The 137,657-nt window shown below is 42.5% G+C and overlaps 2 protein-coding genes across 3 annotated transcripts; one reads left to right on the forward strand and one right to left on the reverse strand.

The window, feature by feature from the left end:
- Nucleotides 1–505: 505 nt before the first annotated feature.
- Nucleotides 506–47,811, forward strand: COL17A1 (collagen type XVII alpha 1 chain). Its single transcript, XM_023546753.2, has 56 exons — nucleotides 506–557; nucleotides 2,641–2,685; nucleotides 3,725–3,829; nucleotides 4,855–4,986; nucleotides 7,219–7,266; nucleotides 7,772–7,807; nucleotides 8,872–8,919; nucleotides 10,468–10,611; nucleotides 11,919–12,077; nucleotides 12,727–12,798; nucleotides 14,455–14,526; nucleotides 15,885–15,953; nucleotides 17,035–17,196; nucleotides 17,590–17,670; nucleotides 18,839–18,883; nucleotides 20,411–20,587; nucleotides 21,215–21,433; nucleotides 21,757–21,786; nucleotides 22,156–22,182; nucleotides 23,673–23,699; nucleotides 23,828–23,890; nucleotides 24,632–24,736; nucleotides 25,430–25,492; nucleotides 26,015–26,050; nucleotides 26,572–26,625; nucleotides 26,873–26,908; nucleotides 27,450–27,485; nucleotides 28,157–28,219; nucleotides 29,297–29,332; nucleotides 29,613–29,684; nucleotides 30,553–30,579; nucleotides 31,656–31,691; nucleotides 33,848–33,883; nucleotides 34,147–34,227; nucleotides 35,354–35,389; nucleotides 35,957–36,034; nucleotides 36,963–37,016; nucleotides 37,149–37,190; nucleotides 37,355–37,396; nucleotides 38,157–38,216; nucleotides 38,598–38,624; nucleotides 39,020–39,052; nucleotides 39,148–39,213; nucleotides 39,546–39,596; nucleotides 40,123–40,248; nucleotides 40,837–40,974; nucleotides 41,468–41,536; nucleotides 41,874–42,014; nucleotides 42,512–42,601; nucleotides 42,699–42,809; nucleotides 43,353–43,499; nucleotides 43,820–44,185; nucleotides 44,762–44,899; nucleotides 45,150–45,212; nucleotides 45,348–45,428; nucleotides 45,974–47,811. The coding sequence occupies exons 1-56, from the start codon at nucleotides 506–508 to the stop codon at nucleotides 46,024–46,026; spliced, it is 4,506 nt and encodes a 1,501-aa protein (XP_023402521.1). The 3' UTR covers nucleotides 46,027–47,811.
- Nucleotides 47,812–49,173: 1,362 nt separating this feature from the next.
- SLK (STE20 like kinase) lies at nucleotides 49,174–99,979 on the reverse strand. 2 transcript variants are annotated; one of them, XM_023546754.2, is made up of 19 exons: nucleotides 99,697–99,979; nucleotides 89,013–89,177; nucleotides 87,250–87,298; nucleotides 86,763–86,912; nucleotides 81,417–81,489; nucleotides 81,061–81,255; nucleotides 80,439–80,520; nucleotides 78,168–78,296; nucleotides 75,955–77,307; nucleotides 72,295–72,425; nucleotides 72,006–72,129; nucleotides 70,407–70,586; nucleotides 67,927–68,019; nucleotides 60,411–60,540; nucleotides 59,651–59,775; nucleotides 58,928–59,116; nucleotides 58,234–58,359; nucleotides 57,253–57,366; nucleotides 49,174–52,927 (listed from the first exon to the last, which is right to left on the reverse strand). In XM_023546754.2, exons 1-19 carry the CDS (start codon nucleotides 99,844–99,846, stop codon nucleotides 52,781–52,783), a joined length of 3,705 nt encoding a protein of 1,234 aa, XP_023402522.1. In that variant the 5' UTR covers nucleotides 99,847–99,979; the 3' UTR covers nucleotides 49,174–52,780. The 2 variants fall into 2 exon arrangements, with proteins under 2 accessions (XP_023402522.1, XP_010587308.1); XM_010589006.2 differs by lacking the exon at nucleotides 67,927–68,019 and having other exon boundaries at nucleotides 99,697–99,978.
- Nucleotides 99,980–137,657: the final 37,678 nt, after the last annotated feature.

Consider the following 137,657-nt stretch of genomic DNA (forward strand, 5'->3'; position numbering starts at 1 on the left):
GCCACATCTCTGATCAATCCAATGTAAAGAGAGTTTCCCTGGGGTGAGGCCTGCATCACCTTTTATCTCACAAGAGACAAAATGAAAGGGAGGCGAGCAGAGAGTTGGGGACTAAATACAACCAAGAAACAAGAACCAGGAGAACAGCGTGTCCTTTGGACCTGGGGTTCCTGAGTGGAGAAGCGCCTAGTCCAGGGGAAGATTGATGACAAGGACCTTCCTCCAGAGCTGACAGAGAAGGGAAGCCTTCCCCAGGAGCTGGCGTCCTGAAGTCAGACTTTTAGACTAATAAACTGTGACAGAATAAACACCTGTTTGTTAAAACCATCCACTTGTGGCATTTGTTATAGTAGCACTGTATGATTGGGACAACGGGTGTGACTCAATTCTAGGCATCAAGTTCCTGAGCCTTGGCTAGAACAATAGGGACACATACTTATTAAAAGCTCCAGTAAGAGGCATAGCTCTTTACGGTTTCTGGGTTTTTCCCACAGGAGGCTATGGTATGGAAGTAACCAAGAAAAACAAACGAGATGGCACTGAAGTCACTGAAAGACGTAAGAGCATCAATATTCTTTTAAATTTACAATTGTTTCATTACAAAATTAATAAAATATTTGGAAACGGTAAATAAATCACCCATAATTTCATCATAACTACTGTATCGCTTTTTAGTGTTTCCCCAAATGGTCTCTTCCCTCCCATAAAATGGATTTTATTGATTTTTACTTTACTATACTGTGATCAAAATCTGTCCTACTTTTTCTTCTAAGATAAAAATTGGCTGCCATTTTGATGGGTAGTTTTCATAACCAGCATTTTTAATGGCTGTATTATATTCCATTGAATGACTTAACTGTTTCCTTATTTAGGGATACAGGAAAACAGAAATCTAAAAGTATAATATTCCAGTTATTGCAGGGGCAAAGTTGGAATGACACCAATGTCATAGTCAAAATCTAAACTAAAAATTGAAAACAGACACACTTCTTTTGTGAAACTGTCAGAGTAATAAATTCTGGGACATTTAAACTGTCCCTCTAGCAACTCCAAGTTAAACCTGTAAAACCAAATCTGTTGCCATCCAGTCGATTCCAACTCATAGCCACCCTATAGGACAGAGTAGAACTGCCCTATAGGGTTTCCAAGAAGTGACTGGTGGATTCGAACTGCCAGTCTTTTGGTTAGCAGCTGAGCTCTTAATCACTACACCACCAGGGTTTTCTAACTCTTAAGTTAGGGAATTTCTTTCACTTACTCTAGGACTTTCATATATCTCTAATAAAAACTCCTGACTCCACAGACTCGGAACTCTCGGTTAGGAAATAACCTATTTTTATGTGTCAAAGAATCTCAAAGGTCTCCGCAATGGGAAGTTTAGCTAAAGCACAGGACTATTTTTCAAATCAAGCTGCCACTTTAGTTTAAAGAACTATTCCCTTTAACGCACTGCATGCTGTCTCTGCTGTGTTCATAACCCCACGTCCCTGCTCGGACAACCAAACTAACTAGAAAACTGCAATATGAAGAAGGAAAGAGCAGTAGACTAGTATGTGACGGAGCAGTGGCGAGCAGCAGAGCTTAAAGTGACCCAAGATGATCCTGCACCATCTTCTTCCACCCTCTTTACCTTCCATCACCCCTACCAACACTGATGTGTGTGTGCCCACCACACATACAAATACAAGCGGGGAAGCACACACAGTACACACACACACACACACACACACACACACACGGGAGGTCTACTTTTAAGACCGGCGACATCAGCTAGATAAGTACTCCTTTATGTCCAACATGGAGGCAGGGAAGTCACAGCACAAAACTGGCCCCTATGGCTTTGGGAATCTACCCACATCCCCATGCTGCTGCAGCGCAGATGAGAGAGTGACTCAGGAAGAGCCTTTCAACTGGTGTTTTAAAAACACCTGATTCTTTTGTTGCCTCCATAGAGACTTACCATCCCCAAAGTCTAGAGAAACTCAGCTTTGAAAGCAAAAGGAACTGGTTCTTCAAGGCTGTCTTTAATGCCCATCTATTGTTGATTTTACCAAGCATCAAGTGTGACTTATCCAGACCTCCCTTCCCTACGCATACGTCTGTTCACATCTCCCCACACTCAGGGGTGGCCCTCAAGATTTTATAATGAATTATGATGTCCTTGAATTGCCCCCAGATGCATGAAGAAGCACAAGGTAATTATCCACTTCACAGTGAGATCAGACAGGATCGTGTGTATGGCTCCTGGCTCGGCTGGGTGACCATTTGGAAGGAGCAGTGCAGAGAAACAGAGGGCCTCAAACAGAAGGGCCTGGTCGCCCTTTGAGGTCAAACCAGACTGGATACAATTGTTGGATGAGAGGCACTGACACCAAGCCAAGAAAACTCACTTTTCAAATCAGGGGGTAGCTACTTCTGGTTCTAAAGGATATAAACTTATTTTCCAGGTACATTAATACCCATTGCTATTGCACAAATTTTACTTAAAGTGGGTCACAGCACATATCTTAAAGCACAAGTACACAAAAATTTATGTTCAGTCTAATTTTATGTGCTTAGCTAATAAATATTAGACCTAGCCAAAACATAGGGATTTCAGTGCATTACATAAGATCTCACCTTTTCTTTGTCTTTTTCTAGTTATCACTGAAACAGTAACTACAAGACTTACATCCTTACCACCAAGTAAGTGACTCTGTCAACAGTTTTCTTCTCAGTAGGTCATGTGTGAAGGACTCCACACATATCACCTTCTCCCTGGCACTCACTCTCCAGTCAAGCAAATCTAAAATATCTGAAATCTTTTTTTTTAAAACAGGTATATTAAGAAATAATTTATATACCATAATATCTACCAGTTTTCCATGTACAATTCAATGATTTTAGTATAATTATAAAGTTATGCAACTAGTACTACAAACTAATTTTAGAACATTCCATCACCCTGAAAAGAAACCTCATGGCCGTTAGCAGCTACTGTGCATTTCCCGTTTCTCTCCCCTCGCTTCCTACCCAGTAAACCCAGTGCCTCACTTCCTAGACACCACAAATCTATCTACTATCAGTAGGTCTGCCTGTTCTGGACACTAAAATATCCGGAATCTTATCCAACCTGAAAATGAGCAGAGGGAACTGGGGAGAGAACAACCAGACAGGGCTCTGTTTGAGTCCACCCTTTTCCAGGATGGTCCTGAGATTAAATGGATTCTGTAATTAAGAGATCTGGCCCCTAAGGCTCCGCCCAGGGAGCCTGGCTCAAAGGTGGTACAGGGAGATCGCCCATCAGCAGGTGAGGTTAGAGAAATGATGGGCTGCCAGCAATCCAGAGCTGTCTCTGGTCCCTGTCTTGGGCTGTGTCTGGAGCACTGACCAAGCATTTGAAAAAAGCAAGCTCAGCCTAGGTCCTGGCCTAAAGGAGCTTTTCATCACTCAGCTGCCTTTCCTAATATTTAAACTTTCCTATTGAGCAACTTACTATGCTCTATCCAGAAGACTTTTTTAAATATGGTAGAGTAGTCACTCTTGACATTTATATTAAAAACAAAGGAAACTGGAGCCTGGCAGGTTGCACCTTGCAGTATAGGACAAACAACCCTGGGAGAAAGACCCCAGACCGAGAGAGTCCTTGGTGAGAAGTGAGGGAAGACTTCCCTGGGCCAGGGACAAGTTGTTCCACTGGCCTGACTCCATCCTTAAATTGACACTTGCTTCTCATTTCTGGCAGAAGGGGGGACCAGCAATGGCTATACTAAGACGAGCTCTCTTGGTGGAGGGAGCCGAATGGAGAAACAAAGCCTGATACACGGCAGCAGTGGCTACATAAACTCAAGTAAGTGCCTGTTGGTGAAAGGGGATACAGACAAGGAGAGAGCAAGTCCTGCAAAGGAGGGGGGGTAGACAGTGCCCTGAAACAGTGTCAGGAGAGGGACTATCACAGCAGCTTATCATCCATTTCTGTAAGCCTCCAAACGAAGAACAACCCAGGGAGGGTGCGACTTTTACACCATCAGTGTTGGAAGCCTGCTTAAAATGTGATCAACTTCCACTAAGTCCCTAATAAAAATAACAATAATTAATTAAGAAGGCTTCATGGGGGTGACTGTTTTCCCACTGAATTGCTCACTTTAAGTCATCTCTATAGAGAAGTGTGTGCATGTCTGAGGGTTTACAATTTGAATTAACAACGACCAACAGCAAAAGAAACTTGATTGGGCTACTGTTCTAAGGGAGTCAGTGTGCAAGTTTCCACTGGGCAAGCATCCAGCACAGGTCCATTGTTCTCAATACAACACATTCTTTCATGGTAGCTTTCAAACTAAAACAAAACAAAGCGATGCAAAGCAAAACAAAAAACAAGCACACACACAAACGCAATCCCTGAAGCCATTTTTAAAACCTTTAGTGTGAAACTAATGGAGAAGACCCAAGACATAAATGGCCAGATTGACCAAAAGAAGCACCTGCCCTTACCTATTGTGGAAAGCTCCCACGTTTGGTTATAGTCTAGTCCACCCGAGCAGTAGTCTACAATTAAATGCTGGGTCCTCAAGAAAAACCCTGCCAACTCCTCTCCATTCCCACACACTGTAACCAACTACATAAAGGACATCCTGCCTTTCAGTGGTCTGTTGGGGCAGGGCAATAGCAATAATGCTACCTGTCCATGCCTGAGCAGCCATGGCAACCTTGACCCTTTCAGTTGTGCTCTTCTGACCTCCTTTGGCCCCTCCTATAGGGCCCTCATATAGTCATGGGCTGCCTGCCTGTACTTGATTAACATAAATGAATTTCAATAGCCATTTGATTCATCTCTGATGAAGTACTATGAGGATTTACGCTTTTCCCCACTTGTAGGTGGAAGCACAAGAGGCAATTCCTCCACGTCCAGTTACAGGAGAGCTCATTCACCTGCCTCAACTCTGCCCAACTCACCAGGCTCAACCTTTGAAAGGAAAACTCACGTCACCCGCCATGCAACATACGAAGGTATCAATCCCACAGACCTTAGAAGAGACCCATTCTCTTCCCCAAGTAACTTCACTCATCCTTTGAAGACTCAAGTATTGGCTACTTGTATTCACCTGTGTCTGCCCCTTTACCTTTCTTTCCACTCTTCCTTTATTTATTTTATGGACTTACTTTACCTGGAGATTTTCAGTCATTCATCCATCCCTTTATTCATTCTTCATCCAACTAGTATTTTGTCAAGTATCTACTATGTGCTTAATACTGTGTGGAATGTCTTGATGGATGCTTAAATGAATCAGACATGGATCTTGCCTTCAAGGCACCTATAGTCTGATAGACAAGTTAAAGTGATAAATATAAAACTGTAATGCAAAGTAGAAGGGGGTTATTATTTTCAGCTGAGGAAATCAGGAAATACTCTGTGGAGGAGGTGGCATTTGAGCTGAGCTGTCATGATGTGTAAGATTTTGACACTCAGATGGAGGGATGGGTAGGTCAGGCTGAGGGAGCAGCAGCAGAGCAAGAACTGGCAGGGCTTGAACAGGGAGCAGCAGCAGGTACTTACGTGGACAGGAATTAAATGCCAGGCTAGGATGTTTAGGCTTTATTCCGTAAACAATGGAGAGCAAAAGAGCCAATCATATTTAAGGTGCAGGACTAGAACTCTGGAAGCCATGTACAGGATGGACTGGTAGGAAAGAGACTAAACACAGAGTGACAAGTTAGAACACACTGTACAACAGCCCAAGAGAGAGAAAATTTGGCTGGGACTAGAGTGGTGTGGTAGCAGAAGCCCTGGTGGCAAAGTTGTTAAGAGCTCAGGCTGCTAACCAAAGGGTCAGCAGTTCGAATCCACCAGCCACTCACTCCTTGGAAACCCTATGGGGCAGTTCTACTCCGTCCTATAGGGTTGCTATAAGTTGTAATCAACACGACAGCACACAACAACAACAACTGAGTGGTAGCAGTGGGAGTGGAGAGAAGGAGCTGGAGATTGAAGGTATGGTTAGGTAGAATTGACATGTTTGGCAATTGATTAAATTTGGGGGAAAGGGAGCAAATTGAGCCAGGTATTCCACTAAGGTTTCAAACACAGGTGGTTGGGCTCATGGTAGTGCCATCAATTGAAACAGCGGACTCCACATGGGTGAGTGAGCTATTTTATCCTGAAGTAGAGCGGAGGTGACAAGCAGGTGGTGGGATGTGTAGGACTTGAGCTCTGGGAAGAAGTCAGGGCCAAGATGCCCAGTTGGGAATCATCCATAAAGAAATTAGCAGAAGCCCAGGGAATGAGGGCGTTTCCAAGGACAAGAGTATAAAAGCAGAAGGGAGCAAAAAAAGATAAAGCTGGGGAAAGGAGAAAGATGAGCCAGAGACTCCAACGGGAAAAAAGAGTGAGTGATGGTCTGGGGAGACCAGAAACATGACTCCTTGTTGAAGCCACCGCAGGAAGTACTCAGGGTCAGGAAGGAGGGCTTTTGGGTTCTGTTGCTACGATTCCTGGGGTTCCTAGTAATCTGCAGGAGCCATTTTAATGGAAAACTGAGAAGCCAGGTGGCAAATGGGGTTTAATAGTGAGCAGAGATGAGTATGTCCTGTGAGGGAGAGCAGAATTAAAGGACGAGATCTCCCAGTAAATTACTTAGGTGAGTTGGAACCCCAGACCCAGGGATGCTGGCCTGCTATTTCAGGAGGAGAGCTGCCAAAGGGTGTTTGGAGCCTAAAATCCAGGCAAGTTGACACTGGCCATGCAGTGTCACCACAGTGCTTTCTGATGGTTCGTCCTGAATGGGGGCTTGAACTTCATTTTAACAAGGTCCATGTTCAGGATGACCATCCCAAGGTCAGGGGTGTCCCTCAAAGTTTATTTGATGGGGAAAGTCACCTGACTAGCTTCAGTACAGGCCAAACGCAGTTGAAGAAGCAGAGGGGAAAAAAAGGAAGAAAAGAATGAAGGGAGGGCAGGTGGGAGGGAGAAAGAAACCTCTGGCTTTCCTTTGTTCGTACCTTGTCCCACTGGAAATAGACCAGTGAACATAATAATGAAGTTACAAATGAATCCAAATAGGCAAGTCATGTTTTGAATCATGCCCTGGTTCATTTGAAATGTTTGCTGATGAGCACCTCTCATTTTCCTCCTAAAACACCGAGGGCTGTGGAGGTTAAGAAAGAAGCAATGGGCCACTACCCAGCCTCCTGAAAGCCTTATAGGCCTAGGTGTTCATTTGTACCGTCTTATCCTCTCTCCAGGGAGCTCCAGCGGAAACTCTTCTCCCGAGTACCCTCGGAAGGAATTTGGTATGTCCTTTCCTTATCTTGTGAAGAAATAGTCAGATGAGGCCCTGGGAAAATGCCTAGGGGGTTAGTGGACATCATGAGTTAAATGGATTCTACTAAAAGAGTTCGACCTCTGCTGAACTCTTTTCCTTTGCTTTTTATCCTGAAACATCTTAAGGGAACTGTCAGCCACATTAACTTGCTGTCATAAGCTGGTGACACTTCTGAAATAGCACGTTATTTATGCGAAGCTCAGGCTTAGGCAGATATGCCCCTACAGCCAAACAAACAATGCTTGTGGGGATTTTTCCTTCCACAGGATTCACAGAGTCCTCCCAGCCATGAGGACCAGTGTTAGAACACACATTTATTATTTATTAAGCACCCACTACATAAAGGCTGCTATTTGGATATAAACATACCGTGAAAACAACCCTCCCAAATATTTCTACCTCCATGCCCAAAATACTCAGCATGCCACCTCTTACATATGCCTAAGATTATTTTTTGTTTGTTTGTTTCTCAGCATCTTCTTCAACCAGAGGACGGAGCCAAACACGAGGTAAGCTCCATCTCTGGGTTCAGTTCAGCTCATTCAACAAGTATTTTCTGAGCAGATGCTCACATGTCTAACCTTGAGCTAGGAAGTGTGAGGAGGACAGGAGAACAAATATGGCATGGTTTCTACCCTCAAGGAGCCTGCAGTATCCTGGGAATATTTTGCTGACTCTATCAGGATGGAAAAGGTAGTATTTGATAGTGATCTAAACATGTGGACACAGGACTCAAAGCCCATGGCAAATGATCTGGGAAATAGCTTGTTGTGCTATCGATTATCTAGAGATGAGTACCATGTCTAGTTTCACTTCTAGTCTCCTGGTTGACTTTAATGAGATGTGCTTTAATTGCCCTTATGCAACAAAACTTGAACAAAACCCCTTCTTTTTCAAACTATTCCATGAGACAGACAAAGGTCTCCATGACAGTTTCACAATTTCCCCATCTGTCTGTAGACAGGGACACAGCAGAGAAATGCGGTCCTGGGAAAAGCTGCCCTGATGAACTCGAGTGAGGGTGGCAAGGAGCAGCATGTGAGGCTGTGCTAAAGAGCTTGGGGATTTCTCGGATGACCAGCCCATACTTTCTGCGGCCTTCTTCTCATCCGTAACTTGATAGTTAGGAAAATACCAAACACCCACGTTTTAGGCTGAAAGTTCAAAGATACCGATTCTCCAACTAAAGCTAACTAATAACATTAAACTATTAACTCCCAGCCCTTCCCATTTCTCAGAAGTCCAAAATGGGTAATTAAATGCTCTAGATTTTCTAATTCTGTCTCCAGTGCCAGAGACACCAGGAGGCAGGACAGAAACTTGTTTCTGCCAACAGTGAAATGCCTAGTGGGGAGAAGGGTTGGTCATTGTTGATTGAAATGGCGCCTCCTTGGGATTTCATTAGAATGTCTCCATGCGGCTGGGAGGTCTGGGATTGGCAGCACTCTTTCTGGGCACACAGAGGTGTCCTGTTCTCAGAGCAGCCCAAAGACTTGTCTGCACTCACCTCAGTGCTGGGGCTGTGATCCAAGCTCCTTCATTCACAGTCTTCTCCACCTCTTCCCTTGTACAGAGAGCGAAATCCGAGTTCGACTGCAGAGTGCGTCCCCATCTACACGATGTAAGTGGTCATTATCCTGCTGAAAGGAAAGACTCCAGGGCTACCACCTAAATGCTAAAGCTGTGTGTGTGTGTGTGTGTGTACACGTGGGCGTGCACGTGCACATACGTGTGCATATTCACGCCATCATAAAACATTCTTTAAGGGCCTTTTGTGAATCAGACCCTGTGCTGTGGGTAAGGAGCTGAGTAGGTCACAGTCCCTGTTGCCTAGTAGTTCACAGACTGATGGGGAGACAGTAAATCAACCACCCATCACAGCACAGCATGACAGAGGTCAGCTCAGCATGGGAAGGGAGTACCGAGGAGTGGCTCTAAAGCAGCCTGGGAGATGGGAACTAGTGCAGGGGGCCGGAGAAACCTTCCTGAGATGGGTGTCACTCGAGTAGAGGCAGAAGGGCAGATCAGGGTTAGGTGCAGGGGAATGAGCCAGCTTGAGGCATCTGAGGAACAGGGAGTTTGGTGTGGCTGAAGGGAAAGGAGCATGAGGGGACACGATAGGATACTTCAGATCAGAGATGGGTCAGAAGCCAGAACATGAGAGGTGCTGTGCCCTAAATATAAAGAGTTTGAACTTTATCACAAATGTCAGGGATTCCCCAGTCTCTGTCCATTAAATATGTTAGACACCTGTTGTTCTTGTTTGAGGCTATTTGACAACATTTTGAAATGAACCAAATTTTAGGGCAGGAGCCAAGTACAAGGAGTAGGAGAAAGAACTCGGTCAGGCAGCTCACGAAACAGACTTGGGCTTGTCCAGAAAGCTCAGGGCCGGGGGTCCTGGGAGTTGACTCCAGGCCTGAGGTTTTCTCACCTGAGTCCTTCCAGGCTTGGGGGTGCTGAGCCCAAGGGAGGGAGTGTTCAGTGGGGGGACTTACACAGCACATGTTGCCTGTAAATCTGTTCGTCCCATGTTACCCTCTGCCCTTGCTCAGTGGCACTCTACTCTCAAGTCAGCCCTGCTTTGGGAGCTTGTCCTTCCACTCCACCCAGCCATACGTAATATTGGCCAGATGGACTTCAACTTAAATCCCGTGAAATCAGCATACTGTTTAAGAATTATGGGCCACAAATTCCTCTGACACTCCCAGGCATACAAGGTCAGGGACCCGCCACTGGAGAGGTCCTGTGCAGGGGGTGAGAGATTATTTTTGAATCATTCATTTCAAGGGACCTGGTTATTTAACTGCCCTGGATATAAATCTCCATCTTCCTCTCCTCCTCCAATGCAGAATGACAGTGTCTTCCAGCCACGGAATCATCCTTGTGATGTCTGATAAGGTCTAATTAGGAAATAGCTACTAAATACTTTGACCTCCTTATGAAAGGCCTGTATTTACGGGCCATTAATATTACAAATTGCCAGGTTGATAAGTGCTAGAAATTGGCAAAATGCAAAGAGTATAAGGCTAGCCAAAAATGTCTCAGGGCGTCAAGCAGATGGCGTCCTCCCTAATATTCACAGTGTCATAAATTTGCCCCCCACCTCTTGCAGGTACACTCAGGAAGGGATCCTAGGCCTAGTGGAAAAGTCTGGGTTCTTTTACAGGGACAGAATTGGATGATGTTAAGCGTTTGCTCAAGGGGAGCCGATCAGCAAGCACGAGCCCCACACGAAACTGCTCCAACACACTCCCCATCCCCAAGAAGGGCACTGTGGAGACCAAAACAGTGACAGCAAGCTCCCAATCAGGTAAGTCCAACAGCCTGGGCTGCAACGGAGGGAGGGAAGGGAGCAAGGTGGCAGGTTTGCCCTGGCCTGGGAATTCAACTGTGCCCTGGCAGGCCTTTCAGGCTGTGGCAGAGACTTCACAAAGCTCTGAGCATCTCCTTTTCAAGCAGCATGAAGATGCAGCCCGTGCCTTTCTTACCTCTGGTCAACCATCCCATCTGCACTCTGTGGCTTGCCTCTAGATTCTAGGGATTTCTATACTAGGAGATCCTTGACAGTAGAATGTGTTGACCAGGTTCCCCAAATGAAGAATTTGGGCGAAAGTTGTAGTATGTCTATTCGTGCATTCATTCATTCAACAAATATTTATTGCATGCCTACTGTGTGCCGAGCACCAGCACTGAGGAAAAGCCATGAACGAGATAGACACAGTCGCTGCCCTCGTGGAGACGAGAGTCTCTGAGGGAGGACGAACAGTTAACCAAGGGATCACAGTCAAGTAGGATGAATGTTGCTCGGCACAGATATCAAGGGCATACCAAGTGCAAGGTGGGTTCTGTGGGAGGCACATCTCCTTGGAGGGAGATGAGGAGAGAAGCCAGGTTTGCTTCCCATTCATGGCTGGAAAAATGTGATAGACCATCACTGTCCATTTGTTTTTTAATATAAAACCAAAACCTTGGGGCACTTTATGACCTGCATGGCTAGCTCTCTCTCAAATAATGAATAGGCAGAGCTGGCTTCAGATATGAAGAAGTGTGAAACTCCCTCACAGGTACAGAGTGCCCCTTGTGTCTGGTTGGCACATAGGAATATTAAGGTGCCATCCCTGTCGTGTGGCCTCAGAGCTGAGGGCAGGTCATACATCCTGCACTTGCCACAGTGCCTAGAATTCTACTGTAAGTGATTCGCCCCTGGGGTCTCATTCACTGGTCCTGAGAGAGGTGCTCCTTGGCAACTTTGAAGGTGGGGGAGTCAGCAATGGGTTAAGAGTAAGACCATGCGTGGCAACAGCACACCAGGAGGTGGGAGAGGCCCTCAGAAAGAGAAATGGGTGGACCCCAGGGCAAAACTTAGCTACCTCAAATCTCACCAAGAGCCAGCAAGAATTTCTAATTCAAGAGATCAAGTTTTCACCAGCTCTGAGAATTCAGGCAGAAGTGGGATGACCAACTGCATGGTTTGCCAGGGACTGAGGGGCTTCCCGGGACATGAAACCTTCAGGGCTAAAACCAGGAAAGTCCCTGAAAACTGGGACAAGTTGAACCCCCCGAGTGCAGAAATGTTGGTTTTCATTTCACTGCCAGTGTGCATGTGTCTGTTTCCAGTGTCGGGCACCTACGAAGCAACAGTCCTGGATGCCAGCCTTCCCTCTCATGTGTGGTCCTCCACCTTGCCTGCGGGGTCCTCCATGGGAGCCTATCACAACAACATGACAACCCAGAGCTCATCGCTCCTCAACACCAATGCCTATTCTGCAGGATCGGGTAAGTGGCGCTGCACACCTCCTCCCATCCCTGAGACTTTGACACCTTTTCCCCTGGAACTGAATGACCCCTCCATACTATAGCAACCCCAGGGCTTACTAGAGAAGCTTTTTGTAGCCAAACTGTCCCAAGATTCTTCCCCTGTAACTTCAATTCAATTCAACTCAGTCCAATCTATAAAGTGTTTCTACTGGTACGTCCCCTATGGAAAGGAATATATAATATACCACAGTGTATCGGAAAAAATGTAGTAGAAAAGAACACTGAAATTGAAAGCAGAAAACCTAGTTTTACTCCACATGAATCAACTGTGTGGCCCTGAACAAGTCATTTCACTTCTCTGGGCTTCAGGTGCCTTCTCTGTAAAATGACAACACTAACAACCAATAGCATTTGGCGGGACCCAACATCCACATGAGGTCTTACCATTCCAAGATCACTCCTTGGCTGTGATTCAAAGTCCACCACAACTAATGTTTGGCTCTCCGTTATAAGGCAAGAGACTAAGTTTATCCCGAAATCGAAAATTTTACAAAATGTAAAAAATCAATCCTGGCGTCTGTTCTGGCTCTCCCATGGTATCTCCCATGGTTTTTGTCCCTGCTCTGGGCCGGACAACCCTCTCACCACTCTTTCTTCTCCCCTGCAGTCTTTGGAGTTCCAAATAACATGGCGTCTTACTCTTCCACGCTCCACCCCGGACTCAGCACCTGCTCCTCAGGTCAGTGCTCACCACCACAAGTCGCCCTTTCTAGGCTATTGGCTTAAAAATAAAGGCTGCTGTCTCCTGGTGAGGAAAGGAAGTGATTTCTAGAGAAGTCATCCTTTCTGCCCAGTAGCATGCATGACTTTCCTCCACGCACACTGCAGTGCAGAAGCAGAGGCCATGGGCTGCATTTAGAGAGCAGAAAGCATAGATTCTGCCTGTGGTCATAGATAGATCTCAGTACCTCAAGGGAAAGCTCTAAGGAGGTGGACAGAGGGAAGGGGGCCCAGAGACCAGACTTCCATACTTATTATGGGCTGGTACCTTTAGTTTCTGTGAGAGTTGGAGAAATAGAAGCAAAAGGCCTAAGTGAGTAATGTCTCAGGACACTTTCAGGTGAAAAACATTGTTAATTTAGAAGGATTTTGTGTCTTTTAAACTGAAATAACCAGTTACAAATATAGCAGTTATAAATATAGCTTAGCTTCTTTTTCCAGTGCAAACATACGCCCCTTTAACAGAAATATTTATTCACTGTGTTTCCACACACATTGTAATAGACTGTGAATAAATAACTTACCAGCCCTCATCTTTTTTAAAGGAATCTTCCTTCTTCCTGTGATATCATGGCTAATAAATATAACGATGTGGGCCTTCTTTATTTATTTGGATGGCATATTTGCAAGTATAAGTTTAGCATTCTGATCTTCAACACCTTCAATTGACTGGAGCCCCACTAAACTCAGAACACACCAGGCTCACGCTTGATTCCTGCTACCTTTGCTTCTTTTTGCTTTGCAAAGTCCTGGCTGAACCAGGTCCTAAGGAAGAGTGGGCTGATATTGGATCCATGGTCCTGTGCCCCAAATGCTAGATAGGCTGGAAAAATGGAAGCTGTTGAATAAGGAGGAATGAGCTTATGCAAATCATTATAAATATATAAAACCACCAGTCCTTAAAACCATAGTGGGGACGAGTTGCGTTTTGTATGTTTAAGAATCAAGGGACTCATTGCCATCTAGTGGATTCATAGCAACTATAGGACAGAGTAGAAATGCCCCATAGGCTTTCCAAGGCTATAATCTTTATGGAAGCAGACTGCCATGTTTTTCTCCCACAGATGAGCTGGTGGGTTCGAACTGCCAACCTTTTGGTTAGCAGCCGAGTGCTTAACTAACTGCATCATCAGGGCTCCTAAGAGTCAAGGAAAGGAAGAGTTAAAGAAAAAACTAGGTTGGCCAAGTCGGTGCCACTCTAGCCCCCTACATGTCTATCTCATATGCCCACCATTCCCAGACTACCATGCACCAAGACTTCCCAGAGTGCCACACTGAATGGAGGTCCCCTGGGATGTTTTAAAATTTTGAAGGATACAGCAACATCTGTTAGACACTGCACAAACTACGTATACTGCTATGAACTTGTGTGGACCCAACTACTCAGTAAACAGAACTGGTCGTAACGTCTTTTGGCCTGGGGTAGAGAGGTGAGGATGTGCAAAAAAATGACTAAGACATAATGGTACCAGAAACTGAGAAAGTTTGGGAACCTCTGTCAGATAGGAAGGCTTTTATCATGAAGGTGATTTGGGAGCTCCAGGAAAGCCTGCTCCTGAGGGGCCTCCCCTGTGTGTTACACCCTGTATTCATCCATCTTCTGCTTCTTTCACAGTGTTCGGCATGCAGAACAATCTGGCCCCCAGCTCAACCACCCTGTCCCATGGCACAGCCACCACTTCCACAGGTCAGTAGTCTGGATTTAGAGTTTAGGGGCGGGGGAGTAGCACCTCTTTACGGCTATAACGCACAATATCCCTTTTCAGCAGCTGAATTAGAGAGACCAAAGTGTTCCTTCAAAACAATTGACCTTTCCCATCAAAGAAACATGTTCCCCTCCAACCTAGAAATGCCAGCCTTGATCATTTGCTGGCTCAGACATGAGTTAAATGCAGAGGGGAGTCTGCACTTTGAACAGCATCTACACCTTGTGGGCTGTCAACCATATATCCCTTTGTTCTCTCACAGCCAAACTGATTGGCTGGTGGTCTCATCAGCTCACTGCTGTCCTTGGCAGCCCATTGTCACTGAAAATCAGTGACTGGTTGATTTTATGGTGAACTCCAAGGCTGCTGCTCCTGTGCAGACTTGGGGTTTTGGGGCAAGGAGCACAATTCAGAAGAAATGTGAGGCTCAGCATCTGCCCTCAACTTGCTTACTGTTTAGTTGGGACAGAAAGTCTAAAGTAATGAAACGATTACCCCGTACCCATCGTCGTCGAGTCAATTCCGACTCATAGCAACCCTATAGGAGAGAGTAGAACTGCCCCATAGAGTTTCCGCAGAGCACCTAGTGGATTGAAACTGCTGACCTTTTGGTTAGCAGCCATAGTACTTAACCACTGCACCACCTGGGTTCCCTGAAACAATTAGGGGATCCTATAAAGGGCTGCTAACCAAAAGATCGGCAGTTCGAATCCACCAAGCACTCCTTGGAAACTCTACGGGGCAGTTCTACTCTGTCCTATAGGGTCGCTATGAGTCAGAATTGACTCGACAGCAGTAGGAATAAGACAACCAAGGAACCCTAGTGGCACAGTGGTTAAGCGCTTGGCTGCTAACCAAAAGGTGGGTAGTTTGAACCCACGAGCCACTCCATGGGAGAAGAGATCTGGTGACTAGTTCCCATAAAGATTACAGCCTAGGAAATGCTATGGGGCAGTTCTACCCTGTCCCGTGGGGTCGCTATGATGGAATGGACTCAGCAGCAGTGGGTTTTGGTATAAGACAACATAAATGAAGTGATAGAGTGTGCAGAGCAGGTGTTAAGAGATGTAGGCGTTCAGAGAGAAAGGAGATGTGTGAGGGTCTAGAAGAACATGGAGGGAGTGGCCTTTGGGCTGGGCCTAGAAGGATGAGGAGTGTTGTACCAAAGAAGGATCAATCTAAGTCCTCATCTCTGCTCACCTGGCTAGAGAGAGTTGATGTCATCTTCTGTTTCTCAACTGGGGCAGCGGCCTCTGTGCCAGGGCTGAACAGGCTGCTTCTAACTTCATGGAACTGCCCCGGCACTGGCAGAGCTTACTCACTGGTTCCTTTCTTGCAGCATATAGTGTGAAGAAAAACACACCCCAGAACCCTGCTGCTGTGAGCACCGGAGTGTCCACATCTGCTGGTGAGTGTGCTACTCCAGCTCCTGGGGGTCAGGCTGCACATGGGAGAATTGCTCCACAGTGGACATATGGCATATTGGAGAAGGGGACATAACCCCACTGGTGGTCTGAGGTTGGCAACTGCAACTTACTCCAAGAGCCTCTTAGATGTTTCTGTGAGTGAGCCAAGATGAGAATCCACCTGACCTTACCTTGGCCTCCCTGTCTGAGGGGGCGGGGGGCTCCACCCTCCACACCTGCCTAGATCAGCCACCACCCTTGTCTGGTAGCCCCTGGCCTTCTCCTGCTACATGTAACCATTGCAAAGGCCAGGAAGCCCCTCAGAAGCTGCCAGTCACTCTCCCTGCTTTCTGTAGACTATCTTCTTGAGCTCACAACTTTATGGTGGGCTATTTCCTTGATTACTCTGATCCTAGTGTGCCTCCTTCCACTCAAGAATTCATTCAAAAAATATTGACTGAGCACCTACTTTGTGTCAGACAGACGCTGTTCTATGTGCTGGAAGTACCGGGATGAACAAGACAGGCTAAAGTCCTGCCCTCACCAAGCTAACAATTCCAGTGGAGGAGGCAGATGATAAACAAGTAGACAAATCCATACGCAAAATAACTACAGAAAATGATCAATGCTTTTAAGTGTGCGTATGAGATGGAGTGCTTTAGATGGGGCAGCAGGAAAGGCCTCCATGAGCGTGTAACATTTAAGATCCGAAAGATAAACTTGAACCTGCCAAGTTAATAAAAGAAAGGCCTGCCTGGCAAGGAAGACTTTTGCCCATTCGCTAAAGATCCTGTAAATCTCTAGGTTGGAGGCAGCCCCATAGGCCGGTACCCAGTGCTCTGACACTTAGCCAGCTGCCTGATGGCCAGGCCCAGCCACGCAGGGGAGGGGTGTCTGTGGTCGTAGTTACCACTGTCAGTGACAGCAGGAGGCCCCTCATATGCACCTGCTAATCTCTCCCTTTCCCTCCCCCTCCTACTCTTTCTTCCTATTCTGTTCAATTCTTCCCTCTCCCCTCTCTTTCCCCACTATCCACATCCTGGTACCTTTCCCTTCCTCCTTGCCCACTTCTTTCCTCTCCAGCCAGCACAACAATTGCCCAGAATGATGACCTTTCGCCCAAGGACTGTAAGTTCCTGATCCTGGAGAAAGACAACGTGCCCGCCAAGAAGGATATAGAGCTGCTGATCATGACCAAAGACAGCGGGAAGGTCTTCACTGCCTCCCCAGCAAGCATCGCTACGAGTAAGGTCCTATAGGAATCAGGCTGCAGAAGAAAGGCGAATAACGTAGAAGATCAAATGTCTTAGCAAGGTGGTTTGCAACGTTTTCCTAATGAAACCACAGTCATTCCATTCCAATGGAGAATGCCTGCCCGAATCAGGTGTCCCAGGATCTGCCTTGAATGCAGATAACCCAAGAACATTGAGGCTAAGTGCTCGCCAAGGGGCCTTTGGGCCACAGCAAGTGTCCAACCACACTCAATGGTGGGAAGATTAACCCCAGGAAAACCGTGCTTTCTTCTTCCTAGGTTAACCTCAACCTCTCAAAGCAGGAGAGGATATGGGGCAGGGCTCGGGGGGGGGGGAGAGGGGGTTGGGAGAGAACAGACTGGATTATCATTGGTTTGGTACACAGCTTCTTTTTCAGAGGATACCCTAAAAAAGGAAAAGCAAGCCACCTACACTGCTGACACCACCCTGAAGTCTGAAGCTAATGGTAAGAACAGATTTGATAGTTGTCCACCTTGACTTCAGCCAATCCACAGTTCATTCATTTGTCCACTGAGACCTTGATACTCAGAGTAGTTGTGGATGAGCAGCCTTGGAAGCACCTGTTAGCATGCGGGCTCCCAGTCCCTACCCTAGACCTACTGAATCTGAGTCTGAATTTTAACAGCTCCCAGGTAATCTGTGTGCACAATATTGAGGCAAAAGCCTTCCTCTGGTATGTTTAAAGTCTATGGTGGTATTTTTTTCTTTTTCACCTCACTAGTCAGACCATAATTTTCAGACTAATAGAAAAAATCTTTTGCAAAGCACTTGCTTGCTTTATTTATTTATTTTTCTTCCAAAATATCTGGATTCTTTCCTGGATAACTGCATTTCCTCAGGGCTCTGAGTCCTATAGGATCTTCCCAAACCACCGATTACAGGGAGGTCAGTAAAGTAAGAGAAAGGGTTAGTCACAGAACACTGTCAAATAAATGCAAAATTAATTACAATTACAATTATGAGAAGGCAGGGAAGATTGGAGCCTGACTATAAAGATCTTCCAAATTAGTGTTCTTTATATTTTATATTTTAGGGATGGAGTTGGGGCTGTGGAGTCAAAAGACCCTTTTCAGAATCTGATGGGAGCTATAGACAGTTTTTCTAGAAAATTCCCCCACATGCCCATGAACACTCAACTTTTAACTAGCCTCAGGAACTCAAGCACATCCCCTACCAAGCCCATTCATGCCCTCTGGTTCCCTCTACCCCAGGTTAGGAACCTGTGTTCAAAGGGCCCGTAACCAAGGAATCATTCATTTCTCACGTTTATTGTTTGAATGCAAATGTGACCCCTAACAGTCCTCGGAAAATGTTTTGTGCTGTAAGAATTTAAGATCTCAAGAAGCATAAAACACTGCTTTTTTCACACCATTAGTTGTTTGCTAAACCATGTCTTGGTTGAAGTGATTAGTGCAAATATCTGATTAGTGAGAACTGAATTAATGGAGCTCCTGTACTTAGCTGCTCTGCAAGATACCTGGAGGACATATTTACCTAAAAAAAAAAAAACAAAAACCTAAAGCCCTCCCCAAATCAAGAAGCAGGCAGTCTTGAGGGCCCCTCCCGTTTGAATACTCCAGGGAAAACCTGTGTCCTCGGCATTTGTGTTTCAGGAGACCTGAAGACAGCATCCACCAAGGGCAAGGCCACCTATGCAGGTGGGTGAGAATGATGGGTTTGGCAGTGACAGGAACCAAGGGGGCTGGTTATGGTTAATGGAACCAGTAACAACCTCCTAGCCTGGAAACTGCACAAATGAGCCACCCATCGTTAGCCCTGGTGATAAAGAGCTCAGCTGCTAATCAAAAGGTTGACAGTTCAAATCCACTAGCTGCTCCTTGGAAACCCTATGGAATTTGAATCTTTAGAGAGTTTGCTGAAGGCTCAGAGGGAGCTGGAGGGTAGGGGTGGGAGGGAATGGGCAGACTAGGCTGTGTCCTTGGTTTAGGGGATGGTGCTTCAGGGACGCTGCAGCCCCCTGCTCAACATCCACTACACACCCTTAGGTACAGGGTCTCCCAACAGGGCAGGAGAAACACAATATGAATGGTTGTGTGTCTTTACAGAACCTCCCAATATAGGCTTCAAGATGACACTTAAGAGTTTCCTCAAAAAATTAAATAGAGAATTACCATATGACCCAACAATTCCACTCTTAGGAATATACCCAAGAGACTTTAAAGCAGAGATTCAAACTAACACTTGTACCCCAATGTTCACTGCAGCATAATTCACAATAGCCAAAAAGTGGAAACAACCCAAATGTCCATCAGCACATGAATGGATAAACAAATTGTGGTATACACACACAAAAAGAAAATGACCCTAAAGCCAGACACATCTCCAGCTCTTTATGCTTTGAAGAGGTGTTAGTTCCTTCCCTCTTCCCTCAGTGTTGTGGTTGAGGAGGGGTCAAGAGATACAACCCCATTTTAGAGAACTAAAGCCCTTTTCATTTAAAAAAAAAAAAAGTTTATTGTGAGTCCCTTATGTGCTGAGTGTATTTTTAGGTGTGTGGGGGTTACAAAGAAAGGGTTGTGTGAAGTGAGACATGGAGATGGGACGTTAGGTTTGGGTTTAATAGCATGCAGGGGGCTGTGGCCAATCAATATAATAATAATAAAGCCTTTAAACTAGTACTATGTGCTCCATCCTCTGCTAATTACTTCATATTCTTCATCTCATTGGAAACCCTGATGGCATAGTGGTTAAATGCTACGGCTGCTAACCAAAAGGTTGGCAGTTCAAATCCACCAGGCGCTCCTTGGAAACTCAATGGGGCAGTTCTACTCTGTCCTTTAGGATCGCTATGAGTCAGAATCAACTCGACAGCAAAGGGTTCGGTTTTTTGGTTTGGTTATGTGCTCCATCCCCTACTAATTACTTTGTGTTCTTCATCTAATTTAACTCAACAACCACCCTACGGAATAGGTAATCCTTTAACCTCATTTTCTAAAAAACGAAACCAAGAGCATCACACAACTGGAGCCCAGGATTGTCTTCACCAGCCATGGCCCTGTGTTCATTCCAGGAGCCAGCCCCATCCTTCCTGGTTACACAGGAACTTTAAAGCCCTGACTCATTCACTCAGACCCACAGGAAGTCACCAACAGCCAGAGCATCTAGAGGGAAAAAGGCAGGAGGAGCTGCCTGGATCCCCCTCACCTTTCTCGTCTCTTCCACAGAAATCCAGGGCTATGACCGCAGTGGTGGAGGCAGTGGTGCTGGTGGCAAAGGCCCCTGGGGGGCAGCGCCAACCTGGTACCCCTGTGGCTCCGGCTGCAGCTGGTGGAAGTGGCTGCTGGGCCTGCTGCTCACCTGGCTGCTCCTCCTGGGGCTGCTCTTCGGCCTCATCGCTCTGGGTACGAGGCGAGGGTGGCTGGATGGCCCATGCATCAGCAGAAGGCCAGAAAGCAGGAATCTGGGAGTGGTCCCAAGCATCAGAGGGGCCTGGAGATCTCAGGGCAAACTGCTGTTGCTCCAAATGAGGAAGCTGAGGTTCTGGGAGGCACCTGGCCAAGGACAATCAGCTGCTTAGTGGTGGAGTTGGGATTCAAATCCACCTCCTGACTCCCAGCCCTGCCCTCTCTCTCCTGTAGCAACCTGCTCTAAGCATTTGTTAATAAGGCCATGCCTTTTCATAGCTTTTTTTTTTTTTTTTTAACCTTTCAAAGCACCCATATCTGTCTGTCTGTCGGCTCTCACTCCATGTTTCAGGGAGTAAGGAGGAGCTTTGTTACCCATCTCAGAGAAGGAGACTGACTCCCAGGCCAGGCTTCTGTCCCCAAGGCTCTGTTACTCTTTATGATTCTGAGTAACCAATCCCGCTGGCGACTACAACAGATTGTCTCATCGTAAACGTTCCATCAAAATGAAGAAGAGGCCAGAAACCCCAGTGTCCCCCATCAGGTCTCCAGAGGAGTAGTGTTTTGAAAGGCACTGGATAGAGGCACCTCTGGGTGACATTGCCTCTTACCTGTCCATTTCAGCGGAGGAGGTGAGAAAACTGAAAGCGCGAGTGGATGAACTGGAGAAAATCAAGACCGGTGTGATAAATTTTGAGAAGATAGAGAGCGCCAACAAGGAACGTCTCCTGGGTGTCACACCCGGGGTGGGAACGGACCTGGGCACAGGCAGGCTGGACGGCCAAAGTCAGGAGGCACTCTGGGTATTCGTGAAGAACAAGCTAATGACTGAACAAGAAAATGGTGAGTCTGAATTGATGGGCCCTTTGCATCTGTGAGGAGCAGTACACTGTTCAGGGTCCCCAAACTTCTCACCTCCTTTATTTAATCCTCTCAACAGCCCTGTTAGGAAGGAATGACTGGTATTGTGATCCCATTTTACTGCTGGGAAAATTGAAACCTGGAGAGGTGACTTCTCCAAGATCTTATAACTAGAACAGTTTAGAATCTGAGCCCTAATCCTAATCTTGGTTTTCCCCCCACAGTATCACACTGGGGCCCTTCTTGTGTGTGCAAGAGGGACACAGAAGGTGTGAAACTAATCTAGGTTCCACTTTCTCTCATAGGGAATCTCCGAGGAAGCCCTGGCCCTAAAGGTATTGTGGTACAGTAGGTCCTTCCTTCTTTCATTTCTGTAACTGGAGCTTGGTTTCCTGGGAGGATTAGAAAACACTTTTTTTTTTTTTCTTTTTTTCCAAATTGAAGGATGAGAAACTGAACGATCTTACTGTATCTGTGGAGAGGGCTGGGAATTGGCTTCACAGTCAGATTCTTTCAGAACAGGACGTACCTAAGGGATCATCTGAGAGGGGTGCAGGGTGGTGCCCGTGTGGTGCAGAGGGGCCTGAGGGGACCACGCCACACATCTCCTCACACTGGAATCTTGTTAAATGGTTTGAAGATACTAGGGAGGGAATGGCCCTTGGGTACCTCATCTCATAGTTTCTATCTCTTTCTGATTTTAGGTGACATGGGAAGTCAAGGCCCTAAAGGTAAATACAACATGGAAATTAATGCCTTAAATGGGAGTGAGGGTTGATGGTTTAAAGCAGTCAGTCAGAGTCAGGAAACCCACCTCACATTCTTCCTGACCATCGCCTCTCTGTGGTAGGACCCAAGAGTAGCTGGGCAGCCCCAGACCCTTGGGGTTTTTTGAGGCGAGTGAAGTAGGAGGAGGACTTCATGACAGAGCCCTTCTGAGGGCTCCAGGGACACTCCCAGAATCAAGGGCCCTGAGGTGGCCTCCATCAAGGGCCCTCACCTACCTGAGGCTCCAAAGGGCAGCCTGAGGACCTGCTACATCACAGCCACCTGGGGAGATTTCTAAGCATGCAGATTGCTGAGCCCTACCTCAGGCCCCCTGAATCAGACTTTCTGGGGCTGGATTCCCCAGATTAATTCTGAGGAACCAGGCCAGGAACCACCACTCCAGTGATCAGCCTGCGCCCAGAGGTGTTAGGTGTGGGAGGCCGGGGGGTAACTTCATCTGGGCAATCCAGTCTGAGCAACGAGACCTGCCTTTAGAGGACTTGCAGTGTAGCTGGAACCGTAAGACATACTCATAGGAAAGGTACTCCACAGAGTAAGGCAGGGGACAGTCATCTGCTAAATTGGGTGGCACACTCTCGTGTGCTGTAGGAAACTGATATCTTTCCTCAGAAAAGTGATCGGGCCATTGATGGAACAGGTGCATGGGGTGGGGGGTGAGGATTCCAGTCTCAGTGACCCTTGGCTGGCCACAGAGCAGCAGGTTCTCATTCATCTAGCTGTCTGGGGCTCACAAACTTCAGTGTGAATGGGAGTCACCAGAAGATTCTGGGCCCCACTTGGAGCCTCTGATGCAGCAGGTGTGCGTGGGGCCAGGAGTCTGTGTTCTTAGTCACCCAGGTGCATAGTCCATACTGAGAACCTCACTGCCCTCGGTGATAAGATTGCCCCTCTTTCTCCTCAGCTCCACTGTCTTTCCCAAGCAGCCCCAGTGCAGGAACGGGAGTTCTACGTTGGCCTTGCACCTTGCTTTATTCTCTTCATGATTTCTCAGCCTCCCCCGTCCCATGTACACACCCCTGTCCTAGCACCCCTTCCCCAAGGCACCAGCTTGGAGGCCACGCCCCTCCTGACCATGCTGGGAGAGGGGGACTGATAGTTCCAGGTGGTTCCAGAGCCCCTGAATCTAGTTAGAGTTGTCAGATAAAATACAGGACGTCCAGTTAAATTTGCCTTGCAGATAAACAATGAATAATTGTTTGGTATCAGCATGTCTCATACAATATTTTCTAGTATAAATAGTCTATGCACTCTTTGGGGTATACTTATACTAAAAACGCATTTGCTATTTATCTGCAAGGCATATTTAACTGGGCATCCTATGTATTTTATTTGCTAAATTTGGCAACCCTACCTGAATTCCACCCACGGTTCCTTTAGGGAATCAGGCTTTGGTCCTTTGGCTGACTTCTCTTTTTGATTTCTGCCCCCACAGGTGATCGAGGACTCCCTGGGACTCCAGGTGTGTAGCCACTGATGGCCTGCTGACTCAGTTTACGAAATGTTGCTGCTGGTGTTGTGGGCCACTCAGTCCTAGCTGCCAGCTTCTGGAAGGCAACTAGGGGCTGAGGTATTCTTCTGTATCCACAGGTATCCCTGGGCTCTTGGGCCATCCAGGTCCAGAAGGACCAAAGGGACAAAAAGGCAGCGTGGGTAAGAACCGTTTTTTTCCATTCATTCATTTATTCAATAAACATTTATTAAGTGCCTGCTATGTGCCTCTTTCAGGCACCGGGGAGATATCAGTGAACAAAACAGACAAACCCCTGTTGTTGTGAAGCTTACATTTTTGCGGGGGAGAAAGACAATAAACAGAATAAGTACATGAAGTACTTGATGGCATGTGAGGAGGTGATCCCTGAAATGGGAAGGACAGAGCCTGGCAGTGACGCTGGGAGTGCTGAAGGGGATGTTTACTGGGAGTAGGGAGACCAAGGAAGCCCTCACCAAGAAGGCATCATTTGTGCAAAGACTTGAAGAGAGTGAGGGAGGAGGCCCTGAATGTTCTGGGGGAACATTCCAGGCAGATGGAGCAGCCTAGACAAGAGTGTGCCCAGCAGGCTCAAGGAACAGCGAGGGGGCTTCCCTGGCTGGAGCAGAGGAGGGAGGCAAGTCACATAGGGACTCAGAGGGCATCGTAAGGACCTTGGTTTATACTGCAATGAGTCAATAAGTCATTTGCAGGTTTAGGGCAGAACTGGTACATGATCTACTTACATTTAAAGGATCACTTTGGCTTCTCGGTTGAGCCCAGGCTACAAGGGCAAGAATAGAAGCAAGGAGATCAGTGAAGAGGCTCTAGGCAAGCATTCTGCCAACGAGATGCTGCTGGTGAAGCCCTTAGCTGGTTCTGGGATCAGGATCACAACTCTGAGGTTGGCTGTTCTTCTTTAGGAGAGCCTGGCATGGAGGGACCAATGGGCCTGAGAGGGCGAGAAGGTCCCCCAGGACACCGCGGTGACCCAGGGCCTCCTGGGTTTGGTGAGAAAGGAGACAGAGGTAAGACAAAAATTCCTTCACCAAGAGGGTTAGCTATGTCCTTCCTTCTTTTCATTTCTCTCTCCCTTCTTCCTTCAATAACCTTTACTGAGCACCCGCCTTGAGCCAGGGTCTATGCTAGGCCCTTGGGAGACAGTGGGCTATTGACAGGGTCCAAGCCTGGCTGCAGCTTCAGCCTGGGGCTGAAAGCCAGTCAGCCTTGCTCTGAATCTGTGGAGAAAGTGGTCACAGGGAGAAAACCTTCTGCCCAGAGTCGGGTGATGAGGAGAAGGAGAAGTCAGGGCTAAGATGGAGAATGAAGGGTGGGCAGGGCTGGATATCAGGGCTGAGTGGGGCTGGCCTTAGAGCCTCTCATGGCTGGAACCCTACAGGGAGGAAGGAGAAGCCCCAGAGACACAGACCCAGCACTGGAGAGGGTTGTGGAGCTTTTGAAATTAGCTTCTTACCCATGCCTCTATCAGGGGAAACGAAGCACAGACACCAGGAAGTCTTTCAATGCCAAAAGATTGTCCAGAAGCCTGCTTAACCAGGCAACAAATCATTTATTGAGTGCCTACTAGGTGCCAGACTCCATGTAATATAAAATCAGAGACCACTAGCAGGAAAACACCACTTCCAAAAGGCACAGCCGGGCCGGAAGGGTAACCAAACTGTGGACTCTCCTAAAGGGCTCACTCTACCATTTCTCCTCAGGGCCTACTGGTGAGCCAGGACCTCAGGGCCCACCTGGTGTCCCAGGTTCTGTGGGCCCCAAAGGTAAGTCAAGCACCCAGGACAGTATCCAAGTTTCCCAGGGAGGGGGCCTCAGGCCTGTGCAGGAGCAGTGGTTCCTAAGTGGGTAGTTGGATCATTCAGGAAATCAGAAGTCAGACAATTTCCTCAACAGACTGGGACCCAGATGAACATATTTGAAAGCAACGCATCCAGACAGCCCAGGGAGAATGAGCTCTTCTCATGGCTTGATGCCAACCAGGTCACCTCTCCTTCCTAACCCCTATGTCTTACTCTGATGAGGAAGGAGCAAGGAGTTTCTTGATCCAGTCCAACTGCAGCGTCCTCCCTAAGGAGGATTTTGCAATGGGGTCACTCCTGGACCTACTGATTTCTGGAGTCCTGGCAAGAACCCACACCATGTGGACAACACACACATACATAGTCCTCACCTGGAAGTAGGCTTCCCATTCCCCTTCCGACCTGCCCTTCAGAGCTCACCTGGTTTCAGGTGTCCCTGGCCTGTGCCTGACCCTTGGCTAATCATTGATGCATTCTCCTTCTCAGGTTCCAGTGGTTCTCCTGGCCCACAGGGCCCCCCAGGTGAGTGTACCTCTGCTTGTAAATGCATACAATTTATGGGGCAAAGAAAATGAATTTAAAGGAAAACTTTTTTAAAGCAACATAAAAAGCAATTATAAACAGCTTCCTAGAGACATAAACTCCAGTTCACCTGGATGAGAGCAATAGGAAGCTCTCACCCTGCCTTAGTCTGAGCAAAGTGTTCGCCTCTGCCTCATTCCCTATGGGCCAAAGAGCTCATCTGCTGTCTTGAGAACTTCAGCCCCAGCCCACACTGTAATGCAGGCCAAAGTCTCTGCCAGAGTACTACAAGGTATTCTCATGCCCAGGGCCTAGTCGTCGGCAGGGGCGCAAGTTACCTGGGCCAGGATGCTTTAGCAGGGCTGTGAGGAAGAGGGAAAGCAGCCCTTCAACTTTTTACTCCAGGGGTGTGTGTGTGGGTGGGTGGGTGTGTGTGCACGCATGTGCACACACGTGTGCATGTTCAGTCCTTTCAAAACTACTGACACTCATCCACCTGCGTGGTTTCCTCTGCTTGGCAGGTGCTATAGGCCTCCAAGGGCTCCAAGGTGAAGTGGGACTCCCTGGTGTCAAAGGTAAGCTGGCAGGGAGGGCTTGTGGGGAAGGGGATGCCACCTTACATATGCCTCTTACTCAAGAAGGAGGTCTGGGGGGACAGGGAGGGTCTGATAGACATGACCAGCAGCCCATGCAGACCAACAGGTGAGTGAAGTGAAGGTGAGGCTAGGATGGAGTGGGAGCCCATCTTCAGAGACAGACACCACCCCTCCCACGTCCTCCCCTCCAAGGCCATTTACGCAGAGGTGTCCATTTCCTTTTCAGGTGATAAAGGACCTATGGGACCGCCAGGACCCAAAGGTATGTTGCTCCCTGCTGCTGCTCAGTCATCACTGTAGTCTGCTCAGCTCTTGAGATCCCCGGTGTGAGCCCTGCCCCAGCTTCAGAGAACCCCAATGTGAGGCCTGCCCCAGTGTCAGAGAACGTAGATAACTCTGGTTCCAACACCCTGGAGCTGAGAGGGATCTGACAGCTCATTCTAGTCCAGCCTCACCAACAGGGTAACTGAGACACAAAGAGGGAGTGCGATGTGCCCAACATCATGGTTGGGTGGTCCTTGCAGTGCTGAAAAGGCAGCAGGTTATGGCACCTGACCTCTGGTCTGGTCCTCCTTGTGCCCACAGCTCCCATGTGTGCAACAGCAGGGTTTGGTGGACAGTTGGTGGCAGAACCTGGCCCTGGGAGAGATCCAGCCTGCTCCTTTGGCTTCGTTAGTGCTGTGCTCTTGCCAACATTGTGCTAACCCACCCAACATCAATTTCCCACCTATTGCTGGGTGAGATTATTTTCTTGCTCCCAAATGACATTTCCTCCCTCCCTTTCCCCACCACATTTGTTTTAGGTGACCATGGCGAGAAAGGATCCCGAGGCCTCACAGGTCAGTCCTACATAGGAATCTACTGAATTCAATAATGACTTTTTGTAAGTCCATTCGGTACAAGAAGTGGGAGAAAAACACAGATATATGAGTCAGAGTCTTTGTCTAAAAACCTTCAGGGAGCTTGCAATCTAGAAAAAAACACAAGACAAGATAAAATAAAGCACTGAATGAATATAAGATCAAAACGTATGGTGCAGAGAGTAAATGTTTGGGACGGAAAAGGAAGTTCATGACTATCCCTGATTCTTGTGGGTAATCCGGTTGAGAAAATTAAACACTTTCCAAAATAGCAGAAAATTTGTACCACTTGTGCCTTCTCAGCCACTTACCGTCAGCCAACTTGTTCAATTAAAAGGGAAATTAATAGTACTAATACTTTGGCTGCAAGGGGCACCTTTCTGCTGCCAAGGAAATAAGAAAAATACACTTGCCCATTCAGACCAGGCATGACTTCTGGGTAGCCCATGCCCACTGCCGGGGGAATCAGGTGGCCCTGAGCATGGAATGAAAGCAGAAGCTGCTTCCCCAGCCTCTGGTTGGCACCCAGCCTCCTCTGATTGGGGAAGTGGCAGGTTCTGGAGGCAGTGGAGGTAGCTGGGAACATTCTACCACTATTGAAGCACTCAAAGCTAAAAGCCTCTGACCAGCTGCTCCCTTTTCCTTTGCAGGCGAGCCTGGCTCGAGAGGTTTGCCTGGTGCTGTGGGTGAGCCTGGGGCTAAAGGAGCAATGGGTAAGTGCCCCACAGGAGCACGCTGAGTCTACCTGATTTGAGTGGTCATCATGGCCCTAGTGAGTTTAAGATCCGTCTTCTCATAACTGCCTCTTCCTCTTCTTGTTCTCTAACCTGCCATCTCCTAGGACAGGCTGAGTTTACAGGTCTTTTCTGTGGTCGGGCATCCTCCTTGGGGCTCAGGGTGCTGCAGATGTCTCTGTCAGTTTCTCGCTGCTCCAGGGAGGGTTTGGTGGGGCACTGGTCCTTCCACCCTGGTTCCTGACTCTAGGCTTCCCGGTAACCTGGGGAGGACAGAGAAGTGTTGAGGTCTTTGGAATCCCTAGTGTCCGAGACACAGCGCTGGTACCCCCGAGCTAGTCTCACAGCCAGATCCAAGTTATAACCCTTTTGCTGACATTTACTGAGGTATCTGTCCGCTAGGATATGGAAGGCTTGCCAAAAACCCTCAGAGGGCCAGGTGTTTAGCATCATGTCCCAGCTGGGAGTTGGGCAAGTATTCGTGTGCTCATTCATTTAACAGGCAGGTACTAAGCACTAACTGTATTCAGGACATTGTGTTGGACCAGTAGGATACTTTACCTCCCTTTTAGGGGGATAAAGCTTGTATGAAGCCAAAGGTGACAAGTGCTATGGAAGGTACAGAGTGTCTAAGGATACAGTGGAGGGAGAGATTTCTTCCAGCGAGGATGACAGGCAGCATCATGAGCAGTGAAGACAAGAACTGGGAAGACCTTGAGTGCTGGGCAGAGGACTGTCATAGTTCACAGATATTTCTGGAGCATCTGGTATGTGCTGAGCCCCACCGTAGGCACTGGAGAAGCGATGGGGACTCACTGAACAATGCTAAGCAGGAAAATAGAAAATTGCCATTGTAGGAGAAGAGCACAGGGAGAAAGCTACACCCAAAGGGTGTAACAAAGACAGGACTCCCTCCATGGTTGATGGTATTAGGAAGGGCTGCCATGGGCTTCCCACCTGGGAGAAAACTTACTTCCAAACTGTTGGGACAGAAGAGGGAAGGAGGCACAGAAATAGCTCCAGGAGTGACTGGTGGCTTTGGTTCTTCTTTTCCAGGTCCCGCTGGCCCTGACGGACAACAAGGCCCAAGAGGTTAGTCACTGATCTGCTCGCTTCACTCTCACTACCTCCTCCTGCCCACCACTCTGTGTCCTGCCCATGTCCCAGGGTATTGCCCCTGCCCCCTTAGCTATAATGCAGAGAGACCTACATTGTGTGGAAACATACAGGGTCCAGTTCTTGTTCCCGCTTCTCCTTCCCACCTGCCAGCAAGTCAGTCAGTAAAACCCCAGAAAACCATCAACTCAGGTTTGTTGATCAGTTCAGCTTCCCTAAATAGAAAGCATTTCCATGTTGGTCATGCTCTGTCTAGGTGAACAAGGTCTCACAGGGATGCCTGGAATCCGTGGCTCACCAGGACCTTCTGGAGACCCAGGAAAGCCAGGTAAGAGAGCAGAAAGAAAAAGCCACAGCTCTGCTGTGGGGTGTGTGTGTGGGTGTGTGTGTGTGTGTGGGTGTGGGTGTCTTATCCCATTTTCTTCCAGCAGCTCAGTAGGGAACTGCCACAACCAAGGGGCTGGATGTTAGGTCTCGTGTTGTGTGCAGTGACCATGAGACCTGGCACCTCTGTGTCACCAAGCCTGAGAATTTGGAAGAGAGAGATTAACAGCTGAAAGCAAGGAGTTCTAGAAAGGGGCAAGGACTCAGTTAAAAATGGCAGAGTTGAAAATCACCTCAGTATCTGCTGCTCTGAACTCTTCTCCTCAGCCCACCTCTCCTTGGCCCGCACCTGGCTCCTCACCGGTACCCACTAGACTTAGAGCCTCCATTGAAGGCAAAGCAAGAGCAAGTTCTCAGGGTGGCAGGAATAACAAGTCAAAGCAAGTGCAGAAATGGTGGCTCTGAGGAATGGGGAGAGCCATTTGTCTCCTCTGACTGGTACAGAGATGGGAAGTGCTAAGACAGGGGCTCTTCCTCAGGGGAGCGTGGGGGGGCGCTGGGGGTCTCTGAGTGTGTGAGTTTTTTGGGTTCATGGCTCTCCAGTTTCCAAAAGGATCTGAGGCCACACATAGGTAAGAGCCATCTTCTAGTGGAGCAGCCAGTCACTTCACTGCAAAGCCCAAAGAAATGCTCCTTATCCAGTGCTGGGACGACACTGAAGTCTGGCTGCCGCAGCCCCAGGGGGTGTCCTCCTGCACCCCCAGCCCCTTTCACTGCTGTGTGTGTGTCCTCCTGCCCCTGCCTTTGGGAGTGTGGCTCTTTAAGGACATCTCCAATCTGTCATCTCTGTCTCATGTGCTTATTTTCTGTAGGTCTCACGGGACCCCAAGGACCTCAGGGTGAGTCATCAGTCACTCCCATCTCTAAATGCCACCTGAGAGGCCTCCCACTTCCTCCTGGGACAGCCACTGCAGCAAAGGCTTTTCCTCCAGCCACCTTAGAGTTCCTTCTCCCTTCCCACCCTCCACACCACCCCCACCCCCAGCAAACCTAGGCTCAGATCCTTTTCCTGGCAGTCTTGAGAAACACCTTGAGAAGAAAAAAGTGTGCATGCACAGGACATTCAAAAGCCATTCTGGTAGAAATGAGTTCAGATCACCTACTGAATCTCTCCCTCTGCCCCGTTGTCACTGGTGCAGGAATCCCCAGAAGAGGGTCCCAGGCCTGTGGGGATGAGCAGGCCCTTTGACCCCACAGAGGCCCACTCTCCACTGGCCTGGCAAGGAGTGGACACTCCCCTGGTTCAGAAGGGCCATTTCTCTGGAACAGCGTCTGTGTTAAAGCCTGTCCTATAGTTGGACCAGTGTGCACTCATTTGGATTTGGGAAATTGTCACTACACCAGCCCCAAATCCTAAAGGAAACTGGGCAAAGATGCAAAATGAAATCAAGCAGAGACCCCCCAAAATGGAATACATGGTGACATACTTCAAATGTTTCTGGCGAGGAGTAAATTCTGCAGGCCCAGCCTGGCTCCAGGACATGTACTGAACTCCAAAACAAATAAGTTGCCATCGAGTGGATTCTAACTCATGGCAGCCTAGGGGTAGATAAGGCAAGGAGAGGGGTGCTGGATTAGATAGAGGGAGCCCAGCCACTACTCTATGGGAGAGCTTTGCAGGCTATGAGGTGGCTCACAGAACAGAAAGACTGGAATCCCCAGAGCTAAGCCTGTGGGCCTCTGCCTTCCTCAAGCCCAGTTGTTGCCCCTTTTCCTGGAGAAGGAGAAGGAATCAGAGCAAGAGGCTCCCAGACGGGCCACTTGGACTGAAGCAGAAGGCCAAGCCCAGATGAGACTCAGGGTTTCAGTAGATGACTGTGGTTGTGCTGAGTGACCAGGGCTCTCGCTGAAGCTGGAAGGTGTCTGGACTTGCTGGCACTCATCATTCTGACTTACCTGTTTTTAACCACATCAGGACTTCCTGGTAGCCCCGGCCAACCAGGGCTTAAAGGTAAGTGATCTTCCAAATTAGATAGTCTTTCTTTTCACTAAACATTTTCATGGCAGGGAAGGGGATTTGCAAGAGGGAGGCATCACTCTGGCCGAGCCTGGATCAACAGTGGCATCTAGTGGCTCCAGCGGAAGGCTGTGAGGTTGGGGAGTCCAGAGATTTGTTCTGAGCAGCTAAGCCTTGAGTTCTCAAGGCCCACCCACTCCACTCACCTACCCGTCCCACAAAGCAGAACCTTGCTTTAAAAGGCTGTTATTGCAGGAGCATCTAGGAGGGATGCTGTTCTCTGAAATGTCCCCGTTGTTGCTTTATCCCCCTAGCTTAGGCTTGGTTCCCTACTAACAGGATAGTTCCCCTGGCTGGGGAATCACCTTTGGCCTTCTCAGTCACATATGTCTGGGGCAACTGGGTAGCAGAGCCTTTCTGAGAGGCAACTTCAGTGCAGGCAGAGAGGAGTGTGGAAGATGTTACCACGGGGGCAAAAGTCACAGTGTCAAGGGGGGAATTTATCCTCAGTGGTTTGACTGGGGCCAGTGTGGCAGCACCTACATGCACAGGGACTCTCTTGTCCTGTTCTGCTCCTCTGGTCATTGCCTAGTTTGTACCCTCAGCCCCCAATCCTGAGCTAGTCCACAGATAAGTAGTGCTCAGGGGTGGCCCTTCTTCTGTTCCTGTGACACCATGTTCCTGAAAACTGTCATTCTGTGGCACTGTGCTCTGTCATGAGCAGTCACTGTCACCCTTGGTGGGACCCAAGGGATAAAAAAAACTGCTTTCCAGAGATTACTTCTTGAATTATAGGTTGAGCCAAAGAGTTTTTCTTGGGGATGAATAAATGTAGTTTCAAGATAATGACAACAGAGTTCACACATTCCAGGAAGACAAATCTCTGGGCCCATAGATCTGTTCATGGACTGACGGTTTCCTCAGTAAGAGACCAGCAGGGTTTGGGATTCCCAAGGATACCAGAAGCCCTACACTTCTCAAGGGCCTGTGCTTCACACCCTCCCTAGATAATGTACACAAGAGGGGACACTTAACCTAATGTTGGGTTGTGGGCCAACAAAACAAACTCAAGTGCTTCCTCCTCTCTTGGCCTGGACTCCCAACTGGAGGACAGCGAGTAGAAACCATCCTTCTACTTCCCCTTAAGAGGTAAATCAATATCATCCTTTCATTGTGTGAATCATTTAATTGCTCACAGACCTTGTGGAATGAGAAACAAGGTCCCTGAAGTATCCCCCACTGAAGAGTTTTGCCATCCTCTACTCCTCTTGCTTGGTTTCCCCCAGCAAGTTCATGGATCTCCAGCCCCAAGAGACACTTCATTGAAAGGCACCCAGTGATCGATCATTTTGGGAATACATGAATGCGCTGTTCTCTTCTTGGAAATCCTCTACTCACATTTCATTTTCAACTCTGAGACACAAGGCAGAAAAGAGATCTGTTAACCTTTATTTAATCAGGATTCCCCAAACTTACCAGCCCCATGAACCCGTTGCCGGAGAGTCAATTCCAACTCACAGCAACCTTTAGACAGAGAAAAACTGCCTCATAGAGTTTCCAAGGAGCAGCTGGTGGATTAGAACTGCAGACCTTTTGGTTAGTAGCCAAGCTCTTAACCACTACACCACCAGGACTCTTTTTAAATTCTGCCTCTACTGCTGTCCCAGGAAACTAGACTGCTGCGGAGTTCCTTAGGGACCCACTCTACCCTGGGCTCCCTGTCTCTGTCCTCTGAGCATTTGGTAATTTTCCCCACAGAAGACAGTCCCTAGTAAGACTCCTGTGTGGCTCACTGTGGGAGAAGATACAGTTTGAAAGTTCAAATGGAACTCAAGCCGGGCCTTTTCTGGCCTCACTGAGTGGCAAACTCTCCAAACTGTCAAATGAGTGAAGTCCCTTCTCTGAATCCCAGTTTCTTCCAAAGCTAATGTGGACAAGAAGACGGATGCTCCAGCCTCCAGGTCTCCAGCTGAGAGACTGGCACTTAATGCGTCCTGGACACTCCCCTCCCGTTCATTCAAATGCCTTTAACCTGAGGGCGAAAGGCCCAGAAGTGGGTCTCAAATGCAATCAGAAGCCTTGAAAATGACTTATTGAGCCACTCTTAGGTCCTCAAAATAACAGCTCCCCTTCCTTCCCTCCCCTCCCAGGTGAACCGGGAGCTCCAGGCAAGATCGTGACTGCAGGTAGGCCGCAGGGAGGGATCTTCCTCCACAAGGTTTGGGCCATCTGTCCTGTCTCTGCCTAATGCCGGTCAAGAAGCACCCACTGCGGGCACAGTGCTTTGGGTGTGATGAAGTGGCGATTTCTTTGGGTCAGCAGTGAGGGAGGTTTATCTTCCCCCACCACTGAGCTGAGAAGAGAAAGTGCCACTGGGATGATGGCTATGCTTGGGCCCTAGAGCCTCTGAAGAAGGTGGCTCAGTCTTCCACGTGCCTTCTGTTTTCAGAGGGGTCATCGACTGTCACTGTCCCAGGCCCCCCGGGACCTCCTGGAGCTATGGGACCCCCAGGACCTGCAGGCTCCCCAGGTCAGTCCAAGTTTTCTTGTTTCCTCCCAAATCAGCAGCAGGTCTTGGTTGCATTTGACTATAGAGGTGTTTGTCCAAATCTTGAAACTCAGGGCAGGAACTCAGGGGAGAGTAAGGAGAACTGAGAAAGCCAAACTCTCTTTTAGTCTTGGACAATGAGGTAGATCAGTTACCCTTCCCTGAAAACTGCCTGAGCCTTGCTTTGCACAGAAAGGTCTCAGAGCACTGCGCAGGCACTGCTTCACTAAGCCCGCTCAGCGCCGCAGGAGGCTCATGCTGCTGTCTGCATTTACATATGGGGAAGCTGAGGCTCCAGCAGGTAAACGACTGGCCTAAGGTCACCCAGCTGATAGCAGCAGAGCCAGGATTTGACCCAGGTGATTCTGCTTTGGGCAATCAGGACATTTGGCCCTCAAGCCCTTTGTTTTCTTTTGGAAAACAGCTTGACAATATGCATCACGGGCAACCACATGCTTGAAGAAGATATTCCAAAATTGCTCAATAACAATGAACTGGCTAAAAAAATATGAAGGCTTTTGAAGAAAGTTCCTAGGAAATATCAGTGTTATTTTAAAAAGTAGGATGCTCAATAATACGTGCTCTGTGATTGCAACTGTATTTTTACAAGATACAACAACAAAAAAAGCTGGAAAGAAATAACACGAAAGGCTCGCACATTGAAGAATTATGAGTAATATTTTTCCAAAATGCCCGTTATTTTCTTGTAAGTATTTTTTAATGATTTAAAAATGTGCATGTATAAATGAAGTATACAACTTAGCATGACCAAGACAGCCTTCCCTTCTGATAAGCTCCAGTGAGAGGAGGGCACTGGGGACATTTAGAAGAAGCCCCTGAACATTGAAGGACAGGGTCAGCAAGAGCAGTCCTGCCTGCCCAGGGCTCCGGAGCCTGTCAGAAGTATTCTCACCAAGGTGGACCAAGGGCTAGTCCTTACTGCTCATTGCTCTCAAATAAGCAAGTTCATCTCCTTGGGCCACTGTCCCATCCATGCCTTGTGCGGAAGGCATGTGTATACCCTGGTGCCTGCCGTTTCTTCAGTTCTTTCCAGAACTGTGACCCTAGAGGTGTGATTTAGCCTTTTCCTCCCCAACCCCCTTTCCAGGTCCTGCCGGCCCTGCTGGTCTCCCAGGACAGCAAGGTAGGCCATACCCTAAAAGAACGCACCTGTGTTCGGTCAGGAGGACCTCCTGCTGAGACTGGTCTTGGGCCTATGTTCTTTAGAGGAGGGAAGGATGTGTATCTGGGAAAGGGAGGAGAGGGGACAACATGGTTCTTCACCAAGGGCCTTGCAAGGTCTCAGCTGCTAGGGAAGACACCTTCTCTCTGCCCCTTCCTAAGGAGGTGGGACTCTCCAGAAGACATTCTGTTAGCTAAACCCCAGCAGGGAGACTAAGGCTCTGTGGCACCCTGGTCATGGTTGAGCTGGGCTACTCTCATGGGCCTCCAGCCTCTCATGACCAGTCCCTGATCATTGTGCCACTGCCCAGCGATTTATGCAAATACCAACAAACAATAAGGCTCAGGAAACCTGGTCCACTCCCTCCTGGACTGCCCGCAGCCAACTCCTTGGCCCTGCCCACCTTCAGCTAGGTCCTACCCTGCACCTGGGTCCCCATACACTTGGGCCCACTCCAGGCCCTCTCCAGAGGAAAAGCACAAAGGGGCTGCAGTGAGCAGTGCCCACCCTAACTCTGTGTCCCTACAGGCCCACGAGGGGAGCGAGGGCTTGCTGGTGAATCGTTTCTGGAGAGCAGCAGCTCCATCTCTGAGTTCCTCACTACACGTGAGTACCACCCTGCTCTGCGGGGCAGGTGACGCTAGGGACTGGAGGGGGAGTGGTGGTGGCCCCCGTGGCAGCTGCACCAGTGAGTCATCCCAAATGTCCTGACGTAAGGATGACCAGTTCCTCTGAATGCAATAAAAGCTGAGAAGAAACAGCGGGGGTTTTGTCTGGTGTGGGAGGGTGAGTCACTGGCACTGGGGCTGGGGCAGCTGTCAGAGCAGTTCTTGGGATTCAAAGAAGACCAGGGCCACGCAGGGCCTCCAAAGTGAGCTGGGAATGTCAGTACTGCATCCCCCACTCAAAGAAAGCAATGAGAAGGGTCCGTGGTTCTCAGCCACAGCCTGGCAGGGGAGGGTTGACTCCCGGGTTTTTCTGTTCACAAAGTATTAACAAGCCCAAGAAGAGATGTGCAGGCCACCTGGACAGCTGAACAGCCATGACAATAGCCAACCCCTGTCAGGCACTGACTGTGTGCCAGACACTGTGCTAAGCCCTTAGTGTTCACCAGCATCTCACTGAGTCCTCACAACACCCTAATGATGTAGGTCTGATTGCTTCTGGTTTGCAAGGAGGAAGCTGAAGATGAAAGAGGCTGAGAACTTACCCAAATCACCAGCTAGAAGAGGTGGAGCAGGGATTTGAACTCAGGCTATCTGACACTGAAGCCCAAGTTCTTACCCATTACTACATATACCCACATCAGATATCAGACAGTTTGAGTGCAGCCCCACCCTGCCTCTGAATGAGGGGTGTCCCTAGAAGACGGGGAACTGAAGGGTCCTGTGCCAATGACTGAGGGCCTGGTGTCTAGGGTATGGGTGCAGCTGGGGTGCCTGGGACTGATGATCCTGGTGAGGGGTAAGGAGCATAGCAAAGAATAAACAGCCTTGTATAACTTTTGCTCATTTTTGCTGTCTTTTCTCTACAGAAGGTATTGATTTACGAGGTCCCCCAGGTCCACCTGGGCCACGTGGTCCACCAGGTAAGCACTTCTGGGATCTTTTAAAGGTGGGGAGTCTTTGAGGGACAGATAATTCCAGGCACTTAGTGAGGCAGCAGGAACAGGGTCGGCTCACTGAGTTCAGCATCGCCTCCTCTTTGCTCTCTTCTGCAGGACCTTCTATTCCAGGCCCTCCAGGACCCCGAGGCCCAGCAGGTGAGAGCTGAGCTCCCCGATGGGAGGTGGTTGATAATGAGACCCAAAGCTCAGCCTCCTTCTGGGCCATCTTTCAGGAAAGAGCTTCCCTGCCACGTCTCCTGGGCAGAGGGTCCCAGGCCCACCTTTTAACCCTAATAAGTCATGGGGTTTCTCTTATCTAGGGGAAGGATTGCCAGGCCCACCAGGCCCGCCAGGATCTTCAGGTAATGTTGCAAGTTGAGTCACACCTGTTCTACACCTCAGCCCCAGTCCTGGTACATATTGTGGTCACAGGTTGTGGGCTTCCTACCCTACTCACCAGGCTTTCTCCTTCTGACCTTCACACCAAGAGTGTGTTTATATAAACACTCTGCTACCTGCGGCATATGAGGAGAATGAAAGATGCCCGCCTAGCCACCCTGGTAACCCGGCCTGAGGGAGGGACTCAGTTCTGCCATCAGGAAGGCTTTGGACTGACTGGGGAGACATGGTTCCTATCCTCAAAGAACCCGGGGTCTGATAAAATAGGCAGGATACATGCACATGAAATGAGATAAAGGCCGACAGTACAATGTAGAAACATATAGAAACGACTTTAGAGCAAACAAATATTAGCCCAGAGCTTGTCCCTAGTGAAAAATCCGTCCATCCATCTATCCTTCCATTTATTTTTCATTTGTTCATTTTTCTATCCAACCATCTAATTATTCAGCCATTCATTCAATCATCTATCCATGCATCCTTCCATCTTTCCTTCTATTTGTTTCATTCATTCATTTTCTATTCAACCACCCAACCACTTAAACACCCACCCATCCATCCACTTAGTTGACCATTCATCCAACCATCTATCCATGCATCCATCCTCCATCTATCCATTTGGTAAGTGGTTATTGAGCATCTACAGTATTCCAGGCTGTGCTAAGTACTGCCCTCTCACAAGTGTTACTTGGTTCTTACTCAAACTATTTCTTTCCTTTACAGAAACCTTATTCTCTGGGCCCCCAGGCCCACCTGGCCCCCCAGGCCCCAAGGGAGACCATGGTAAGAATAGCGACTGAGGGAGCACTGGAGCCTGTATGTGCCCCTGCATACCCAACTGTTGACTGGGAGAGTTTGGGTGAGGCTCAGTGTGCTGGGGCATTTCTTCAACCCCTTCCCATATCCCATTAGAAGCTTAGCATCCAGGAGTGCAGGGAATTTGGAGGAGTAGGTTAAGTGGAGTAAGGGAGAAGAGTGGCATATAGGCAGAAGTGCTACAGAAAATTCCCACTCCTACCTTGGCCTGGAGGAAAGACAGACACGAAGGGCCCCAGACTCTGTGTCTTCTCCATCACTGAAGCCTCCATTCCCTCACCCATGGATCTCTTGAAGCCCTAGCACCTGGTTGGTACAGGTTCACAGCTCTCTGCCTCCTTCCCACAGGGCCCCCAGGTCCTCGAGGACACCAAGGTACAGTAGAGCTGGCATCAAACAAAACTTGGGGTGGAGGTGGGGTGGTGAAAGATGACCTCATAAGAGCCTTGAGCTTCTTGGAAATGAATTTGGTCCCAAAGAGCCCAAGTAGACAAGAGAGTGTGTCTCTGAATGGCCGAGTGTTTCTGTGTATGTGTAATGCAAGTATGTGCATCTGCTTTTCTACAATGGGTGTATATGTGTGTGTGTGTGTGAGTGTGCACAGGCACGTGTGTGCACAGCAACAGCTCTAGGTACTGCCCAAAGGGCGACACAGCCCCAGTAATCACAGGTCTTGGGGATCCTCTGGAAGAGAGGTGGTGTCCAGGGGTGGGGCACGGGTAGGGGGAGGGAAGCGTGACTAACTGTCTCACTCTCATGTTGCTCCTCAGGCGAGCAAGGCCCCCCAGGGTTCTCAATATCAGGTAAGTACTGGCTCTCCCAGCCCTCGCACCCCTTCGCTGCTCTAGCCAGAGCCTCCCTGCCCTGGCTGACTGCACTGTCTTGTGTTGGCTTCCAGATTCCGGTTCTCTTGGATTCAGCCTGCAGGGACCCCCAGGCCCTCAGGGGCCCAAGGGTGACAAAGGTCAGTGAGGGAGGAGCCAAGAAGGGGGTGGGAGGGGGAACAAGGCTGGCTCCTAGAGCCCAAATCTGAATAGAGGGCAGGCAAGCAGGCAGCAACGACTCTCCCTGCTAAAGGTTTGGGAGAAAGAGGAGGCTGAAGGGAGGCTGGAATGAAAGGGATGAGAAGTTGGAGACAGTCTTTGCCCAAAGGCAGCTTGTGATGTTACTGGAGAAAAGAGACTAGGAGCCATGGGATAATTGTTGAGCCACAAGAAAATAAGTATGGTTAGGATCAACCAGGTAAGACTTCCTGGAAGAGGTGATGCAAACAGGGCTTCTCGTTTTGGATTCCAGGTGATCCTGGTGTTCCAGGGGCTCCTGGCATTCCTGGCGGTCCCTCTCAAGGTAAGAACCTAAGGTGACCAAAGTTCCTCTCTCCTTCTTCAAGTGAGGCTAGTCATTCCAAGGAGGGTATTCTTTCATTCATTCCATGATTCAGTATTGATTAGGTACTTTTCTCCACGTGCTAAGATCTAGGGGATGCCTTTAAGGAGGTCAGTGGGGGTGGGAGGGGTGAACCCATGCATGTATGGGATAGCAATACCAGGTAACAAATGGTGGAGAACAGGAGATCAGATCCTGGGCGCTTTAGGTGTTTGGAGAAGAGGGAGGCTGTGTGGGATGGTAAGCAAGTTGCTGAAGGACAGGGACAGTTTGGCCTTGGAGAGTCCTCCCATCCCTGTGCCCCTCAGACAGTGACTACCATAGGCACTCCTTTCCTCTTCGGGGTCCTCTTTTTGCCACTGTCTCATTTCCCCCACGGAGTAAGGACAAGGCCCTCGCTCCTCAGACTGTGGAGGCAATGCCTGGGCACTTTTTTGTCTGACCCCTGGGCTGAGAAATCAGCTCAGAAATTTTCTCTTTCCTGCAGGGGGATCGTCCGGTGCCACGTACATACCAGGCCCACCAGGCCCGCCGGGGCCTCCTGGGCCACCAGGCTCCATCATCAGCAGCTCTGGCCAGGAGATTCGGCAGTACATCTCCGAGTACATGCAGAGTGAGTGCCGACACTCATGGTCCTGGGGTCAGAGTGAGGCAGCGAGTGTGTGCTGGGGGAGCTGGGGGCAATCTCTACAGCAAGGCCCCTGTCCTTGAACCCAGGAGCAAGGCCCAGGTCCATGAGCTCCCCCAGGTGCACGTTCACACGAAGGACCCGCCTTCTTAGACCTGCCCACACACATATCCTTACCCTTACCCCACATAGAGGTTCACACACTCACATGTTTGTCCGCCTGCAACACATGCTGGACACACACCTTTCACGCCCTAACCTCACCCCTGTGTCCCTGTGGACATGATGTATGATCCTTACAAATGTGGGCCCTAGGGGTGTGTCAAATGGGTGACGTCCGGCTGACTGCAGTCTTGTGGGCCGAAGCCCCTCAGGTACTGCCAGACCCAGCAGCGGTCTCTGCCTCAGTTTCTCCACCTATAACAAGGGGAGTCTGGGCTCCCTGCTGGCTGGCCCTGCCTTGGGCCTGTGTCGGGGATGGGGTAGGTATGTCATCCTGTGCTTCAGGGCAACTCCACAGGAAGGACACGCCGTCTCGGGGACAGGAATGATTTTGCTTTCTTTTGGTGGCAGGTGACAGTATTAGGTCTTACCTATCTGGAGTTCAGGGTCCCCCAGGCCCACCTGGTCCCCCAGGGCCTGTCACCACCATCACAGGAGAGACCTTTGACTACTCAGAGCTGGCAAGCAGTGTCGTGAGCTACTTACAGAGTAAGCCTGTCCCCATACCCAAATGTGAACACCCCTCCTGAGGCCCCACTTTTGTCCACAGTCTCAGCTCTTCCTGAAGGTGGCTGTAAATTCTGGATGCAGGGCACTCAGGCCCTGGGCCATGTCTTCACAAAACGGTTGTTCAGATCAGGAATCAGGGCCACAGTGAGGCACTGGCCAGTAAGCCTTCTCATATCTGCTTAGCATAATCCTACTTAGAGGCCCTCCTTCTCTGTTCTAGAAAGCAGATCCATCAGGCTGGCAGTATCTGGGAGGAGTTGGGCTAACATATTTGTGAAGAGAAGTGCATTTCCTAACAAAAAGCAAAGCAAACTTTTGACTGTTTCCTGCTCTCATAGCCACCTCCTTATGCCCCCATTCATTCATTCTCCCAAATGGAAACCACCACTTGGCCAGGCCTTTCAGACTCCGGAACACCAAGGTGTTTCTGCGGACCAGACAAGCAGGTAACCTGATGTTTTCTTCCCAACAGCCTCAGGGTACAGCATTGGTACAGCCTCCGCCTCCATCTCCTCTGAAGACATCCTGGCTGTTCTACAGCGTGAGTCGCCCGGGTCGGCCAGAGGGTGGGACCTCTTTGCCCTCTCCTGGCATCGCTTGTCAGGAACACCTTGTCCGGGTCTGAGCCTGGTGAGGGCTGCCAGTGGGAGGCGGTCTCTCGGGCCTGGAAGCCACCTTCTTGCAAACTGACTGGACGGGGGCAGCAGCTCCTCCCACCACCACCAGTGCCAGGCAACCCAACAGGTACCCCTGCAGGTACCTGGAAGCCTGCTGATTGCTTGCTGACCAGAACTCAAGAATGTCACTCCAGAGCCAGCGGCACGGCCGGCCACGCTATGGCCTGAGAGGGTCCATGCTAACGGGCCTCTCTTCTCCAGGGGATGATGTACGTCAGTATCTACAGCAGTACCTGATGGGCCCTCGGGGGCCACCAGGGCCACCAGGGGCCAGTGGAGATGTGTCCCTCCTGTCTCTGGACTACGCAGAGCTGAGTAGCCGCATTCTCAGCTACATGTCAAGTGAGTGTCACAGGCAAGGGTGGCCTGGGCTGGGGACTTAGGTCCTGAACTCCCCTGAAATGGCCCCAGTGACTCCCTTCTACCAGGCTACACCAGCCCTGCAGGGATGGTTAGTATTCAGAGCAATTCAAACCTGTGACCCCAGAGCAGGTCAAAGAACATGAAGAGGGATGCCAAAATGAGTGTCTTGAGCAGCGTCCCATATATGCAGTGTTGGCACACAACTTACACTCACACACTCCCAGGCACAGAAGGATGTGGGCAGTTCTCCACCTGTTCTCTTCTTAAAACCGGAAAGCCCTGGCCTTGGCGTCCTTCTACAGAACTCTCCGTCTCTCACCCTTCTCTTCCTGTCTCTTCCTGTCAACCCTCTCTTCCCTTTCTCAGCTCCCATTGCTGTCCGAACTGCTTTGGTGTCTGCCCTCCTCTCTGTGTCCCCACCCGCCTTTCCATCCTGCCTGACCAGAATCATCACCACTTGGGATTTTATTCTCCAGGTTCTGGGATCAGCATTGGGCTTCCTGGCCCCCCGGGCCCCCCTGGCTTGCCGGGAACATCCTATGAGGAGCTGCTCTCCTTGCTGCGAGGTAAGGCTGAGCAGGGGACATCTGTCCACATGGTTCAGGATCGAAGGTGGCACTCCTGGGCCTAAGCCATGACTCCTTGTTTTTCTTGGTGTCTCAGGATCTGAATTTGGAGGCATTGTTGGACCCCCAGGCCCCCCAGGGCCACCAGGGATCCCAGGCAACGTGTGGTCCAGCATCAGCATGGAGGACCTCTCATCTTACTTGCAGAGTAAGGCGTGGGGGAGCAGGGCAGAGGGCAGAGAACCACAGGCTGGCCCCGGGGCTCTCATAGGTTTCAGCAAGGGTGGAATCTCCTTCACCAAGTTCCCTGGAGTGCCTACAGGGCGGGCACTCGGGGCCTTCGGGAGACACACATGGCTCTTGCTTTTGAGGTGCTTCCAGCCTTGGCAGGGGGAGAAGCGGGGAGACCATGCTCCCAAGTGCAGCACGGAGAAAGCTCATGAGCCAGCGTGTGACCAGGGGCCATGGGGGAGGGGGAGCTCTGGCTCCCAGTGGCTGGAGGCTTTGGGTGGAGGGGATATGATCTGGGCTGAATGAGGCTCAGAACTGGGAGTGGGATGGCCAGCCAGGAGTAGTCTCTCCCCAGTGGTGTTAGGGAAATGGGCTTGGCCAGGGCCTCCCAGGCTCCTGTGGCCCCCTTCTCCTCTCACCTAGGAGGCCCAGCCTTGTCCCCTCCGTTCCGAGGGGGGCCCAAACTGGGCATTCGGCTTTCTCACCAGAGTGAGGCCTCTCTCTCTTCTCTCCTTTTCAGCGGCCGGCTTCACATCCATCCCAGGCCCTCCAGGCCCTCCTGGTCCCCCAGGTCCTCGAGGGCCCCCGGGTGTCTCAGAAGCTCTGGCGACCTATGCAACTGAAAACACTGACAGCTTCCGGAGTGAACTGATTAGCTACCTCACAAGTGGGTGCCCCTGGCATTGGTGTCCCCTCCATGCCCCCACCCCAGACGTTGCTTTTCCCTGTAAGGGGGTCAGCAAGGTGTGTGAAAGAACTTGAGACCCCAAATACATGTGAGCCACTAGGAGGGCTCGGCCCAGCGTCTCTCCACGCCAGCCTTCTTCTGCCAGGGTACATGGACCCAGGTCTCCTGCTAGGGTACATGGACCCAGAAGTTCACATTCATTGCTAAGGGGCTTAGAGACCCTGGGAGAGACCCCGTAAGTCCCACTTCTTTCTCTCCACCAACATCTGAGTCCCATTAATGCAGCTTCCTACCCTCAGGTCCTGACGTGCGGAGCTTCATTGTCGGCCCCCCAGGCCCTCCAGGACCTCAGGGACCACCTGGAGACAGCCGCCTCCTGTCAGGGGAAAGCTCCTACAGTGGGGGTAGCAGCTCCTCCTCAGGAAGCTCATCGTTCCGACCGGGTACCTCCCACAGCTCTTCAGCTGCCATAGGAGGAGCCAGCAGGGGCTCCCTGGGCGAAGGAGACGGAGGCCCCTATGGCACTGACTTCGGCCTGGGCGGAGGCTATGGGGCAGCAGCAGAAGGTGGCATGTATGGTGCTGATGGTGGATCATTCGGGGCTGGCTTTGCCGGAGGCCTGGATTATAATGAGCTGGCTGTTCGGGTGTCGGAGAGCCTGCAGCGTAAGTGGGGGGACTCAGGCCTCAGCGACAGCATGTGAGCCCCTAAATATCTGGGTTCCAGAGACTCACCATCTCGTTTCTGAGCTCCCAGGCTGTGAAGACATCAATGCTGGAACCAGATAGGCAGGGGCTGAAAACAGGTGGCCCCAAACTAATTCTTCTCAGCCAGCTCACGGGGGTCCACGTAATGGGGCCTAAGCTGCAGGGAACAGAGCAAGTTAGCTTCTTTGCACTAAGTTCTGGGTCAGAAGAGTGATTATGACCATGATGGTTTTCTGGCGGGGCTGGGGGAAGGTTGTTGGTTAAGAACTCCTTTCTCCCTGTAGCCTATCAACACAGTTAATACAGCCCAAGAGCCTTTGGTGAATGCCCACTGCAAACACAGACCTGTGCCAAACACACAGGGAGTACAAAGGAAGCGGGCAGGGCTTTGCCCTTGCTGCAGCTTGATCTAGGGTAACTGCCTGGGGAGTGAGACGGCCAGTGGGCACTGCACTCCTGCTGTGTAGTGGGTATGGATTGAGCCCTGCAGAGCTCAGGCCCTACTTCCTGTGCCCACGCTCTGGTGCTTGACAGGTCAGGGTCTGCTTCAAGGGATGGCCTACACTGTGCAGGGCCCACCAGGCCGGCCAGGCCCTCAGGGGCCCCCCGGAATCAGCAAGGTCTTCTCTGCCTACAGCAATGTGACTGCGGATCTCATGGACTTCTTCCGAAGTAAGGGCACCCCCCCCCCCCACCTGCCATTGCTTTCCTAACACCCAACTGCCGCCTGTGTGGGGCCTACTCCATAGAAACGATCTCTTGAAAAGCCTCCAATTAACTTGAGATAATGAAAATCTGATAAATTCTAAACTTTATTTTCCTCTTACCACTCCAAACTCTACCACCACCTACCCATGTTACTTTGATCACTTTACCTCCCAAACTTTGGGATCTAAAGCCAGCTTTTTTCCACCCCTTGCAGTTTATGGCACCATTCCAGGACCCCCTGGACAGAAGGGAGAGGTGGGCACCCCAGGACCCAAAGGTAAGTGGTTGCAGGGAAGTAACCACCAGGATCTTAACTAGCAAGCTCCCTTGCCAGTGCTAAACTGGGTATCTCTGCCACTCCTTCGGGCCTCACATTTGTACATTTAGTCACCATCTCTGTCTGTCCTTCTAGGTGAGATGGGCCCTGCGGGACCACCAGGACGGCCTGGCCCACCTGGCCCTCATGGGCACAAGGGAGAAAAAGGAGACAAAGGTAAGCCTTGGCTGTCACAGGAGCCCTGGTGGCATAGTGGCTGAGCTCTCGTCTGCTAAGCCAAAGATCAGTGGTTAGAACCCACCAGCTGCTCCATGGGAGAAAGAAGCAGCAGTCTGCTTCCTTAAAAACTTACAGCCTTAGAAACCCTATAGGGTCACTATGAGTTGCAGTGGGTTTGGTTTGGTTTTTCGCTTTGGCTGCCAGTTTCCAGAGTGCTGAGAAGCTGGTGCTCCACAGAAGCAGGTGATTTCTTCCAGGGCAAGTCTGAAAAAGGAAGGCAAATGCCAATTACTAAAGGCAGATGCTGCCATGAACATAATTTGCAGAACAATCAAATTAACAGCTATGGAGAAGGAAAGAGAGTGCCTGTGCAGGGAGGAAAGGGGACCAATCTGATAACAAAAGAGAGTTAATGACTTAAATTCACTGATTAAAAGATATACCCTTTCAAGTCATCTTCGCAGTTGACATAGTTGCCATAATTGCCTGAGTAAATTTTTTAAAACAAAGATTTTTTTAACTTCCTACTCCTCCTCTTTCAGGTGACCACGTCCACGCTGGGCGGAGAAGGCGAAGTATTGCCACCAAGCCATGAGCCACCTTTGTGGAACAGCCCCCCCGGACCAGTTCTTGCAATGGCTCATGGTGCTTCTGTTGAATTCCCTCCAGAGAGTGAGAGCTGGAGTCTGTCAACTTCCTACCGAGACAACATAGCCAAATAGGCAACTAGCGACACTTGTTTTAGCCTGGAACAATATACACATATATAAATCAGTCAAAGATAGACAATTTCAAACAGTTTCACTGCGTGGACTTTAAGAGTAGGTGCAGTGTTTTAGAATGAGACTGACTTCTCTGCTATCTAGATCTCAGCTCCTTGGGTTTCTTAACACTTGGCTCAAGCCCCAGCCTAGGAAAGCCATTTATATAAAGTTGGCTCAGGAGTCATTGCACTTTGTCTAAAAATGAGCCCAGAAACTGGCAGTGGGGGAGGAGGGTGCTTTCCTTGAGTTGATACTTGATAGGGGTGGGTCTGCTTAATGTTTCAAGGCTGTGCTCATAGGGCCTTCCTCTCCCATTCACTCTGTATTCTCCAGTCACAGAAAATAGTTGGCTAAGAAGTCACTCTTGGAATTGAAAAAGTTAAGAAATTCACTTCCCCTGTAGGAGGTGACAGGGTTTCTTATTACTTCTCTCTACATATTCCCACTTGCTTAGAAATTTACGTTTGTAGCTATGCTCTGTATCTATCGGTCCATGCTTGAGTTTATAGATTTGTTATACTGAGCTAGACTGCATGCAGCAAATAGAAGGGCCATGGGCAAGGGAGACTTGGAAGGAAGAGGGGAAAATAGAATGAATACCTGATGCCAGGAAGGATGGCTTCAGCTGGAGATGTCGCCCTCTGTCTGCACGTAGGAAATGGCATGGGAGGCTGGGGACAGTTGGTTTTTAAGCACTTTTCAATGTTTAAAAACATTTGTATCTGATCTATAAGATGAAAAGCCATTTCAAGTGTAAAATTTCCTATTAAAAATTTTTTCTCTTTTTTAATATGTTTAATGTGATCCACCTGACCAAAGTTGAAATATATATAACATATATATATATATATTTTTGGTTTGGTTTGGTTATATATGTTAATTGGGGCTGACTGCAACATTTTTTATCACAAACACAAGAAAGCAGAAATTGCTGTATTTTGGAACAGTCTCTGGCATTTTGTTTAATCAGACCTTTTTCTGCAAGGGCTAACTCAATCTGGGCATTTTACAAAGCATCTGAAGGTTTCCCCTAAGCGTGTTACTTGAAATAAACATATACACAACAAAAGAGCAATTTATTTACAATTACTGTAGTGATTTATTCTAGGACAAAGCAATTATAATTGTAAGGCAAGTAATAAAAAATGGAATATCAAAACTCCTATTAAGGAGAAATGGCACAGAGAAACACATAGCACAATCAGACACTCAAATCCAGAAGAGGCAATACTTGGTCCATTTGTAAAATTGTTATAATCTGTGACTCTCAATTTCTGAGCAGTTAAAAATGGGGTTAAAGTACATCTACTTCTACACCTCTTAAGAGACTGAATTGTTTTTCTTATTTTCTCACGTATTATCCTGGAAAACACACACCAGACACTTCACATGGCCTATTTGCTTCCTTTACTAAATACCCATGTGGCTATTAAGCTATGAACCAATCTGGAATTTTTTTAAATGAGCTCATGAATTTTGCAGAATTTCAGAAAACTTAAGCTTTACTACAAATGAACAACTTCAGCTTTACTGTCTAATGAAAACTTACCCTTGTATATAATGAATGCGCCACGCCTTTTTATGATTTGTTTTTTCAAATAAAAGTCATCAGTTTTACCCAAAGTTGGAATCTATTTACTTTGGTAATGGGCTCACATATCTGCTTTAATAACGATTCTTATCTGCATTAATCAGATTTATGAGTTCTTCCCTTAGTTACTGGGTTTACCTTACTAGGATATCCGAAAGTCTTCACCTGGTTTTATGCCCGAGTGAAATAGCGCAGAAGTCCAAACCTGCTACCTTCTCTGGACAGAACCCAGAAAAAGGACAAGGGCTGGTATGTCCTCAGTGGGACAGTAATGATCTGAGTCTTTGTTCCAGTAAAAAAAAAAAAAAAAAAAAAGCCACGAAAGAAGTCAATAGCTTGCAAGGCTCCTGGAAAACAGCGTGCCATGTCTCCCTTCAGCAGAGCTGAACACTTGCCAGATGATGCAGCCTAGTGTCTACTGAATCTTGCATGAGCGTATCAATGACAAAACGAGGTTACTTTAGCAGAAGTGAGGTCAAAAGGTTTGTGAACTGCTTGGTGAGAAAAACAATCCATCCCAAGGGAAAAACAGGAAATAAAGTATGTACATCAAATTGTCACGGCTCTAGACTTTTTGGAGCCACGGAGGGTGGATGAACCCCTGAAACTACTGCCCTGAGGTAATCTTTAAACCTTAAACCAAAAATATCCCCTGAAGTCATCTTAAAACTGAACAACCATTTAGCTTAACTAGTGAAAAATGTCTGCCTTGAGCATTATGCTCTTCTAAGAACTATCTCTATAGGATCAAATTGACAACAGTAACTCAATAAACAGGAACCTTACTGGGCAGTGAATTTATGTTAATGAGGAACAACTCAGAAAAGGAGGGTGAGAATGGCTGCATAACTCGAAGAATGTAATCAGTGTCACTAAATTCTACATGTAGAAACTGCCGAACTGGTGTGTTTTGCTGTGCGTAGTTGCAAAAACAAAATAATTTAGGGAAAAAAAGGTATGTACATATTTATGTTGATGGAAATGTTTTAAACACCTCCCAAAGAAGGGGTTTGCATGCTGAAAGACACCCCCCTTTACTAGAAAACATCTGTGTGTGTGTGTGTGTGTGTGTGTGGTGTTGACAACAGGAGGCTACGAATACTAGTAAGTTTGGTAAGATTGAAAGATCTGAGGGACTGCACTCAACTACTAGCCAAAAACTTGGTGGTTTGAACCCAAACAGAGGTGCCTTGGAAGACACGCCTGGTGATGTTTCCAAAAGGTCACAGCCTTAAAAGCCCTATGGAGCAGTTCTACTCTGCACACATGGGGTGGCCATGAGTCGGAATCGACTCCACAGCTACTAACAACAACAGGATCAAAAAAGCTGCCAAGTATTCTCACGAAGCACAACCTCATTTCAAAGATTCACAATAAAAGACCGCTTCCCGAAACAGATTAAGAGATAACTTTATTTTTCATTTGTCAATCCCATGATTGAAAAGACATGTTTGCTCCCAAAGAGACAAGAGGCATAACATGAAACAAAATTCTGAAAATTTAGCTTGTGAAGTTATTACACTGCAAATCAGAGGAGGATCACAAAAAGCTGCAGCCAGTGTTTAGAACTGGTGTAACACTCGACCTCAAGCTTAGGAGCAGAAATTTTCAAGCTGTATCAAAAACACGTCAGCCACAGAAGAGCAACAATACAGGCATTACTGTTGTGCCTTCAACTTATGAAAAGCATTTAAAATATCATCGCATTTCATTTCAAAGATCATTTTCCAGAAAAGAACTGATTTATTTACTCAAAAGGCTATTAGAAGGAACTTAGTCTCCTCTCCCACCTCAGTTCCAGGTTTTTCTTTAATCAACAAGATCTCTAGGTAATAATTGGACAGAATTTGGCTTCTCAGAAGAGCCTTTGTCGTTTAAGCACAGTGTGGAATGGGGAAAAAAGTGTGTAGTTCTAAGGAAACTAAAAGAGTACAAAAGACAGTAACTTCTGAAACTCGCTGATGCTCAAGGAATCAGAGACCCTCCGTTAAAGTGGGTCCCCTTGCCTGAGAGCTTTGTGCTTGAGGAAACACTACTTAGAGGTAGCTCTGGTTCTGGTTTATACTGAATTATAATTTGCTTTATCCTGTTACAGGAAGGTTCTAATATTATCAGCAAAGGTAAGCACTCTAAATTTCCTCCTTACCCATCCTACAGGTTCTCCATAGAAAAGGGTAAGAAGAAGCTTAATTGTGACTCTATATGAGAATAGCAGCTAATTCGGCAATTCACACCCAACTCTAGACTGACAGGACAGGAGAGGCACGCTGGTGCGAGGAGCTCTAGGAGCTAGACCTGCTAAGTGTAGAGGTCCGCTGTGTTCACAGCACTCGGGGCAGGAGAGACACTGAGTCATTAGGGTACACACACACGGAGAATTTCTTTTTAGAAATTTCATAGCACATGCTGCCACAGCAACAAAAACCAAATCAGGAATGAATTGATCTATGTTCTTAGATTTCAAAGAAGCCTGTGACTCTCCCCCACTCCCACCTACACTTGTGCAAGAAAGATGGCTAGTATCTACCTGAAGAGCAGGCAGAGCAAGGGGTCGGCAGGTATGGGGACGAACAGCATATTCTATAACAAAACACTTCTTGAAAAGATTTCCGTAACTTTTAGTATTAAAGTGAGGGTCTCGCCTCTACATGTGAGTCATTTTACAGGCCCTCACCCACATGAGTACGCCACACCGGGAAGGGAATTCCTATGTGAACACTGAATCCAAAGGGCAGTTCTAAGGGAGACTCAAGAGTTGTTAATAAACTTCCCCAGAGTGTCAACCGTGCCACTCTGAGCCTTTCTACTTGACTCAATAATCTGAATGCCAAGTTGAGAAGAATAGAGAGATTTAAATATTCAGACCAAATTATTTACCACAAGCTATTTAGCACACAGGATATCACCTAAATGATCCGGAAAAAATGTCTAAAACCAGGAAAAAACGTCTACTGCCCGAAATATATTTAATTTTTAAAAAGTCAATAACTGAAATTTTTCAAAGGAGAAAGCAGTATAAGAATCTTCCTCCCCTCTCTCTAATCAAATAAATCATTAAATATACTGGGCAACATTATACCATCATTTTTATCATAACAATATAAACAATTTCCATCATCATCCTGAATGTTACTTTATAAAGATATATATTTAAAAGGCTTTCAAAAAACATTTTTTCAACCCAGCATTAGAGAATAAAGCATTAAGAGTTTTGTATACAGTAACACATTTGTGTCATAAGTGCACGAATTTACAACCATACATTTTATATATATATATATACATATGTGTGTGTATACATATGTAGGTATGTATATATGTATATACGAAAAACAAACTTGGCCAGAAATTAAGGCTAGCTACAAGCTATCCAAGTAAATTATGCTTCTCAAAAACTATTACAAAACTAAAATCACACGTGCATTTTCAAGTCATCTAAACCACTGACGAAATAAGCTTCAGCATTCAAAGTTTTAAAATTAACTGCAAGAAAGTGCTATAGACATTTACATTTTCTTAATACAAATCACTGTTCCCACAAAGTTATGTTTAAATTTTTGATCAGCCTCCAATGTAACATAACTAAAAACTGAAAGGTTTACAATGTAGCAAAGGACAGACAGCCTGTGTCATCTACAAATGTGTCACCTCACGTACCAAAGTACAGTTGGTGCTAATACTGTCTGAGCTGACACGTGGTTGAGATTCTAAGCCTCCAGAGGACAAAGAGTGAACATTTCATCAATAATTACACATATCAGCAACCCTAAGATAAACGTTTCCGACTTTTCCCACTCAAAGTAAATAATTTAAACTTGGAACAAAATAAAACCAAAATATAAGTGACCTCATTTCAAAACAACAAAAAATGACATTTCTAACATTTGTCTAAATATTTAAATACTTCCTTAAAAAGTATTCTCAATAAATGCTTCTTTTAAGATTAATTTCAGAACATACATTTATAAATACAAGCTCAGAGCCTCTAGGCCTCTGAAAAAGTTCTAAACAGACAGAATTGGCTATGATGGGGAGAAGTCATTTAACCAACTCATGTAATTTTAGGAAATAAACTGGGACAGCTATATCACCTAAATGATCCAGAAAAAACATCACTTTTAATTTGCTGAGTTTTACATTTCCTACTTGGACATCTACAAGTTGCCCTTTTTTTTTTATTACTCTTGTTCATATTTCCAAGCTTTGTACAACATATATTGTAGGGTGAAAACTTCTATCAAATGTAATAAGAGCAAGATTTTAAAAAACAGTAATGTTCGATGCTAAGGGTATTTTGTCCCTGTTGAAACAAAAAAGAAAATCCTACTTTAAACTTGATTGAAATTTAGTGTTTTAGGCATTATATTAACAAAACTAGCACCCTTAATTATTAGCTCACACCTATACAGGTAATTATTTTAGACAAATTAATGAAATAAATCTTCTCTTATTTATAAGAGTTTGTTTCTATGTTTACAGATAAAATATATTTACTTACTGAGTCAATTGCATATTTTGAGCAACTCATAGCTTTCTCATGAGAACTGATTCACCAAAAGAAAATTATTCCAACTCTTGACCGCAGAGTTTCAGCTAGAGAATTTAGGCATCATGGAGACATTAGGTCGGGTAAAAAGATATTTATTGATACTAAGTGATGTAACAGTTGTTTTTTTGTTTTTTAATAATTTTAAACATTATTTCTCTAACAGTTTCTCAAGTAACAGTATCTAAAGAACAAAAATGTTTAGATTAATATACAAAATCACCTTAGGGAATTACTGCAAGATGCCACTTTGCCAACACGGCCCAGCATCTGTCTTAGTTCTTTTCCCCTTCATCTTTGCTTTAAAACAAACAAATGAAAAAACACCTAGAAGGTGAGGCAGGTGATTGTCTCCATGAACTATGTGACATAGACTGTGGCAGAAGATGAAGAGAATAGAATGACATATTTAAAAAAGCCAAACCCAATCAGAGAATGCTTCCCATTGTTACGACCCGGTGGAATGCAAGCTAGGAATAGGATAGAATTTGGAAATCCGGCTCTGTGTTGAAGGGTTAAGGCATTCAGACTCCCCGGTCATTTTAAAGAACACTTCCTGTTCCTGTAGTTTCCTGGCAAACTCTTCTTCCAGTGTCTTAAAAAGGAAGGGAAAAAGAAGTTATTATGTGCTGGTATTACAAATTGAATTTATCCTGACAGCCAAGACTAAACTACTTGCTCAAAACTTTATATCACCCTAAGGAAGATAGGACTGATCAATAGTTAAGATCATAGGCTTTGCACAGCCCTAGCTTCAAGTCTCAACTCAGCCATAAGAATGAATAAACCAAAAAACCCATTATCATCAAATTAACTCATAGTGACCAAAGGAAAGAGTAAAAACTACTCCATAGGATTTCCAAGGCTGTACTCTTTACAGAAGCAGACTGTTACCTCTTTGACTCTCAGACCAGCTGATGGGTTTGGACCACCAACCATTTGATTAGCAGCTGCTGAGTGCTTAACCACTGGGCAACCAAGGCTCTTTTACAAATGGATGGTATAAGCCAATTACTTAACTTTTCTATATCACAAAATCATTGACCACATAACCTTTGACCCCACTGGGTTACTATATGCAGGTTAAACGTGATAATGATGTGCTTACCACACAGGAGGCGCTCAATAGGTGGCACCTATTAACACGGCACGTACCACTTTTTGTTTTGGTTACTGATATACACGTCTCTATTTCCCACACTAGACTGTAAGTTGCTTGAAGGTAAGACCTAAACCAGATTCATGTTTACATCTCCCAATACAGGGCAAATACAAGGGCTTGATAAATATTTGAGTTTTCAATAACTTCATGGACAAGTGATTTAGGGACAAGTATTTTTTTTATTGCTGTAGAGGTACGAAGTATGGAAGAAGATGGAAGGATACAGGAAGATTTCTCAGAAGAAGTACAACAAGCTCAGCTTTGAAAGAAAGAATTCGATAGGCAGGATGTGGATGGCATGCCAGAGAGAGGGAACAGCTGGAACAATGGCACAGGTCAGGAGAGCATGGGGTTGGTGTGAGGAATGGTGACTATGTTTAATGCTGGAACATGGACAGAGAACAGAGAAAGTGGGAAAGTGGCTAATGAAAGACGAAGCTGGAAAGGCTCACCGTGGCCAAAGTGTGGTACTATGAAGGCTTCAAAGACAAGCTGAGGCCTTTATATTTTATTCTGATGGAAATGAAGATTTAGCAACACCACTATGACACTATCAAGATGTTCTTGAGTATAAGTACTTGGGAGATGCACGAAAGTAGGATGAAAGAGAGTATACTATAGCCCATTAGTGGACAATTTACATTTACATAGAACATTAGTGAACAATTTACACAACTAGTTGAAGGTAACAACAGGAAAGAGAATGAGAAATATTATGAAAAGAGTCAAGATGCATTGGCATCTGATTGAATGTGGAGTGTGACAGAAATAAAAAATAATAGTTTCTAGCCTAGATGTCAATTAAGAGAACAGAAATGATGGGAAGATCATCTGATGGTGGATGGAAATGGAGGGAGGGGGAAAGTAAGATGGAGATGAAGGAATAAGGATGTTGAGTTTGGTCTTCTCTCTGCCATGGATTGAATTTGTGTCCCCCAAAAATACTGTCAACCTGGCTAGGCTATGAGTCCCAGTATTGTGTGGCTGTCCTTCATTTTGTGATCTAATGTAGTTATCCTCCATTTTATAGTATGTTGTAAATCCTAACCTCTATATGTTAGTGAGGCAGGATCAGCCTGGGGTGCATCTTGAATCACGGCCTCACTCAAGTCACACCCTTACATAAGTCACGCCTTTACCTGAGTCATAACTTTTATCTTATAAGAGATAAAAGGAGAGAGAAGTAAGCAGACAGTAAACTAAACCCGTTGCCATCAAGTTGATTCCGACTCATAACAACCCTGTAGGACAGAGAAGAACTGCCCCATAGGGTTCCCAAGGAGTGGCTGGTGGATTCAAACTTCTGACCTTTCGGTTAGCAGCTGTAGCCCTTAATCAATGCACCACCAGGGCTCCTGAGCAGAGAGTAGAGGGGCCTCACTACCACCAAGAATGAAGAGCTGGGAATGAAGCACATCCTTTGGACCCATGGTCCCTGTGCTGAGAGCCTCCTAGACCCAGGGGAAAATTGATACCAAGACACATGGAGATGGAGGGCCCACAGACGTTGAAAGGAAACAAGGACCCTCCTCTAGAGCTGAAAGAGAGGGAAAGCCCTCTCTGTCTTCCCCTAGAGCTGGCACCCTGAATTTGGACTTCTAACCTACTAACCGGGAGGGAATAAATTTCTGTTAAAGCCATCCACTTGGGGTATTTCTGTTATACCAACATTAGATAACTAAGAAAATACTCAAGAATTGAGTTTTCATTCTTCAGTCAACATTCAACAAGTATGTAATGATCAGTATGCCAGGAGCTGTTCCAAAAGTTGGCTACACATCAGTGAACACAGGTAACAGACTACTTCCAGGGAGTTTACATTCTCTGAAAGAAGACAAACAATAAACAAATACATCTGATGGAGATGACTATTATGAAGAAAAATAAACAAGTGTGAGGAGAAAGGGAATGTTTAGGTGGGAGTAGGGACTATTTTATAGATAGTGGTCAAAAAAAGGAACTTTTGAGAGATACTTGAACAGAGGCCTGAATGAAATGATAAGGAGTGGAACATGCAGATGGAAAATACGAGCTCAGAGCTTGGACTGATAATAATAAAAACAATCAATAATAAAGCAATAGCAATAATTCAATGAACCCTGACTATGGCTCGGGTAGTGGAATAAACATAACTTGTTTTAACTCTCTTAGCCCCAGTTAGGTAGGTAGTATCATCCTTGTTTTACAAATGAGGAAAACTGGGCTTAGAAATGTTAAGTAACGAAATTAATCAGTAAGTGGCAACAAGGAGATGTAAACCCAGATCTGACTCTAGAGCCTGTGCTCTATACAACCCTTAGTATACAGGCTTTGGAACTGTCCTTAAATATGCAACAGTTGAAACCATGACTAGCTACAAGATCACCAAGATAGAGAATTCAGAGAAAGAATAGAGCTACGGACATAAAATTGGGAAATGTCCACATTTCAGGTGACTAGAAGACAAAGAGAAGGTGATAAAGAGCATAGAAAAAGAAAAGTTATATCACAAAAGCCAGGCAAGAGGAGAATTTTAAGAAACAAGATTTTTAACAGTGCCTCTGATACTAAACTGATCGTCACTAGGGCCTATACAGGAAGACGATAGGATTTGGTTATCACCAACTCACTTGGAACCATCGTCAACAAGTTCAATTGGGGAGTTTGAGGTGAAAGTTAGGCTGCAAGGAGTTAAATGAGAAACTGGAGGGAGGGACTTTTCACTATTTACCCTTTTGTACCTTTTGAATTCTGAACCATGTGAATGTATCACCTATCCAAAAAAGTTTTAAATAAATGAAATTTAAATCAAAAAGCCATACTATCATCTGATTTAGTCATTTCATTTCCTTTAGAAACTCTTAGCACTTGGTAGGGGCTACATACGTATTTTCTTGATTGGTCGATTAGATGAATGAAAAGAAAGAATAGTTGAAACATACAGCAGGGAGGAACCCAAGAGAAAACAAGGGCTTAAGGGTTAGCAAGTAGATAGGGATCATATGGTGATAGCAAAAACAGTTGAAATGGTTGCCCAATAGGACCAGGTAGTCAAGTACAAACAGGGAAAATGCAGGGAGGGAAGGATGAAGGAGGGAAGGAAGGGAGTTGTCCTGATTTTAACCCAGACCAGTGCCCTCGAGTCGATTCCGACTCATAGCGACCCTACAGGACAGAGTAGAACTGCCCCACGGAGTTTCCAAAGAGCGCCTGGCAGATTCGAACTGCCGATTTTACTGGACTGTAAATTTAATTAGTATACAGGATCCTTGTAATCTGGCTCCAGTCCATCTGTCATTATTTCCTTTACTCTTTCTCTCCCTTCCTAATGCCTACATACAGGCACACACACCTCTAAGGAACTATCTACAATTCTCTGTACACATCACTTGCATTCATGCTCTTCCCTCTACTTAAAATGCCTCCACCACCCCAACCTGTCCATCTGCCTAGAAAGCTCTTACTCATCCTTCAAGCCTCACTTGGCTTACAAGGCACTTCCTCGCTAAAGCTTTTCCTGACTTCCCTGGGCAGATTTAAGCACTCCTCCTCCTTTGCTTGTACATTCTGCTCTTTTCCCCCGTATCTTATGCTTACCTCTTCAGGGCAGATCCCACAGATTTGTAATTGCTCATCATTAGATTCCAAACCCTTCGGGGACTTTGTCTTTTCATCCCCGTATCTCCTATACCTGACACACATGCCGTAAAGAACCAATGGCTGGGTGTATGGGTGGATGAATGCAAGCATAGAATTTTAATCAAAGCTTTTAAAATTACCTTTTTCCGAGGTCTCAATTTCTCTCTCCACTCCTTTAATTCTTGGCTGTGCTCCTCATCTAACTCCTTTAGTTTCTGAGTCTCATGCTCAACTAATAGATGACATTTTTCATTCTGAAAATAAAGTTTGGATTAAAAAAAATTCAGATCAACTAAGCAACTTTTCATGATCTTCCAAAATAATTACTCATCAAGCTATTACTGATTCAAGTTCCCCCCTGAAAACCAAGGGCCAAGAATTACGAGATGAGTCATAACTTCATTTTCGCAAGTTTAGAAGCTGCATCTATTACTCACCATATAAAAAAACTTAACAAAGAAAGAATTAGTTTGAACCTTTGTTTATCCTTTCCAAGAAGGTCTGCTCATAAAACTGACACTTTAGAAGGCAGCTTGCATGCATTTTATCCAATGGTACCAGAAAGTAGAATTAGTAAATTAAGCAAATATATAAAATACCACAATGCCTTCACAGTACACAACTTCACTACTCTTGAAATCTGAAACGTTTTAGGCTAGATACTAAGGAGGCTAGAGGCCAAAGAGTTCTCTCTTAAAGTAACCTTTAAAAATTCCCAGTCTAGTTCATCACATTGTTCAAAAACCTAAAAGAAAATAAACTATTTCTCTTTAAATGCAAAGAAATTTTTAATGTAGAATCTGAAAACAAAACTGCCTATTTTGAAAACATTGTATATCGTTTTTGCTAAATATGCTAAAAACAACACACAATACTGCTTTTGAAAGACTCAATTTCTTAGATTTAATTTGGCTGCACGTTTATATTAATCACGGTTATATAAAATCTAAATGGGTGCCCCTGATACTAAACTGATCACTTGGGTCTACACAGGCAACTCAGTCTCATATCCCAGCATTTTTATGAGTAATGTGCAGTTTACTATGGCTAGCCACTGTTTTCCGAAACCAGTCGCCGAGCGGCCCGTCCATGAGCTCTGCTTGCTTGCTGCCCTATCTAACCTGCAGCTGGTGCAGCTCTCGGACATTGGCGTCACACTGCAACTGAAGATCCCGCATTTGGTTTTCGTGTTTTTGATGCTGAGCCATTCTCTCATTTTTCTGCCTTTTTTCTTCTTGAGTAGCAAACTAAAAACAAGAAAAACAAAAGACAAATTATGGTTTAATGAGCATTGTAAGCTGTGCATTTTCCAAATGTATAATTAAGGAATTTAACAAAACTTAAAGAAGTACAAGAAACTGAAGCTGCAAGGAATGACACGCTGTCACTTAAAGCTGGAGTCTGTGTCTTTCTTGGCTTTAGGGAGGACTTCTGATTAAAACCTAGATCCTCCTATCTGCTTGGTGACAACAGGTTGTTTGTATATGGGACCTATGACTGCAGAACTGTCATAATAAGGCCATCTATTTACTTAAAAATCTGTCCAAGTCATCTCATTCCCAGGGTTGGTCTTAGGACCAGTCTAGCCAAGAACATGGTGTAGGGCACAGGAAGGAGGGCTTTGGCCCTTGTGGTCACCATCATAGCAAGCCTATGTTGGTATGTGCTGTATACCTAGCCCCGGTACGCAGAGTTGAACCGAATGTCCACAAGCGCTAGGTGGCTCTAAATATTTACAACACGATTACGCAGCATTTCTAAAAGTCATTTAAAATTTTAAAACCTGAAAGAGAAGAGAGCAGTCTACTTATTTACCTGTTTAATTTTTTCACGGTCCTGATCTGGTGTGGCTGTTGAGTTAATTCTCAAGCTTTTCTTAAACATGGCCATTCGAGTCTTGGCTTCACTGCGCTGAATCTTGGGCAGTCTTGCTCTTTCCTGAGTCTGTCTGTTTCTCAATTCCTCAATGAGTCGCTGATTGTAACGCTGCATTTGTTCTGTTTCCTAAGAGAGTTTTAAACAGAATCCAGTGACGCTGATGTAATTTAATACTCAGGTCACACATGTGCTCAAACACATCATTTTTTGTTGTTGTTTCCCAAAATGACCCTCTCTTTTGTTGCGTAGTGACCATCAAAACATCAAGCAAAACAGAATTTACAAGGAAAATAAAAGTTACTAGTGATAAGAGTCTCGTATTAGAACTCTCTTTTACTAAGCACAGAGAGTCCACACTTCTTAGTTAACCATAAATGGAGCCAAAATAGCTATCTTTGAGAGACAAGATGAAGATCACAATGTATAAGAGAACTTTAAACACTGTAATTAGTTATCTTCCTTATAATTTATAGAAAAGAAGTTTGCAGTCATGATCAAGATATAGTTTATTATTCCAAACTTCATCACAGAAATATTAGGATAAAAGAGAGCCAGAAAAGGACTTTGAAGTTCATTCTCTAAGAAATATAAACGGCAAAACTGAATAATTTTGCAACCTTTAAAAAGAACAAAAGAGTGAACAAGTTTCGTTTCATTAACCTTCTCGTGGCGCTTAAGTAGCTGATGTCTTTGCATGAAATACTGATCTTTAAGTTGCTGTTTGAGCATCTGGTGCTTTTCTTGTAAGTGTCTTTCTTCAAGCTCCCAAATTGCAGCTTCTCGAGCTAGAAGAAGAAAGCAGTCTTCAGAATGTCACTTTGCTCTTTTCACTAATGTACTTTTGGACTTTGATATTTACATAAAAGTATTCTATATATACTAATTTATACACACACTGACATCCTAAGCTATAAATGAAATGCTACCAATGTAAAGGTATTAGTATCTACTATTACTTTCCACTCTCCTCTAATTTCCTATAAACAGTGAACGCCCCATTCCCCACACCAAAACTCCACTTAATCATCTTAATGAGAAAGAAAATTATCCCAGCTAAATTGTCAGGGGACGTGAGTGCTTAGAATTCCATTCCATCATGGAACCATTAAGTATGCCAACCATTACAAGGCATAATGAGCCCACAGAATTACTCCAGTATATTTCTAGTCTTAACTGGACAAGAAGGTGTTTTAAAGGTTACATGTTTATGTTCACTTCTACTGTCATAAAAATAATTCTACATCTTGCATAAAAAAATTCTATTTAAGTTTTTTCTCTTATTTGCCACAACTTACTTTATCCTCTTTCTCTACCGCCCTAGCAAAGGAAAGCATTTTTTGTATCATTTCCAAGTAATATCTTAGCAACAGTTTCAAGACATCATCTTACATATGTGCACGTGCTGCGTAATTCTATATACCTCTCATTAGCTGCTGTTTGTTATTCAGGCACTCTCTTTCAATATTGGCTAACTCTGCCTTCTGTTGTTGGATGATCTTTTTCAAAGAGCCATCTAATTCTTGCTGTTGCTTCTGAACAAACTCTTGTTCCTATTAGATACAGTTAACCATAAGTTAGTAGTATGCTTAAACAACCACTTATCTGTAAGATGCATATATTAGTGGTTAATAAGACTTCCACACCAAGTTTGCAAAGTTCACTGGATTTAGAAATCATCAAAATTATATAGTAGCTACGTAACATAAATGTATTAGTCACCCAGTTCAAGCCCAGAAATGTAAAGACTTACAGTACATAATATTCTAAACTTACTGTTAAGAATGATATACACAAAAGAAACCTATATTCCACTCATAAATAAAATGCCCAATTACACTGGCATCTTTGGGAAAATAATATGTTTACAGCTTCTAAAATTGGCTATTTCACTATGATTTGGCTAGAATAAAAGCCAACAGCAAATGCCTTTTAAGAAGAAAGGCAATAAATAGCTAGTAAGTAAAGCAGGTATTTCTCTATGAAGAATAAGGAGGAAATAGCATGGTTACACTAACAGAGGAAGATAGTTTCTGTATCTACAATTGTGTCTAAAAAGGAAAACAATGGTTTGAGGACTTAATGAGAAATAATGCATTGCGAGACACATGTGAACTAGGAATAAGACAAGAAAGTTACATATTATAAATCCTTGAACAAATTCCTGCGTTTCTACTAACACGTTTTGTTTGGGATTCACTTGTTCATCCAAGTATCTGAGTACATATTATTTGCCCAAGTGCCAATTTTATGCTTTAAAAAAACCCTCCAATTACTGTATAAGAAAAGGAAATGTAAAAGTGCTAGATCCTATATTTATAGAACAATATTCAAATTAAAGATGTAAATTTTGCCAGTAAATATTTGAATCCCCACTCCCCTTGCCAGCAGTTATACCAGTCTGTGATTAGCTCAAGGGATAGTCAACTCAATCTGGATTTGGATATTTATGACTGAAGCACCACTGCCCCTCATAGGCCCTCTTAAGGCACATTCGGAAGAGAAAACCCAAGGTTCGTTTTAGATACTATCCTTAAACCTTGGACAGCCTGCCACGATCTGGATCACTACTGACCAAGTCTTTGGAACACAAGGGAGTGAGCCTAGCTATGTTCCTCAGGGTGTTTGCCTTATTACAGTGTTTCTGGAGTCCCTGGGTGGCATAAACAGTTAACTGCTGGTCTACTAACCAAAAGGTTTGTGGTTCGAGCCCACTCAGAGGCATCTTAGAAGAAAGACCTGGCGATCAGCTTCCAAAAGGTCACAGCCTTGAAAACTCTATGGGATACAGTTCTACTCTGCACACATGGGGTCTCCATGAATCAGAATCAACTCTATGGCTACTGATTTTGATTTGTATCAAATCAAAACACTCTACCAGTGTTTCTGGAGGTCAGAATCAGTTCCTTACAGTTCTTGCCATCCTGTTAAAGTAATGCTGTGTCACCTGTATCATCAGTGATATCTCAGCATAAATACAAACAGGTAACACTACAAAAGACTAATAAATTCCCTCTTTAAAATAACCAGCTTGACTAGTCACCTAAATAACTTTATCAGAGCCAAAGAAACTCAATGAATATTTAAATTCGGCTACCTAGAATAAAGGCTTTTGGGTTTTATTTAAAGGGATACAAAATCTCCATGCCTATCTTTTAAGCCATTATAATAAATCGTTCAGCTTCTCTATATTATATTTTCCTGCAGTAATTATTATTTGTAATAAAAATTATTTTTCTAAGTTTCTTGAAAATTTCTATATGTAAATTTATTTAATAAACTCACTATAACCTGCATAAATATCAAAGGACTCTCCTTTGTTCGATATTTTTACCACTGCATAAAACCAAACCAAACCCAGTGCCGTTGAGTCGATTCCGACTCATAGCGGCCCTACAGGACAGAGTAGAACTGCCCCATAGAGTTTCCAAGGAGTGCCTGGTAGATTCGAACTGCCAATCCTTTGGCTGGCAGCCGTAGCACTTAACCACTAAGCCACCAGGGTTTCTACCACTGCATAAAGGGCTTTAAAAATATATCTGTGTAGACAGAAACAGTGGGTCCAAATTAACTACTGTAAATGTAAATTTTACATTTAGACCCAAAAAAATCAAGTGCAAAAGTATAGAATGGGATGAATAAATACATTATTTATGTTAAAACAAAAAAGACAATATATGTCATTGTCCCCACATAAGTGAATGCAATTTGTCATCAGTCCACTTTTGATCATATTACTATAATACACCCACTCCTCACTTATCGACACGGTTAGGTTCCAAAACCCAGGTTGTTATGTGAAAATAGGCATTATGTGGAAATGGAGGATTTTTTTTTTCCAGACCATCCATTTGATTTTATTTAGAAAATATGATCACAGAAATAATAACAGCTAAGATTTACTGATGTGCTCATCACTCTGATGAGTCTACTTCTGGATTATTCCTCTGCAGAGAAGGAGGCCTGGGGGAGTTGAAGCTGGATAAAGCCAGGCTGTGTGACTGGAGGGCCACGGCTTAACCACTTCACGTTCCTCCTGTGCTGGGTCAGCGCTTTCCTAGCGGAGCCCCGTCCAGGGCTCCACTCCAATCCCTGCAAGCTCTGCATTCACCATCACGGAGCCTGCTCTGTCCTCTGAGCCTGGCAAGTCACCAAGGCTGAGGCTTCCTGCAGGGGCTTCCTGCAAGGGAACTGAGAGCCTGGTAGTGCACCTGGCCCACCAAGGCGGAAGCTTCGAGCCCAGTTTGCCTCACTGTGGGATGTCATTACACTCAAACGCATTCTTCCAAACACCCTCTCTGACGCCCTTCTTTCCTCCCTTCCCACCCCACGGCAATTTTGAGCTGCAGGGCCTCAGGCCACATAGGTGCTGGGAACCCAGAACAGGGACCCGCTAGCTCAGTGCTGCCTGCGGGTCCACCCAGAGGCCATAGTCAAGGAGGAGAACAGCCCCCCGCAGCCTCCCCATCCAGCAGGAGGGAGCAGAGGGCACAGGGTAGCCATTGCCACGATGCCTGCCACCTCATTAATACACATTAGAATTAGATTTTTTGCAATTGTTGTAAATGTGAAATGTCAGACGACAAGGTAGTCCATAAGTGAGGAGCAGGAGTACATTTATGTCTAGACCAAGCAAAGTAAGAGTTCAGTTCAAAGAAAACCGTTATTAAGCACCTAGCAAATGCTGGGCACTGTACTAAGTACAAGGTTACTAAAATTAATGTACTTTTTGCCTTTAAGGAGCTTCTACTTTATTTGCCCCAAGTACTTTTTTGTCTGTTAGACCACATAAAGAGTAGTCGGTCCCTTAGTATCACATTTTAACAAGTTCAAAAATAAAGCACAGCAAACGGAAAACTGGGACTAAAGGGTCCAGAAACCATGTCTCACAATGCATGACTAGTACCAGGGACTCATGCTCTGAAGCAGCTAACATACAGGGGGAAAAGAACAGCTAAGACTTACACAGAAGCAGGTAGAACTAGTACTGTACTGCTCCAAGGGTAAAATAAGGATCAACAGGTAAGATTCAAGGTAGGCAGACAGAACCCCAACATATGAAGAACTTTCTAACAGTCAGGGCTAGCTGCTTTGTAGAGCTCTGGACTTGAACAGCTAAGCAGAGTCTGAATGACTATGTAGTCAGGGATACAACATAGGGAATTTCTATATTACATCTAAAAATTACCTGGAAAGTCTCTTTCATACTAATATATTTTATTAACACAAAATAAATTAAATTTTAATATTGAGTTTCCATTAAATTTCTTAACTTCAGAACTCAAGTATACGTTCACAATGGAATCTGTACTTAGAAATTACTCTTAGAAGTAATTAAAAGAAAAGAGATCTCACATTTCAAAAAGACTGAACAAATACCGTTCACCTTAAAAAAAAAAAAAAAAAACCAGTAACAGATGGACTTGGTCACTAGGAGGAATAAATAAAAGACAACAACAAAAGAACTGAAACTATCAAAGCCAAAAGTCATTTTTAAAAATGGACACATAGAACTGTAAAATGAGTGCCCTTTAAATGTACAAGTATAAAGAATTTTATATTAATTAGGTAACTATAAATTTAAAAATACAACTTTGGGTTCTAAAAGCCTATAAGAAAGGGTTATGACATACGGGCTATTTGCACAGAATTTGATCATTTTAATGCAAAAGAATGGCTAAAAATGGTAATGATCAGAAAAGTGATCGTAATTCATAACTTCTCCCTCTCTTAAAAAAAATCAGTATTTTGCTTACTCTTTTAGAAAACTGTAAGAGTCCAACAGCTGCCAATAATAAAAATATATATGTATCTAATTTCAGGAGAGGGGAAACGAGGGATCGAAATCAAGCTGTATTCTGTCTACTCCAGTTGTGTATACCAAACACCAAAAACAAAAATTACAGTGTTAACTTAGCTAGTCAATTCCCTATGCAAACTGTGAAAAAGAACACAGCCTAGAATTCCAGACTTAATTTAAAACTACAGTAAGGAGAACAGCAACTGACTATTCATTATAGAGAATTTTAACAAATGAGAACTAGAGTGAAATGGAACTAAAATCACCACTTTTAATATGGCTTTTCTGACCATATCCATAATTAAAACATCTACATAAACATATATGCAATCAAAGTGTCACTTCACACAGAGATAAAAATCTAATCACAGCATTCAGTTTCTCACATGTGCAGAATTTATAAAATACTATTGGCAATGTATTTTACTTTTCTTGAGAAAGATAATAACCACAAATTAAAATTATGTGGAAGGGGGAGATAGAAAAGAGAACACTGTATTAGCAGTGTTCTAGTTCCAGCTCTACCATTAACTTCTCGTGTAACTTTAGAGAGATCACTTAGTCTCCTGTGTCTCCATTTCTTCCTTGGTAAAATGGATACACTCCATCCCTGTATTAGGGTGGTAGCAGTAACAATCAAATGTGAAAACTCTTTGAAGAATACTGTACTGTAAAGTTAGTGTCGGCTTATTACTATTTCTGTCATCATCATCTACCAATCTTCTAGATTTTAGCAAATGAAGTAAACAATACAAAGGCACATGTGAGTCAAAGAAAAAGACAAAACAGAAGACAGCATCCTCCTAAAGGCACGTGGGACTTACGTCCTGCATTTGGGGGGCGCTGAAGACTGCACAAGATGACAACTGAAAAGACTGAATCATGACCTGAGCAACACCCTGTGGGGCAGAATACAATGCACCTCCCAGGTGAGAATATATCTGCATGACTTTTTGTAAATGGAAAGAATAATTATACAAGTGTTGAGTTTCTTGTGGCCTGGAACAAGTCACGTAACAGAGGGGCCTCCTTCTCATCTGTAAAACGAAGGATTTGAACTAGATCAACAGTTTCCAAACTAATTTGCTCTATTGTTTTTCAACCAGTAGAACCCCCTTTTAAAAACTCACCAAAAAATCTGAGTTTTTAAAACACAAAAAGTAGTGCTTCTTTGATTGAAGTAAAAGCAGCAACTGAGAGCCCCACAGCCCTCTCATTTTTGCCAAACTCAAGAGCTCCTTCCTGGGAGTACAGTTTGAAAAACCACTGGACTAGATGATCAAATACCTTCTAGCTCCCTGACTATACAGCTGTTATTTATGAATTACAGTTATCCAAGAGTTAGCAAGTAGAGTCATCAAGTTTTAGCACCTTCATCAAAAGCAGCAACCAAACAGAAATACTTTTGAAATTTGTTAGCTATTAAATTCCTCATCAAATTTACATAAAGGAATTTAGTTGGAAAATGCAGGCCACACCCAAAAATTATATGAAAAATCACTGACAAAGTCTTATTAAATTATAAGATCATTAATTCATTCAAAACTAAATTCTCAGTTCCAACTTTAGAGTTTGATATATTACCTTCTGGAATAAAAAAAAAAAAAAAGAAAGTCTACATATATTTCTCTAAAAGTCAGAACCATATTCCTATTATCTGGTTTGAAACCCAAAATATCCAAAAGTAGGTGGGTGGTCAGCAAGAATTTCTTTCTTCGTCCCTTATTAACAAGACACTGCCACCAACCACTGGGTCAAGCTGGTAAGAGTTTAGAGTTGGCCCAAAGAAGGTAATTTAAATATCAGGAAAGTCAGGCAGTAAGGTGTGGAAGGGTCTAGAGTATGAACTGCGGACCCAATTTGCCTGGATGCAAATCCTGGTTCTACCAGAGGTGTGACTTTGGGAGAGTTGCTCAACCTTCCTGGGCTTTAGTCCCTTCACCTGTAAAATGGGGGTAATACCAGTAACTACCTCATATCTTTGTCATGAGGTTACTGAGTTCAGACACGAAAAGCATCTAGAACAGTGCTTGACACATAATGTGGTATTTGCTATTATCACCTTGAAGTAACAATCCTCATACTGGGTCAAGATAAAAATTTTTACTGGTTCATGGCAAGAAAAATAAAAGCTACATTTATTCAAATAAACTATTTTATTAAAATTTTGAAATTACATTTTCCATAGTGTTAAAAATATTCTCCCATTTGAAATGATGGTGACAAGCAAATGGCAGTTTAAAAATATCCTGACTTGGAAAAAAAAAATTTTTTTTAATGGCAATCCATATGTCATGATTCCCAATGGTTTTTGTTCTTGTTTTAATCGTTTTTCTAAAAGTCTAGGAACCACTTTTTAAACCACGTGATACCATATTATAAAGCTAATTCAAAGCAAAAATACATAACCCATGTCTCTTCTTCCTTTCATTGACACATTAACGAAAAATTGAGCTTATTTCTCTTTGATTTCAGACTAAGTGCAAACTTATTTAAAAGATTCACTCTTCTCAGTATGAAAATGTGAAATAGTTCTGGAAAATTTTGTTTAAAATACTAATTTTATCTAGTTTTATAAATAATTTACCCATCTTAGTCAAAAAGAAAAACATTTAATATTTAAAACTCAGCTTTAGAGTTTTTTTATATAATCAAGTTTAAAAGTAAAAAAATATTTGATCTACCATTTAAGGTTACCTTTTACCATTTTTCTTCTAATTTTGAACTTAGTAGAAATAATGACCTTTTAATAGGTATTCTTGTCATATGCACAAAGCTTATATATTCACCCTCTATTCTTCTGGCCTAAAAGCCTTCTTTCAAACACTGGCATTACGACTTAAAAATATAATCTTCCACGATATTAATATCAGATAACAGTAGATTACACATTAAAGTACGTTTATTTCACCTGGAGTCAGCTCTCCAAACATTCCACTTAATTTCCTATTAGCAATTTAAATGTCACCATTAATGTGAATTTAGTACTACATAAAGAATACCCTAGGCTCCTCTGAATGGGAAGAAGCCAATATCACATAATAACTGCAGTTAAAATTTCCCCTCTCAACCAAGGTTTATTGAGTTGTGAGAATAATGCTGCTTTCTGTTTTTAGTAGCATTAAGCTGCTGCTGTTACCTGAGCATGCTGGCTTTGTGCAAGCTCCTCTTTCCTGCGTTTCATGAGCTCTTTTCTCAGCTCTTTGGGTGCTTTCTCCACTTCATTTATAACCTACAGTGTACAAGCATGCAGGAGGTGGGGAAATAATATTTTCTCCACAGCAAGCGTTTATGTGAGCAGACAAGCTACAAGTCAAATATTAAAGTGGTTAAAAAGTTCTTTCAACATGCATTAGCATAGGTGTTAGTTTGGTGAAAAAGAATGAAAGGGCAGAACATGCTTAATCTCAGCACAGAAAGAGACGCGACACCATATAAAGGTTAATTAGTTGCTTAATTATCCCTGTACAGCATTTCCTCTCTTAAAGGTCCAATCGGAGAAGAATTACTGGCAGTACTGATGCTGAACTAAATGTGGTAAACTCAAGTGATCTTCTTGAAAGATCATAAAATAACACACATACCTGTTGACATTGTTTGAGATCTTAAACATAAGGAAAGCTAATGCCATTTACAAAAGTGCAAAAATTTCATAAATGGTTTGATAATACCAGAAATATTTCTTTGGTAGTATCAAGGCATTTATGAAATTTTTGCACTTAATGAGGCCAAAAAAAAAAAGAGAGAGAAAACAAGCCTTAAGATACACAAAGGAGAAATAAAGGGGCACTAAGTATTATTTTTTCGTAAACCACACCATTTTTTATACGGTGTGAAAAAATGAAGATAGATGATTTTGTGTAGGACATTTTCCTTTGTTGACAAGTTAAGTCAAGTTTAGTTGTCAATTTTTAACTTGGTAATATAAGCGCTCTTAAAATAAGTTTAGTAAACTATGACTTATTATACCAGACGAAGTATAAGGGATATTTTAGAGCTCCTTCTTTCAATCATTTCAAAATCCCAGATGTATACTCTGTCCAACAATGGATCTGCAATTCAACTATGAAAAACAATCACGTTTACAAGTAGAAGCACCGAAAGAAACCAGATTCCAAATCACCGCATGCTACCGATGGTCCGTGAGAGAGACTGATTCTGATTTAACAGTATATTTAAAATTTCCCACAAGTAACCCCTCATGAAACCAAATCACCATTAAAAGGAAGAAACTCCCCAAATGCAAGAAGTTTAGTGATAAGAAAAAACAACAATTATTTAAAATATGCACATCATGATCTCAAGTACATTTGCTGGCTAAAACTCTCCTACCCCGAAAGAGAAACAATAACTAGAGACTTTTATACAGTTAGGATTAAATCACTTATTTACCCATAAATTTTGTTTAATTTAATCTGATATAAAGAATAATCTCTTAAAAAAACTATCCATGGTTTTAAGAAAATTAACATGGAGTCCCAGTAAAGTCACGGATCACAGTACATTTTGCATTTCTATATAAAACATAATAAACAAAACAATAAATTTTAGAAATGGTAGCCACATCAAACAAAATGACATGCCATTCATTCCTTTCTACATGAAGAAGCTAGAAAACGCACTGTATTTATTAATATTGAGCAGATCCTTAAGGTTCAGCAATATGTTAAATTTTCTTCATAGTTTAAAAGTTAAAAGTCAATAAATCTGGGTATCTGAGATGTGTAACAGAAGTGAGAATGCATTTATTAGTTCAGTTGAGATTTTCGTTTGTTTGTTTCAACCCTAACAGAATTGATCATTATGGTCCCTGGGGTCTTACGTATCATGAAAAGGTAAATCCTCCTCCGACGCTCACAGTACAGAATAAATCATTAAATTACTTCTAAAAATCGCTTCCATGTAAAGCTCTCTTATTTTTAATTTAGAGACAAAAAGACACACTAATATGTAATATCCTCCTCTCAATGATGATCTTTTATAGTAAATAACGCTATAAATAGGTTCAGTAACAATGTGGTATAGTTTCAGGAAAAATGACTTTACAGATATTTTCTACTTGTGACTCTTCAGAGCACCTCAGAATTTGATAAACTTATGGACATTATTTCAAACTTCAAGTTACTCAGCTTTTGTTTTGGCAAAACAAGAAAAGCAATCAAGCTAATCAAGAGGAAAAAACTTAAAATTCTGAATTAAAGATGATGAAAAAAATGAATTCGTGCTGCCACCTTCAAACACAGCATAGTACGTTTTCTTTGAAAAAATATTTCTATATAAGGCTTTAACTATTGCGTTAACAAAGGAGAAATGGTAGCATGGCAGAAAGAGGGACTAGATCCAACTTAAAGACTTGGCTCAAGGTTTTGCTGAGCACTTACTGGTAGCGGTAGCTTTGTGAACCAGAACAAGCCCCTTAAAACTCTTTTATTCCAGTTTTCTTGGCAATAAAATGGGGATAACACCTGGCCTTACTGCGATCCTATATGACAGTTGGGAAGACTGAATCAGAGAATGAATGAGTTCTATTTAACTATCAAGTATTAGTACTGGTTCCTTAGATAATCCTAAGCCTACATGAAAAAAGCTCTAGTAATTAAAATCAGTAGTTACACTTACCTCCTTCTTTCGGTTCTTTAGCATATTCTGAAATTTGGACAGCTCTTTCTCTTGCTCTCCTTTAATGCGTTTGGCTTCATCTCGCAAGCGATTTGTATGTTCTTGTTCTAGACGTTCAATGGTCTGTTTCTGCTGTTTTTCTAGATTCTCAATTTCTTGGTCATATTGTCGCTTTTTACTCTGTAAAACAATGTAGCTCAAGATCATCTGACTTTCTATCACACATATTAATTCATTATACTAAAGATAGTCACTAAAACCACGTAACTAGCATTTAAATTTAGAGATGTGATATAACCTTTGCAATACTGAATAAGTCAAATGTAACTCCTCACTACACAGGTCAAGATGCACTAAAATACCTTACAAAATTTTTCAAAAAGATAAGCAGTTCATTTTTTTCTAACATGAAAAAAATTTTTTTCTATTATGCAAGTAATAGAATCTCAAATATTTTGTGCAATTCAGGAAGATATCCAGTTGCTATGAAGTACTAAAGTACATAAGAAAAATGTCAATGTTTAGCCAATAAAAATTTTGATTAAGCAAGACCATACTTGAAGTCTATTTTAATAATATTACTTGTCATTTTCAGGTCTACTTTTACTCGTTAAGATTCTTAAAATAAACATCCCATTACTTTGAAAACAAATCTTTTTGAATTATAAATCTACTCTTTCAACAAAAAATTCCTGCTTACATAATAGTAACGGTGGAATTTTGGATATAAAAAAACAAAACCTGTTACTGTCGAGTCGATTTCAACTCATAGCAACCCTAGAGTAGAACTGCTCCATAGGGTTTCCAAGGAGCGCCTGGTGGATTCAAACTGCTGACCTTTTGGTTAGCAGTCGTAGCTCTTAACCAATATGCCACCAGGGTTTCCAACTTTGGATATATGTATAATTAAATATTTGGAAAGGGCAATTTCTTAAAAAAATAAAGATTAAAAAAAATATATTTTAAAACACTTTCGGAGGGAAAAGGGAACACAGTGTTAATAACGTTCTGGAAAATAGACTTAAGTATTGTGCAAATACTCAATGAGAACAAAGTATTTTCTTAGGAATTTTGAGTTATGATGTAACAAATGTAATAAACAATGCCACATTTAGCTCAAACGAGACTTACTACTTTTAATTTCAAGTACAGCAAAAGGACTATATTCAAAACATAAACACTGTTAACATTTCAAATTATCTTTTTTTCTAACCTACATTAAGCCAGATGTTCGACACATTATCAGAATTTTAAATCACAATCTTACTCCTTTTCTAACTCTGGACAAAACAAAAATTGATGCGGTTCAGTGACAATCACCCCTTACTAGTCAGCACTATTTTCTCTAGCAGCTGTCAGTAGGGGAGTGATTCGTGATAAGAAGACTAGGATGGAAGATTCTTTCAAGTGAAGAGGACAAAAAAAAAAAAAAAAAAGGCATCCAGACCACCAAAGAAAGACCAGAAATACGTCACAAAGCAGAGAAGCCCCGGGAATCAGAAGAAGTTCTAAAACCTGCTACTGTTTTTTTGTTTCATTTTACTTTTTAAGCACTAAAATTGATTATTAACAAAATGGTACAAAAATCTAAGACTATACCATCATTTCTTGCTCAAAGCGCCGGAAAATTTGTTCTCGTTGTTGCTGCAGTTTACTATTGAGCTGCTGCTGTGCTCTTTGCTCTTCTTTTTGAAGAAATCTTAATTCCCGAAGTTCCTGGCGTCTGTTAAAAGGCAATGGTAAAGGGAGATGGCAAATATTACCTTTGATGTCACGCTTAAAAAACGCTCACAAAATAATTTTTTTTAAAATGGTTTCTCTATTCCTCAGGCTTTGCAGAGGCTGAAAGAAGCCACAAATGCAGTTAATTATGCTGTTTTCGACCCACCTCAGAAACCGCAATTCTTCAGTTTTAGAATCGCTATCTGTAACTATCTTTGACGTTGTCACACTCACTTCTACACCATCAACAACAAATTTGCGTGTCTTCTTCAATGTTTTCTTTTGCCTTCTTGTCTCCTGGGTGAGATTTTATTTTAGTTAGTCTTTGTATAGGGAATACTGAAAGTAGAAAACATATTTTTTAGAAAAACTGAAGAGCCACAAAGACTATGAATGTGACATGTATAAAGTATAAATAAAAACCAAAAAACCAAACCCAGTGCCGTCGAGTTGATTCCAACTCATAGTGACCCTAAAGGACAGAGTAGAACTGCCCCATAGAGTTTCCAAGGAGCACCTGGAAGATTCGAACTGTCGACCGTTTGGTTAGCAGCTGTAGCACTTAACCACTGTGTCACCAGGGTTTCCACATTATAAATATAAAGCAATAATTACTCAACTGTGGAGGAGCCCTGGTGGCACAATGGTTAAGCACTCAGCTGCTAACCTAAAGGTTGGTGGTTCAAACCCACCCAGAGGCTTCACGGGAGTAAGATCTGGTGATCTGCTTCCATAAAGATTACAGCCAAGAAAGACCTATGGAACAGTTTTTTTCTGTCACGTGGGTTTGCTGAGTTGGAACTGACTCAACAGCACCCAACGGCAACAACTCATCTGTGGAACCAGTTATGTCACCTTAAACCTTGTCTCTCTTACGTGATTTTATAAATTAAATCAAATAAAACTTTTAAAAAGTGAAATTATCCTCTTTGATGATGTGCACACGTAACTTTTACTGTACGACATGATGATCACGCACAGGGGTAACGAGCAGTTCACATAAACGACTTATTAGGATAATTTTTACAAGATAACCATTTTTTCTTCCTCCTTTCACTTTGTAAGTTCTTAGGTACCTCTGCTTTTCAGTTTTCTAGTCACTAATAAAAACACCTCAAATGAATTCCTGGGACTCAACCCTTAGCCTAAATTAGTAAATCTGTAGGTGTCTGGAAATCTGGAATTTGAAAAGGATGCCCAAGTAATTTCTAAACAGTGCCAGGACTAGGAATCAATAATCTATCTGACCAGCAATAACAGTATCAACAGCCTTCCTTCATCTCTAGTAACTTTAAAGTTATGAGAATGATAGCGTCTCTACGGTACTCCAAAAATACCAGACCCCGACGAGCTAATGACTAAAATTCTTTATCAGGGCCACAACTCTTCATTCTTCAACTGCTATCCAAAAGCTTTTAAATGCAAAAGAAGTATAAGACTCCTTCAAATATATCGTGGTATACAGGTAAGTATTGAGAATAATTGTTTGTTTTGATATGTGTGAAGAGGCTAGAAAAAAAGGAAAAAAACGAAAGGGGGTGCAAAAATGGAACGTGATGGGGGACATCTAGGTCATTAGACATAACAAACTTTGGTGGCTGTTGTCTGGGGTCTTAAAAGCTAGCACGTGGCCATCTAAGATGCCTCAATTGGTCCCAACCCCCCTGGAGTAAAGGAGAATGAAGAACACCAAAGACCCAAGGAAAATACTAGCCCAAGAGACAAAAAGGGCCACATAAACCAGAGATTCCATCAGCCTGAGACCAGAGGAACTAGACGGTGCCTGGCTATCACCAATGACCACCCTGACAGGGAACACAACAGAGAGTCCCTGACAGAGGAGGAGAAAAGTGGGGTGCAGAATGCAAAATTCTAGTAAAAAGATCAGACTTAATGGTCTGACTGAGGCTAGAGGGACCCCAGAAGACATGGCCCCTGGACTCTCTGTTAACCCAGAACTAAAACCATTCCCAAAGCCAACTCTTCAGACAAAGAATAGGAGTGTAAGACACAAAATGATACTCATAAAGAGTATGCTTCTTAGTCCAAGTAGATACATGAGACTACATGGGCAGCTCCTGTTCGGAGGCAGGATGAGAAGGCAGAAAGGGACTGGAGCAGGCTGAATGGACACAGGAAATTCCGGGTGGAAAGGGGTAGTATGCTGTCATCTTAGAGGGATAGTAACTAGGGTCACATAACAATGTGTGTATAAATTTTTGTATGAGACGTGAACTTCAGCTATAAAGTTTCACCTAAAGCACAGTAAATTTTTTAAAAAATGGAAAGTGAAAACACTAAACTCAAAATGCACTAGAATTTTATAGTTTGTCTTTGACACTTTCCAGCCACCTTTCTGCAACCTCTTATTGTTCTATTTTCCAGGGTTTCAGCATCCTCATGTTCTCTCCCTAAGCCCTGTGGTACCCTATACAGGTCTAAAATCTACAGCTGGCATGTTCCAAAAAATAAATCTACCTCCCCTTACCGTGCAAACTTTCCGTTTCTTCAGTAAAAATACCCACAATTAGTATCTCCTTAATTCTCATAGAAGCACTTGCATTTTTAAAAGAGGCTGACTAAGTCAAATGAATCAATTTTAGATTGGTGGAATTTCAGTCAGTGAAACAAAGTAGACTAATGAAAGAAGAAAATTCAGGGAATACATGTAATAATTTGGGGCAGATAGGCAGGTTGATCAGTCATGCCCTCGAGTCCTGCCCCAAAGGTTGATTTTCCTTGGTTATTTCTGTTTTTTCACAGTCTTCTCGTCTACTACTTATCAACTCATAGTCTCTAAGAGGTACTTTTCAAAGGGTAGTTCACAGTTCACCTGTATCAAAATTCCATGGGATCTGTTGTTACAAAAAATCCTTGGGCCCTACCCCACACTTACATATAGCTCCCCCTGGTAATTCTTAAGGAGCCCTAGTGGATCAGTGGTTAAAGCACTGGACTGCTAACTGAAGGGTCAATGGTTCTAAACCACTAGTGGGTCCACAGGAGAAAGGTGTGGCAGTCTGCTGACACAGAGATTTGCAGCCTTGAAAACCATATGGGGTCTCTGAGTCAGAATTGACTTGACGGCAGCTGGTCTGGTAATTCTTATACACACTCATATTTGAGAATTTTGCTCTAAAAGCTCTAAGTGCTCTGAGCTTTAGTTTTTGGTTTTGTTTGTTTCCCCCATAATGGTTCTTATGGTGGTAGCAACGGCTGTGACTGAGGCAGCAAAAGTGGTCATTATATGGGCCAGTGGCAAATCAAGTGCTGTTTACACCCTAAAGTTCTGAAAAAGAGATCATTTTTTCAATTTCTCAGTTCTTTCATATATTATTAATTTTTATTAAAATAGTCTCCAAATGTATGCAGTAATAGAACCCGTATCAGCCATCTAAGGGACAATTTTGTACTGTTTATCTATACCAGGTTGGCAAAAATAGGTACCAGTACCAGTTGCCACCAAGTCAATTTGACTCACGGTGACCCCATGTGTGTGAGAATAGAATTGCACTCCACAAGGCTTTCAATGGCTTATTTTTCAGGATCAGATCACCAACGCTTCTTCTGAGCCTCCTCTGGGTAGACTCAAACTGTCAACCTTTTGGTTGGCAGCTAAGCACACAAAAAATTTAAAGATTACATCTAGAATCTCTCTCCTTAGTTCTTTTTAATTCATTGTCTCCACATGCCTTAAGAATTTTGTAAAGTTTAATACTACACTGATTTAGTGCCATTTTATTTTCAAGACATCAGTTCACATAAACTCTAAATTGACAAAATGACAAAGCATAAATGGCCCAAACAAGGACCCACGTACACTTACTTGTAAAGATATTGATCCACTGTCTTTAGTTTTGCTTAGGAAACTAGAGATGGATAAATTCAAGTCAATGCTGCTATTATCAGCAGTGGAACCAGTGCCTGAATCTGCATCGTTTTCCTTTTGATTCTCAGACTCTGGAAGCAACATGGTTTCAGTTTTTGATAAAGCACCTATTTCTCCTTTATCTTCTGTATCTTCAGAGTTGATACTAATACTGGGTATTGGGACAGACTGAGGTTCATTGGACTGTGAAGATACAGTAGCTTGAGGTTCTGTTTTAATTGGCACTTTACATGGAATTTCTTTTTGCTTTGTTTCTATCTGAGTAGTGGCTTTCTGAGCATCCCCAGTTTCACTTCCTAAAGTCTTCTGATCAGTATGAATCACTACACTTCTGACCTCTATTTCTTCAGTGCTACTTGATTCAACTTCATTTGCCCCTGGTTCCTCATTGGTCTCCAATATGTCCCCTGAACTGCTGACTAATTGTTCCTTCCTTTTACTTTGATCTATCTCATTAGTTTCAACCACTTCTTTAATAGGAACCTCCTCAGTGCTGCCAGTCTCAGGAGCCTCCTTGGGCTTATTTATCAATTCCTGGTTTACTTCAACTACTTCTTTCCCATCATTTCTCTGAGCATTCTCGGCTTTGTCTTCAACTGTCTTCTGACCAACACCTACCACCTCACTTGTCCCTACCACATTGCTTACATCGCTGCTCATGTCTTTCTGAGTTTGGTCGTCTTCTCCCGGTTTCTCTTGTGTGTCTTCCTTCATGAGCTTAGCTTCACTGCCAACTGCTTGAGTATCTGCCTCTTTTTCTCCAGTCTCTTGAGAAACTAAATCCACTGTCTGAATAACAGTATCTTTAATTTCTTCAGATTTTATAAGCTTATTTTCAAATACTGGTTGCTTTTCCTGATCCCTTTCTTCCTCAGGTTTCAGATTATGTTCAGTATCTGTTTCTAAAGTTACTACTATATTATTCTCTTTTCCTTCATCGACTGAATTGATACCCACAGTTTCTTGGTCTTCTGTGTCAGGTAGATTCTCAAGCTTAGGGCCCTTTTCTTCTCTCCCATTCTCTTCAGTTAGTGTTGTTCTATTTTGGAGTTCAGTTGTAGCTTCTGAATGAGCATCAGTAACAGGTTCGTTAATACCCTCCACTGCTTTTTCAGGCTCATCAGTGGTGGGTTTTTCATCAAGAACTTTGCTGCTAAATTTATCTTCAGAAGTATTACTCTCTGTTTTTTCTGAGACAGATTCCAAAATACAAGCATTCTGTGAAAGCTTATCTTCTTCAGAGCTGGCAATACTAAGGTCAGATGAGGCACGCTTACTTGCAGGTATTGGCTAAAAGAGATGTTAAAAAAAAAAAAATCAATAATCATTGGATGACAATTACATATACATATATACATTTTTTAGTGTGACACTGGGACCTCAAGATGATGAACAAAACAATGTTTATATATTATGTATACATAAATTAATGATTTAATATCTTTATTCTAAAAAATATATATATATTTTTTTAACTTTATTCAGTAAAAGTTGCTGAAGTTATAAAAATAAAGAACTGAAGAATCTGCCTATATAATAAATAAGGTGAAAACAGGTAGCAACAAGCAACCTTGCTATTAATCTTTGTCTCTGAAATTAAAGGTTTTGTACTGTCATATATCAATTAATCCTTAGAGATGGGTGCAACCACTCTGCCCTGTAGGGTCACTGTAAGTTGAAATCAGCTTGATGGCAATGAGTTTAAAGGCTCCACTTCCACTAAAGAACAGCAGGTTCTAGTTAGCAACTAATAGCAACAAAAGGCTCATAAATTATGCCTTGTTTCCACATTAAATTATTTAAATGACAAAATGCTTGCAAAGACATTCATAAGCATGTTTATATACATGTCTATAGTTCAAGCCATTTAATAACTAAGATATATATTTTTGACAGGTCACAACGAATGTTTAAATATGTGTAGAAGAGTTTTTAAATTTTCCCTTGGTAAAAATTCCTTTTATTATAAATATTAATTTTAATTAATTAATAGTTTTAGATGGCACATATAATTTATCTTATGTTTAAATAAACTTTAAAAGTAAACGGTATTTTATATTAAAAATACAGTAGACAGAGCATGAATTTAAACAATCCTTTAAGCAACTCCAAAAAAATACCTAAATAAAATTTCCTTTCTAAATACTGACCAGAGAATTTTCTGTTTCCTCATCATCATCATCATCTTTGCCATCTTCAACTTCTTCTGTTACTTCAGCCTTTGCCTCTGCGATCAGTTCTCGAATTGGTTTGTTGGAATCGACAGTAACAAAGGGGTGCTGTTGATCATTAAAAAGCGAATACTCAAGTAAGTTTCAAAGACATAGAATACACACTCTTAATGTGGAAACCCTATGGGGACAGTTCTGCTCTGACCTACAGGGTCGCTGTGAGTTATAATCAACTTGAGTTCTACAGGGTTGCTGTGAGTTGGAATGGGTTTGGTTTTGAATGTGGTGCAAATGTAAACATGTGGATAGGGAAAATATGAACAACTTCAGATAATGTTTCCTCTGGGAAGGGAAGGAGGGGAAGGGGGTTGAGCAGGGATAGGGACTGCCTGTAACTATATCTGTACCTATTTTTTTTTTTTTTTAAGAATCTGAAGCAAATACATCAAAATGGTAACACTTGTTAAATCTGGGTAGTAGGTATATATACTTTTATATATGTTTGAAAATTTCATAATCTACTCTTGAAATTAAACAAGTTTCAAGTCCGTATACTCGTAGTTCTTAGAAAGTAACAATGATCTATATAAATCCTACCAGAGCCTCAATAAATGAATTACAAAAAACTTTAGAGCTCTGTTTAAAAGTGTCCACAAACACCTGCTTATTTGACATGGTTATAATAATTTTGAGAGTAAGAAGACACTTTATTCATCTCTGAATCCTCAGTACTTAACAATTTCTGTCACAGACTAAGGCCTTCAAATGTGGAGGGAGTAAATGAATAATACGAAGTGTGTTGCAGGGATACACTCGTTCCACACGGCAAACCCAGTTTTCCTGCTTTTTCACCAGAAAAACCGGTCCATCTAAAACACAATAATGCAGGAGTTATACAACTACTCAATCTAATAATAAGTGCCTCAAGTTTTGCCATTCTATTTGTCCACCTGCAATATTATTTGACAAATTTTTATTTCAAATATTATAAATAGATCCTGCTATAAAACAAAATTAAACTTATCCAATCACACACTGTTTTTCAAAAATCGACAATGTTCAGAAAGGGCTACATGAACTAGAGACTACATCATCCTGAAACCAGAAGAACTAGATGGTGCCCAGCCATAACCAATGACTGCCTTGACAGGGAACACAATAGAGAACCCCTGAGGGAGCAGGAGAACAGTGGGATGCAGACCCCAAATTCTCATAAAAAGACCAGACTTAATGGTCTGACTGAGACTAGAAGGACCCCGGCAGTCATGGTCCCCAATCCTTCTGTTGGCTCAGGACAGGAACCACTCCCGAAGCCAACTCATCAGACACGGCTTGGACTGGACAGTGGGTTGGAGAGAGATGCTGATGAGGAGTGAGCTTTAGACTACGTTGGCATTTCCTGTCTGGAGGGCAGATGGGAGGGTAGAGGGGGTTAGAAACTGGTGAAATGGTCACGAAAGCAGAGACTGGAAGGAGGGAGCAGGCTGACTCATTAGGGGGAGAGTAAATGGGAGTACGTAGTAAGGTGTATAAAAGTTTATACGCGAGAGACTGACTTGATTTGTAAACTTTCACTTAAAGCACAATAAAAATTATTTAAAAAAAAATAAAATGGAAAAGGGAGGCAGAAGATAAGGAGAACCAGAGGGCTAGCAGCATGAGGATTTGATCCAAAGTTGCTGGCTTTGAAGACGAAGGAAGGACTCACGAGCTGAGCAATGTGAGTGGCCTCTACTAGAAGCTGGAAAAGACAAGTGACTGGATTCTCTCCAGAGAAGAGAAGGAACCCAGAAGGAACCCAGCCCTGCTGATACCTTGATTTTACCCCAGTGAGACCCATTTTGAACTCTGACTTCCAGAGTTGTAAGAGAATAAATGTGTGTTGTTCTAAAGCTAAAAAAATAAAAATCAATGTTTTACTGAATACTTAACCTCACTAAAAGAGACACAGAAAATATAATTACGCACCTGCCCTTAAGAGGCTCCTTTTTAGTAACTGGAGAGACAAGATGGAAATAACTAACAGTATGAAAAAAACATAATTAAACTGAATCAAAAAAAGCACAGGAGGAATGACTTACAAGCTGAATGTTTTTCAGTAATGGCAACACGTTTGTAAGGCAAGTGTTAACAACTACAATGTACTTTGAGTTTCCATGGAGCACACTGAATGAACCTGACATCTTATTCGTCTTACAGAGACGTTAAACAGTCACATGATTTGCTGCTGTCACAGTGGTCTCATCTTACCTGCAATAGCTGAGATGTATTCCACCTGGCATCCACATTCTTCTCCAAGCATTTCTTTAGAAAGTCCTTAAAATTTGAAGACCTTTAAAATAAAGTTTTAAGAAAGACATTCTATTTTACTTTCTTGTTATTAAAAACAAAAATTATTGATAAATTATGCTTATTTTCTTAATTATATAATAGTATTACTTCAACATATGAAAATGAAGTAATGGGAATATTAAGATCTTATAATACTTATTCACCTGTAAATACATGCTGGACATACATGTAAGTAGGTATATAATTAGTCATTGAGATATAGCTACACCGTCACAGGAATGCCAAAACCACAATAATTCTTTTATATTAAATTCCACAAATATAGGTCAACCACATAATGCTGCTCTTTCTGAGTACAGAAAATGCCCTTTGCATGCAGAACTCAAATCACTCATATTTTCAAAAATATGGGAAAAGTTAGTTACAAAAGTTTGTATGGTCTCTAAGTCTTGAAAACATATCAAGAATCAGTTTTCTAATTCACACAGTCTTTGTACCATGTACTTAAATTTAAATACCCTTGGAAATGTGGAATAAAGTAAGTTCTGCTGCCTAAAAAGCTTTGTTTAGAATATTTTACCATCTTGAAGGCTGTGCTAAAGCAGGGGGCTCAGACTTTGCTATTTTTAGCAGCACTCGCATTGGATTTAACTCATGATGAGGTGGTTCTATCTCAGCCATTTCTATTAAAGTGATACCCAGGGACCAAACGTCAGCTTTGTAGTCGTAGGGTCTGTCCTTAGACGTTTCACACATGACTACCTCAGGAGCCATCCTATGAAGACAGGGAGATGAAGGTTAAGATGGTTAACTTAGGATCAGCAATTGCAAACCACATCACAGATTAACGGTATATTCAATTACATAGTCAAAATGAACGAGTAATAATAACTGCTGAGATGACTAATACTGTGATTCATAAAATTGAACACTTACCAATATGGTGTACCAATAAAGGAATCTCTTCTCTGAATTGTTCTCGTGTTCTTAGCTGATACTCCAAAATCCGCTTGAAATAAATAATCATACAAAAACATTAATGATAGTTTTCAAGCACAGTTCACCGTATTCCACAAGGGGGGTGGGGAACATTTCAAGACTTTAGTAAGGCCACTCTTAAGAAACGAGAAGCAAAATAAGTAATTTCTCTACCATCCTAACTTTGACCACCTTCTGTCAATGTGCCCTCCCCCAAAAAAATCTGCCAAAGAAAAGGTCCCATCATCAATACACCTTCTTTACACATCTTTAGATCACAAATTCTCCAGAATTTAAAAAAAAAAAAAAAGCGGTAACTTAAAAGAGAAAATAATCTATCCACTCCAAAACAAATGCCAACTGGTGCTACATGTTTCAACTAACAGACATAAACATTTTTTTCTGTAGCATGAAAAACAGAAATCATACCAAAGCAGCCTTTCTGGCTTAACATATGCCTTGTTAACTTCCTCATAAAATTATTTTACAAAGAAAAAAATCGGGAACCATACGTTTTCAGATTTAAATCATAGAAAACAGCAACACTACAGCCATCTCAGTTGTTAACCCTACCTTCTCAGCTTGGAGCTCAGATAACCACTGATAGCAACATATAGTGCTATTGTTGTTATTTGTTGCATCCTGTAATACAACTCACAGCAACCCAATGTGACAGTGCGGAACTGCCCCATAGGGTTTCCTAGGCTGTAATCTTTACGGGAGCAGATGACCAGGTCTTTGCTGGTGGATTCAAACCACTGATCTTTCGGTTAGCAGCCAAAAGCTTAACCATTTTGCCACCAGGGTTCCTTAAAGTGCTACTGCAGCATAAATTTACTCATCCCATCTATACATGAACTTTTATAGTTTCATGTTTGACATGCCACGAAGAATTCTCGGAATTGAATAAATACCAAAAATCCTGTATTTAGTGCTCTAGCCCCAAGACCTAGTACAGCATAAACTCAATAAATGTTAACTACTATTATTAATCATATTCAATATTTTAACCTTTGTCATATTTTATTGTAAAACTCTTAAAGCATTCATTAAATCCTGCCTTAAATACTAATGGAATGTGTCTATTTTATGATTCTTGAGGGATGTTGTTGTCTTTGAATCAATTCTGACTCATGGTGACCCTTCTTGATGGCAGGATGGTTTTATACATTTGTATACACCTAACAGGGTGTCACAGAAACGGAAGGTTCTCTGTAAGTATTTGTGAACTAATAAAGCAGAAACTGCAACTGTCTTTAATGTTAGCAACTCAAAACTATCTTGGTACTCCGAAATCTTCAATGATATATTCATCTTTGCTGGTCTGACAGAGACTGGAGAAACCCCAAGAGTGTGGCCCCTGGATACCCTTTTAACTCAGTACTGAGTCACTCCTGAGCTTCACCCTTCATAGACAGGTCTGTAGGGCCATCGATAACATACATGAGGGATGTGCTTCACAGTTCAATCATGTATGTGAGACTAATGTGCACACCAGCCCAAAAGCAAAAACGAGACAGCAGGAAAGGACAGGAAAACTGGACGAATGGAAACAGGGAACATGGGGTGGGGAAGGGAAGAGTGTTGACATACGCAGGGTTGGCAACCAATATCACAAGACAATTTGCATACCGGCTGTTTAATGAGAAACTAATTTGCTCCCTAAACTTTCATCTAAATCACAAAAAATACTAATAATGTATTTATTTTTAAGGGTATACATTGTTTTACACAAAAGTATGTTCCTGTATTCAAGGTAAATTTTAATATTTACAATTAATTAAAGCTACCAGAAAAACATGTCCCCCAAAATAAAACTATAACCTATTATTTCAAAATGAGGTATAAAACTTAAGTAAATGACACAGGACATAAAAGAATAACATAAGTCAGAATTAGAAAAACTCAGAAATGAGAGAGCTCAAGAAAAAATTAGAAATAAAAGAGAAAATCATTTTACATATGGTAGTTACAAAGGTATTTGCCTCAAAATACTTTGCTAAACTATATTATTATGTGGTTTTCTTTATCTGTGGTTATTTCACAATAAAAAGGTTAAAATTTAGTACACCAGATTATAAATCATATGTAGTAAAAAACCTATTTAGATGTCATGACAAAGTGAAGCGAGAGGCCATAATCACCGGTACCACCATGCTTTTGAATATATTTTTTCCTTTTTAATATCCTTCCAAAATATACAGTCAGGTACTATCAGTAGTTTTTTTCAATATTCATATATTTGGTGTACTTAAAGAGGACTATAACTTCCATTTGCATGTGTACATATAAAATTAATTAATTTCCAACCCAAAATCTGTATCTAATTCTTATGGAGTTATCGTTTATTCCCTCAGTATTATAAACAAAATTAAAAATTCCAGTCCTTAGGTTTATTTAAAGTTACTTTGCTAGTTTAGTAAATGTACCATACCAATGCAGTCCCTGGGTAGTAGAGTTAACATGCTCAGCTGCTAAGCAAAAGGTTAGAGGTTCGAGTCCACCCAGAACTGCCTCTGAAGAAAGGTCTAGTGATCTACTACTGAAAAATCACCCACTGAAGACCCGATGAACACTGTTCTGCTCTGACACACACGGGGTCGCCGTGAGTCAGGACCGACTCGATGGCAACCGTGAAACCGCACCTACAGAGTATAAACCAGACACGGAGCGGGGAAACACATTAGGCACGAGTTTTAGAAATGAAGATAGATTCTGTAAACTGAGCTGGCTTTTATATATTCTAAATGTATTATATTTAGAAGTATTAAGCCTACGTACAAAAATTTAAGGAAAAAAATTATAACCACTCTTTAAAATGGAAGCCTTTTTGAAAATAAAAATCCATCCTTTTCTTTAAAAAATATCTTACTGTGTTTTAGGTGAAAGTTTGCACAGCAAATTAGGTTCCCATTTAACAATTTTTACACAACTTGTTCCATAAAATTGGTTACATTTTCCATAATATTTCAATATTCTCGTTATTTCCATTCTTTTTGTTTACATTTCCATTAATCTAGCTTCCCTACCCCTCCATGGCTTCTCAGCTTTGGTTTAGGGTAAATGTTGACCATTTGGTCTCATACACTTGATTATTTAAAGGAGCACAGGATTCACAAATGCTACTCTTTATTTTATAATCCAGTCTATTACTTGGCTGAAAGGTGACTGTCAGGAGTGGCTTTAGTTCCAAATGCAAAGGATATTTTAGGGCAATAGTCTCAGGGCTTCCTCTAGGCTCTATTGGTCAGATAAGACTGGCCTTTTTTAGGAAGTTGAGTTTTGTTCTACATTTTTCTCCCTTTCTGCCCAGGACCTTCTATTGTGTCCCTGGTCAGAACGGTTGGGTAATGGCAGCTGGGCACCATCTAGTTCTGGTCTGTTTGGATGACGTCCTGGTTCATGTGGGCTATTAGGTCTGTGGACTAGTCTCTTCTTTAAGTCTTTGGTTTCCTTTATTCTTAGTTCCAGATGAGCAGAGACCAATAGTTGTATCTTAGATGGCTGCTTACAAGCTTTTAAGACTCCAGATGCTAATCGCCAACCTAGAGTGTAGAACATTATCTTTATGAACTGTGTTATGCCAATTGACTGAGTTATCTCATGAGACTATGGTCCCAAGCCCTCAAACTCAGTAAACCTGTCCTGTGAGGTGTCTGGTTATACGTACAACTGTAGATACAACCATATCCACAACTGTACCCCCATATGGCTTATTATATATAAACACATATGTGGTGCACATAAGCATGTATATACATATGATAGATATACCTGTACATGCACACCCATATACTCACATGTGCCTTCCTATGTACATATATGCATACACATCTGCCTATACAGCTGAGCAACGAGTAAGAAGATCGAAGATGAACTGATGCCTTTGAATTATGGTGTTGGCAGAGAGCACTGAATATACCACTGACTGCCAGAAGAACAAACAAATCTGTCTTGGAAGAAGTACAGCCAGAACGCCCTTAGAAATGAGGATGGCAAGACCTCGTCTCACGTACTTTGGACATTTTATCAGGAAAAACCAGTTGCTGGAGAAAGACATCAAAATGGACTGATACACTGGCTGCAACAACAGGCTCAAGATAGCAACAATTGTGAGGGTGACACGGGACCAGGCAGTGCTCCTTTCCATTGTTCACAGCATCACTATGAACTGGAACCAATTCATGGCACCTAATAACCTACCTATGTAACCACACACATATTTTTTTGGTTGTTATTACTGTTGTTGCAAAAGTGTATTTATAGCATTTACTGAAATTGCCCCTTATCCTTGCATATTCCTTAGTGTCTTCATTTATGTCAGACAGGTTGTGCAGACTTCACCCGTAAGGGGTATTGCCTTTCCCCTCACCAAAAACAACTAGTGTCTCCTATCTGGAAAGTGATTCCCCCTCCCATCCCTGGTAACCATCAAAGAACATTGCTTTCTGTGTGTATACCTACTCTAGACTTTTTATAGAAGTGAGACCATAAAATATGTGTCCTTTCGTGATGGATTTATTTCACTCATTATAATGTCATCCAGATTCATCCATGTTATCAGATGTATCAGATTATTCTTTATAGTTGCGTAGTATTCCATTGTGTGTACGTACCACGATTTACCTATTCATCTGTTGATGGACACTTAGGTTGTTTCCATCTTTTTGCTATCGTGAATAATGCCAACGAACATGGGTGTGCATTTTTCTGCATATGGATATTCAGTTTTGCCAGCACTATTTGTTAAAGAGACCATTTCTTCCCTATGAATGGACTTTGACACTTTGTCCAGGTCAGCTGCCCACAGATGGATGGGTTTACTTCTGGGTTCTCAATTCTATTCCATTGGTCTATGTGTCTATCCTTGTACCAATCAGGCTGTACTGATTACCATGGCTGTACTGTAAGTTTTGAAATCGGGAAATAAGATGCCTCCTACTTCATTCTTCTTCAATATTGCTTTAGCTATTTGAGGCTTCCTTTCTTTCCATATAAAGCCAGAGATTAGTTTTTCCATTTCATTAAAGAATGTTACAGGGACCTGGATTGGGACTGCATTGTAGCTACAGAATACTTTTGGTAGTTTCTCGCTTTCTTTTTAAAGTACCTTTATATTAGGTGCCTGTACTTCGAAATCTTAGAAGTTAATGAATAATTTACCCACTGGAGTGTTTTAAAATGAAGTAATTCTTCGTGTTTCACATATCTGAATATTAATGGCAATAGTAAATCACATACACATGAGGGGAGGGAGGTCTCAGAGCATAAATTCGAACGTTTTATTTAAGTGAATAAACTTACCCAATTTAATATCTCCATCTAAGGTAAAAAGAATGTTGCCCGCCTTTAGATCTCTGTGGATGATTTTATTATCATGTAAGTAGTTTAATGCCTCTAAAGTCTGTTTGCAAACGACTTGTATTTGCGACTCAGTTAACGGTCTCTCAAGTTCTATAAGAAAAAAGTAAACACATCTGCATTTTTATATAATCAAAACATATTACTAGGCTATATACCTTTATTATCACTGTCAAGGATCATATATATAAAAAAAGGATCACATATAGTGAATGTATTTTTGAAGAACTAAATATCTACCAAGATTACTTCCCTGCCATGTTATATTCAGTATTTCATTTTAGAATTTCATTACAATTATCCAAGAATATAAAAATTAAATTGATTTAATTTATTGAATTTCACTTAACAGTAAGACATGGTGAATGTTTTAAATCCTTTTATTAACTACATTTTAAAATATAAACATAAAAAACAAAAAGGTATTTACCAAGCATCACTGCATCCACTGCTCCACCTGCACAAAATTCAATGAGGATCTGCGTGCAAATAAAAGAACATGTGTCTAAACTACACTGAGTTTGAGTATTTTTCTTCTTCAATTTAGCAGTAAAGATAAAGGAATAACTATCAAATTATCTAAACTATGGAAATATTATTGAGCATGAGCATTTTCTTTGTCAAGAGTTATGAGTCTCAAATGATACAGATTCAAGTAACCACAGAGAACACACTGTGGAAGTATGTGCATTTTGTTAAAGACCATTTTTAGTGTCCCTGCTTCTTGAAAATTTCCAGGTACTGATCTCTTATTCAGTACAGCATTACATATCAATTCCACCACTGAAGATTTTATTATCTTGTTTAAAAGGTAATTATTGTGATTTAAGTGATCAAATATATTTAACTTTATTAATAGAATTAAGTCCTAATATACACATGTACATACAAATACGCACAGTTTAGTTTAAGAAAAACAGAAAATACATATATACACATATATACACAAAATCGTCAGATCCCAGATCAGTTACCACATTCTAATGAATGCCTTCCTTGACCTCTCTTGCAAGATATAATAGCACCATGTAGCTCTCCTTCTTAGCCTTTACCGCAGTTGTAATTTTGTATTTATTTTGATTCTTTGATTAATGTCTATCTCTCCCACTAGAATGTGCTTCACAGCTTTCATATTTATTTTACAATGGCTCAAAATAAAGATCTTATCTGTTTATTAAACTATCTAGAAGCTCATTTTCATTATAATCTCTGGAATCATTCTGCTGGAACCCTGGACAACTATATGAGAAGGCACCATACTAATAATAACTATAGATAATTTTTAAAGTAACATTTTAACAAGTTGTATAGCTTTCTGTTCTTTTTCCTCTTTGTATAACAATACTGTTATTATAGGTGCTTGCTAATTAAAAATTGTTTTTTGATTCATTGTTAGAAAAAGAATTTGGGAGGTAGATCATTACTCATCCTATAGGTAAGTTAACAGGCTCATAAAGTGAGTTATCCAAACTGATAGCTGGCAAAGCCAAGATCCAAAAAATCAGCATTTTGGTTCCTTGTAAGACTTACTCTTCTGTAATATCACTTTGTTCCTTCCAAGAGAAAAACTAAGACTATGTTTTTAAAAGCCCTCTTGATTAAATTAGAGCAAGTGACTCTTATATTGATTATTAATATTTGATTGCTATGTCTATTTGTACCTAATATTTTCCCAAAATGAAAATTTTTACATACAGCCTCAGCCACTGCATTATGTACTCAAGGTGGAACTGATAATATATGATACATATTTAACATTTCCAGCAAGTATTTTATAGTTTATTACATGAGTTACAAAAAGTTTAGGGTAAAAAATTATATTAAAAATTTGTAGGAAGACTAACTTCAGAAAGTGTAAAAGTAAATGCTTAAATTTAAATTACAAACAAGAAAAGGCCATCTAATTTCATGTTTTAGGAAATTTAAATATTCTTAAGCAAGTTCTTCCATTTGGATCAAATGTCAAACAATCGTGATGAAACTGGTACTACCTGAAAAACAGATCTGAATATCTACTGAAGCTGAGGATAATTATGCTATTAATGACCCTCGTCAGCACATCAATTCTCATTCAAGTAACATTAGTAACTAATAGAAGAAGTAATACATAAAACCGTCTTTCATAACTCATAAAACTCTTTACGACAAATAACAAATTTTGGCTACTCCTACGGATCAATAGAAAATGCTTACCCAAAGATTGTTCTCATAATAGAAAGCATCTAGGAGCTTGACTATATTTGGGTGATCACAAGATGCTAATATATCAATCTCAACCATGTAATCTTCAAGCTCTTCTTCAGATTTGGTGTCAATCACCTTTGCAGCAGCTAAAACACTGGTCTCTTTATTCTGAGCCTAAAAATGAAAAAATCAAAGTGTCACACTTAAAACGCATACTTTTTTTTTTAAGTGTAAACATAAAAAATACTAAACATATTAACTAACGCATGCTATCACTGTGCTAAGTGTGTGACATGCACATAGTATACATTTCAAATCACAGGCTCTAGAGCGTTAGAGCTGTTCCTGGGTGTGCACGTGGCTAAGTGCTGGACTAATAACCAAAAGGTTGGCAGTTCAAACCCGCCCAGATCCAGCTACCTTATAAATCCCATAATATACCAATTGGAAATAAAATATTATCTGCTTTATAAGTAAAAATAAAAAATGATATCCTGATTTCGGATGTGTTTCTTTAAAACTGAGACACTAAAAAAAGAGCATATAAAGAAATTTATCAACTTTGCTCAGACTCTTCGAGTCATCGTGATATAAATGACAAAAGAAAATGATTCAAATACTTTCACTTCTAAGGTAAGCACTCAAAATAACTAGTATTTCAACACTAATTTACAAGAAGTATGAGCTGGTAAACTGCTGAAGTGGAAAAGTTGAACATCTTAAAAAACAGAAAAATATGAGACACAAAATGTTCTGCTTTTACTCTCCATATGTATGTTCAGTGGATACATCTTTACAGATAGAAACTGAAGGCTGCTAAGAAACACAAGGATGTAAAGCAATTGTAAGTATCAGTCTGGACATTTTTCCCCATAGCCTGAGATGAGATTATCCACTTTAAAAACTACTTCTGAAAACGATTCATCTTCAGCAAAAAGGAAAATTACTCACTGAAATTCAGACTAGTATCTTCCATTAAAATTTGCTTTAAAGTATCAAAACAATCTCGGTTCTCATTTCAGTGCTAAAAAATGACAGATTTTTATATTAAAGGTGCGACATTTTATACAGCAATAGCATTTTATATTCGAGCAGAACTGTATGTTGGCATACAGACTATATTGTGGCAAAATAAGAATGAACTGCTTCTGTTATGATATTGGTAAAAGATTTGTGTAAACTTAAACACAGATTTATAAAGAAATGAAATGGGAATACAGTAATACTTCACTGATCTGGAAATCAGCACATAGATAATTACTCTCTGGTTCAAAACAGAAAACACAGAAGGAAAGCTTAAAAGACTTTTATTCTGCCACAAAGTTTATTAACAAAATTCACTAAAATCTCAAACATTTCCATTATCAGACTATTTAAAATTGCTCAGAAAAGGTTCATTGACATAATTAGACAAGTGAAAGAAACTAGGTGTGTAAGTATTTGAAAGAAGGGAAGAACTTCAAGAGAACAGAAGGAAAAACAGAATCAAGATGATGGATAAATGGACATCTAGATCCATCCAAACCAAACCACTGCCATCAAGTTGATTCTGACTCATAGTGACCCTCTAGGGTTTCCAAGGCTGTAAATCTCTATGAAAGCAGACTGCCACATCTTTCTCCTTCAGAGCTGTTGGTGGTTTTGAACCACAGGCCTTTCAGTTAGCAAGCGGTCACTATAGCCCCTGCACCACCAGGGCTCCTTTCTAGGTGGCCAGACATGTAATAAAGCAAATACAGCAAAATATTAACAACTGTAGAATCTAGGTAGTTGATACATGGATGTGCACTGCAAAATTCTTTCAATTTATGTATAGGGTTGAAAAACTTCATAATGAAATGTTGGGGGAAAAATTAGAGAATTCAGTAAGGTTAAGAAACTGCAGTAATAACAACAGCCTTCCTATATTCTAGCAATAATTTCAAGACATAATGTGAGAAATATGTCATTCAAAATAGCAACAAAACAGACAAAACATCAAGACAAAATTTTAACAGAAAATTCAGAACTTATATGGGAAAATATTAAAACTCCTGAAAGATAATAGTTTTTATTGGGGCTTTGGAGTAAGCAAAAATAAATGTCTGTTCAGTCTGCCATATGTACCTGAAGTCCCTCGTTTCATTTATTTTCAGCCTTTGTTTCCTAGTAAAATGATTTTTATTTTAAAAAATGTCTAAAAGTTAGAAAATTGAATTAAATAAATGAAAAACTGTGGACATAGGACTTATACCGTACAAATCATTAAGAAAAAGATAAGTAACCCATTGTTTTTAAATGGCCAAAACAATAAGATAGATGAACACCATAAACATTGTGCTTAACCAGTGATTCCCAGCCAGGGTCAATTTTGCCTCCCAGGGGACATGTGACAATGTCTGGAGGCATTTTTCATTGTCACCTGGGGGAGGGTCTACTGGCTTCCAGTGGGTAGAGCCCAAGGTTGTTGTTAAACATCCTACAATGCACAGACAGACCTCCACAAAAAAAAAAAAAAAAAAAAAGTGGAGATCTCTAATAGATAGTTGGATGTGTAGGTCTGGAGTTCAAAAGGGAAGTCTGGGGTGAGTCATAAATTTCCATTTAGATGGTAATTGAAGCCATGGCAGAAGATGGGCTCTCCTAGAAAAAAAAAGAGAAAGAGTAGATGGCCTACACCTAAGCCTTTTGGAGTATCGACACTTACAAGTCAGAAAGAGGAAGAAGAGTTAGCAAAGGAGACTGAAGAGTGGACACAGAGATGGGAGGAAAATCAAGAGTATGTCGATCTAAAAGTCAAAAGATGAGCTTTTTAAAGAAGAGCCAAGTGTCTCAAATGCTCATGAAAGGTAAAATAAGACAATAAGCAGCCAAGAATCCTGAGATCATGGGAAGAGCCGTTAACAGGAAGTATCAAATAAATAACACAAGAAAAATGTCACAGAACTGAAGGACATGAGTCTTTGGATTGAAAGGGATAACCAAGAGACCAACAAAATGAATAGAGGGGGAAAAAAAGACTCACATTTAAAGTTCACCATATGACCAGCAAATAAAAAGATCCTAAACCAAGAGAAAAAGATCACAAAGGATCAGAAAACAATATAGCATCACACTTCCTATAGCATTACTTGACACCAAAACACAATGAATAGAACAAAGTCTTACAAATTCTAAGAAAAAACTTATTTTTGTATATTAAGAATATTTGCTTATTATAAAAATATGTATAACACATTTGCCAAGTCAACATTTTTATGTATACAATTTAATGATATCAGTTACATTAATCACACTGTGCAACCCTCACCAATAATTCTTGCCAAATACAAAAACTCATTTTTGACCTAGAATTCTATAATCAAACCATACATCAAGTATGACATTATAATAATAACATGTAGAGTCTCAAAACAACGCACCTTCCATGGACCCTTTCTCAGAAGGCTACTAAATGCTGTTCACAATCAAAACGAGGAGTAAATTCCAGTAGAAAAAAATGTGCTCCCAGAAAATTATAACCCGTTATTGGCAGACAAAGGCCTAAATACCAGCGTAGCAGGGGCAGGGGTTTGGGGACCGTAGTTTCCGGGGACATCTAAGTCAACTGGCATAATAAAATCTATTAAGAAAACATTCTGCATCCCACTTTGGAGAGTGGCGTCTGGGGTCTTAAACGCTAGCAAGCAGCCATCTAAAATGCATCAATTGGTCTCAACCCACCTGGATCAAAGGAGAATGAAGAACACCAAGGACACAAGGTAATTACGAGACCCAGAGACAGAAAGGGGCACATAAACCAGAGACTACTTCAGCCTGAGATCAGAAGAACTAGAGGGTGCCCAGCTACAACTGATGACTGCCCTGACAGGGAACACAACAGGGAACCCCTGAGGGAGCAGGAAAGCAGTGGGATGCAGACCCCCAAATTCTTGTGAAAAGACCAGACTTAATGGTCTGACTGAGACTAGGACCCTGATAGTCATGGCCCCTAGGCCTTCTGTTGGCCCAGGACAGGAACCACTCCCAAAGCAAACTCTTCAGACAGGGATTGGACTGGACAATGGGTTGGAGCGGGATGCTGGTGAGGAGTGAGCTTCTTGGATCAGGTAGACACTTGAGACTATGTTGGCATTTCCTGCCTGGAGGGGAGGTGAGACGGTAGAGGCGGTTAGAAGCTCACAAAATGGACACGAAAAGAGAGAGTGGAGGGAGGGAGCGGGCTGTCTCATTAGGGCGAGAGCAATTGGGAGTATGTAGCAAGGTGTATATAAGTTTTTGTGTGAGAGACTGACTTGATTTGTAAACTTTCACTTAAAGCACAACAAATTTTTTTTTTAAAAAGATGCTCACCTTCACTAGCCATTTAAAAAAAAAAAAATCAAACCCACTGCCCTCAGTCAATTCCAACGCAGAGCACTCTACAGGACAGAGCAGAACTGCCCCACTGGGTTTCCAAGGAGCGGCTGGTGGATTCGAACTGCCAGCCTTTTGGTAAGCATATGAGCTCTTAACCACTATGCCACCAGGGCTCCTCACTGACCATTAAAACCTGCTGCCATCGAGTCAATTCCGACTCACAGGGATGGTTTCCAAAGAGCAGCTGGTGGTTAGGAACTGCTGACCTTTTGGCTAGCAGTCAAGCTCTTAACCACTGTGCCACCAGGGCTCCAGCTAACCTTTAAAAACGCAAATCAAAACTACAATGAGATACCACCTCACCCCTATTAGAATGGCAATAATTTAAAAAAAAAAAAAAAAAAAAAGGACAACAGGCATTGGGAAGGTTATGGAGAAACTGGAATCCTCATCCATTGGGAATATAAAATGGTACAGCCATGGTGGAAAAGAGTTTGGCGGTTCCTCAAAAAGTTCAAAGTATCTTCAAAAAGTGCAACGCAGAACTACCACATGGCCCAGCAATCCCATTCCTCCTAGGTATGTACCCAGAAGAAGTGAAGACAGAAACACAGAAACCTGCACAGCAATGTTCATTGCAGAATTATTCACACAAGCCAAAAGGTGGAAACAACCAAAATGTCCATCGACAGATGAACGGATAAACAAAATATGGTATATATATTTAAAAAAAAAAGAAACCAAACCCACTGCCATCAAATCAATTCTGACCCATAGCAACCCTACAGAAACAGAATAGAACTGCCCCATGGAGTTCCCAAGGAGCGCCTGGCAGATTCAAACTGCCGACCCCTTGGTTAGCAGCCGTAATACTTAACCAAAGTACGCCACCAGGGTTTCCACGGTATATATACACAATGAAATAGTACTTAGCCACAGAGAGATATGAAGTCCTGATGCATGCCACAACACAGATAAATGATGAAAACTTGACAACATCTTCCTGAGTGAAATGTCAGTCACAAAAGGATAGTGTATGATCTCATTTACGTGAAATAAGCAAATATATAGAAACCAAAGATTATTAGTGGTTACCAGGGGTGAAAGGGAGGGAAAAGCCGGGAGTTTTTGCTTGAGTTTATGTTAATGGTAGTGGAATGGTTTGGAAAAGGATAACAAGAATGGTTGCACAACACGAAGAATGTAATCAATATCACTGAATTATACATGTAGAAATTGTTGAGATGGTACGTTTTGTTATATGTATTTTTACCACAATAAAATTTTTTTATAAAGAAACAAGCCTTAGAATGAGAGATTTGCAATAACCGTAACTAGGAAATGGTTAAAATCCAAAATATGTATACATACATTCTACAAACAAGAAAAAAAGCATTCAACAGAAAAATGGACAAGAGACCTGAACACAAAAGAAATCCAAATTTAAAAAAACATGAAAAATTCCGCTAATACCAAGTGTTGGCAGATACAGAGCAAGGAAAAGTCTCATACACTGGAGGTGCAAGTGTAAGTTGGTATAATTAGTTTGGCACCATCTAGTAAAATTAAAGACACACATACCCCATAACTTGACAGTTCCACCCCTGGAATAAGTCTTAGAGAAACTCATGCACACATGCACGAGCACTGTCTATACTAGCAAACTCTGGGAACAATTGTCCATTAACAATACGATGGTAAATAACTGGTGATATAATCATATAATGGGATACTATGCAACTATGATAATGAACTAACTATAAGCTATAGGTAATAAAGATGAACCTCACAAACATAATGCTAATTTTGAAAGAAACCAGACATAAAGGAATACACTCAATGTGATTCCATTCACATGAAGTTTGAGTGCATACACAATTAAATGTATAAAGTTTAGGGGTACATATCTAGATGGTATGTGGTAAAATGTAAAGAAAAGCAAAAAATAAAATAAAGACAGGAAAGTGGCTTCTTTTAGGGTGAGAGAAGGAATTGATTCAGAAAGGAGGGGGAAGGAATTCTGGGGTGCTGGCAGAATTTCTTGACCCCAAGGGTTGTTAATCCGAGTTCACTTTATTATTACCTGTTAAATGCACATGTACATTTTCTGTACATTTCAATACAATGATTATATGTCTCACTAAAGGAAAAAAAAGTTGTCACACCATTGGTTGTCATAAAAAGAATCACTTTTTTCCAGCTCACAGTCAAAAGTTCAGCTTCAATTAGCTTAATGTACAAAACACCTTTCTAAAAATGCAATTCAATACACAATTTCATGTTGTTTTCCTTTTTTTCTTGTTAAAAACAATAGAAATCCAAAGGTAAAAAATTGTGAGGGATATTATATACCTTTATTTATTATGTCAAATAAACCAGAAACCAAAACCAAGCCCATGCCATCGAGTCAATGCCGACTCATAGCGACCCTATATGACAGAGTAGAACTGCCCCACAGGGTTTCCAAGGAGTGGCTGATGGATTTGAACTGCCAACCTTTTGGTCAGCAGTCTGAGCACTGTACCACCAGGGCCCCAGAGACATATATACTACTATGTTAAAAAAAGAAAACAAATTTGAAACAGTGAAGATTTATCAGGCAAGAATGTAACTTTGTTACAGAGTTGTACAGTTGCATTGAGTGGAAAGAATACAACTATATGATGGAAAAAATGTTTCAAATAAATTAAACATACAATGATTGCCTATTTATAATTTAATCTTCGTAACAGTTACTAATTTCCGTAAGTAAATGATAGTTAGACTCAAGCTTGGAAAGTTTTCTACTACATACCACTATATACAATGTTAACCTTTGATAGCTTTTTTCCTCCATGTAGAAGGAAGTTTATAAATTTAAAATTTCTAGGGAATCTAAAAAAAAAAACTTTTAGGAAAAAGACAAAACAGGTCAGAAATAAATTTAAAAGTTCTTTTGAAAAATCTCTTAGCTTGTTCATTGGAAGCATGGGGTAGTGAAATGACAGAGTCAAAGAACCCATGCTCTTCAAATATCACACTAAAACACAGTCATCGAGTCCACAGAAATTAACCTTGACACAATTTTATAGTACTCAACAATACGCAGTCTCTTACTTTTCAGTAAATTCTCAATTGATGTCTCATTATAGGAAGGTAACTTATACTTTTTAGAAAGAGTCCTAAAGAATTAAACTACAGAGCATTAATATGGCCACACAATCTGCCTTGCCATGGGAAACCAAGAAGAAAAAAAAAGGTTTACTATCTTCTCAGTCCCTTCCCTGATCCATCCAATATCTTGCTTCTGTGAGCTCTAAATGCAATCACAATAATTTCTCTCATTTACTGAGCCCTCTCAACATACCTTATATTTATTATCTCCTCTAAGCCTCACACAACTGAAGAGTGGGTCTCAATGATGAGGAAAGTGAAGCACTGAACAAGTAACTTGCCCAAGGTCACATGCTGCTAGTAAGGGAGGGAGCCAGAATGTGTTCAGATGCCAGATCCAGAGTTCTTAACATTAGTTTCTACTGGGCTGAGGGCTGTGGGGACCAGGGTCTCGGGGAACATCTAACTCAACTGGCATAACATAGTTTATGAAGAAAATGTCCTACATTCTACTTTGGTGAGTAGTGTCTAGGATCTTAAAAGCCTGTGAGCAGCCATCTAAGAGAGTCCACTGGTCTCACCCCTCCGGGAGCAAGGGAGACTTAAGAAAACTAAAGACTCAAGGGAAAGATTAGTCCAAAGGACTAACGGACCACAACTACAACAGCCGCCATCAGACTGAGTCCAGTAAAACTAGATGGTGCCTGGCTACTGCCACTGACTGCTCTGATGGGGATTATAATAGAGGGTCCCAGAGAGAGCTGGAGAAAAATGTAGAACAAAATTCTAACTCACAAAAAAAGACCAGACTTACTGGCCTGACAGAGACTGAAGAAACCCTGAAGGTATGACCCCCCAGACACCCTTTCAGCTCAGTAATGAAGTCACTCCTGAGGTACACCCATCATCCAGATATGACAGGCCCGTAAAACAAAACGAGACTAAAGGGACACACTGGCCCAGGGGCGAAGACTAGAAGGCAGGAGGGGACAGGGAAGCTGGTAATAGGGAACCCAGCGTAGAGAAGGGAGAGTGTTGACACATCGTGGGGTTGTTAACCAATGTCATAAAACAAAATGTGTACTGTTTAATGAGAAGCTAGTTTGCTCTATAAAATTTCACCTAAAGTACAATAAAATATTAGTCTCTAGTCCATAAAAGGGAGCCCTACTGGCTCAATGGATAAAGCGCTCGGCTGTAACTGAAAGGTCTGCAGATTGAGCCCACCAGGCACTCCATGGGAGAAAGAGGTGGCAATCTGCTTCCTTTAAGATTGCAGCCTTGGAAACCCTATGGGGCAGTTCTGCTCTGTCCTACGGGGTCGCTATGAGTCGGAATCGACTCCATGGCAATGGGTTTAGTTAACTGCATACTCATAGAATGTTCAAGGATGAAGGAATCTAAACAAACATTTATGGAAATCTACGATTTTAACAGCTAAGAAAAATTAATCCAAAGAAGTGTTTTGTCCAAGACCACAAAGCTGGTTTGTGACAGCCAGGACTCAAACACAAGGCTTGGCTCCCAGGACTGATCTTCCCACTACATTAAAAGAATATTCCTACCATACAGCTATATGGTAAGTGCTTGCTGAGACACATGACTCTATCCGCCACACAAACACTAAAGTTTACTTTGCCAACTTTTGCATCATACAATGGCTTCAATAACATTTACATGTAATAATAAACACGCATTATTTCATTTCAATAAATTCACAGAGATGCACCATCTGCTAAGGCAGTCTATGTGGCCACACGTGTATGACTGTGTTGGCCCCTGGCCTTACCACAGAAACATAAACACGCTAACGACAATATGGGACAAGGGCTATACTAGCTACATGAACGATGTGTTAGAAAGAACACAGGACTGGATATGTCTGCCTGGAGGAATCGGAGATGATGGGTAAGTACAGCTCTGAAGAATGAGAAGGACCAGGGTGGGAGAAGATGCATCTGAGGCAGGGCAAGGGCAAAAAGAAGTGTGACAGTGCTTAGAAAGCAGGGGAAATGCTATTATTTCTACCCATGGACATGAAAGTAAAAAAAAAAAAGTACTAAATACAGGGTCAGAAGACCTGAGTTCAAATCCAGGCTCTGACTGGTGTGACTGACCAGTTTGAGTCTCAGTGTCCTCCTCCTCTGTGAGATGTTGACACTGCTACTGACCTGCCCACCTCACAGGATTTTTGTGAGGCCCCATTAGGTGAGAGCGCTTGAAAAACTGCACAAGTTATTTATGTTTTCCTTCTAGGCAACCCCTATGGCCCCTTCCCCTAAACTGTGTCTCATGAAAAACCTCACCCTTTCAGGGTGAAAATATTTCTATGACATCATTCCTATGCTTCTTCGACGACAGTAAATAGGTAACAGGTTGAAGCCCCAAACAGCTTTTTATTAAAATAAATATGTAGAAATGTATGTACGTGTGTGTGTGTTTCATTTCTTAGGCATCAGCATTGACTCCCAGTCAAAGCTTATTATGTTTAGAAACTCGTACCACTTGCAGATTTTCTTCTGGAAATCTTCTATCCGAAATTCCATTCCATTAAAGTATGTTGTCAAGCAACCAACTTAAAAAAAGTCTGCCAGTAGCAATAATTTTGCTCTCATCGGAAGACAGCCAGGCAGTATCAGCTATATCCGTCGCCGTCGAGTCGATTCCGACTCACAGAGACTGTACAGGACAGAGTAGAACTACCCCACAGGGTTTCCAGGCAGCGGCTGGTGGATTTGAACTGCCGAACTGGTGGTTAGCACGAGAGCTCTTAACCACTGAGCCACCAGGGCTCCGTATCAGCTATAGATACGACCAAATATATGGCCTGGACCCTAAAAAAGGGAACTATTTTAGTATAAGCACGCGTATTAATTCAAACAGTAAACGAACATTACAAAATCCAATGAAAAGTATGAGTCTCAGATGTTAAACTATTTAAGGGACACAACGCAGATGCCTCTCTTTAATTGAAGAACGCCCTCGCTTCCTTCAAAGTTTGACAAAGTAGACCGTATAACCTGGCCTCCCTTTTGCAACCACTCTTGAAAAACATTCAGACCCCATCTTGTTTAACCTTAACCTCCACTGTCTAGGCTACTCCTTGGATAACACCCTAGACACAGTTCCAGTGCACGTTTACAAAGTCAAATGAAGGGGCAAGACACAGCAAAGGGACAAGGACAGCGAGCAGCTCCCGAGCCACCGCGGACCAGTGGCCGTTTCATCCACCAAGTGCAACTTCCCGTTCCCTCCCTCTTACCTTGTACACTTTCCCAAAGGCTCCGTCGCCCAATTCGCCTATGATTTCCCAAAAGTCCTCGGGGTTCAGGTCCCTCTTCACATGCTCGTACTGCTTTTTCTTCCTCTCGCTCCCCAACTTGAAGATCTTACGGAAATTGAAGAAGGACATTCTTCCCACAGAGTTCCTGGCACTTCAGGACTACACACAACAATAAAAGGCAAAGTTTCTCCTCCCTCCGGTCTCGCGCGAGCCGCCGGGCGCTGGGGCTCCGGCTCCCGCCGCTCGGGTCGGGCCGCCGCCGGGGAAGGCGGGGCGGCGGCTGGGCTCGGGCTCCGGCTCGCGGGGGGGGCTGCGAGGGCGGCCCCTCCCGCCGAGCCCGGCGGCGCGCGAGCAGCGCGGTGGGCGCCTCGGCCCGGGCCGCCCTGGGGGGCCGCACCTGCGCGGCCGCGCGTCCCCCCCGGCCCGGCCTGGCCCGGCCCGGCCCGACGGGGGCAGGGGTCCCAGCGGCCCGGACGCCCGCGGCGGCCGCGGCTTAGGCCCGTGTCACGGCGAGTCTCCAGGGGCGGCGGCCGCTCCAGGCGAGGGGAGCGCACGGCGGCCTCTGAGGTGGGCGGTCGAGAGGCCGAGCTCTCCCGCCTCGGGCCCCGAGCCCGGGGTCTCCTCCGCGGCCGTCTGCTCCTGCGGCGCGAGGCCCGCGCGTCCCCTCGGCTCTGGGGCGCCGCCGCCGCTGCCTCGCTCCCTCCCCAGCCCACACTGCTGCGACCTGGAGCGCGCGCTGCCGACGCCGACGCCGCCGAGGCTCGCCCCGGCCGCGCGCTCACCGGGCCGCGCGCCCCGCTCACCGCGCGCCCGCGCAGGGGCGTCCCCTCTGGCCCCGCGCACGCGCGTTTGGCCCCGCGCTGGAGGCTCGGATGGGGTCGCTGCCTGGAGTTTACCCATCAAGATACAAATCCATGTCAGTCCGCGGTTTTGGTGGAGTTGCACCAGTGGGCATGACCCTGTTGGTTGTGCCAGCAGTTGTTAAATCTGCATCTGGAAAATTTTGAGATTGAAGAGTGAAAACTGAGCAGTCTGGCTGGGGTCCGGAAGTGGACTTTTTCCTCCCTGAAAGGGCCCCAGAGTACAATGAAGGGGAGTGTATGTGGTGGCTGGAGCTTAGGCGTTGAAGAGCCTAAGCTTTCCAGCTCTGTGACCTCTGGCAGGTAACCTCTCAGTCTCAGTTTTCTCATTTGTGAAAAAAAGTAGCAGAGTCCTTGCCTGAGGGGTCGTGGTGGGGAGTAAATGAGGCAATGGATGTAAGCCCTTTGCTGAGTAAACCAGAAACGATCAACCTTAGTTCTTAACGTTATAAATGTGTGAGTAAGATAAATAGATTTAGATACATAAAAATTACTTAAGCTCACTTCTCAAGTGATGAAAGCCCTGGTGGCATAGTGGTTAAGTGCTACTGCTGTTAACCAAGAGGTAGGCAGTTCGAATCCACCAGGCGCTCTTTGGAAACTCTATGGGCAGTTCTACTCTGTCCTATGAAGTCGCTATGAGTCGAATCGACTCTAGGGCAGTGGGTTTCTCAAGTGATAACCCTGATACTCTTTTGAGAGTAACTTACCTTCTGGCCACTTTCACGGCCATAATCATGGTATCATTTATTCTTGACCACCTGAACTACTTACTAAGGCCCTTGCTTTCTGACCTGCTCTGGTCCCTTAGGGCAGCACAGGGGTCAAGGTCTGCTTGGCGGTGATGTGGGCGTTGTCTGGAATCTGTCAGATGGTGACCTACCTTCCCCCTCCTCCACCAGATTGGAACTTTTCTGAGAGCAGTGGTTTGTTCATCATGGTATACAAATACCTGATAACATTTCTGGTGTGTAGTAGGAAGGCAGGTCCTTTGAATGAATCAATCAATCCATCAGTGAAGGTATCTGGCCACCAAGACAGCAGTGCTGAGAGCAGAGCCCATCCTTTGGACCCGGGGTTCCTATGCAGAGAATTTCCTAGTCCAGGGGAAGATTGATGACAAGAACCTTCCTCCAGAACAGGCAGAGAAAGCCTTCCCCTGGAGCTGACGCCCTGAATTTGGACATGAAGCCTACTGGACTGTGAGACAATACATTTCTCTTTGTTGAAGCCAAAAAAAAATGAAAGCATCTGGGGCAGAGGTAGTATTGCTATTTAGAGGATGTCGATCCACTCCTTCCCAACCTTTATGCCCTACTCCAGCCCGAAAATGGTGTAATAGAAATTAAATACCTCTTCCAGTAAAAGAGTTATGAAGATTAAGCAATCTCCAATTTTTTTAACAGCTTTATTCAGGTGTAATTAATATATAATACCAGTTGCCATCCATTGGACTCCAACTCATAGTGACCCTGTAGGACAAAGTGGTATTGCCCCATAGGGTTTCCAAGGAATGGCTGGTGGATTCCAACTGCTGACCTTTTGGTTAGCAGCTGAGCTCTTAACCCCTGAGCCACGAGAGCTCCATAATTAATATATAATAAAAAAATAGGCTGTAAATATTTAAAATCTACAATTTTATACATTTTGACAAATGTATACACCTGTAAAAACAATACCATAATTAACCTCTCTATTTTTAATTGATAACATTTATGGAAATGAGACTAAATATAAAGAAAATGCACGCTCATTGTGGAAAATGCAGAAACGCACAAAGATATTGTAATTCTGCCGTTCAAAGATAACCATCAGTAAGATTTCATTATATTTCCAAACAAGTTTTTTTTGGGGGGGGGGATATACGTTAATTTTTTTTTTTACATGATGAGGTCATACTGCATATAAAAGTTTTTACCCAGAACTTTTTACGTTCCAGTATCATTAATAATTCTTCTGTCCCATCATGAGGCAGATTACTTAACAATTTTTTTTGTTTTATGTAAAACGTTGATAAATGTCTTTGATATTTATTTATACACAAATTCTTTTCCATATACTTGATCATTTCCTTAGAATAAATATGAGAAGTAGATTTTGGGTTCTTTTCAAAATGGAGAACTCTACTGTTTTCTCAAATTAAAAGGTAGTATACACTTGTTGCTGAGCCCTGGTTGCACAGTGGTTAAGCATTAGGCTACTAGCCAAAAGGCTGACGGTTTAACTCTACCAGCCGCTCCTTGGAAACCCTATGGGGCAGTTCTACTCTGTCCTGTAGGGTCACTATGAGTCAGAATCAACTCAATGGCAAGGAGTTTTTTGGGATTTTTATACACTTGTAAATAATTCAAGCAATACAGAAATAATAAACTAGAAAACTGTCTATAATTCTCCTTTCCTTCCATCCCACCACCAACTCCACCCCTAACCTAACCACTGTTAAAAATTAAGCCTATGACAATGACAGCAGCAGAGAACGTCCTTTAGACCAGAGGTTCCTGTGCTGAGAATCTTCTTGACCAGAGGAAGATTGATGACAAGGACCTTCCTCCAGGGCCGACAGAGAAAGAAAGCCTCCCCTGGAGCAGACACCCTGAATTTGGACACCTAGCCTAAAAGACGGTGAGAGAATAAACTTCTCTTTGTTAAAGCCAAAAAATTAAGCCTATAAGCATGAGGGAACTTTTTGGGGTGATAAGAAGGTTCTAAAACTGGATTGTGATAATGGTTGCATAACTGTATAAATTCACTAAAAATCAGTGAGTTGTACATTTACAATGGGTGAATTTTATGATATGTAAATTATACCTCAATAAACCTTTTAAAAATAGATACCCAGTAAAACCCAGTGCTGTTGAGTCGATTCCAACTCATAGCGACCCTATAGGACAGAGTAGAACTGCCCCATAAAGTTTCCAAGGAGCGCCTGGCGGATTCCAACTGCTGACCCTTTGGTTGGCAGCTATAGCACTTAACCACTCCGCCGCCAGGGTTTCCAAAAATAGATAGATCTACTTATATACCTTACTAGATTTTTTTCTACATACTTTGTTTTTTTTTAATATTCAAATAATATCGCCTGACAACTACTTTTATCTAAACTGTTTTTCCACTTTCAATGAATCGTGGACATCTTTCCTTGCCAGTACAAATATGCCTACCTAATCTTTTTTAATTGCTGCATGGAGCCCCAGTATATAGTGTACCATAATTTATTTAACTATTTCTCTATTGGTCCGTGTTTAAGATATTTCCAATTTTTTGCAATCATAAGCAACACTACAGTGAGCATGCATATGCAAGCATCTTTGTATATTTGTCTGATTATACTTCCTTAAGATAAATTTCAAGAAGTGAAACTGCTGAGTCAAAGAGTATTTAAATTTTTTTTTACCTATGTTGCCAAACTGGCCTCTAGAAAGGTTGTACCAATTTGCACTTCTACCAACAAAGTTGTCAAGGATTTCGTTTTACTTGGATCCACAATCAACACCCACGGAAGCAGCAGTCAAGAAATCAAAAGACTCATTGCATTGGGCAAATCGGCTGCAAAAGACCTCTTTAAAGTGTTCAAAAGCAAAGATGTTACCTTGAAGACTAAGGTGCACCAGACCCAAACCATGGTGTTTTCAATTGCCTCATATGCATGTGACAGCTGGACCATGAATGAGGAGGACTGAAGAAGAATTGAGGCCTTTGAATTGTGGTGTTGGAGAAGAATATTGAATATACCGTGGACTACCAGAAGAATGAACGAATCTGTCTTGGAAGAAGTACAACCAGAATGCTCCTTAGAATCAAGTGTGGCAAGACTACGTCTTAGATACTTTGGACACGTTATCAGGAGGGATCAGTCCCTGGAGAAGGACATCATGCTTAATAAAGTAGAGGGCCAGCAAAAATAAGAAGACCCCCAATGAGATGAACTGACACAGTGGCTGTAACAATGGGCTGGAGCACAACAAGGGTTGTGAGGATGGTTCAGGCCCGGGCAGTGTTCCCTTTGGTTGTGCATAGGTCCGCTATGAGTTAGAACCAACTCAACGGCAAGTAATGACAACAACCAACAAAGTATAAACATGCAAGTTTCGATACACCCTCAATAACACCAAAGTATTATCCATCTTTGTAATCTTTGCCAAGATGATACCCTAAAGGAACCTTTCATTTTAATTTACAATTCTCTGATTGTTAGTGAGGTAATGCCTTTTCATATGTATATTAGTCGCTTCTATAGCTTGTTTTATAAATTGCCCCATCATATCAATGAATAATATCAAATGATATTGTTAATATTCTATAAATGAGAGAATCAAGTCTAACATACTTTGATAAAAATGATCATGGAGTTAATAATAGCTTATATATTTTCACCATGAAATTATGGAAAAAGAAATTAATTCATAATGCGGGGCGAGATGCCACTTAGGCAGATTCAGATTTTCCCAACACTGACCATGACATCTAGATTTTTTTGTTATTTGTACATCATAGTTTGGCTTCCCTGAATGCTTAGGCTTTTAAAAGTTTAACCAGTGACCATGTAAAGTATTTATTTAATACACACTTTTTTGACCCTACTTACCTTAAAAACAGTTTAATACATTCTCACTAAAAAGCTTGGTGAGGGGATTGCTAACTTCACAATTTACCTGGTATGTAACCTTCATCAATAATAATAAGGATATCAGTAAAAATTAAAACTTTAATATGTATGAAGTGCTTACCCAGGCATTATACTAAGTGGTTTACATATATTATCTCATTTTAACCTTCTCTCAGCCTTATGAGATAGGTGCTATGGTATTAAAGAAAAGAAAACTAAGGCAGAGAGTTTGGTAACTAGTCATTGCCCCAAAGATAGTAATGGCAGGTTTGGACTTGAATCCAGATCTTCATAAATTTAATTCCCTAGCATTTAACAACTCTACTAATACTGCTCACTTAACCTCACTGAGCTTCTGTAGTAACTGTCTCACAGGATTGCTGGCACTGCTCTATCTTTCTCCTTTCTCAACTTGGAAATGTACTCTACTGTCTCTAATCTGTTAGCTCCCAGGCATGTATGTGTGTGAGTGTGTGTATTTGGATATATATGTGTGTGTGTATTTGTATGTGTGTGTGTATATATGAGTGTGTGTGATTGTGTGCACGTGTATTTATGTGTATGGAAAAGTATATGTGTGTGAGCATGTGTATATGTATTCTGTATGTGAGTATGTTGTGTGAAAATGTGTGTATGGGTATGTGTCTATGTGTCAGCATGTGTATATATATGTATGTGTTTGAAGGTATGTGTTTCTCCCTCTAGACTAAGAGCGCTTTGAGGGCAGGGACTATGTCTTGCTGATCCTTATAACCAATATCTTGCTATTCCATAATTTTTTACTGAATGATTGAATGAGTGAATGGATGAATGAATGAATGAAAATTAAAGAACTTTACACCTCTTGAAAGCAAATTACATGCCAGTTCCTTTCCCCTTCCTTGTTTCTAATTTAGACAGTAAGGTTGCTAGTCAGTTCTTTAAATGCTACTGTGTAGGTTAAATGGAAGTAGCATATTCTTTTAATGTACAAGAACTGTGATATAAATACATTTTTCTATCCTTGTGCAGTTACACTTTTTAAAAGGAATCTTTCAGGTATTTTAAGACAGTAACCTGTAATTATGACAGTTATTCTCCTGAAATAGAATTGTGTGTCATTTAGAAAATTCAAGTCAGGTTTTGGTCATTTTTTGCTATTTTAAAAGAAAAAAATGTAAACAACTCACCTGATTTGAGCTTTTTTTTGTTTTGAAAAAGAAGTCTAAAAATACCTTCTATCTCATCTCTCCTTCTGCGTCATATGGAATTGTTCTACACACACGCGCACACACACTCCCACCCTTCCCTCATCCCTAGCTACTTCTGAAATGAATCATAAGTATTTGGCAGTATAATGAGAAAGCTTAACATATTCAAATCTTGGGAAATTAAAAAAAAAAAAAAACCGTATAGACATACCTCTTTTGCAACTGGTATTGAAATTCCGGTTTAAAAATCTAGACACCATAGCATATTTTGAATTTTAAGTACTTGAATGGTCAATATTGAATATATTTTATTCAACACTAAGTGGGAGTAGCCCAGCCTAGCATCAGCAGGAAGCCAATCCTTTGGGGCTGATAAAAGCTTTTGTACTATTCCATTCCTCCCTACTTTTATGTATTATATTTGTTCTGTCTCTTTCATAAGACATATGTCTGGCACAAGAGTACATAGAAAGATCTTTGGCTTAAGATGATTTGTCCTGTCATTAACTAGCTCTGTGACCTTGGGTATCTTGGGCTGGGTTCTCTAGAGAAGCAAAACCAGTGAAGTGTATAAATATGCATGTAGAGAGATTTATATCACAGAAATGGCTCTTGTGATTGTAGAGGCTGGAATGTCCCAAGTCTGTGGATCAGGATAGAGGCTTCTTCTGATTCAGAAAATGGAGGACAACCACACAATACTGCCTCCCGTGCACAGGCACTCAGCTCTCTCATTGGCTCCAGCATTGTCTGGCACTGGTCTCCTGGTTCTGCTGCTTCCAGTTCTCTGCTCCTGCCAGTCCTCTGCTGCTGTTACTGACCATCTGCGCCTTTCTCCAGTGTTAACAGTTCTCCTCACTTCCCTCTGAGTCTTCTGTCCATTCACAGTTTCAAAACTGCTTCTACATTTTAGGTATCTGTTAGGGCAACACCCGTCTCTCTCAGTACCAAATGTCTTAGGCTGGGTTCTCTAGTGAAGCAAAACAAGTAAAGCGTAAAAATATATATAGGGAGAGATTTATATCAAGAAAACAGCTCACACAATTGTACAGGCTGGAACGTCCCAAATCTGTGAATCAGAATAGCGGCTTCTCCTGATTCATATGGCCACAGGGGCTGGTGAGCTCAAGATTGGCAGGTCAGAGAGCAGGGCTCTTGCTCACAGGCTGTGAAGATCCACAAATCCCAAGATCAGCAGCTAAGCTGATAGCTCTAGTCCCAAGAACTGGAGGTCAGATGAACAGGAGGCAGCCACAGGATCCAGAATGAGCAAAAAGCCAGGATGTCTGGTTATATTCTGATGCAGGCCACACCCCCAAGGAAACTCCCTTTCAACTGATTGGCTACTCACAGCAGATCCCATCATGGCAGCAATCACATATTAACACCGAGAATCATGGCCCAGCCAAGGTGACACATAACCTTAACCATCACAGACCATATGATCTCTAAGAGCTCTTGCAATTGTTAAATTCAACCTACTCAATGACACATAACAACAACTAGCTTTGTTATTGTTGTTTGTTGCCGTTGAGTCAACTCTGATTCATGATAACTCTATGTGTGCACAGTAGAACTGCTCCATAAGGTTTTCAAGGCTGTGGCCTTTCAGGAAGCAAATCGCCAGACCTGTCTTCCAAGGCGTGTCTGGGTGGGTTTGAACTGCCAACCTTTTGTAGCAGTCAAACACTTAACCGATTGTGCCACCCAGGGAATCCTCCCCCTAAGCTTTAGTTGCCTTATAGTAGTAAGGTAATTGTGTCCATTTTTAGAATGAGAGTAACTGGAAAGTAAATAAATGTAGTTAGGAATTTCAAAACGTTCTAGTGTAAAAGCATCACAAAGTTATAGTAAAGCAAAAAGAAAGTTTTATTTGGCATATGTTCAAAGAGGCAAAAGTGGGAAGTGGACAAGCATGCTGCCAGAGCCATGTCTCCCTGAGTCCAAGGAATACTAGAGAATAGGCAAGAATGGAAAAACGGACAAGCATGCTGCCAGAGCCATGTCTTTCCTGTCCAAAAATTACGGAGTAGGCAAGAATGGGAAAATGGACAAGCATGCTGCCACAGCCATGACTGCCAGAGTCCAAGGAACATTACAGAATCATCAGTTTATATTAACATCACAAATTGGCAAAACCACTGAAAGCTTCACCTTTTCACAGATTGGCTAGAAACTGTGATCCTACGTTTTGAATAGTCTTTCTTAACAATCATTGGCACAGGTTTCAGTAACAACAGTCAACAAATCTTACTATTCACTAAATGCTAATAGAAAAAGATAAGAGTGGAAAGACTGTGGGTCTTTTGTGCTATTTATGATTTATGTGAAAGGCTCCCTAAAAGATGTTTTCCAAGATTGTCGTAGCTATTGTCTTTTTACCTTGGGGCCCAGTTCATGCGTCCTTGTGAGTCCTTGTGTGTCCTTGTGAGTCCCGCCCCAGCTGGGTCACATTCTAGGACAAGGTATAATGGCTCCGATATTATCTCCTAAATCAAAAATGAAGAGCACTTCTGTCAAAATTCATTGAGAACCCTATTTTCACTGAAAACTGTTCTTGGGGTAACTCTTGAGAAACTTACTAATAAGGTGGGAAATCCTGCCACATGTATATATGTAGGGCTTGGGGGAGGACACTTTCAGGATAATATCAGTGGCTATCTTCCAAAAGGAAATTTCAGGTTTCCTCTGTCAAGAAAGAACTTTCCAGGTTCTTACTACCGTCTTGTCCACTTCTTTTTTTCCTCTTTGAATCTTTTAGTACCTAGGACCTCTCCCAGTTTTTTAATGAAGTGTTTGTGTTACTGCACATTCCTCTTCCCCAAAGCTATCACAGCAATTACAAACAACAATTCATGGCTTATTACGGTAAATCATTAACACAGTCACGAGATACTGCCTGTTTGTCTGACAAGTCACAATCTTTTATATTTCCATCGTTCATATTTCATGTTGCTACAGGAGGAAATTAACTAATATAGATTCCTATTAGAGGCACGTACATGCTCGTGTTTTATATGGATGTGAACTTCATAAAATGGCCATTTCTAACAAAAATGAACCAGATGATTTGGGATCGAGGGCTCAGCTGAATGCAAAAATAAACATGACAAAGTTGACTCTGTAAGTAACTACTTAGAATTGTTGCTGTCATTAAAAAAAAAAACCAAACCCACTGCCCTGAAGTCGATTCCAACTCATAGTGACCCTATAGGACAGAGTACGACTGCCCCATAGGGTTTCCAAGGCTGTAATCTTTAAGGAAGCAGACTGCCACATCTTTCTCCCAAGAGCATCTCGTGGGTTCCAACCATCAACTTTAACTACTGCACCACAAGTGCTCCTTGTTGTTGTTGCTGTTACCAAAAACCAAAACCAAACCCAGTGCTGTCGAGTCGATTCCAACTCACAGCGACCCTATAGGACAGAGTAGAACTGCCCCATAGAGTTTCCAAGGAGCACCTGGCAGATTTGAACTGCCGACCCTTCAGTTAGCAGCCGTAGCGCTTAACCACGACACCACCAGGGTTTCCATGTTGTTGCTGTTAATTGTCTTTTATTCATTCACTCATTCAGTCAACAGATATTTATCAGTTTTCTACTACATACTAGGCAGTACCCTAGGAACTGGGGATTCAGTCATAATGAGACAAAAAACAAAAGAAAAAAAAAAACCTACAGCCTCATGGAACTTATATTCTCATGATTTAGTGGGGTTTAGATAAATAATTGGAGGCTTGGTGGTGATGTGGTTAAGCGCTCAGCTGCTAATGGAAAAGTTGGCGGTTCAAAGCCGCTAGAAGCTCTGTTACAGGGTGGAAACCCCAGGCTCTTGCTCAGCATGGCTTGTATTGTCCAATAAATGAGAGACCACGGTGGGAGAACAGGAAAGGCACCTTTATTTTGTTATACAAGGAAAAGGAGTCAGCCAGAGCTGCTGTTGCCAAGAGTGCATGCCAAGGGCAGGCAGGCAGATTACTTTTAAAGGGGTTTATAAGTAGGGAGTTCATATAAATTATGTCAGCGCATTACTACTCAGGTGCAAATGGAGTTTATGTAAAAGCAGAATTCAAATGCAAAGCTGGAGGGGAGGAAGCCCAGCAAGGAATACAGGATTTAATGCAATACTGTGGGGGCTGTCTCAGCTCCAAAGGAGAAAGACATGGCTGGCAGCAGTCTGCTTCCGTAAGGATTTACAGCCTTGGAAATCGTATACGGCAGTTCTATTCTGTCCTATAGGGTCACTATGAGTCGGAATTGACTGGATGGCAATGGATTTGTTTTTCTGTTTGTTTTTGGTTTTAGATAAATATGTAATACTCAAAAACCCACTGCTGGCAAGTGGATTCTGACTCATAGCAACCCTATAGAACAGAGTGGAACTGTCTCATAGGGTTTCCAAGGCTGTAAATCATTAGGGAAACAGACTACCACACCTTTCTCCCACCAGAGCGGCTGGTGGTTTCGAACTGCTGACCTTTTTGTTAGTAGCTGAGCACTTAACCATTGCACCACCAGGGATCCTTACACACAGGACAACTTCCCACAATAAAGAATTATTTACTCCATACAACCACTATGGAAATCTATCTGGCGTTTTCTTAAAAAGTTAGAAATACAACTACCATACAACCCAGAAATCCCACTCCTCGGAATATACCCTAGAGAAACAAGAGCCTTCACACGAACAGATATATGCACACCCATGTTTATTGCAGCTCTGTTTACAATAGCAAAAAGCTGGAAGCAACCAAGGTGTCCATCAATGGATGAATAGTTAAATAAATTGTGGCATATTCACACAATGGTATACTACGCATCGATAAAGAACAGTGACGAATCTGTGAAACATTTCATAACATGGAGGAACCTGGAAGGCATTATGCTGAGCGAAATTAGTCAGAGGCAAAAGGACAAATATTGTATAAGACCACTATTATAAGATCTTGAGAAATACTATAAACTGAGAAGAACACATACTTTTGTGGTTACGAGGAGGGGAGGGAGGGAGGGTGGGAGAGTGTTATTTACTGCTTAGTTAGTAGATAAGAACTACTTTAGGTGAAGGGAAGGACAATACTCAATACACGGAAGGTCAGCTCAACTGGACTGGACCAAAAGCAAAGACGTTTCCGGGATAAACTGAATGCTTCAAAGGTCAGCGGAGCAAGGGTGGGGGTTTGGGGACTATGGCTTAAGGGGACTTCTAAGTCAATTGGCAAAATAATTCTATTATGAAAACATTCTGCATCTCACGTTGAAAAGTGGCGTCTGGGGTCTTAACTGCTAACAAGCAACCATCTAAGATGCATCAATTGGTCTCAACCCACCTGGATCAAAGGAAAATGAAGAACACCAAGGTCACACAATAACTATGAGCCCAAGAGACAGAAAGGGCCACAGGAACCAGAGACTTACATCATCCTGAGACCAGAAGAGCTAGATGGTGCCCGGCCACAACCGATGACTGCCCTGACAGGGAGCACAACGGAGAACCCCTGAGGGAGCAGGAGATCAGTGGGATGCAGACCCCAAATTCTCATAAAAAGACCAGACTTAATGGTCTGACTGAGACTGGAGGAATCCCGGCAGTCATGGTCCCCAAACCTTCTTTTGGCCCAGGACAGGAACCATTCCCGAAGACAACTCATCAGACATGGAAGGGACTGGACAATGGGTAGGAGAGAGATGCTGATGAGGAGTGAGCTACTTGTATCAGGTGGACACTTGAGACTGTGTTGGCATCTCCTGTCTGGAGGGGAGATAGGAGGGTAGAGAGGGTTAGAAACTGGCAAAAAGGTCGCGAAAGGAGAGACTGGAAGGGCTGACTCATAAGGGGGAGAGTAAGTGGGAGTATGGAGTAAGGTGTATATAAGCTTATATGTGACAGACTGACTTGATTTGTAAACGTTCACTTAAAGCTCAATAAAAATTATTAAAAAAAAAAAAAAGAAACTAAAAAAAGAATTATTTACTCCAAAACATCAATAGCACTGAGGTTGAAAAACCCTGTACTAACCTTTGGTTTTAGAGGTCCGGGAGGTGGTTACCCTTAAGTGGGTAATGACTGGAAGGGAGCAAGAGGGGGGCTTCTGGATGCTGATTAAAACGTGCTGGTTTATTGTGTAAAACTTCACTAAACTCTGCACTTACAATATGTGCATTTTTTGCTATGTGAAATTTTAATAAACTTATAACACATAGCATCCCAACTCATGGTGGCCCCATATGTTACAGAGTAAAACTCCTCCATAGGGTTTTCTTGGCTGGAAAGGTTCAAACCACCAACTTTTAGGTTAGTACTTTACTGTTTTCTCCACCTGGTGACCTATAATTTTTAATATATAGCTCCTAAATTCTTTGAAACACGTTCCATCAATAGGTAGGAAACCTATGTTCCCTCCCCTTGACCCTTGTATCTGTGACTGCTTAACAAGTAGAATACAGCAGAAGTGACACTGTACCAGTTTCCAGACCTGTCACTGAGGACACACTCTTGGAACCCAGCCACCATGTTTTGAGGAAGCCCATACAACCCACAGAGAGGCCCAGGTAGAGACCTGTGTGGAAAGGAACCAAGGCCATAGGCCCTTAGTCCTCACTGAGCTCCAGCTCAGTGGCGTCCCAGGGAAGATGGAGGAGGTTGTAGACTGCACCCCAACACTGCCAGAGGGGGTAACACCAAAATGACCCCAGGGTCAGCAGCAGCGGGTGGGCTGGTGCCACAGGGAAAGTGGCCTTCAAGGCAGTGGCATCACTAGGGTTGGTGTCATTCATCACCCAGTGCGGTAACTCATCATTCCCCGCCCCCCAATGGAAAAGGGGTGTTTCAGGGAGCCTCATGTGGGGGACCCGCATGGGGGTAGGGCGGGGGTGGGCTACTCCTCCTGTGAGGGAGATGGGGCAGTTCGCCTGCTGGTAGTCCATGGTGGGGGCGGGAGATGGAGAGGATGACACCATGAGTTACTGCACTGGGTAACACCAACCCTAGTGAGCATCAACTTGTCATTCATGTAATTGAATCATCTTGAAGGTGATCTTCCAGCCCCTAGTCAGGCTACCCCTCCGACTGATGCCAGGTGGAACAGCATCAAGCCTTCCCCACGGAGCCTTGCCCAAATTGCAGATTCACAATTTAAATAAATGGTTGCTGTTAAATTAAGCCACAGAATTTTGGGGAAGTTTTGTGAAGCAGCAATGAATAACTGGAATAATGTTGTGTGAATTAAAATTTTACTTTTTAAAAAAGGAGTATTATAGTCACATAAATTTGGGAAACTCTGGGTGAAATAAAGTTTTTGAATTTTCTCTCACTGCAGAACTTTTAATGGGCAGAGGTGTTTTGTGTTTCTGCTCAAGAGTATCCAGGGTTTCTGAAGCATTTTAAACCCCAGAATCTGTATTTTAAACTGCCACCTTGTAAGACTAGTGTTCCATGGATCAGACTTTAAGAAAACCTAGACTAACCTTTTAGTAATTCAGTGATTGAAATTCTAATCCTTCAAATTGCAGAGACTTAATACCAGAGCAATTTTAATTTGAAAGTTCATATATATAAAGTCATACTGTTCATTTTGGTAATAAAATGAAATATCCTAAAATCATACAAGCCTTTCTAAATTTGACTAATGAAAATTTCCTTCATTGCTTGACAAGTTTTAGAGTTAAGGAGCTTATATGGCACCTCAGAAGTTATTGAAAAATCTCTGAGGTCATAATAAATGCCTATATAAGTTCAAAAAAGGAAAAAAACCTAAATTCTTCTTTTACTTAGAGAGTAATAGCAGCAATGTATACTTTGATTTCAAAGTTGAATGCTATGGAGTGCTTTCCACATTTCCTTAAATTCTCACTTGATCTTAAATGGAACTAGACAACATATTTCTAATACACTGTTAAAAAATTGCATATCCATTTGCAACTTAAAAACAACATGGAACTGAATAGAGAAATTGAGAAATTATGTCCTGTCTCATTTCTGGGGAAACTCAAGTTCATTCTTTATTGCCATCATCCAAAATCAAATGGAGGTTTTGTTTTGGGTTTCCTATCAAACACCAATTCTCAACCTTCCCACCCCCCTCCACATTCAGTTCCCCCATATCTCAGCTCAGATATATCACTTTAGTGTGAGAGAACTTTAGAATAGAAATGCTAAAGAGTCAAGGTATAACTGTATGAAGGCTAAGATACTGAAGAGTTTTCCAGGTACCCTTTGTCACCATCCTCCCTTAGCCTTTAAGATCCTCCACTTGAATCTCACTCTTGGAAATACAATTCTTCCATTAGTCTTCATTATTTCACCCATATCCTGGATCAACAGCACCTAATTTTCATCCCATGACCTCATTGTCAAGTCTTCATCTACTCCATCTATCCCTGGTTGCTGGAAAAGTCCTTTTCTGTTTGAACTTTTCTGTTTCAGCTGTGCTCGCTATAATCACCACACTCCCAAAACAAATGAGATAGGAATCCTGGTTTCTAAATTTCTCTTTGGCTGTAGCAAGACCACTTGTATGACTTTTGTGAACCACATGAAAGCACACAGCCAATAGGGGTAGAAGAAGCCTGAAATCCAAGTGACATTTATTAATTGGTCTGAGGGCCTGTGAATCTGTGTCTGCCCGGAAAGGATACATTTTTCTAATTTAAACAAAAGTGACATAAGAAAGTGACAGCCCTGGCTTGTGACGTAGACCTCAGTTTAGCCATCGAAGCATCCAGGGTGTTCTCTTTTCTGTTCTTTCTTAGGCTCTGTTCTGTTTCCTGGCATTTCAGATACGTCCTTTAAAACAAGAGGGGTTTGATTGAGTGAATTCTAAAGATTCCTCTGCACCCTAGGATTCTAAGAGTCTATACTCTGTTCTTCCTATCAACTCTCTCCTTAAGGACTTAGTGCCCCAACCCTTCATTTCTGAGGCTGTTGTCTACCCCACTGCTTCAGGGGATTTTCCTGAACCACCCAGGTACTATCACCTTTTACAACAGCCTCTTTTAGAGATGCCTGAATACCCCCATTGCATTTTAAAAATAAACTCTATTGTTGTCATTTACAACTTTTAAAATACTGAAATCTATAATTACTTTTTAACAGAGTTTTTTTTTTTTTTAAGAGAAAGCCTAAAATAATTGTAACATGTTGTATGTACCTTACTTTTATATGTATATATATTTTTGGCAAAAGTTTACACAGCCAAGTTAGGTTCTCATTTGACGATTTCCACACAAATTGTTCAGTGACATTAATTATATTTATCACGATGTATCAACATTCTCTTTAATTGTGCTTTGTTCCATTTCCAGTACTCTAGTTTCCCTGCCCCTTTATTATCTCATCTTTGCTTTTGAGTAATTGTTGACCTTTTGGTATTATAAAGATGGTTTTTAAGTATGGCACTGATCTTACAGGTAATATCCTTTATTTTGTGTGCCACTGTGCTATTTCAGTAAAAGGTGATCTCAGGAGATAGGCTCAGTTCTAGGTTTAAAGAGTGTCTCAGGGCAAGAGTCTCAGGGAATCCTCTGTTCTCCACTGTTCCAGTTTGCCTGGCTTTTTTTTTTTTTAAGAATTTGAGTTTTGCTCCACATTTTTCTCCCATTTTTCCTGGGACTACCTATTGTGACCCCAGTCAGAACAGTCAGTGTTGGTAGCTGGGCCACAGCTAATTCTTCTGTCTCAGGGTAAATAAGTTGAGGCTTGTGCAGACTTGTTAACTTGTGTCTTCTCTGAACTTTTGCTTACCTTCTTACTGTTTTGCTCCTGGTGAGTAGAGACCAGTAGTTTTATCTTAGATGGCTGCTAGCAAACTTTTAAGACCCCAGATGCTACTCTCTTCACTAGGAAGCAGATCACAATTTTTATGAACTGTGTTATGCTTGTTGTCTGAGTTGTCCCATGAGACTAAGATCCTAAGCTTTCGAACCCAAAAATCAGTCTTGGAAGGTGTTTTGTTATGTCTGAGGAGTTTCCGTGTTTGTGTGTTCAATGATATATGTGCCTATACAAATATATATATTAGTATTTGTATGTACCTAAAAAAAAAAAAAATTTTTTTTTTTTTATGGATACTATTTTTTTTTATAAGGAGCTCTGGTGACACGGTGGTGAAAGCAATCAACTGCTAACCAACATGTCAGCAGTTCGAAACCACCAGCAGCTCCTTGGAAACCCTATAATTGATTATATGGCGGTAGTTTTACTCTGTCCTAAAGGATCACTATGAGTCAAAATTGACTCGATGGCAATGGGTTTAATTAACTAATGGTTATAATCAATTATTGTGATTTTGTATCTTATTCAAAGACAACTTATAGCTTTGCTCTAATGATAATAAATGCATGGTTACATTATCACTGTGCAGCTAGAATAAGTTGAAACTCATGGTCCCTAAGCAAAATATTAAAAAATGGTCCCTCACTTATAACTATGTTCATTGAAAATCCAATTTCATAGGAAAGGACAATGGCAGCACAGAGGAGGGACCTGAGTAGGCTTTAGCGTCATTATTATTACTATTGGCAACCACACTCTCATTCTTTGAAGTGGGGAACTATTATAGTTTCTCTCAATCTTATGTGGAATACTATGTAAACACAACTTGGAAATAAGTCCACCAGCTTCCAGTCCAAATGGTGGCTACCCTTAAATTTCTCCCACAGATAATTGTGAACCACCACTGGGAAAGGGCTTCCTCTTTTTATGACCCTGCCTACAACTTGGAAGCCACTTTGGCAGTTTTTATACCCATGATTAACACTGATAATTATATTGAGATTTGTAAAACATTTTGCTTCTGATTGGTACTTCCTAAATTCCACAAAACGTAGGCCTCGAGTGGAACGCCGCCGTGAGTCCTTTGCTCCCTTAGAAACTTTCTGCCTCACTCAGGGGTCCATCCTAATTCCATTCTACAGCTTTGTCTTTCAAATGTTTGCTGGTTCACATAACGACAAGGATTAGGGAATTATTAAAGGATAAAGAGTGCTTTGAAGCCAAGTATTACCGCCATCAGCTCCAGGACTGATCCTGCTACACCAGCGAACTCAGAAGCCTTAGTTCTCTTCCAGAGAGCTTTCTTTTGTCTCCTCCTCAAGCCACATGATTTAGTTTCCCAAAGGGAGGTTATGTTCTATTATGTTTTGATACCATCCAGGTTCTCCAGATAAATGAATTTGCAGTGTGGTATACTCCTATAAACCAGGCCAACTGAGTTATTTTCAAATTACTCACCCCCTTATTGAGCTGGCAAGGCAAGCTAGCTCAGTTATTAATATAAAAGCTCTGTAAGGTGATGTGTTTCTTCAGCGTCAATAAAACATTATTTTTATTAAAGAATGAGGGTTTCTGTGGAGACCAAGTGTTATGTATTTATGTGCTTCACAGAAGGAAAAATTCAGTATCCCTTTAATTCCCAAGAGCACGCAGAATATTAACCGAAGGATTTAAAAGCCCTTCAGTAAGAATTTTGAACAATGAGTGGGAGGAAGCAGGGTTTTTGTGTTTTTTTTTTTTTTATTAAAAAAAATAGAGCCATGATGTTTCTGATAAAAAAGATATTTCATCTTTTAAAATTTGCTTGACATGAGAAGTTAAGCACGCAGGAAAACGAGCAATTAAGTGATATTTGTCAATTTTTTTAATATCCAAAGCCAGAGTCAAGGGTTAAGAGCCAAAAGCCTATGTTGTTCTTAGCTATATTATCAGCTGTCTTTAAAAAGGGCTAACTGTGTGGTTTTACTAACAAATTTTAAATTGTCATTTGGCCTGCAGAAAATGGGCTTTGCTATAGAAGTGGTGCTATTAATTTGCCACCCAGTTCCTCCTCCAGGACTGAAGGACTTATTCACCAGGGTGCCGGGAGACAGGCCTCTTCAGAATTACCTCAGCTGAAGACTCTTCCCTCCCAGAGTCACCCCCCTTCCTGAGGCAGCGCTCATCCAGTGGCCGGTTGATGCACGAATGTATCTATATCTGGCCCTCTCACTCCAACTGAGGAGAACTCTGAAGGCCATCCCAGGCTTAGAGAGCTCCATGGGGTCAGCCGGGTCCTTTGTTGAGATTGTTTTACGCCCGAACTTCTCCTGTCCAGTCTTGCTTCCTTTCTTTTCCTTCCCGAGGTGCTAAACCCAAGAGCACTCACCGATAAATAAATTTTCAGCATGCTCGTATCTCTCCGAGTCTGCTTCTCCCAAAACCCTTGCGTTTTCAAAGAGAGAAGCCTCTCTCAAAAGAAGCTCTTCAAAAGAAAGACCTGGATATCTGTTTCTAATAAATCAGCCATCGAAAACCCTATCGAGTACAGTTCCACTCTGATATAGGGTTGCTATGAGCTGGAGTTGACTTAACAGCAATAGGTTTTATATTTCTCTAACCATGGACTGGAAACACTGGTAGCTTACCAGTTAAGTGCTATAGCTGCTAACCAAAAAGTTAGCAGTTCGAATCCACCAGGCACTCCTTGGAAACTCTACGGGGCAGTTCTACTCTGTCCTTCCTATAGGGTTGATATGAGTTGCTGTGAATTGGCTATGAGTCAGAATCAACCTGATGGCAACGGGTTTGGGTTTTTGTTTTTTTTTTTTTTTTTTTTTTGGTTAACCATGGACTGCCAAAAGAACAAACCAATCTGTCTTGGAAGAAGTACAAGAATGCTCCTTAGAAGCAAGGATGGTGAGACTACGTCTCACATACTTTGGTTGTGTTAGTAGGAGGGATCAGTCCCTGGAGAAGGACGACATGCTTGATAAAGTAGAAGGCCAACGAAAAAGAGGAAGACCCTCAACCAGATGAACTGACACAGTGGCTGCAACAATGGGCTCAAGCATAACAATGATTGTGAGGATGTGGCAGGACTGGGCAGTATTTTGTTCTGTTGTACTTAGGGTCACTATGAGTGGGAACAGACTCCATGGCACCTAGCAACAACAACAACAAGGCTTTATGTCAATTTGCTGTGCTGTGGTGGCTTGCACATTGTTATGATGCTGGAAGCTATGCCACTGGTATTTCAAATACCAGCAGGATCACCCATGGTGGAGAGGTTTCAGTGGAGCTTCAAGGCCAAAACAAGTTAGAAAGAAAGTTCTGGCAATCTACTTCTGAAAATTAACCAGTGAAAAACCTAGGGATCTCACAGAATATTGTTCGATTACAAAAGATCGTGATGATGGTTCAAGACTGGGCAACATTTTGTTCTGTTATATGTAGAGTCACCATAAGTCAGAGCCAACTCAGTGGCAACTAACAACAAATATCTGTCTGTCTGTCTACCTGCCTACCTACCTACGTGCCTATCTACCTCTATCTGTCCATCTACTTGTATATATATGTATATATAGATAGATATTACTGATATAGATATTATACTGATCATAATGATATATATATAATACAGATACATATATCATACTGGTACATATAAGTCGTATATATGTATGTATATCTATACTGTTTTGTAAATTTCCTTTTTTCATATATTGCACACATTTCCTTACCTGATAGCTTTTGAAAAGAGCTAAATCAAAATTGAAAAGCCACAATGACTTTACATTATTTGGGATTCTGGTTGCTGGCCATGTTTGCTTCTTGGACCAGTCAGGTACTTGCAGATTAGAACAAAATAATGATATACACCCTCACTGCAATGTACTAGCCTTCAAATTTTAATCTCTTATAAGAGCTTCAAGGCTTGATTTTGGCAAAGTTGGTTGGTGAGAAAATAGCATCTGATTTTTTTTTAATGTTGTGATACATTTCCTAAAAGCCCAGCAGTATGAGTGGAAAGTTGGAACACATGCATTCCTGCAAAGAGTCAAAGAGTAGGAAAAGACGGGCATCAAGGACCACAATAAAACCAAAAGTCTTCTCAAGTGTAAGGTGCTTGTTGGTTTGGTACAAAATATTAAGTTTCATTGATCAGCTAGCTCTTCAGAAACATTTCATTCCAGTGACATAGGCCTTAAGTTTCTATCTTTAATCTCCAAATTTTGTATATTCTAGGGCAAAGATTGCACACACAGACACACAGACACACACACACACACAACTATTCTAGGTGGATTAAAGACTTAAAAATGAAAAGGAAGACTTTAAAACTTTTAAAGGGAAATATCTTTGTACCTTGAGAATAGGAAATAATTCTAAGATAAGGTACAAGAAGAATAAGATTGGTAAATTTAAACTCTGTACAACAAAGATAAGCTACAGATTTGGAGAAAGTTTATAATTCTTTATATGTGTCCGTATGTATAAGATTTTCATAATTATTTTTAAGAAGGGGGAAAATTAAGAGAAATTAAATTATTTTTCTAGGGTTACACAGCTAATCCACCACTCATCTGTCAAGCCGTCTGTGGTGGCTTGCATGTTGGTATGATTCTGGAAGCTACGCCACTGGTATTTCAAATACCAACAGGGTCACCTATGGTGGACAGGTTTCAGCAGAGCTTCCAGACTAAAGACAGACTGGGAAGATGGACCTGGCAATCTACTTCTAAAAAATTGGCCACAGGAAACCTTACAGATAGCATCGGAACGTTGTCTGATACACTGCCAGAAGATGAGCCCCTCAGGTTGGAAGGCACTCAAAATACTATTGGGGAAGAGCTGCCTCCTCAAAGTATAGTCGACCTTGACCACGTGGATGGAGTAAAGCTTTCAGGACTTTCATTTGCTGATGTGGCAGGACTTAAAATGAGAAGAAACAACTGCAAAAATCCATTAGTAATCACAAAGTGGAATGTATGAAGTATAAATCAGGGAAAAGTGAAAGTCGTCAAAAATTAAATAGAATTCATTCAGATCGATATCCTAGGCATTAGTGAGCTGAAATGGACTAGTACTAGCCATTTTGAATCAGACAATCATATGGTCTACCATGCCAAGAAGGACAAATTGCATTGCATTCAAAAAGAACATTTCAAGATCTATCCTTAAGTACAACACTGCCGGTCATAGAATAATATCTATACATCTACAAGGAAGATCAGTACAAATATTATTCAAATTTAAGCACCAACCACTAATGCCAAAGATGAGGAAATTGAAAATTTTTTACCATCTTCTGCAGTCTGAAATTCATGGAACATGCAATCAAGATGCATTAATAACTACTGGTAATTGGAATGGCAAAGTTGGAAACAAGAAGAAAGATCACTAGCTGGAAAATATGGCCTTGGTGAGAGATATGATGCTGGAGATTGCATGACAGAATTTTGCATTGAAAATATCTGTTTTCAACAACATAAATGGCAACTATACACATGGACCTCACCAGATGGGATACATGGTAATCAAATCAACTACATCTGTGGAAAGAGACTATGGAGAAGCTCAATATTATCAGTCAGAACAAGGCCAGGGGCCAGTTGCAGAACAGACCATCAATGGCTCCTATACAAGTTTAAGTTGAACCTGAAGAAAATTAAAACAAGTCGCCGAGAGCCAAAGATGACCTTGAATGTATCCCACCTGAATTTAGAGACAATTTCAAGAATAGGTTTGACACTAGCAAGCAACCATCTAAGATGCATCAATTGGTCTCAACCCACCTGGATCAAAGGAGAATGAAGAACACCGAGGACACAAGGTGATTACGAGCCCAAGAGACAGAAAGGGCCACATGAACCAGCAACTACGTCATCCTGAGACCAGAAGAACTAGATGGTGCCCGGCTACAACCCATGACTGCCCTGACAGGGAACACAACAGAGAACCCCTGAGGGAGCAGGAGAGCAGTGGGATGCAGACCCCAAATTCTCATAAGACCAGACTTAATGGTCTGACTGAGACTAGAAGGACCCCAGTGGTCATGCCCCCAGACCTTCTGTTGCCCCAGGACAGGAACCATTCTCGAAGCCAACTCTTCAGACATGGATTGGACTGGACAATGGGTTGGAGAGGGATGCTGGTGAGGAGTGAGCTTCTTGGATCAGGTGGACACTTGAGACTATGTTGACATCTCCTGCCTGGAGGGGAGGTGAGAGGGTGGAGGGGGTTAGAAGCTGGCGAAAAGGACACGAAAAGTGAGAGTGGAGGGAGAGAGCAGACTGTCTCATTAGGGGGAGAGTAACTGGGAGTGTGTAGCAAGGTGTATATGGGTTTTTGTGTGAGAGACTGACTTGATTTGTAAACTTTCACTTAAAGCACAATAAAAATTATTTAAGAAAAAAAAGAATAGGTTTGACACGTTGGACACTAATGACCACAGACCAGACGAGTTGTAGAATGGTATCAAGGGCATCATACTCGAAGAAAGCAAAAGAAGATGAAAAAGACAGGATAAAAAGAAAAGACCAAAATAGATGTCAGAAGATACTCTGAAACTTGTTTTTTAACATGGAGTAGCTAAAGAGAAAGGAAGAAATGATGAAGTAAAAGAGCTGAACAGAAGGTTTCAAAGGGTGGCTGGAGAAGACAAACTATTGTAATGAAATGTGCAAAGACTTGGCTTTAGAAAGCCAGAAGGGAAGAACATGTTCAGCATTTCTTAAGCTGAAAGAACTGAAGAAAAAATTCAAGCCTTGAGTTGCAAAATTGAAGGATTCTATTGGCAAAAAGTTGAATGATGCAGGAAGCATCGAAAGCAGATGGAAGGAATACACAGAGTTACTGTACCAAAAAGAATTGGTTGACATTCAGCTATTTCAGGAGGTAGCACATGATCAAGAACACAGGGTTCTGAAAGAAGTCCAAGCTTCATTGAAGGCACTGGCAAAAAACAAGGCTCCAAGAATTGACGGAATACCAATTGAAACATTTCAACAAAAGGGTGCAACGCTCTAAGCACTCACTTGCCTATACCAAGAAATTTGGAAGACAGCTACCTGGCCAACTGACAGGAAGAGATCCATATTCCTGCCTACTCCAAAGAAAGGTGATCCAATGGAATGTGGAAATTATGGAACAATACCATTAGTATCACATGCAAGAAAAATTATGCTAATTAAAAAACAGTTACAGCAGTATATCCACAGGTGGTTGCCAGAAAGTCAAGCTGGATTCAGAAGAGGACATGGAACAAGGGATATCGTTGCTGATGTCAGATGAATCTTGCTGAAAGCAGAGAATACCAGAAATATGTTTACCTGTGTTTTATTGACTATGCAAAAGCATTCAACCGTGTGGGTCAAAACAAATCATGGATAACATTGTGAAGAATGGGAATTCCAGAACACTTAATTGTGCTCATGCAGAGCCTGTACACAGGCCAAGAGACAGTTGTTCGAACAGAACGAGAGGATACTTCGTGTTCTAAAATCAGGAAAGGTGTGTGTCGGGATTGCATCCTTTCACTACACTGATTCAATCTATATGACCAGCAAATAATCTGAGAAGCTGGACCACATGAAGAAGAATGTGACTTCAGGATTGGAGGAAGACTCATTAACAACCTGCGATATGCAAATGACACAAGCTCACTTGCTGAAAGTGAACAGGACTTGATGCACTTACTGGTGAAGATCAAAGACTACAGCCTTAAGTATGGATTACACCTCAACATAAAGAAAACAGAAATTCTCACAACTGAATAAGCAACATCAGGGTAAACAGAGAAGATATTCAAGTTGTCAAGGATTTCATTTTACTTGGATTCACAATTAATGCCCACGGAAGCAGCAGTCAAGAAGTCAAATAACGTTATTGTGTTGGGCAAATTTACTGCAAAAGACCTCTTTAAAGTGTTAAAAAGCAAAGATGTCACCTTGAGAACTGAGGTGCACCTGACCCAAGTCATGGTATTTTCAATCACCTCATATGCATGTGAAAGCTGGACAATGATTAAGGAAGACTGACAAAGTATTGATGCCTTTTAATTATGGCGTTGGCAAAGAATAGTGAATGTACCACATACAGCCAGAAGAATAAACAAATCTCTCTTGGAAGAGGTACAGCCAGAATGCTCCTTAGAAGCAAGAATGATGAGACTTCATCTCACATATTTTGGACATGTTATCAGGAGGGACCAGTCCTTGGAGAAGGACATCATACTTAGTAAAGTAGAGGGTCAGCAAAAAAGAGGAAGACCCTTAACGAGATTGATGGACAGTGGCTGCAACAATGGGCTCAAACATAACAGTGGTTATGAGGATGGCGCAGGGTCGGGCAGTGTTTTGGTCTGTTTTTCATGGGGTCGCATGAGCAGGAACCAACTCCATGGCACCTAAAAGCAACAACATCGCTAATAAGTGGTGAATCTGGAACTAGAACTGTCTGTCAAATAAACTCTCTTCCTTGAAGAGTAAAATTCAGGTACTGAATTCAAATTATTCATTTAAGAAATATTTATTGAGTTTCTGTTATAACCTGCCTTTGAGGAGAGCACAATCCAATGATAGAAGATATAGACACATAAAGAAATTATTACAAAAGAACATGAAGCAAAAAAAATATGTAAAGTGCTCCTGACCATTATAACCTGGTAACATTTTTACTTCATTTCAACTTCTTCATGATGGCTTGATTTCTGGAGAATTTCAAAGTGTGCTTAAGTTAGCAGTGTAATCTTCAATTATGAGAGCTTAACTTCCATGGAGAGCGGCTTCAGGAAATGCCTGAAGAAAATTTGGCCACAGGCTCCACCTCTTCCATACTTGGCCTGTACAAACTTGCCAGGGAGGTGCTGTTAAAAACAATACAGTCTTCTTTGACCCTGTGTCTTCAAGTAAATTCTTTGCTCTTATACACCAAAACGGAACAGAGAAAAACAAGTTCCCAGTGGAAAGAGAATTGCTCAACTCGCTGATATTAAAATCTTGTGCCTTGTTGATGGAGCATCTTGGTGATGACCCCAGTGCGTGATAAACCTATAGAGGTCAGAGGCTAAAAGACCTAGAATATTTTCTAGACCATCCTCTATGACCAAGTACACAACTGCTTCCTACAACTTACCTCCTTATATTCGCCTCAGTGTAGCTTTAAAATATTCCCATTGTATTCATTATAAAAACCAAACCAAACCCATTGCTGTTGAGTCGATTTCGACTCATAGCGACCCTAAAAGACAGAGTAGAACTGCTCCATAGAGTTTCCAAGGAGTGGCTGGTGGATTCAAACTGCCAACCTTTTGGTTAGCAGCTGAGTTCTTAACGACTGCACCACCAGGAGTATACTTTATATGAGTTCCATAATACAGTGTGCTCACTCATTTATTCAATAAAAAATTTTGAGTGCCTATCTGATGGTGCAGTGGTTAAGCACTCAGCTGTGAACCAAAAGATCAGTGATTTGAACCCACCAGCCATTCAGTGAGAGAAAGATGTGGCAGTCTGCTTCCATAAAGATTTATAGCCTTGGAAACCCTATGAGGCAGTTCTACTCTGTCTTACAGGGTCATCGTAAGTCAGAATTGACTCAGTGGCAAAGGGTTTTTTTGTTTTGTTTTGTTTTGTTTACCATGGGTCAGATATTGTGCTAGACATTGGGCATGTATTGATTAGCAAAACAGACACGGCCCCTAACCTCATGGAGCTTATAGTCCAGCTGGGGAAGTAGACATTACTCAAACAAGCACACTAATAAACATTTATCTTGTGATGAGAATTATGAAGAAACTTAAAGGGTGTTGTAAAAGAGAATAGAGGCGACTGGAGATTCTAATTTAAAATGGGGGTATTAGGAAATGCCTTTCTACTAGTGGCTGGTGGTGGCTCAGACTAGGGAATGGTAGAGAGAAATCTCCCATACATAAGAATTCCGAATAATTTATGTAGATAACCCTCCCCTCCACCCATTAAGTGTGAGCTCTGCTTAGTTACTTCCAAAGAGTACAGTATGGAAGGGAGTGGGGTAACTTTACAGTGGAGAAACCTGACAAACATTACCTCTTCCAAGTGATCGAGATAATATCAGTGATAAGTCAAGTTGATAGCATCTACCCTTGATATGATGTAATGAGAATGGCACTTTACCTCTCTGGTCTTCCTCCCAGAAACCCATAACTCCAGACTAACTGTGAGAAAAATATGAGTCAAATCTCCATTGGAGGAGATTCTACAAAATAACTTACCTGTACTCCTCAAAACCGTTAAGGTCATCAAAAATACAGAAAGCTTGAGAAACTGTCACAGCCCAGATGAACCTAAGGAGACATGAGAACTAAATGTAATGTGGTATCCTCCATGGGATCCTCAAAGGGGAAATAGAATTAGGGGGAAACTAAAGAAATCTGAAGAAAATATGGAGTTTAGTTAGTAATAATGTATCCATATTGGTTCTTTAAACCAAAAAAACCCTTTTCTGTAGAGTTGATTCCGACTCACAACAACCCTAGAGGGCAGAGTACAACTGCTCCATAGAGTTTCCAAGGAGCACCTGGTAGATTCAAACTGCTGACCTTTTGGTTAGCAGCCATAGCACTTAACCACTATGCCACCAGGGTTTCCTTAGTTGTGGCAAACGTACCATAGTAATATGAGATGGTAACAACAGTAGACACTGGGTGTTGGGTACATGGGAACTCTCTGTGCTACCTTTGGAACTTTCCTGTAAATCCGAAACTATTTTAAAATAAAAAGCTCCCTTAAGTATAAAAAATGAGATTGATAGGTAGACAGAGGATTGCTTGAGGGAAGCTATGTGATAAAAGCAAGTACAGCAGAATGTTACAGATCTCGGTGATGGGCATACAAGAGTTCTCTGGAACCATCCTTTTAACTTTGCTGTCTGTTTGAAAAGATTCATAATAAAATGCCGGGAACAGTACATTAACGTAATGAAGGTATTAATCTTAATTTTTTTATCTTTTATACTATCATGTTTCTTTGTTATTTATTTACTGGGATAATTATATATACAAAATTCAAAAACAGAACATTTTTACTATTCTATTTCCGTTTTGATCGTTACTACCATTCTTTTTTTTCTTTTTCATGTTTAGTACTGAAAAGAATTTTATCATGTGGAAGGTGTTTAAAAATTTTTCCCTCTGTGCATCAAATCACTGGATATGCCATTGCTGAGTACAACTCAGGGTGTGTTGCACAGATCGTCCTGCGGCCCAGCTTGTGTCCTGGGGGAAAGGCTATGATGGAGAGTCCAGGCCATGAAGGCAGTTTTGTTCAGCTCTCTGTGGGGTGCTGAGAGCCCAAAGGGCAGCAGCTGCGACAGCAGCATGGGGGCTGTCAGCCTCGGGCCAGCTTCAACCTGGGCATCTGCAGGAGAAACAGGCCACTTTTGGCCCAGGCATTCACTAGCAGCCTCGGCCCCAGACAGAATCCCAGGGAGCTGGAGCAGGGCAGGGGAATGGAAATGGTGATGCCACCTGGTACCTGGGGAAAGAGCCAGAGAAACTTGATTTTGCTTGTATGTTTTATTGTGGTAGAATAACAATAACAAAACATTTGCCAATTCATCATTTTTTACAAGTATAATTCAGTGACATTGATAGGAATCATGTTGTGTAACTTTCACCACTATCTATTTCCAAATTATTCCACCACAGTTAACAGAAACCCAGTGCCCCCTAAGCAAAGACTTCCCTTTTTCCCCCCTCCCTCCTATCCCTGGTAACCACGAATAAACTTTGGTCTCTATGCCTATGCCTATTTCATATTAGTGGGATCATACAATATTTGTCCTTTTGTGTATGATTTGTTTCACTCACGTAATGTTTTCAAGGTTCATCCATGTTGTAGCATGTATCTGGAATTCATTTCACTTTATGGCTGAGTAATATTACATTATTATGTATGTGCCATATTTTGTTTATTCAGTCCTCTGTTGCTGGCCATTTTGATTGTTTCCACTTTTTGGCTATTGTGAACAGTGCTGCAACGAGCATTGGTGTACGAGAAGCCCGAATTTATAACCAATATCGTGATTCCAACTTTATCTCCATTCTGGGGCACTCAGGAAACAGGGGTTAAAGCTTCAGCAGTATCTTCGTATTTTCTAATGCAAATTGTTTGAAAACAATTGTAAATAGCATTACTGTAATACATCGATGCCTTTTGCAACTCACTTTTTAACAACTCTTCTTACCTTCTTCATTTCTATAATGATGAATTAGATATGCAACCAAAATATCAGCTGGCACTTCCCTGCTTGGTCCATCTAAGTATTTTGGCTCAAATTCCCTGGTTTTCTGAAATGCTCAGGGGTACTTAGGTTCCTTGTTGCCTGGGGGTTGTGCTTCTGTATCAGAGACACTTTCATAGCACAGGAATCTGGATGTGAAACTCCACTGCCTCGAGGGTCCACCTATAGAGGGGGGGAACTAAAGATTTTAGGGGAGTGATGAGGAGACATTCACACGGCAATGCAAAAAAATTTCAAATGCACTGGCCTGCTCCTAGAAAGACCCATGTGGCAGGGCTGCTCTCACTGCTGCAAGGCCCCCTTCAGAGCTGAAAGGGTTCTTGGTTACCCTGAAAAGGCCTAAAGCAGTGTTCCTGAGAATGGAAAATGCTACTTCCAGAACCCGAGGAGGCCTACCAGACATTGTGTTTCCTTCTTAGTAGTGTGAGACATGAAAACACTATCATTTGTCCTTTACTTTAAAAGAGATATTCCAGCATACCCTGCCCACTACACCCCTTAAAATTACACAGATATGGCAGACCCTTGAATTTTTGTAGGTTTTAACTCAAACGCTCTGAATCACAAGGGGCATATCAAGGCTGCCAATATACGTGCCACTTCTTGTTCACCTGGTCTGATTAACAAGAAATCATTTACATGGTTGAACCAATTTGATGTGTTGTTTTCTCTAAGCTTCCAAGAGCCATTCTAGCAGTATGATTAGCACCGTCTCCCAGGGTCCTTGCGAGGGTAAGCTCCTGTGTCACAGGAGAACGCTCTCTTGTCAATAAATTCTTCCTTGCCCAACTTTGTGTTCTCCCTCCTCGATCTTGCGCAGTCAGGATCCAATCACATATACACCCTTCCTGCTTCTGCAGACACATGTGGGCTAGGTCCTGCAGCTCCTTTGAGATAGTCTCTTTTTTCCCTTAGCAGATTCATCACTTATGTTGTGACTTAACCCTAGTTCTTGGTTTGAAGAGAAGAGTTTAATACTCTGTGGGGGAGAGGGTGTTTTCTTGCAAGGCAAAAACCTCTGTATTGAGCGCCGACCAGAGTCTCAGGATCTCATTCCTTCTCAATTAGGGCCATGACTTTGGCATTGAGAATTCTGTCTTAGTTGGAGTTCCAAGTCGACTCTGACTCATGGAGACCCTATGTGTGTCAGAGTAGAAATGCATTCCAAGACACTGCTGGGTGGAATCGAACCTCCAACATTTAGTTACCAGCTGAGCAAGAAACTGCCCAGGGACTCTGCAGAAGCTCTGCTACCTTGTTATGTATGTTCCCGGTCTGAGCCTCAGATGGTCTGCCCTCTGGCTGCAGGAGATGAGAGTCTCTTTATTTGTTGTCAAGGAGGCCCTCTGGCTTTTACATCCAGTTTTAAATTGATAATTAATTGCCTTTGGTCTTTCATTGTCTTTCTCCAATGTGTGGATAATGGCTCCAACAGCGATGCCATTTCATTGTCCTTAAATTACTACTTCCCCTGAACCTCTCCGATTTGAGGTATTTCACCCTCCAGCGCAACACTGGGGACTGACACTGCTCCCTGGTGCCACTAGTGACGGAGTCATCATTCCCAGACAGTCAGCCGATGATCCAGCTCCAAAGCCTCATTTTCATGCCAGCTTCCTAGGGCCACCCCACTTCTGTACCAATTGTTGTAGGTCAGGTTCCTCCAGACTGTCAGGCTCAGAGATTGGCCTGTAGGGGTTTATTAGGGAAGGCTTGCAGGAAATGCAGGAGGTACAGGAGCCTTGGTAGTACACAGTGGTTAACCGCTTGACTGTCAACTAAAAGGTCAGTAGTTCGAACCCACCAGCTGCTCTGTGGGAGAAAGACATGGCAGTCTGCTTCCATAAAGAAGATTACAGCCTTCTGTGGGGCAGTTCTACTCTGTCCTATCCCATAGAGTCACTATGAGTTGGAATCAACTTGATGGAAATGGGTTTGTAGGAGCTGCACCCATGAGGAAGGGAAGGCAGCAGGATTGGGCAGAGGCAAAATTCAATCACAGGGTATTTGCAATAGAGACCTCAGCTAATCCCACAGGGAGCCTGGAGCTGGGATTAAAAAAAAAAAAAAAAATTGGCATTGAGTCCATTCCAACTCAGTTACTATAGCTGGGCTGTCCTTCTCTAAACAGAGCCTAATTTAGGGAGAAGCAGTTTCCTTTAGCTGAAGGCAATTTCTGGGAGGGACTCAACTGTGAGATGACACTCCCAGAAGCTGGGAGTAGGGGTGAGTGCCTTGGTCCTGAGTAGGGACCTGGGCAGCATACTGTGGCATCTACTACAAGTAGGATGACAGGGGCAGCCGGGACCGATGGATAGCCCAGAATGTGGGACTTTCAGTGAATAAACTGGAACAATCCCAAGCAAACTGGGACAATTGGTCACCCTAGAACACTGACCTTAAAATACTAATCACCACCGGTTGCCGTGGAGTCAGTTCCAACTCAGGGTGACCCTATGTGTGTCAGAGTAGAACTGTCCACAGAGTTTTCAATTATTGATTTTTCAGATTTAGATCACCTGGCCTTTCTCCGAGGTACCTCTGGGGTGACTCCAACCTCCAGCCTTTGGGCTAAGCAGCGGAGCTCCTTAACTTTTGGACCACCCAGGAACTAAGAGAGTGCAAATTTGCCAACCAAAATTTTCTCAGTAATGTTGAATACAAAGCAGTAGAATGTGCATCAGTAGTTGATATGCTGAATGAATGTTCAAAAAGCAGTTTAACTACAAAAGGCTACAAAAAAAAGCTGAAAGAATGGAAACGGGGAACCCAAGGTCAAGAAGGGGAGAGTGTTGACACGTCATGGGGTTGGCAAACAATGTCACAAAACAATATGTGTATTCATCGTTTAATGAGAAACTGATTTGCTCTGTAAACCTTCAGCTAAAGCACACACACACACACACACACACACACAAATCACATAAAAAAAAAAAAAAGGCTACAAGAATATTTGTGACCGGTATTTGACTTGTACTCTCAACGGGTGAGTCACTGAACTCTTCATGTAATTAACGTCTCGTAAGTGAGATCCCTGGTGTAAAAACAGTCAAAGTTGCTCACATAAAGCCACTACAAGTAGGGGATCATATCAGAAAAACTAGAAACCTCACAGACACCAGATGGGTTAACGACAGCACCAGAGTCACCTGGGGACCTTATGGAAAATGCAGCATCCAGCCAGCAAAATGCTCATTTGGCACATCTGGGGTGGGTTAACAGGCCCCACAGAGGATTTCAGTACAGTGACACCAGACCACATTCTGAGAGACACTGCTCTGTTTCAACCATCCACTTTTTTTTTTTTTTTAATCCTTTGAGCTATCATCAATGATGTGTTTAACATTTTAGCAAACCGGGTTGCCCGATAAACTACAGGACACCCAGCTAAATTTGAGTTTCAGATAAGCAACAAATAACTTTGTAGTATAAGTATGTCCTATGGGAACATAAAATAATAATATGAAATAATTGTTGTTGTTAGGTGCCGTTGAGTCGGTTCCGACTCATAGCCACCCTATGCACAACAGAATGAAACACTGCCCGGTCCTGCGCCATCTTTACAATCGTTGTTACGCTTGAGCTTATTGTTGCAGCCACTGTGTCAATCCACCTCATTGAGGGTCTTCCTCTTTTCCGCTGACCCTGTACTCTGCCAAGCATGGTGTCCTTCTCCAGAGACTGATCCCTCCTGACAACATGTCCAAAGTGTGTAAGACGCAGTCTCGCCATCCTTGCCTCTAAGGAGCATTCTGGCCGCACTTCTTCTAAGACAGATTTGTTCGTTCTTTTGGCAGTCCATGGTATATTCAATATCCTTAGCCAACACCACAATTCAAAGGCGTCAACTCTTCTTTGGTCTTCCTTATTCATTGTCCAGCTTTCACATGCATACAATATGATTTAAAATACCATGGCTTGGGCACCTTAGTCTTCAGGGTGACATCTTTGCTCTTCAACACTTTGAAGAGGTTCTTTGCAGCAGATTTGCCCAATGCAATGCATCTTTTGATTTCTTGACTGCTGCTTCCATGGCTGTTGATTGTGGATCCAAGTAAAATGAAATCCTTGACAATTTCAATCTTGTCTCTGTTTATCATGATGTTGCTCATTAGTCCAGTTGTGAGGATTTTTGTTTGCTTTATGTTGAGGTGTAATCCATACTGAAGGCTGTGGTCTTTGATCTTCATTAGTAAGTGCTTCAAGTCCTCTTCACTTTCAGCAAGCAAGGTTGTGTCACCTGCGTTACGCAGGTTGTTAATGAGTCTTCCTCCAATCCTGATGCCCCGTTCTTCTTCATATAGTCCAGCTTCTCGGATTATCTGTTCAGCATACAGATTGAATAGGTATGGTGAAAGAATACAACCCTGACGCACGCCTTTCCTGACTTTAAACCAATGAATATCCCCTTGTTCTGTCTGAACAACTGCCTCTTGATCTATGTAAAGGTTCCTCATGAGCACGATAAAGTGTTCTGGAATTCCCATTCTTCGCAGTGTTATCCATAGTTTGTTATGATCCACACAGTCGAATGCCTTTGCATAGTCAATAAAACACAGGTAAACATCCTTCTGGTATTCTCTGCTTTCAGTCAGGATCCATCTGACATCAGCAATGATATCCCTGGTTCCACGTCCTCTTCTGAAACCGGCCTGAATTTCTGGCAGTTCCCTGTCGATACACTGCCGCAGTCGTTTTTGAATGATCTTCAGCAAAATTTTGCTTGCGTGTGATATTAATGATATTGTTCTATAATTTCCACATTAGGTTGGATCACTCTTCTTGGGAATAGGCATAAATATGGATCTCTTCCAATCAGTTGGCCAGGAAGCTGTCTTCCATATTTATAGACGAGCGAGCACCTCCAGCGCTGCATCTGTTTGTTGAAACATCTCAATTGATATTCCATCAATTCCTGGAGCCTTGTTCTTCTCCAATGCTTTCAGAGCAGCTTGGACTTCTTCCTTCAGTACCATCAGTTCCTAATCATATACCACCTCTTCAAATGGTTGAACATCAACTAATTCTTTTTGGTATAATGACTCTGTGTATTCCTTCCATCTTCTTTTGATGCTTGCTGTGTCATTTAATATTTTCTCCATGGAATCCTTCACTATTGCAACTCGAGGCTCGAATTTTTTCTTCAGTTCTTTCAGCTTGAGAAACGCCAAGCGTGTTCTTCCCTTTTGGTTTTCCATCTCCAGCTCTTTGCACATGTCATTATAATACTTTACTTTGTCTTCTTGAGAGGCCCTTTGAAATCTTCTGTTCAGTTCTTTTACTTCATCAATTCTTCCTTTTGCTTTAGCTGCTCAATGCTCAGGAGCAAGTTTCAGAGTCTCCTCTGACATCCTTCTTGGTCTTTTCTTTCTTTCCTGTCTTTTCAGTGACCTCTTGCTTTCTTCATGGATGACGTCCTTCATGTCATTCCACAACTCGCCTGGTCTTTGGTCACTAGCGTTCAATGCGTCAAATCTATTCTTCAGATGGTCTCTAAATTCAGGTGGGATATACTCAAGGTCATATTTTGGGTCTCGTGGACTGGCTCTGATTTTCTTCAGTTTCAGCTTGAACTTGCATAGGAGCAATTGATGGTCTGTTCCACAGTCAGCCCCGGCCTTGTTCTGACTGATAATATTGAGCTTTTCCATCGTCTGTTTCCACAGATGTTGTCAATTTGATTTCTGTGTGTTCCATCTGGTGAGGTCCATGTGTATAGTCGCCGCTTATGTTGGTGAAAGAAGGTATTTGCAATGAAGACGTCGTTGGTCTTGCAAAATTCTATCATTCAACCTCCGGCATTGTTTCTATCACCAAGGCCATATTTTCCAACTACTGATCCTTCTTTGTTTCCAACTTTCGCATTCCAATCGCCAGTAATTATCAATGCATCTTGATTGCATGTTCCATCAATTTCAGACTGCAGCAGCTGATAAAAATCTTCTATTTCTTCATCTTTGGCCCTAGTGGTTGGTGCGTAAATTTGAATAATAGTCGTATTAACTGGTCTTCCTTGTAGGCGTATAGATATTATCCTATCACTGACAGCATTGTACTTCAGGATAGATCTTGAAACGTTCTTTTTGACGATGAAGGCAACCCCATTTCTCTTCGAGTTGTTATTCCCAGCATAGTAGACTATATGATTGTCCGATTCAAAATGGCCAATACCAGTTCATTTCAGTTCACTAATGCCTAGGATATTGATGTTTATGTGTTCCATTTCATTTTTGATGATTTCCAATTTTCCTAGATTCATACTTCATACATTCCAGGTTCCAATTATTAATGGATGTTTGTAGCTGTTTCTTCTCATTTTGAGTTGTGCCACATCAGCAAATGAAGGTCCCGAAAGCTTTACTCCATCCATGTCATTAAAGTCGACTCTACTGTGAGGAGGCAGCTCTTCCCCAGTCATTTTTTGAGTGCCTTCCAACCTGGGGGACTCATCTCCCCCAACTATATCAGACAATATTCTGCTGCTTTTCACTGGCTAATGCTTTTCAGAAGTAGACTTCTGGGTCCTTCTTCCTAGTCTGTCTTAGTCTGGAAGCTCAGCTGAAACCTGTCCTCCACGGGTGACCCTGCTGGTATCTGAATGCCAGTGGCATAGCTTCCAGCATCACAGCAACATACAAGCCCCCACAGTAAGACAAACTGACAGACACGTGGGGGAATATGAAATAATATATTATGGTAAAAACACTATAGTATGAATCATAAAGTTATTGAGCGTATTAAATTGATTTAAAATATATTAAAATATAACATGTTTAATATAATGTGTAATACTAATAATAAATTATTTGTTGTTTATCTGAAATTCAGACTTGACTGGGCATACTTTTTTTATGTTTTAAGACACTTAAGACACTTTTTTAAGTCTTAAGACACTTAAGATACTTTTATGTATGTATTTTATGGAACTAACATCTGTTCTTAGGGTTGCATTTTTTTTCCATCCTTTTCTTTTTTGTTTGCTAAACCTGGCAACCCTGCTAGTCAAGAGAGTTTTTAATCATATGCAGAAATAGAAAGAATAGTAAAATCACCCCCATTTAACCATCACTACTCAGAGTTATCAACATTTTGCACCAATTATCTTTAATTTAATTGTTGTGCCTATCATTATGCTCCATTCTGTGAGGAATACAGAAAAAATTGTACCGCTAATCAGCTTTTCGTCAAGTTAGGGGAACGAGATAAACATTCACAAAATAGCTAATGAAGAATTAAGTGCTAAACTGTATGATGTGGACTGTAAGTTTCACAGGCAGAGTCAGTGTTGACAGGGTGGCCTTGGATGAGGGGAGCCCGGAGTGGAGATTGTGTGAGGCCTAGTAAACTCGGTATAAATAAAGAAGATGACATTCGTGAGAGCTAGTGGAAGAGACTGTAGTGATGAAACAAGAATAGGAGACTATTTAAAAAGTAAATACTGGAAAACAAAGTGGTTTTGGAAATTAAAATTTTGATAGCAGAACTAATTCAAAAGGATGGTTAGAAGATGAAAGTTGAGAAAATCTCAAAACAACAAAAATAGAAAAGAAGATAAGACTATACAATCAGTAAGGAGGTCCCAAAGGAACCCTGGTGGTGCAGTGGTTTAAGCACTCGGCTGCTAACCAAAAGGTTGGTGGTTCAAACCCACTAGCTGCTCTGTGGGAGAAAGATGTGGCAGTCTGCCTTCATAAAGATTTACAGCTTTGGAAACCCTATGAGGCAGTTCTACTCCATCCCATAGGGTCAGTATGAGTCGGAATTGGCTCGATGGCCCTGGGTTTTTGAAAGGGGTCCCACACCTGTTTATAAGAAAGAGAGAACAGAGTCAATGAAGAGGGAAGATTGTCAAAGAAATGATTCAAGAACATTTCTCACAACTAAATGACGTGAGTTTTCAGATTCACAGGGCTTACCTGAGTATTCAACAAAACACATGAAAAAGAGCAACACTGAGGCCTGGGATCATATCAAAATATTGTGAAGAAAAATTCTCTAGAGGGAGTGGAAACACGCCATACATGAAGAATTAAGATTCTGTGTCTTATTCATCTAGTGCAGCCCTAACAGAAATACGACAAGTGGATGACTTTAACAAACAGAAATTCATTTTCTCACAGTCTAGTAGGTTACAAGTCCAAATTCAGGGTGTTGGCTCCCGGGGAAGGCTTTTTCTCTCTATCGACTCTGGAGGAAGGTCTTTGTCCTCAATCTTCCCCTGGTCAGGGAGCTTCTCAGGCACAGGGACCCTGTGTCCAAAAGGCACGCCCTGCTCCTGGTGCTGCTTTCTTGGTGGTATGAGGTCCCCAACTCTCTCTGCTTGCTTTCCTTTCCTTTTATCTCTTGAGAAATAAAAGGTGGTACAGGCCACACCCCAAGGAAACTCCCTTTACCTTGGATCAGGGAGGTGGCCTGAGTAAGGGTGGTGTTACAATCCTACCATAATCCTCTCAACATAAAATTACAATCACAGAATGGAGACCAACCACAAAATACTGAGAATCATGGCCTAACCAAGTTGACACGTATTTTTGGGGGGACACAATTCAATCCATGACATTCAGGTTCTCCACAGAACTGAAGTTTTCCACAGAAACACTGAATGCCAAAGACAGTAAAGCAACGCTTTCAAAATCCTGAGAAAAAATAATTTCTAACCTAACTATTATACAAGCATACAAGCGTAAGGGTAGAATAAGAATATTTTTTGACATGTAAAAAAAAAAAAAAACAGAAGAGAATGAGTAGGCTTTCCAGGTAGGGTAACTAGTATAACCAGACTTATTTACTCTGGCTCTTTAAAGTCTCTCTCCATTTGAAAGCATTCATCCTCTTCCCTTCACTCTTTTATCATCAGAGCCCAGAGCAACTGTCACCCATCAAGCTAATATACATCAAACACTACTGCAAATTACCTCATCAGCACCGATTAGCTCCTGACCAGGTCAGCATAATGGCTATTCAACCTTCTCTGGGTGACTTGTTAATTAACCTATGGAATATTCTGTCTTTGACATCATTAGGGAGTTAAATTTTCCTTGATTGACAGTAGCCTCAGGGAAAATTATGAATTGATAAAAGAGAAACAAAAATTCAATTGAGTTGGCCAGCTTTATGCTAATGCTCATGAAAAGTCAAGGCTACTTAAGCTTGTTGACACACGTCAAACAAAAAAAATACAGGACGATTCTATTGCTCATCTCTTGAATTACATTCACCATTTAAAATGGTCTACTTTGTGTTTTTTT

The sequence above is a fragment of the Loxodonta africana genome, chromosome 16 (assembly GCF_030014295.1).
Source record: "Loxodonta africana isolate mLoxAfr1 chromosome 16, mLoxAfr1.hap2, whole genome shotgun sequence".
Taxonomy (NCBI): Eukaryota; Metazoa; Chordata; class Mammalia; order Proboscidea; family Elephantidae; genus Loxodonta; species Loxodonta africana.

Bases quoted from the DNA above. Each gene is read 5' to 3' on its own strand.
- SLK (XM_023546754.2), bottom strand. From the start codon at position 99,846: ATGTCCTTCTTCAATTTCCGTAAGATCTTCAAGTTGGGGAGCGAGAGG. The intron at 81,490-86,762 runs GTAAGTTTATTC...ATTTATTTCAAG, and splicing joins AGATGGAGATATTAAATTGG to CGGATTTTGGAGTATCAGCT. The intron at 58,360-58,927 runs GTAAATAAGTAG...TCTTGTTTTTAG, and splicing joins ACCGTGAAAAAATTAAACAG to TTTGCTACTCAAGAAGAAAA.
- COL17A1 (XM_023546753.2), top strand. From the start codon at position 506: ATGGAAGTAACCAAGAAAAACAAACGAGATGGCACTGAAGTCACTGAA. The intron at 10,612-11,918 runs GTAAGTCCAACA...GTCTGTTTCCAG, and splicing joins GACAGCAAGCTCCCAATCAG to TGTCGGGCACCTACGAAGCA. The intron at 34,228-35,353 runs GTCAGTCCAAGT...CCCCCTTTCCAG, and splicing joins AGGACCTGCAGGCTCCCCAG to GTCCTGCCGGCCCTGCTGGT.